The sequence below is a fragment of the Podarcis gaigeae genome (genome assembly GCF_964106915.1).
Source record: "Podarcis gaigeae genome assembly, chromosome: 1".
NCBI classification, from domain to species: domain Eukaryota; kingdom Metazoa; phylum Chordata; class Lepidosauria; order Squamata; family Lacertidae; genus Podarcis; species Podarcis gaigeae.
Genome location: NC_139678.1, coordinates 83,331,628 through 83,440,799, shown reverse-complemented (window position 1 = coordinate 83,440,799; position 109,172 = coordinate 83,331,628). Strand labels below are relative to the sequence as shown.

Here is a 109,172-nt window from a genome sequence, read left to right as displayed (position 1 = left end):
ATCTGCCTATGCTGCTGTTTCCTTTGCTCTGTATAATCCAACTAAACTGAGTGCCCAAACTGTATTTTGCACAAGGGCCCACAACGAAGTGGGTCACCATTGGCAGTGCCTTCTTACACAATGCAGCATTTGATAAAATTCAACTATTTTTTACTCACTGCAATTAACCTAACTTAGTCCTGCCCATTCATTTCAATAGGTCTACTGATTTTAACCTTTAAAGCCCTAAATGGTTTGGGGCCAGCTTACTTAATTATTACCACCATCCATATATGCCTGTCTAGACCTAAAGTCATCTTCAGAGACCCTTTTCTGGTTGCCCCCCACTAAATGAACTGTATGTAGTACGTGGTTACTGAATAGAGGGTCTTTTTGGCAATGTACCCCGATTACAGGATATACTCTCCAGAGAGGCTCACCTGCTCTTTCAGCACCAGCTGATACCTTTTTATTTTCCCAGGTGTTTTGAATTCTTACAATCTTTTAGTGCCTTTAAATGCTGTTTTATATAGTTTTCAGCTGGTTATTTTATCTCTTCTATTTTTTTATTTATAAATATGGATTCATTGCTTTCCCCCTTGATTCTCATCTTACATTTTTTTTCAAACTGTAATATTTGCCACCCAGAGAATGTTAGTTATTGGACAGTATACCAATGTTAAAAACAAACACATTTTTTTTGTTTTATTTCAATTTTGCACAGTTCGGAGTACCAGTGATGCATGAAACAATCTATTCTAACCAGGGTTTCTGTTCATGTACAACATTTGCTTACTGAGAAAACTTCAGCCTTCCTGAGAATCTCATTAGGGCATCCTTCACCTCCTTATTCCTCAGGCTGTAGATCAGGGGATTCAGCATGGGAATCACCACTGTGTAGAACACAGAGATCACTTTGTCTCGGCCCAAAAAATGTGTGGTTCCATAAAATATCAAGACAGCTGTGAGGTGAGAGGCACAGGTAGAGAAGGCTTTGCGTCTGCCTTCTGAAGAGCGAATATGCAAGATTGTGGAGATGATGTACACATAGGAGATCACAATCTCTGCTGAGGTGAAGATGCCATGGAAAGTGCCAAAGGTGTAAAGCAATGATACAAGGCACAGTTTTCTTACAGTTGAATGAAAGTTTATCCTTGTCTCCAAAGCTTCAGAGAACAGTGGCAGTCCTTCATCATAAAAAGTAACACAAGATCTTCCCTTTTACCATCATCTGGCTGCAATGATGATAACATTTCGTTGTGTTCCTCTACAATTCAAGGTGCAGAATCACTCACTGTTGTGTCCCTGGCTACTCCAATATACAGTCACCTAGGAGATTTATATAGTATATATTTTTAAAAGCTATGGTTCATGGAAGCTCAAGGAGAGTGCTGCTATAAATTCAGTTAAACTAAATTCATCACAACAATGGTTAACTGCAAGGTGCTAAAACAACATGTTCTTGAATGAAGCATTCATTAGCTTCTGTATATCAAGAGTCAACTGGTACAGTGCTGTGGCTTGGTATATTCAGGCTTGGGTACCAGATTGGAATGGGTCCTTTGTGGCTCCGTGCAGCTGTTGCAGAGAGGATGCTTACATGTAGCAACTCCCCAGATCCCTAATAATGTGGGTGCTTGAAAATGGTCTCTCTGCCAGTTTGGAGTTGATGGCCTTTTAAACTGTGTGTGTGTGTGTGTGGTGGGGGCATTCTTTTCATCTGTCACTATAATACGTATTTTTGTGTTTTTATTTTGTAAACTGCCCTGTGACCTTTGGCTGAAGGGTGGTACACAAACAACAAACAAACAAACAAACAAACAAACAAACAAACAAACAAGCGTAACCATGTCATTTGTTTCTGGAGAGCCTGTTCTTCTTTACAGTTCAACCATTGGGCAATGCTGTGGTTCTTCACTGAAAGAAAGGAAAGGATGGAAAGCACAGTTCCCTACACCAAACCTTTGATAACTTCCCCTTTGATCATTTATTTATTTACACAACAGTAATTTTTTTGGCACAGCACCAGGTTGTTGATCATGTCGTTTCTAATATTTGGAACAGCTCTTACTTGGTCCGGTAAAAATGATAGAAGCAGAAAGGGAAAGCATTTATTATCGGGCAAATGATAAATCTTTGCAAGCTTGACTGGGGTCATGTACCACCTATACATCATTTTCATGATATTCTCTCTTAAGGCATTACATGCCGTGAATTTAATCCCGGTGGTCCATAACTTCTCCCAGTCTGCAAACATGATGTTATGTCCTATATGTTGGAAATGTAAAGAAATTGAAGGTACATTCTTTCACCTTTGGTGGACGTGCCCAAGGACTAAGGCCTTCTGGGAGATGATATACAATGAACTAAAAAAGGTACTCAGGTACACTTTTCCTAAAAAACCAGAGGCTTTCCTTCTGGGCATAGTCGGCCAACTGGTGTTAAAGAAGGACAGAACTTTCTTTATGTATGCAACAGCAGCAGCGAGAATTCTTATTGCAAAGCATTGGAAGACACAGGATGTACCCACTCTGGAAGATTGGCAGATGCAAGTGATGGAGTATATGGAGATGGCGGAAATGACTGGCAGAATCCGAGACCAGGGAGAAGAGTCGGTGGAAGAAGACTGGAAGAAATTTAAAATGTATTTACAGAAACACTGCAAAATTTTTGAATGCGAATGATGTTGAAATGAAACGAAGTGGTTCTAGCAATATGATTAGAAGTTAAAATTTGTGAGGATAAATAATTAAGGGTAAAATAAGAGGATATGAATTTGCTGATTAAATTTCTAAATGGAATACAAAAAAGGGAGATGTGAGGAAGTCATGAAAATAAGTTAATGAATGGTATGATATTTGAAAAAGTGATTTTTAATTTTTCTTTTTAAATTTTTGTTTCTGTTTTTTGTGTTTGTGTGTTTTTTCTGTTTTTGTAAACCTTTTTTGTAAAACTCAATAAATATTATTATTAAAAAAAAAAAGCAGAAAGGGAAAAAAAGGTGGAGAGACCAAGCCAGGAGTAGTAAGAGTCCTGAATGAAGTCAAGAGGCTGATTCCAACAAATATGCTTGCCATTAAAACATGCATACCATCATCTGTCACTTCTGCAGCTGCACATTTTAACAACAGAAGCATCATTTGCTTCACTTTTGCATGAATTATCTTTGATAACTGTAGGAAGTGGCTCTAGGTAATAAAGCAGAAAGGGCCTGAAGTTCTTCTAGTAAGAACATTATAGAACCACCATACTTGTATTGCGAACATTTTTCTACAGCTGTGAAAAAGAATGTACCAAAAGGAGTCAGGTCATTTTAAGCAGTTGTTTTAAGTGCATTTTTATCTTTCTGCAAAGAGAAAAACACATTTTTCCTGTTTAACACCCTTTTCAAGGCATCCTTCACCTCCTTGTTCCTCAGGCTGTAGATCAAAGGGTTCAGCATGGGATTCACCACGGTATAAAACACTGACACAATCCTGTCTTCGTCTGGTGAGGAGTCCGAGCTGGGGCGTATGTACATAAAAACCGCTGTCCCAAAGAACATTATGACAACGGCCAAGTGAGAAGCGCAGGTGGAGAAGGCTTTGCGCCGCCCTTCGGAGGAGCGGATTTTCAAGATGGCGGAGACAATGTAGATATAGGAAATGCATATCTCCAATGTGATGAAGAGCCCATTGAAGATGCAGAAGGCAAAAAGAATGATCTCATTCACTCTGGTGTCAGTGCAGGAGATGTTGAGGAGGGGAATCACGTCACAGAAGAAGTGCTTGATGACGTTGGAGTGACAGAAGGACAGCCGGAAAGCGCAGCTTGTGTGTATCATTGCAATCCCAAAGCCACAAAGGTAAGAAGTGACAAGGAGCTGCAGGCAGAGCTGTCGGGACATGATGACAGTATAGAGCAAGGGTTTACAGATTGCCACATACCTATCGTAGGCCATCACTGCCAGAAGGAAGCACTCGGTAGTCCCAAATGCAATGAAGCTATACATCTGAGCGGCACAGCCACTCAGTGAGATGGCCTTGTTCTCAACCAAAAGGTTTATTAGTGTCTTTGGGGTGATGGCTGAGGAGTAAGAGAAGTCCAGGAAAGCCAGGTGGCTGAGGAAGAAGTACATAGGAGTGTGCAGTCGGGCATCAACCCTAATCAGTGTGATCATGCCCAAATTCCCTATGACTGTGATCAAGTACAGGATCAGGAACACCACAAACAAAACACCTTGGAGTTCTGGCCTGTCTGTTAGTCCCAGGAGAATGAATTCAGTTATGGTGCTATCGTTTCCCTCAGGCATTTTTGCAATGACTTGACTAATACGGTTTATGGGGAATTAAAATCTGTGATGAGTAGATGTGGGCTCTCTTTCTCTCTCTCTCTCTTCTCCTCCTCGTTGGCCTCCTGATGGAAATTCAATCTGGTTAATCAATGAAGGTCCGTGTTTGCCTCTTCACATCAGTATAGCTACTGGGGACAGGGTTTTTTTCCACCCACATGCTGCATCTTCTGTGGAAGAAACATAGAAACATAACTATAACTCAAACACCTCTTCATTTCGGCAGGGGAAAGGAAGCCTCCAGTGCAATTCCCACCCAACCTACATAATCCACTTTCAACGTTTCTACTCACAGTATGCCTCCATAATTCTGGGGGGCGGTTCTAATAAAGCTTTGTATAAGACTCTGGGTGTTTTATGGGTGGGGTATAGATAATAAATAATAATAATAATAATAATAATAATAATAATAATAATAATAATAATTATTATTATTATTATTATGTGACAGTGATTTCCATTCCTTACTTTTATCAACTCCTCCTCTGGTTATTTAAACCCTTCTGCCCCATATGTTGGCTTTTGGAGAGACTCTCTTTGAGATATCATACCTTGTTTCTAGAACTCTAGCCAGTGCTCCATTCATGTGCATTGTCCAATAGAATAATGGTGAGAGATCTGTATCTGATGATTGGTTATTGATAGGTTATCATAAACGTTTGACTATATAAAATCAATATCTATCTAGGTATCATCTATCTATCTATCTTCTATATCAATCTATCATCTATCATTTATCATCTATCTATCTATCTATCTATCTATCTATCTATCTATCTATCTATCTATCATCTATCTATATCTATCTATCTATCTATCTATCTATCTATCTATCTATCTATCTATCTATCATCTATCTATCTATCTATCATCTATCTATCTATCTATCTATCTATCTATCTATCTATCTATCTATATCTATCTATCTATCTATCTATCATCTATCTATCATCTATCTATATCTATCTATCTATCTATCTATCTATCTATCTATCTATCATCTATCTATCTATCTATCTATCTATCTATCTATCTATCATCTATCTATCTATCTATCTATCTATCTATCTATCTATCTATCATCTATCTATCTATCTTCTATATCAATCTATCATCTATCATTTATCATCTATCTATCATCTATCTATCTATCTATCATCTATCTATCTAATCTATCATCTATCTCTACTCTAAAGTAACTGTTCCCATTATGGGAAGTCTGCACAAGGACTTCTGCTAGTACAGTGGATCTTTCCCTCCTCTTCTTCCCGCTGGTATCCCCTGCATGGCTGGGGGGCAGTGTGTCAGGAAAACCCTCAGAGCAGGTTCTGAGGGGAGGTGAAGCATTGCATCTGGTGAGCTGAAAAGTGCTTGCATTGACAAAAAGTTGCCATAGTGCTACATTGCATTCCTCCCAGGAACTCGTACCTCAAGTTTCAGACAAATGTGCATCTTGAATGCAAAATTTAAAAAAGAAAGTGGGGGGGAAGGAAAAAAAGGGGGGAAGGGAGGAGACAAGTGTTCCAGCAATTTTTTTCTCCAGGACAGGGGGGCCTGGTAGAGAGTGCTACATGCCTGTCCTCCCACCTGCCCCTTCGCTGTGCTTACTGGAAGGGAGAGAGGAAGGGGTATGATGGTGGGGAGGCTGCTGCAGTGCAAACACAACAGCAGTGCCAATGTGGCACTTCTGCTTCTGGGTCTGCATTGTGCAGACACCCCCCACTACCTCTCCCTCCCAGTAAGCACAGCAACAGAATGAGCCAGCCATCTCAGGCAGCAGATGCAGAGAGGCAAGGAGTAGCAGAGAGAAGGCTGAAGGTCAGGATTGCTTTTACTTAAAACTAACAGTGCACACAATGATTGTGTAAACCCAACCTAAGGCAAAGTTGTCTGTTTAAAAAACTAGCTTGGCTATTTTACACATTTTAAAAGAGGGCGATTTACTCACATAGCAAAGTGATTTTTTTTAACCTTCTATGTTTGTTTTAACAAATGCATATCAACAACTCTCAATTTAAAACCACGTATTAGAGAAATCCCACCAGAACACACAACAGAAATACCACAAACATCAGCATTTTTGCTGAAATGCCTGAACAAACAATCAAGATCTCGCCTGGATGGAGACGAAAGGCCAGCAATGTGGGTACCCACCAAATTTTGGAACCAGGAGCTTCCACAAAGAAGGTCTGCCTATGGGTGGGTCATTATCAAACATGTAGCTCACAGGGGTGGAACATTAAGAGGGGCTTCCCTTATGTACCTCTCTGTATACTGAAGTATATCAATGAGCCACCAAAAGATGCATAGGTTAGGCTGACCTGTAAGGTAACATAGCCATCTTCATGGTGGTTCCTATACTATGAAATTCTCTTCCATCTAAAGTCCATCAGATCCATCTCTTGGTTCTTTCAGGAGGATGGTAAAGACCTCCACCCCTCCCTTCAGCCTTCAAGTAAGTTTGTCATAATTTTCTCCTCACATTTTAACTGGCATCTATCTGTTGGTTATTGCTAGTTTTGAGTGCCTCAACAACAGTGTGAGCCTCAGGCCTTTTGTCTACATGATGCTGCAAGAAACTGTACAGATGAGTCAGACTTACTATGCTTCACATGGCTCCGCAAAGGCTGGCTCTTCCGTTTCCCTGAAGAATGAAAACATTGAGGTATTTCAGTTCCTAATGGTACTATTCAGGAGAACATTGCCAGGGTGAAAAATAATAATGCTGATTTCTATTTCAGTTAAGCAGGCCATGGTTTTCTATTCTGTTTTCTATCATTTTTAAAATAAAAACATTTCACCAATTAACTGAAGACGACTGACTAAGCTGCAAAGCATGTGGGCTCTTTAATAAAATAGTTCACAGCAGTGCTATTTTTCTAGAAAGGAGGTGCCGCAACTCATCTTGACCACCTCCCTTGTTTTCTTATAATGCCAATGGTGCCCACCTGAGAGGTGCCGGAACTGAGTTCCGGAGAGTTCCGGCTGAAAAAAGAGCCCTGGTTTACAGCCTGGTTGTATGCATACTTACGCTCACTATGTTTTCGGGCAGGGTGTTGTTCCCAAGGAAGCGTGCACAGGGTTAGTCTTAGGTTATGTACACACTACGAGCTTAAAATGCGGCTAGGTCATTCTTTTTCTCAATTTGGACTGAAGCTGGTATAGGGAAAAATGCATCAAAGTGCAGGCACAGGATAGATATGAGTAGTGGCTAATGTCGTGTGCGTACTGCTTCCCAAACCAGTGGTGGGAACACACACTGGATGCAGAGTAAATGGGTACACAGCCTCTGTTGGCTAACAATTAAGAGTCCAGTTTTCCAGGAAGCCCTTCGGTTTCAAATTACCTTGCAATATTTCCAGGTTGGAAACTGCAAAGGCAGCTTTGAAAGGGCTTAGAATCAGCTAGTGCAGGAGTATTTCTACATTGCCTCAGGTTCTTTGGGACTTGATGGTCCTTTGAGACATCCTCACGAGAGCTCTACTGATGTACTGAAGTCAGGATCAAGCCAGATGCGATTGCATCAGTCCCATTCCCCCCCATCTTTCCCATCCACAGGTAAAATGGGTGGGAGGATTTGCAAGAAATATAGAATATGCCTTAATCTGTATGAATCAAGGTCTTCCTCCTCCAGTGAGGCATAGCTCTGGTACACTAATGCACAACTTGTAGCCTTAGTCATGGTTGCCCCCAAATGGAAGCAGTCGAGATAAAAAGAGACAGAATGATATAACAGTTTGAGAGCTTAGTGGTTCAAATCCCTATTCAGCCATGAAGCTGATTGGCTGACCTTGGCTCAAAACTGACTCTCAGTCTGACAGCAGCTTCTGCTCTCCAGCCATTGAGTTCCTATTGGTGAAGTATCAATAACTCAAGTGGACATAGCTGTGAGAGATCCACTCCACCCATCACATTCACCTGGGGGGCAGTAACACAACCCCAGTACAGTGGTACCTCAGGTTACATACGCTTCAGGTTACATACGCTTCAGGTTACAGACTCCGCTAACCCAGAAATATTACCTCAGGTTAAGAACTTTGCTTCAGGATGAGAACATAAATTGTGTAGTGGCGGCACAGCGGCAGCAGGAGGCCCATTAGCTAAAGTGTTCAGGTTAAGAACAGTTTCAGGTTATACCTCTGTATACCTGAAGGAGCGTCTCCATCCCCATCGTTCAGCCCGGACACTGAGGTCCAGCTCCGAGGCAGATGCTGTCTTGCAGGGATGTGCAACCAGTAGATTGCAATCTACCGGCAGATCCCTGGCTGATCCTGGTAGATTGTGGGATCCTTATCATGTACAAAAAGTTATGGGGAAAAGTTAAAAAACTCTGTGCAGTCCTCCCCAATGGGTAGGAAAAACTACCAAAGATCTCGTGGCACTTATGAGATTGATTGTGGCAGAAACTTTTGTGTAATGACTTTACTGCACCATCAGATGCATGAAATGTGCAAACAGAAGAACCAAAAGACCATGAAATTTGTTTTTGTGGCATTTAAATGCAAACACACACAAGGTCAACCTAGTGACCATTCAAATCAAACTAATAGGTGGTGATAGCACAGTTGCTTTAGCTGAACTAATGTAATACTTGTTGTAAAAGAAAAGGCTATTGCTTTAATTGAACCATAATTGAATAGAATTGGGTGGCTAAGGTTGTTCTAGTTATTTCAGTGAAGACAACTCAATGGAGGTAACATATATGTTTTGCCATGCATAGATTAGCTTTTGTCATCCACAGCAGTGTAAAAGGTCTATGTAAATTCAGACTGGAACCCACATAGGGAAGATTTTTGAGTTGTTCCATTTATTGTTTTATGATTATTTTGTTACATGATTATTACTATTTAAATTACAAAATTCTTTTAAATCCCCAATAAAGGTTGTTGGCTCATAACAAAAATTTCAAAGTGCATATTAGGGAAATTCCTTTACTAAGCCAACAGAAAGGTGTGCAAGCGTGTGTGTTTTAACATCTTGTCTGATAAAGCGTTTGAGGGGTATGTGTACATATGCTCAGAAGCTTTCACAGAATTCTGTTTCATTTCTGTTGGCCTCCTCAAGGAATTGCCCTAAATTGTTTTTGCATTCATCGCAAAAACATTTTCATCCTCACGGATTGCCTGAAAGCTTCCTTCACTTCCTTGTTCCTGAGGCTGTAGATTAGAGGATTCAACATTGGGACCACCACTGTGTAGAACACGGAAGCCACTTGGTCCCGACCCAACAAGTAGCTTGTATTGGGACGCAGATATGTGAATATCAGAGTCCCATAGAAGACCGTGACGGCTGTAAGGTGAGAGGTGCAGGTGGAGAAGGCCTTGTGTCTGCCTTGAGCTGATCGGATCTTCAGGATGGCAGCCAGAATGAACACGTAAGAGAAGACAATGATGAACAAGGATCCAATGGTAGTGAACCCAGCGAGGGAGGAAATGATCATTTCTGTGACATGGCTATCGGAGGACAGTGTTAATAGGGGAGGAGTGTCGCAGAAGAAGTGCCTGATGATGTTAGAGCCACAGAATGGCAACCTGCTTAAAAAACATACCGTTACCATGGCATTTGTGAAGCCGATGAAGCACGAGCCAGCAACCAACAGGATGCAGACTCTCTGCGACATAACTGTGGAATAGAGCAATGGGCTACAGATGGCCATGTAACGGTCATATGCCATGTTGGCCAGCAAGAAACACTCAGTGCACACCCAGGCCACAAAAAAGTAAAGCTGAGCAAAACATGCATTGAAGGAAATCAATTTGCTTTGTGCTAGAAGGTTCATCAGCATCCTTGGCGTGATGACTGATGAGTAACAGATATCAACAGCGGACAAGTTGCATAGGAAGAAATACATAGGAGTGTGAAGCCGGGTGTTGGCCCTGATTAACATGATCATCCCCAGATTCCCCATTAGGGTGATGATGTAGATCACAAGGAACACCATAAACAAGGGCAGCTGCAGTTCCGGACCTTCAGAGAATCCCAGGAGAATGAACTCAGTCACCACGGTGCAGTTTCCCTCTACAGCTGCTTCCATATTCTGAAATCTGCTAAATAACGAAGTGGGGAATTGTATCAGTCAGTTCTTAGTACTACATACGTCTTGGTGTATCATACTTAGAAATGAAGTTCTACATGAATGTCCTACTGCAGGGACAGGGCATCATTTTCAGTCTGAGGACCACATTCACTTCTGCGTAATGTTCCAGGGACCACATGCCTGTGGTGGCCAGGGCAGACACATGCTCACAGACCCCTCTTTCCATCCAATCCATCCATCCATCCATCCATCCATCCATCCATCCATCCATCCAAGCAAGACGCATTATTAGAGTTCGAGGGCACATTCCAGCCAGGCAAAACAACTCAGGGAGGGTGCAAAGCAGGGCCAATGAGGGAGGTGTCCTGGGATGAGGGGATGTGGCTGAGGAGGGACTGCAAGTCCAGAGGGTTGCTTTTGGCCCCATCCCCACCGTTTTTATTATGTATTTTGTGTTTTTATCTTGAATTTGTATGCTATGAACCACCCTGAGATCTTTGGATGAAGGGCAGTATACAAATGTAATCAACATAAATAAATAAATAAATAAATAAATCATTTGCAAGTGTTCAAAGCATTCCACATGTATCATCTATCTACAATCCTGACAACTATTTATAATCGTTACAACAACTGCATAAGGTAAGTCAGTATAATTATCTCTCATATTGCAGATGTGGACGACTGCAGTTGACAGACAGTAGTTTGCACCTAGTGACTTCATAGGAAGGTTGAGATTTGAACTGGGGACTTTCTGATTCATAACTTGGTTTCATAAGGGATGTTTACATCTCACATTTAATGACCGTGCAGTCTGTGTAGTACCCATATACACAACAGTTGAGGTGTAATTCTCAACAACTGTACAGCCTGTGTACCTGTGTACAGAATAGCTGAGTTATACATAATAATAATGTTATACTAAGTTATATAATAATATATAACAAGTTATATAATATAATAAGTTATAATAGCCAGTGTGGTGTAGTGGTTAAGAGCGGTAGACTCGTAATCTGGTGAACCGGGTTTGCGTCTCTGCTCCTCCACATGAAGCTGCTGGGTGACCTTGGGCCAGTCACACTTCTCTGAAGTCTCTCAGCCCCACTCACCTCACAGAGTGTTTGTTGTGGGGGAGGAAGGGAAAGGAGAATGTTAGCCACTTTAAGACTCCTTTGGGTAGTGATAAAGCGGGATATCAAATCCAAACTCTTCTTCTACAAATCAACAAAGTTTTACACAAATACTTGTTTGTGTGTGAAGTCAGCTTCTACCTTTGTTCAGTGTAACATGTGAACCAAGTTTTTCAGTCATGGCACTACAGCAGTTCAAATAACATACGCTGAAAATGAAGCGAGCAGGCTCACCTTTCACTCTGCAACAGGATCAGTGATAAGGGGCTTCGTTAGTGAAAAACAGTCTTTAGAAGCTTGTTCTGCTCTGGTGTGAAGATCAGGGCTTGTCTTTCCCATGAACAGACAGAGGACTCCATTGTCCCAGAATAGCTAGTTTATGGGGTGTAGACTCTAAAATGAAGGAACACCCTGGTTTCTAATTCTTGTTGCAAATGTTCTGTTGTTTGAATGTTAATCTGGAATCATCTCCCCCAAGTATCTTATGATATATACCTTGATTCTGAAAGCTCAGGTATGTAATGCAACTTCTATTGAGCAGACTCACAATCTGCAAGGTGCATGTTGTTCTTCATTCTCCAACCCAAAAGGGAGCTTGGATTCAAGTTAGGCAAACCTTGTTTGAAAACAAAATGTATTTCTTCACTTCAAGATGGCAACTGAGTAATACCTAATCAGCTCATTATAACTTACTATATATACCAGCAGTGCAGCAGTTTATAGTGGCACCCCTCACTCTGCAAAGCCAGATGTTGGTTCTCTCCCCACCCCCCATTGCAAGACTGATAAGATATTAAAATGGTAGTGGTGGATTTCTGAAGTGAAAGTAGTTTCCTGTCAAAAGAAAGGAATCAATATACCACCATAATCACCACCTCTAATTCCTTAATTTGCACCAGGCACTGTACAAAAATAATAAGTTCCTTGCCTTCAGAATCTAAAGAAAAATGAGACAAAAGAAGAGGGAAGTTTATCAGACCCTGTTGGAGGAATTGCACCTTTGAAAGAGGAACTACATAAATTTTAAAAGTTGAAGGTTTAGAGGTCAATTATACCAAAAGACAACTTACATGCCTCAACATCAATTAGCATGACCAGGTTTCCTTAGCAACAGAGGCCAACCTCACCCTCTGGGAGGCTTTAAAAAGAAATATTTAGGAGTCCTGGAGACTAAAGACCTGGCATGTGTTAGGTGGTAGAACTATGGTCCTCTTGGCAGACTCTTTTGCTCTCTTGGCTAAGGCACATTTTGGCCATCAAGATGTTGTTCCTACTGAGATTGCTCTATCTGTTCTAGATCCTTCCAGTTATGCTTCCCCTTACCTTATTACAGTAGTGGCAGTACCTGTAGTCTTCTCCGTGAGAGAAATGGGAAAGGGTTTAACCGAACCTTACTTTATAAGACAGCAAAAGAGGGAGGAATGGGTGTTCTGAATCTCAGACTATATTGCAAAGCTTGTCAGCTTCACCAATTATTGCAAATTATTAGTCACAGTACAAATGTCTCTTGGCTCTCAATGGAATCCTAGAGGACCTTTCATTCCTACCTTTCATTCTTCCATCTCACCAATTCCTTCAGCATCTGGGGAATTTCCTTTTGCTTTCTATGCTACAGGTGTGGAGGTGAAGCCGGGTTCACTTGTTTCCTTTGCCCCCCCCAACACCCTCATCTGGATCATCCGTGGTTCTCCCAGCCTGAGTGGTACAGCCATTTTCTGAAGTGGGAAGGTGCCGGGATCCCATGTCTCTGTGACTTGTCTGTAAACGAGAAGCCAAAAACTCCTGCCTAGCTGTTGACTTCCCTGACTGATCCAAAGAACCACTGGCTTCATTCAGGGCTTTCAAGTCCACAGCTTTGCTAAGAAGTGGCATTCCACCACCAACTTCCATAGGCCTTTGAGGAAGAACGCTGGCACCATTTGAGGCTAGTTTAGCAACAGGAAGGGAAGCTGCACTGAAGGTTATCCATTGCTGGCATCTTACTCCTGTGAAGTTGAGCTATAGGACCTCATCTCTATCCTCAAATTGCTGGAGAGGCTGCTCTGCCAGGGATCTTACTCGCTTATGTGGCCCAACTCTAGGATATTGTATTTAACTGTATTTCTAAAATCACCAGTCCCCAAGTCTTCCTCCTTAGCCCTGCTGTCTCTCTTTGCTGGTCCTAAGCTACTTCACACAGCTCTCAGTGTCTTCCTTTTGGTTGCTGCTAGAATGACTGTGGCAGGAGGCTTTTGACTTTTCCTTTCGCTGACTGGTAATAGTTGTCTCTGCTGTTCAGCTCTGATGGAGAAGCTTGCTTGCTTATTTATTTATTTATTTATTTATTTATTTATTTATTTATTTAATGTATTGAATTCTTATACTGTCTTATACCCAGAGGTCTCAGGGCGGTTCACAGAAAAGATCACAACATATATAATGAGAATAAAAACATACCCCCAATAACCCCCTCCCCCAGAAAAGAGCCACATTTTAAAAGGGTATAAGATGTCAAACAGACCAACCAAAGGCCTGGTTAAAAATGAATGTTTTGCCAGTGCTGGATTTCTGTATAAGCTCAACAGGCTATAGCTTAGGGCACCACTCTCTTGGGGGCCCCCAAAAAAATTTAAAGGGAAAAAAACCCCTGGATGTACATTTCCAAAATATAAGATAAAAAACAAATAAAATAAAAAATAAATAAAAAATAAAATAAAATAATACAGTTAGAACTTAATAATTATTTCACTATTAATATACTTCTTAATAGTATTTGACAATTAATATCCTTCTTCTTAATTGTATTTCAGTTCAACAAATACTTTGATAAAATACATATTTTGTTACGTGCGAATGGCTTTAAATACCTATTAGGTCCATAAATTACCATATAGCATATATTCAACACAAAAAACAGCGACAATTTGTTGTTGACAAAGGACAGCTGAACATATAAAGGCCCCATAACCTTCAGTAGCTTAGGGCCTCATCAGACCTCAATCTGGCCCTGCTGGCACCTAAAGGTGTGCAATGAAGGCGGCAGGCAAACTTCCCTGGGGGGAGCATTCCACAGATGGGGAGCCTCTGCAGAGAAGGCCTATTCTCGTGCTGCCACCCTCTGCACCTCTCAAGGAGGAGGCACACAAAGAAGGGCCTCAAAAGATGATCTCAGGGTCTGGGTAGGTTCATATGGAGAGAGGTGGTCCTTGAGGTATTGTGGTCCTGAGCGGTTTAAGGCTTTATAGGTCATACAACCTGCAATTGGAAGATACACCACAGAGGCACCAGCTTGTTCTGCATACCATTCTGATGAGTCTGTTTTTTTATTATTTCAAAACTTGGTTCTCAGCCAATAAAGATTTTACCTTATATTTTTATCTTGTGAGCCGCCCTGAGATCTTATGATGAAGGGCAATATAGAAGTATAATAATAAAATAAAAATAAAATAAAATTTGATGTTAAAAAGTGGTGACTTGTCAAAGATGCAAACCTTTTTTCATAAGCTGATAATGGTAGTATGCAACCACAGTGCGAATGGGCAGCCTCAGTAATAGCTCCAGTTAATGACGTGCAGCAATCTGCATGCACCACCAACTTCCTATGTGTCTCCACCTTTTGCATATGGAGATACGGCCCTGAAAAATGCATAACCATTGGAAGTTCAGCTAATAAAGAGCCAGAAGCCAACAGAAGCTGTGCCATCTAATCTAAAATTATTGCATCAGTTGTGTGTGTGTGTGATGACGGGATTATCAGTTTGAGGGTTTGTTCTTACGGAAAGATACTTAACAAAAAGACTGAAGGCAAGAGGAAGCCTAACTCATGACTAGGGTATGGTTGAGTGGCAAGCACAGCAGCATGTGGATTGTCATCACTCCTCAACAGTAATGTGGGGTATTGCATCCTTTATTAGTAATGGATAGAGAAGCAGAATACCGTCGAGTATAACCTCCACATAGTTTCTTTACCTGGTACTTGATCCTTTAAAATCTAAACGGGCCTAGAATTGAAAAAACTTCCCATTCCTTTGGTTTGAAAAGACTGAATGAATACATTTTAAAAACTAGCCGCTAGATGTCACTAAAGATCCATCTATAGGCCGTCTGTGCAATGTTATTCACAATACTGTATGGGAGATTCAAGCTATTGTTTCTGAACTCTAAGCTAGTTATATACAATAGTTGTTCCTCCAAGCTTCTTTTTTCAAAGCCTTTTTGTTCTGTGGTGCCCTTTCAGTTTCACTCTTTACATGAGCTAAATAGGTGCAGCTGCATTTACACATATTTGTCTCCTATTATTTTTGGTCCTCTTTCCTCCAGGCACTCCACTCCTCCTCACAAAATTTGGGTCAGGGACATGTCTGTTGCTTATGTTGCACTGCAAAGTACCATGTACAATGGTACCTCGGGTTAAGAACTTAATTTGTTCTGGAGGTCTGTTTTTAACCTGAAACTGTTCTTAACCTGAGGTACCACTTTAGCTAATGGGGCCTCCCGCTGCCGCCGCGAGATTCCTGTTCTCATCCTGAAGCAAAGTTCATAACCCGAGGTACTATTTCTGGGTTAGCGGAGTCTGTAACCAGAAGCGTATGTAACCTGAAGTGTCTGTAACCCAAGGTACCACTGTATAATGATGGAGACTTGAGAAACAGCATAGAGCCTTAGGAACTTGAGCCAAGCAACTCCAAAGGAGGATGATCTAAACCAGGGGTGGGGTACATATGACCCTCCAAATGTTGCTGGGCTACAAGCTCCCATCAGTCCCTAACCATTGGCCATGCTGGCTGAGGCTGAAGGGAGTTGGGAGTCCCGACAACATCAAGAAGGCCACAGTCCACTACTACCGCCAACCTTGGCTTAAAGCATGGTCCTGTAAAACATGAAGACACCTCCAATGGTGCTAAAAAGGAAATAATAATAATAATAATAATAATAATAATAATAATAATAATAATTATAATTATAATTATTATTTATACCCCACCAATCTGACTGGGTTGCCCCAGCCACTCTGGGTGGCTTCCAACATATAAAAAAAACCATAATAAAATACATGAAGAAGCATCCCTATACTGAGCTGCCTTCAGGTGTCTTCTAAAGGTTGTGTAGTTACTTATCTCCTTGGCTCAGGGGTCGCTTAACTCCATACACTCCAACATTTCTCTGATGAAAATAGGGACATCCTAAGGAAAAGTAGGACATTCAAATCAGAAACCAGGATGGATTCTGTAAATCCAGGATTGTCCCTGGAAAATAGGGACACTTGGAGGGTCTGGAATCCCAGGAAGTTGTGCCTTCATAGACCCACCCCTGTCACTGCTGGGGTTGTGTGGCTGTTGCGGCTGTGGTGGATGCAGCTTCTGTCGAGGTCTGGTGGGCAGCGGTGGAGGAAGCCACTTGGGCACCTGGGGCGGTGCGCCCAGGGGCAGGGCGAGCCGTCCATAGGGGCGGGGCACACCGTGAGGCCTCTGGAGTCTGCCTGCCTCCTTCCACTCAGCTGCCCTACAGCTGGGATGGGGCGAGCCGTCCATAGGGGTGGGGCACACCGTGAGGCCTTCGGAGTCTGCCTGCCTCCTCCCACTCAGCTGCCCTACAGCTGGGGGGAGGCAGCAGGAAGACCGTTTGGGCAGTGCGGAGCCTGTACGTGCCCAAGCCGCTGTGTCTCTCCCAGGAGAAACGTGTGACTTGGGTGCGCTGCAGGCCCCATGGTGAGTGCTGCCTGGCATTTTGTCACCCCCCTCAGTGGTGACACCCAATGCAGCCTGCACCCACTGCACCCCCTTCCTCCGCCCCTGCTTGTGGGATCTGATAGAGCTCTCATGAGATCTTTTTTTCAGGCAGTGAAACTAAATGGGCCACCCTGGCAATGGGAATGCATTTTCTGTTTACCAGAGGGCAGCAGGCTTGTTCAAGACAGGGCAGACCCACAAGCTTCACCCTCCAACACTTTGCCACAACTCCTTCCCTCGCCAAATATCAGCGATCTGAGGTGACTACAGCCACATTCACATCATACATTTAATGCGCTATGAAATCAAGGCTTCCCTTAAATAATTTTGGGAGCTGTCATTTGTTAAGCTTGTTGAGCCTTATGAGGAGACCCCCTACCCCCCCAAGCTACAATTCCCAGTGTGGTTTATCAATCCCTCTTCACAGGTAGCTCTGGAAATTGTAGCTCTTTGAGGGGAATAGGGTTCTCCTGGCATCTCTCAGCACCCATAACAAACTACAGTTCCCAGGATTCTTTGGGGGATGCCAAGTAGTCTTGCTTGGAGTACTGCAATGTGCTCTATGTGGGGCTACCTTTGAAGGTGACCCAGAAACTTCAACTATTCCAGAATGTGGTAGCTAGACTGGTGACTGGGAGCGGCCGCCGAGACTACATAACACCGGTCTTGAAAGACCTACATTGGCTCCCAGTACATTTCTGAGCACAATTCAAAGTGTTGGTGCTGACCTTGAAAGCCCCCAACGGCCTCAATCCAATATACCTGAAGGTGCGTCTCCACTCCCATCATTCTGCCCAAACACTGAGGTCGAGTGCCGAGGGCCTTCTGGCAGTTCCCTCGCTGTGAGAAGCCAAGTTACAGGGAACTAGGCAGAGGGCCTTCTCGGTAGTGGCACGCCCTCCCACCAGATGTCAAAGAGAAAAACAACTACAGTGGTACCTCAGGATGCAAACGGAATCTGTTCTGGAGCCCCGTTTGCATCTTGAATGGAAAATAAGATGTGCGCCTGCATGTGCGTGGGTTGCGTTTCGCTGCTTCTGCGCAAGCGCGTAACGTCATTTTGAGTGTCTGCGCATGTGCGAGCAGTCGAAACCCAGAAGTAACATGCTCCATTACTTCCGAGTTGCCGCGGAGCGCAACCCGAAAGTGCTCAACCTGAAGCACATTCAACTCAAGGTATGACTGTACCTGACTTTTAGAAGACACCTGAAGGCAACCCTCTTTAGGGAAGCTTTTAATGTTTAATAGACTATTGTATTTTAATATTCTGTTGGAAGCCACCCAGAATGGCTAGGGAATAAATAATAAATTATTATTATTATTATTATTATTATTATTATTATTATTATTATTATGACTCTTTAAAGTGATATCATACTGTTTTAAATATATGGTGTGAATATGGCCTGCCTTAGTCTGTGTAATGGTAGGGTGGCCTTGCTGCAACTCACATTTCCTATGGATGGAGAATGCCTTTCCTACAGGAATGGGGAAATGTTTGCCATTGGGGTGGGCTTTGTTCTGAGTCTGAGGAACTCATGGCTGAAGTTTCAGCTTAGAGTAGGATGAATTAATGTCCCTTTCCCATAATTTCTGCTGTGTTCTAGCAAATACACCATGCTTTGATTTGCATATAGCTGCTTTCTATAAGCAACTCTCAGTTTAAACTCTATGTTTCTGTGTTTTTCCCCTGTGGGGTCAGCAGGGGATAGGACAAATGGCAGGCCCAGACTGGGATGATGGGGGCGTGTGGCTAACAAGAATGGTACTCATACTCAGAGGTGATTTACTCTGTCATGTAAATCTTCTAGAATAGAAGATAGAAGTGCATGATTAATGTTCTGTGTAGTCTCGGAGTTGGAGATCATACAAGTAGTTTTTCTTCCCCTTACCAATCTCTCCTAGGGAATTTTCTGTAGGCAATTCTTGCTCCTTTCTTGGGAACGAAGACATGCACCATGGAGATTGTGTGCACTGCTTCAGCCTAATGGTCCCAACTCTGGCAAGAAAACAAAAATGAAAACTCCAGGGGTTTTCCCCTTTGAGTGCTTCTGCCTCTGGATTTGAGGTGATCAGTTTAAGGTAATTGACTCATATCTCCGGCAACCGTGTCAACTCCCAACTATACTAATAAGCCCTCGAGGGCATGATTAAAAAGTTATCGCTTGCCAGCCTGCCATTATGTAACTTATGCGAGAAGTCTGAAAGTTCTGGCAAATTGGCTCCTCAGTGCCTTGTTAAAATTCAACTCTGTTTCAAAGACGTTACTTTAAATTAGAGAAAGGCAGATGCAGGTTCTCTGGAATGAATGCTGGTTTGGACATGACACCTTGGCATGCCTGTGCATCATGACAAAAATGACCCACGATTCCCCCTCCTTATCTTGCCCAGATCTGCCCCCTACTTTCCCACAGCATGATCCTGTTCCTGTAAGCTAATCACACCACATAAAATGGGCTAGTTCATATTCTCACCAGGATGGTCCCTCTATGCATGATTTTTTTTTAAAAAAAATAATTTCCCTTTTTCACATCACACAGAAAACAACTCAACTCTCAACACATCAATCGCTTTTCTTAAAAATATCAAATCAAATTCTTATAGTTCACTCCAATTCCCCCCACCCCCGCCCACATATTGCCATGAGTTCTCTAGGTTTATAAGCACAATCTTCTTAATGCATGTAATCCAAAAATGGTTGCCACACTTTATAGAACTGATAGAGGTTAGAATTCCCGTTGGTCACACGAATCTGTTATGTCTTCTCAGCCAGGGCTCTCGTCCATGTTCTGGAGTACTATGCTTCAATGTTCAAGCCCAAGGTAGTGTGCAATCGCATGGTTATTTTCATACATGCCGCCACGAGGAGGAATGTTAAAAGTACTTTATGAACAATTGGTGGAATAGACATGTCCTTTATTCCAAGTAAAGTAAGCTGAAGGGGAAGTTTGCAGGCCCGCTTTGTATATTAAACTCAATTCTTTGAATACCAAAGCCCAACATAGGTGAACAGATTTGCAAAACCACCACATATGTATGTAAACTCCCCTCCAGCAGGCTAATGCTGCCCCTGACATCATGTGGGATATTTGCAAGGGGGAAAGATGCCACCTATGTAAGTTTCAAAAAGTCTGCTCCCCTTCCCCGGGGGGGGGGGGGCAGCATTGCAGGAGGGCCTGTGGGCGGAGGGATGACACTCACATTATTGGGACTCCCTGCCGTGTCACACCCCTTGGCTGACTAATCAGGATGGCTGGGGTGTGTGGCCGCCTGCTGTTTAATTGGGCCAAAACTGCTTTTAAAAATCCCCCACAAAAAAGGCATGTTCCATTTTTCATTAGAGATTATCACATGACATAAGTTTTGCTTATGCTAATTTAGATGTATATATGCTTCTGGGCAAATTAAGATGATGAGTGGCTCAATTGTAAGGCACTTTGCAATGTGCCCAGCTGCCCTGTAAGCAATGTAAATAATATAATATAATATAATATAATATAATATAATATAATATAATATAATATAATATAATAATATAATATAATATAATATAATATAATATAATATAATATAATATAATAATATACAATGTAATGTAATAACAGGTACACAGAATAATTTTAAACGGGAGGCAAACGCAATGCCCAACACAAAGGGCAAAGGGCTTGGGTTTCCCCTGGCAATGCCACTGCTAGCAGGCCAGCAATGGAATGTCTATTGGAATGGTTCATATAACCCTTTCCCCTTAAAAATAAAAGGGAGTGGGGCTGGGCAGACTTAACTGAATGCATTTATTTATTATTTATTTATTTATTACATTTATATATTTAAACAAAACAATACCTCTCACAGTTTAATAGGTTTAATTAGCCAAAGGTTTGGGAGAAGGTTTGGGAGAAGAGGAATGTTTTCACCTGGCATCTAACAATATGTACTCTCCTTGGGGAGAGTATTCCACAAACGGGACGCCACCACAGAAAAGGCCCATTCTCAGTTGCCACCCTCCAGACATCTTGTGGAGGAGGCACACAAAGAAGTGCCTCAGATAATGATCTCAGGTCTGGGTTAGGTCATATGGGGAGAGGCAGTCCTTGAGGTATTACAGTCCTGAGCCATTTAAGGCTGTATAGGTCAAAACCAGCACTTTGATTTGAGCCCATTAGCAGCCAGTGCAATCAGGACAGGATTGGTGTTATATGCTCAAACCATATTGTCCTGGCGAGCAACCTGGCCTCTGGCCACTGAACACTGCACGAGCTGAAGTTTCAGAACTGTCTTCAGAGGCAGCCTCATATATAACACATTGCAGTAATCTAGCCTAAAGGTTACCAGAGCACATAAGAGTCAACTCCTAGGGGCAGTGGGGGCTTTGGCCCCCATAATAAAATATATGAGGGGGCCAGACCCCCACAAAGTTGATGGGCATTCCCATTCAAATGGTGTTTGTGCACTGTGTCATTTGATCAATTTTGTGGGGTGGGTTTTACCTGGGCCCCCACAATATTTTATTCAAGTTGGCACCCCTGCCAGAGCATAGTTGACTGCCAGGGACTGGCCAGATGAGGAGTGGTGGAGACCACCATCCCAGAAGGCTTCTGGGTAGGAGGCAAATGAAGATAGCTGTCAGGATGCTGTCAGCAGCTCCCGGCTGGTTGCCCAGGAAAGTATAAAGTTTCTTACAGACCTTTTTTATTTCAAATTTTACACTGGGAGGCTATAGAACCCAGTCTTTTGGATAAAGGCATTGTCCTGAGTGAGTCTCCACTTCCCGTTTCTCCTATTCCTTATTTATCACCATCATCATCACCTCCTCTACAGGTGCTGCTAAGTGCCCTTTGTCTTTGAGCTCTTTGCTCTCCAGGATTAATAAGAGCAAAAAAAGTAAAAGATTTGGGTGTGTGGCTTACGACTAAAAACATCAATTTACGGTATACAAAGATAATTATGAAAAGGTATGGAACGAGATTAAGCAAGACCTAGAAATTTGGACCAGAATGAAACTCTTGTTGATGGGCAGAATCGTCGCTATTAATATGAATGTGCTCCCGAAACTGTTATTTTTATTCCAGACCATTCCCATTATATGTGGAACGAAGCAATTTGATATCTGGCGAAAACGAATTTCTAAATTTATCTGGCTGGGGAAGAAGCCTAGGATTAAGTACAAAATTTTGACGGATGTTAAAGAAAGGTGGATTCTCCCAGCCAGATTTCAAAATTTATTACGAGGCATCTTGTTTTAGTTGGTTGCGGGAATGGATGGCATTGGTTAATGAGGAGATATTAGATCTAGAGGGATTTGATAATAGATTTGGGTGGCATGCCTATTTGTGGTACGAAAAGGTAAAAGTACATGTCACAAGAGACTAGGGCCCTGTGGGACTTGACATCTTTCCGCAGGGCCTGCAAGACAGAGCTGTTCCACCAGGCCTTTGGCCAGGGCACAGCCTGACTCCCTCCCTTAGCAATCTTCGTGGAGCTCTGGCCCAGTGGTTGTCAGTGGCTTGATTTGAATTAATTTTATAATGAATGATTTTAGAGTGTTGTTTGTGCTGTACTTTTGTACTGTTTTATTGTTGTTAGCCGCCCTGAGCCTGGCTTCGGCTGGGGAGGGCAGGATATAAATAAAAATTATTATTATTATTATTATTATTATTATTATTATTATTATTATTATGCACCATATTATTAGGAAATCTTTGTATGAGGTATGGATAAGACACAAAAATTTGTTAGAACGCAAAACTCCGTGGTGCATCTCACCATTGGAGGCATTTGCAGTAAAAAAGAAAAAAACATGAGAAAGGAATGGGCGACATATAGAGATTTAGTGGTGGAAGTAGATGGCAAATTAAAGTTAAAAACATTTGAAGAGTTAAGAGGGAAATTAACCTATTGGTTACAGTACCACCAACTACAAGATATCTTGAGGAAAGACCACAAAAGTACTGGATTTAGTAATATTCAATCAAAAATAGAGACAGAACTGTTGAGTAGCAAAAAGAAAATGATATCAAAAATGTATAAGGTATTATTAGAATGGAATACAAAGGACGAGGAGGTGAAGAGCGTGATGATAAGATGGGCACAGGATCTGGGGCATAACATCAATTTTGAGAGGTGGGAGGTAATGTGGAATATTCAAATTCACGGCGTGTGTGGCACTTAAAGAAAATCTAATGAAGATGATGTATCGTTGGTACAACACACCAAGTAAACTTGCCAAAATGTATAAAAGTCAGGATAAATCATGTTGGAAATGTAAGGAGATATGTGGTGTACTTGCCCTAAAGTTAAAACCTTCTGGGACATTATCTATAATGAATTAAAAAGGTATTGAATTATTCTTATTAGGGTTAATTGATGAGGAAATCCACAAAAAAGATGTAAACTTATTGATGTATGCCACAATGGCAGCAAGAATCCTCCTGGCCCAGAGATGGAAACTCCCCACCCTAGATGACTGGCAAATAAAAATGGTAGAATTTGTGGAGTTGGCGAAGTTGATGGGGAAAATCAGGAACCGACCTGATGAGAGATTTCAAAAGTTTTGGAGCAAATTTATATATTATTTGAAAGAAAACTGTAAACATCTGAAGATGTTTGTAACCTTAACATGAAACATTTGGTAATGAGGAAAGAAAGAGCTAATTTACAAATGAGAGTGTGATTTTTAAATGATTATATAAGGTAAAGAAGTGATTATGGAAATGTGATAAATATGTTAAAGGTATAGGAAAGTCAGAAAAGAGGGAGGGAAGGAGGTCGCTTCGCTTTTTGAGTAATAATGAAATGAAATACGGAAAATTCAATAAAAATTATGTTAAAAATAAATAAATAAATCCATAGTTGTAGTATGCTTCCACAAGCCTCATGCCTATTCTGTGTGCGCAGTTCGCTCTGCTGATATGGTGTGCTCTGGCTTTTTGAAGCCTGGGTTGCTGAATATGTCGGACCAGAGGCCGATGGGTCTTCGCAGTGGGACGGGTGGAAGGAGATGACCCAGCTGGGTCTAGCCAGCTGGCCTTGAGACCCTCTGCATGCCGACATCCTCCTCCTCTGCCCAGTCCCTGATAATTGCATGGAAATTATTTAAGGGTGATGGGGTTCATCTTTCAGGTCAGAACATGTTCTTGGAGGATCTGCAAAGAGCTCTCTGTTTGAGCTCTTGTGTATTTCCCTGGAAATGAACAAGTGGGAGTTGATCACCTCCTGTAGCATTTGGTATGGGCAGGTGAGAGGAATTAAAGCATGCTTGCTTTAATATCTAAGACATTATTGGGTTGAGGGCACTCTTCAGTCATCTTTCACAGGTTATACCTTGGAATGTCCTTCGGGGGGGGGGGTCGGGGTCCTACTGGCATAGTCTGAACTATGTCTGAACATCAATATGTTTGCAGCAGAGAGGGAGGATTCTTTCCAAACATTTCTGTATGGCCACAGCAAGTGACTCTGAATATGCCCAGGAGCTGGGAGGAATAGAATCTCCCCCCCATATATTACAATTCACCTGCCCAGCTGGGTGTATTTGAATTGCTTAGTCTGATTGAACTAGGTTGGTTTGTAGATCCTTTACTTTGGTATATTTAATCAATATAATCTGTTTACACGTGGTAATGTTTTTCTCAAGTTTTCTTTCTTGTGTGTTGGCAAACAGGATTTGGCTCAATGAGCTTTTGCACAACTGAGATTTCAAGTCAGCAACTGCAGGATTCCTCCGAGACCTGTGTCCCAAGATAGAGTTTATGCCATCTCTCTCCCCCCCACTCCACTGAAGGGAGATGGGAAGGATTTCTCTCAGTATTCCCTGTACTTTGTACCTAAGAAAGATTGCTCTCAAGTATTATCTGCAGGACATTCCTGTGCTAATCCTGTGCTAATCTCACTTCTGCAAATTTCGGCTAGACAGCTAGCACACCGCCAGTGAGTGTTTGCTAAATTTGTCTGGCGGGTCAAGAGTCCGTCTCTTAGCTTGCAGAAATATTTTAGCTGCTGTTTGCAGATTTAACCAGGCCTGCCAAAGAGGCCCCCTTCCTGTGCTTATGCTTACTAATGCAAAGATAAGAAAAGACACGTACAAGCAAGAGGGGAGGGGGAGTGCTTAGCTAGTAGAAAGATACGTATGAGGAAGTGCTTAGCCAGCAGAATGATAGGAGTGTTAAGCAAGAAGTTGAACATTTGCCAGCTGATGGGGAAAGTCTGTAAAGGGTATGGGAGGGGGGAGAGTGTTCAGAAAAGTATAAGAAAGTCTGTTGAAGTGTCTTGAGACACAACCAGTTTTTAGGAACTATCCTGCTGGTTGTCTCTGCGCACAGATTGTCTCTGTGCACAGATTTCAATAAACTTTTTCTCCAAAGAAGATTTTGCTTTCCTGGTACTTTTGTTCCCTCCAAGGTCCGGGGATGGCGAGGCTGATGGATCCCAAGTAAATAAGGCTTCATTTCTTTGGGGGCTCGTCCGGGATAAGCCTCCTCCCCAATACGGACCGGAGGGCCAGGCTCAACCAAGGTGAACAGCTCGGCAGCGTTTTGCAGGCTCCCGTGCGCACCCCACCTGTTTCGTGGGGGGGAGCCAGCCACACTGTTCTGGAGTGGAGACATCTTGTTGAGGGAGGAAAAGAGGACGGCGCCAAAAAGGGACAGGTCCGCAGCGGAACAGGTAAGCCCGACAGAAAGGGCAGCCCGACGGGAAAGGGCGAGGCCTGATCAGCCTCACCTGGTTGTGCAGTACAGTGCCAGCCAGGAACAAGGGGATTGGTTGTGCAGTAGAGTGCCAGCCACCAGGAATAAGGGGATTGGTTGTGCAGTAGAGTGCCAGCCAGCCAGGAACAAGGGGATTGGTTGTGCAGTAGAGTGCCAGCCACCAGGAATAAGGGGACTGGTTGTGCAGGAGAGTGCCACCAGCATAAATTTGGAACAGAGGAAGGAGGGGAAATTATATTGATGTGATTTGTATGTTGTGTGTGTTGCATGTCAGATACTCCAGTGATTGAATTGTCGAGTGTGGGTCGGGGTATTAGTGCCCCTTGGCCGAGCGGTTGCAGGATTGTGCATTTTCTGCCAGGGCGACCTCGCGCAGATCACAATCTGTAGTATATGAAGTGTGAGAGAATTTTTACTGTGAATAGGAGCGGAGTATTTGGAAGAAATGGGTTCTGGCCAAAGTAAAAGTACCCCTTTGGAATGCTTTTGGGGATTTAAGCTGATGAAGGGGGAGGATGAGGACATTGTGTGAATTAGATTGGCCCACCCAAAAGAATAAATTGGCCGTCCACCAGGACCCTTGATTTGCAATTCATTAATCCATTATATCAGAACATTTTGAATGTCCATTCTGATCAAATCCCCTATATTTCCACATGGAAGGCCAATGTGGAAAGGAACCCCCCCCCCCCTTGGCTGAAGTCATGATGCCAAAAAGTCTCAGGCAGCCGTATCTGCTCAGTCAGGAAGACAGGAGGACAACCCCCAGTCCTCCAGGATTTAGAGAGGGAAGAAGATAAAGTTTTAATGCCCCCACCGCCTTATGCCCCAGCAACAGCCCTGGCACCACCCCCGCCACAGGGAGCAGATGACCCAGCCCCCAATCCCGTGGACAATGCATTGTTAGACCTGGACAAAGATGAAGAAAGGGAGGAAAGAGAAGAGGATGGTGAGGATGAGGAATTTGTAAAAAGATTAGTTAAGTTGACAGATGATAATAAGAACAGGCAGAACGTTTGAGGAAGTATGTGGAACCTTATGCAGGAGAAGTGGACGTCAGTCCCCATTTGTTAAAAACAGCGGGATGTATAGGGGAACAGAGAAGAAAGTGGCAGAAAGAGTGGGGAAGGCAGTGAAAAGTGTGACCCTCCATAGGGCACATAAAGCACAGGAAAAGGGCGCGGCCAGAGTGATGCCTCTCCGCAGAGTGTATGACCCTCTGGCCCCCGCGGGACCTGATGGGGTGGTGCCCAATAGAACTTATACAGTTCAACATGTCCCCTTCTCTAGTGCAGAAGTTTGTAATTGGAGGAACCAAAACCCTTCAGTTGAGGAAAACCCAGCAAATCAGACCACTGAAGGGCAAAATACCCTCACCACTCACCACTTATCGCCAGAATATTTTAAATGGCATGAGGAGGGCAGCCAGAAAACTCACCAACTTTGTGGAGGCCAGAGAATTAGTGCAAGGAACAGAGGAGGCCCCTGGAGCCTACTTAAAGAGGCTGAAGGAAGCCTACCGCCAGTATACCCCTGTGGACCCAGATAAGGCTGCCAATATCCCTATCATAAAAACTGCCTTTGTAGCCCAGGCAGCGCCCGATATCCGCAGGAATATTTTTATGGGCCACACCCTTGAATGGATGCTAGAACTAACCCAGACCACTTATAATCAGAGGGAGGAAGAGGTCCAGAAGAAAAAGGAGAAGTTGATGGCCCTGAGGACGGGAGGTCCACCGTTAGGAGGAACCGCCCGGGGAGGAGGGCGAGGCCGCTTAGGAAAGAATCAGCATGCCATCTGCCGAGAGGCACCTATTTCCTCTCCCAGGCTAAAATGAGGAAATATCAGATGCTATTATTACATCCGCGTTAGAAATTCCAAGTCACCACAGCCCTCAACCCAGCTACCCTATTACCGGTAGGAGAAGGTGGGGAGCCCACGCATGACTGCATTGAAGTAATGGATGAGGTGTACTCTAGCAGGCCTGACTTTAAAGATGAAGCAGACCCCCAGTGGCCATCATGGTTTATGGATGGAAGCAGCTTCATTGAGGCTGGACACCGGAAGGCAGGTTATGCAGTGGTAGCCCTGGAAGACCAGGTGATCAAGGCAAAGCCACTCCCGCCTGGAACATCGGCCCAGCTGGCAGAATTAACTGCGCTCACCAAAGCCCTAAACCTGGTGACAATGAACCAGCCTTTGTTCATTTAATGTTGCAGGAATTGGCCAAGGCACTACAAATCAACTGAAAGTTGCATACAGCACGCAGACCCCAGAATCAGCTATCCAAGCTGACATAGGAAACTGGGTCTAATTGGGTGACAATGTTACCCCTGGCATTACTCAGGGTCCGCAATCTCCCATTAAATTGTGCTTGGGAGACCGGTCCCATATGTCAGAATGTTGTCCCCACATGTTGGTCAGGATATGCAATTGAATAATTATGTCCAGACATTCTTCCGAGTTTTCTTTTGTCTCGACAGGTGGACCCAGGCTCGCAACCCCTGTGTGTTGGCTGCATCAGTTCGAGCCAGGTGATGAAGTGTGGGTAAAAGATTGGGCACGGACGCCGCCACAACCGTGTTGGAAGGGACCTTATACCGTCCTGCTCTCCACACCCACTGCCGTGAAAGTCGCCGGCATCACCTCTTGGGTCCACCACACCAGAGTGACTGCTACAGATTGGACTGTGCAACTAAATCCTGATTAACCCCTTTGGCTGACCATCTCCAGACCCTCCGCTGACGACCGCTCTGCTGATATCACACCGGAAGCTGATATCTCTACGCATAGCTGAAGAATTGGATGGGAGGGGCGCCCGCGGGCAGCGTCCCCAACGTGAAAACCCGTGCCGGGACTGATCCAGGAAGTCCACCAGGACATTTAATATTTTCATAAGGACTTTCTCTTTTCTTTTCTTTTTTTCTGTTATCTGCTCTATGCCCCACAGCCCTGATCCCACTGAGCCATACCGCCCCTACTGGCCTGCTGGCCTCTGCTACGAATGGTTCGTCTTGCCGGTGGTAAGAGATGGCGTACTCTTTGGCTATTGGAAACTGGGGATTGATGAGATTGCCGTATTGAAACACCCCACTGCCCCGTTGTGGCTCCTCTCCCACACCACTGTCCAGCACGTGTGGATAGTGCTCATACGGGAAGTTGTAGAGACGGTTGAAATCTATCGAGTTCTGGACCGCTCTTGCTGTTGTGGGAGGGTAGTCAACTGTTATCTGGGGGGTAGAGCACTCTACCAACCTCATTTGATAGACCAGGTCCTACTCTTAATCCAGGCGTTAGATGGGACGGAACCTATCTTAATGCAAGTGTTGCAGGGGTGGGAGCCTTAACCAGGTGTGCATTGAAATTGCTGAACAAGTGTCAGTAAGAGTTGCCACCCCAGGATTTCAGCTTCCATATGCTCTGGTCAGTAGGGAGGCAGCACGAAAGTTCAATCCACCCAACAGGGTTAGTAGAAAAGTTGACCCACATAGTGGGAGCATCAGCTCACCGGTGGGCCCTCATCCTTGAGGCTCAACAGGTAATCGGGCACGAATATCAGTGGGCTCTTCAACAATGAGCACACCCCCTGAATATTGCTGGGAGGAACCATGGAGTGATTGGGGATGGTGGATGGGAGTTATTACAACTGCCCTTGCCACATGGATGTGTCTCTTTTTCTGCTGGCATGAGCGTCATAGGCTCTGCGGGAGACGACGGCCCGATCCTTCTATCCCCTTGATGATCCTCCTAGTGTTCCTCGTTCTCCTAGTTGCAGGAGACAAGGAAGGTACTGCACCTGGTGAACAGGGTCAGATGGGGACTAGATTATTGAGTAAAATATCACGAGGAGAAAATTATCATAAGATGTGGAAAGACAATATTTATATCAAGGATATGTTCAAGTTCACCACAATGTTAAATCTTTCCAATTGTTGGCTGTGTATGCACATACCACCCTATGCTAAAAGGCCAGGTTTGATGCTACATGGAATTCCCATTGATGATATTTTTAATATAGAAAATAGAAAAAACCCTGAAGAAGCTCAGTGGCCGCCCGTAAAATTGGCCCTGTCCGAGCCAGCTTTTATTTGTTTAAAATTTTCTGAAGGGTCAACCCCACGAGGGATTTACCTTGATTGCTTACATGTATTGAATTTTGTATTTGATAGGGCCTGCTCTGCCTTCGTTAATTATGGAAATACCTCCCGGTGTTATCAATCCGATACTAGCGCCAAGTTAATGACTGATATGCACCACCTCCACAAAAGCTCTAGTTCCAATTCTTCTGTTCAGACCCTATTAAATTTTACCCAGGAGCTATGGCACATAAGCCTTCTGTTTTCACAAGCTTTCAAGTGGTCGGAGCAACACCGAAACATCAGTCACCTTCTTCCGGAAGAACTCTGGCTAATTTGTGGCGATGCAGCATTTAAATCCGTTCCCCGAGATCTTACTGGAATCTGTACCCTAGGAGTGGTGGTTCCCCTTTTATATAAGATAGGAGAGTTACCAACATCTCTCAGACTGCGTAACCGCAGGGCAGTGAATACACCTATTAACCATTATGTTGGGACCCAGATATCGCGGGGCCTACTACCTTCCTTAGGGGCAGCCATGAATTATAGAGATCTTCATTTGCTCGCCAATTGGACAGAAGGACTATTTAATGATACCATTAAGGCATTAAAGGACCTCAACCAAGAAGTGTCTGCTATGAGGGAGGTCGTTTTGCAAAATCGTTATGCTTTAGATGTAATGTTGGCCTCGAAGGGAGGAGTTTGTGCGCTAGTTCATTCTCATTGCTGCATGTTTATCCCAGATAATAATGTCAGCATTTCAGCCACAATTGACCACATGGAAACAATGATAGCTGAAAACCCGCTAAAAACTACAGAAGGTGATCCATGGAATTGGTTATATTCTTGGCTGCCCGATGGTAGTTGGATCAGGAATATTATGGTATTAATAGTAGGGTCACTTATAATCCTTTTGCTTCTCTGCTTTTGTATTCCCTGCTTGATGCAATGCTTGCAGAATATGATGGAAAAGATGATGTCTCGCATGATGGGACCTCGTGTAATTGCTGTAATGAGAGAATATAGACCCCTACCCCAGAACGAATCTAAGTAATAGATTGTTCAAAAGAAGAGGAGGGAGTGAAGGGAGATGGGAAGGATTTCTCTCAGTATTCCCTGTACTTTGTACCTAAGAAAGATTGCTCTCAAGTATTATCTGCAGGACATTCCTGTGCTAATCCTGTGCTAATCTCACTTCTGCAAATTTCGGCTAGACAGCTAGCACACCGCCAGTGAGTGTTTGCTAAATTTGTCTGGCGGGTCAAGAGTCCGTCTCTTAGCTTGCAGAAATATTTTAGCTGCTGTTTGCAGATTTAACCAGGCCTGCCAAAGAGGCCCCCTTCCTGTGCTTATGCTTACTAATGCAAAGATAAGAAAAGACACGTACAAGCAAGAGGGGAGGGGGAGTGCTTAGCTAGTAGAAAGATACGTATGAGGAAGTGCTTAGCCAGCAGAATGATAGGAGTGTTAAGCAAGAGGTTGAACATTTGCCAGCTGATGGGGAAAGTCTGTAAAGGGTATGGGAGGGGGGAGAGTGTTCAGAAAAGTATAAGAAAGTCTGTTGAAGTGTCTTGAGACACAACCAGTTTTTAGGAACTATCCTGCTGGTTGTCTCTGCGCACAGATTGTCTCTGTGCACAGATTTCAATAAACTTTTTCTCCAAAGAAGATTTTGCTTTCCTGGTACTTTTGTTCCCTCCAAGGTCCGGGGATGGCGAGGCTGATGGATCCCTAGGTAAATAAGGCTTCACCACCTCTGTGGCAAAGGCGGGGTGGGGGGAAGATGTTGTCCTTCTGTCTGACTCACGACAGAGGCAATGCTTCTTAGGCATTACTTCAGATTGCTGTGTGATATTTTTCTTGACTCCACACAAATTCTTCACTTTCTTGTTTGTTGCTGTGGTTCTACAGTTCACAAGGAAATCAAGGATGGCTCGTGGATGCAGTTAACTGGGTCTCCAATCTTAGGCAGTCAAAATACTTTAGGTCTATAGTGCTGTTTTTCAGTTATGGGCATATTATATTCATTCAGTGAACTAAATATAAGAGATCGGAAGTCATAATCTTAGTTGAGTTTCTATGTGGAAATGTATACATTAGTGTCAGGGTTTCAGGGACAGAGAGCGAGGGGGAGGGGTCCCAGGGCGACGAGGAAGAGGACGACAACGACCCGAGGTTGTCAGTGAGTCCGTCAAGTGAATCCGAGGATTCCCAAAAGGGAGCCCCCCTGGTCAGGCCAAGGGGCAGTAGAGAGGGAGGCAGTCAGAAGCAGGGGAACGAAGGGGGAGTCCCCAGTGGGGGCTGGAGATCGGGACCGGCCTCTCCGTCGGAACGGAGTGAAGGGGGTGGAGTTGCCAGTGTGTCAGAAAGAGCAGAACAGGAAGCAGAGAGGGGAAGGAGTTCGGAGCAGAACGTCCTGCCGGAAGGGGAGGAGTGTAGTACCGAGAGTAGCGTAACGGTCGAAAGGAAGGTCAGAGGCAACGTACGCGCGCCAAGTTCAAATGTGGAGGCGCGCGGAAATGAGGAGAGCCCTGAGGAGGAGCCTGGTCCCAAAGCACGAAGGAGGGGGGAGCAGGCGTCAGAAGACTCAGCCTCGGGGGAGTCCCGGAGGGAGGGAGCACAGGGGGGCAGAAAGACCCTGCGGAAAAGGAAGGAGAGGAAAAGGTGGAGCAGTACAAGCCTCTTAAGCTGGTGCAGGGGCGGGACTGACTCAGAGGGGACTCCTAACATCTAAGGGTAACAGATGCTGAGCCACGGAGCTTGGATGTAACGACAACAATGTTCTTCAATAAAACCTTTTGTATATAACTTGGACTGGATTTTGGTCTCTTGTGAGCTGGGACCTCGGGTGGCTCTGACAGTAAGTCCCCTCCCAAAGAACGCAAAATTTTTTTTTTGCAAAGCTCACAAACGGTGACAGCCATGAGTGCGGAGGATCAGCTGACAGCACTGCGAACTACAGTTTCCGAACTCACCGCTGCAGTCCTTGCGTCTCAGAAGAAGCATGACGAAATGGAGAAGCGCTGCCAGGACCTGCAAACAAGGTGGGAGCGTGCAAACAGGGAAGGGTTCCCAGGGTCCAGATCAGAGGGCATTGGACTTGGAAGGCGGGGGGGGGGGCAGCCTAGTCACCCACTTCGATGGGAACCTGAAGCACTACCCCAGTTTCAGAGCAGATGTTTTGTATGCATTGCACTTGCTTCGTCATGACTTTAAAGATGAGGAGGAGAAAGTGGGGTTTATTGTTTCTCACTTGCATGGGCCGGCCAGAGACTGGTTGCGCAATTTGTGGCGTGAAGATGGCCCTGCCCGCCGCGATTCTGATGAATTCATTAAAGCGATGGATGCCTGCTTCCAGTCAACCGTAGATTTGGATCTTGCACGCAGGGAGATATTTGGACTGCAGCAAGGCAAAGCCACTGTGCGTCAGTACCATTCCAGATTTTTTGCTTTACTGACTGCGTTACGCTGGGAGAAAGACTGCACACCTGTGAGGGATTTGTTCTGGGAGGGTCTCAGCGGTCCCATAAAGGACGAACTTGCCAGGGGAGACAGACCTCAGACCCTGGAGGAGGTGGTGCAGAGGGCTCCTGCGATTGGGATACGTCATGAGGGACGTCCTTGGCACAATGAGGAAGAACGTCAGGTGCGTCCACCAGCGAGGATGTCTTCTTTCATCTCCAGGGAGTTCAGTCAGTCACATCCCTCGCCGCTGGGGAGGCAGGGGGAGGAGCCGATGGAACTTGGTGGTGCTAAGGCTCAAGCAACAGCCAGAGCCCCAGCTTCCGGTGCAGTAAAGGCGAAGCCTCCTAGAGGGACCAGGAAGTGTTACATCTGCGACAGTGCACTGCACATGGCGAAAGAGTGCCCCCAGAGGCTCCAGAAACACACTGCAGCTTTAGCGACGGTAGCTGCAGAAGTGATCCAGGAAGAGGAACCTTAGGGAAACGACAATGCCTGGCTGGAAGCAGAATTGCTGGGGCTCAGCCAGGCGAATCTGTAGAACAGTCCCCAGCGTCTGTGCAACCCACAGACCCTTTACCACCCAAGCCAGCGGTGCAGCTCACTGCAACACTTCAGTTGCCAAATGGGACCACCCTAGAAGTGCCCCTCACGATCGATTCGTGGGGATGCAATTCGTCAAGCAGCATCGCATAGCGCTTCTGCCCGCCACAACGCCTCTGAACGTAGTCACGGTGGATGGCAGGAAATTGCTAGGAGGGCAAGTTGTGCAACAGACACCTCCCATGGTGATGCGGATTGGAGATCACCGAGAAGTCATTAGCTTCAATGTCACCCACCTGTCTGACACGCCTATAGTATTGGGCATGAGTTGGCTGGAGAGACACAGTCCTGCTGTAGCGTGGTACCAACGCCAGATCACCTTTTGTTCATCGTACTGTGCTCAAAATTGCATCCAGTCCTGCCAGGAGGAGGGGGCTGAGCAGCAGCTGTGACTTGGCATGGTGCAGGCAGTACCTAGCAAGTACGAAGGGTTCCTGGAGGTTTTCTGCGAGAAGGAAGCTGACCAGTTGCCGCCCCACAGACCTTATGATTGTGCCATCGATCTGGTGCCGGGGGCACAGTTGCCGACTGCAAAGCTGTATTCCATGTCTGAGGACGAAATGCAAGAGCTCAGGGAGTTCATAGAGCACAATTTGAAGCGTGGATTCATCCGGGAATCGAAAGCAGTGGGGGGCAGTCCTGTGTTCTTTGTCAAGAAGAAGGACACGCCCCAAAAGAGACTCATTGTGGACTATAGAACCATAAACAGTATGACCAAACCCAAGGCCTTCCCCATGCCTAAGATTGATGATCTCCTAGCAACCGTGAGGAAGGGGAAGATCTTCACCAAATTGGATCTGCGTGGAGCGTATAACCTCATACGCATCCGGGAGGGCGATGAGTGGAAAACGGCCATGTTCACGCCTCTGGGCACGTATGAATACAGAGTTATGCCGTTTGGTCTCCAAAATGGATCTCACGTCTTCCAAGCCTTTATGCATCACGTGCTAGCGGGACTCCTCTACAAGAAATGTGTGTGTTTCCTCGACGACATCCTGATCTTTTCGGAGACGGAAGAGGCCCACGAGAGGGACGTAAAGGAAGTCCTGCAAAGACTACGGGAGAACAGGCTCTACGCCAAGTTAGAGAAGTGCCAGTTTGATGTGACGGAGGTGGATTTCCTGGGCTACAAGCTGTCCGACAAGGGGCTGGCCATGGACAGCGTCAAGGTCCGCGCGGTGTTGGACTGGAAGAGCCCACGCAATCGGAAGGAAGTCCAGAGATTCGTCGGCTTCGCCAACTTCTATCGCAAATTCATCAGAGGTTTTGCAAAGGAGACGGCAGCGATCACGGACACTCTGAGTTCCAAGAAGAAGAGGTTCGTGTGGACGGAACAGGCGGAGCGCTCTTTTCGGAAGCTTAAAAGCCTTTTCGCCTCCGAGGAGCAGCTGCTGCACGTGAATCCAGGCAGGCCCATGCGAGTAGAGACCGACGCGTCAGACAGGGCGGTTGGAGCCGTGCTCCTGCAAGAAGATCCACATGGGAACTGGAGACCCGGTGCCTTTTACTCCCGAAAGCTCAGCAAGGCGGAGCAAAACTACACCATATGGGACAGAGAGCTGTTGGCCATTCACGCAGCGTTCAAAGCGTGGCGACACTTCCTCATAGGAGCCAAGCACACAGTACAGGTCCGCACGGATCACAAGAACCTAGAGTATTGGCGCACGGCGAAGCTCCAAAGCCAGAGACACATGCGCTGGGCGGAATTCTTCGCGGATTTCGACTTTCGGATAGAGTACATCCCCGGAGATTCCAACGTTATAGCCGATGCGCTATCCAGGAAACCGCAATATCTCGATGAAGCGACACCAGTAGCAGCCAGGCACATTTTCGCACCGCAGGCGTGGTCGTGCGCTGCCATCACAGTAGATCTGGACGCGGTGCGACGCGCGTTGCAAGTGGATCAGTTCGCACAGTCCAAGATGGAGGAGTTGTGCAGAGGTGTGCAGAGTGGCGAAGATTTCCAACTACGCGACGGGCTGCTAACTCGCAAAGGTGCCCTCTACGTGCCAAGCGACGAGCTTCGCGCAAAGGTTCTGCAGCAGTTGCACGACGCCCCCAGTGCGGGCCACTTCGGCAAGGAGAAGACAATAGAACTGGTGGCAAGGGACTTTTGGTGGCCTCGGATGCGTGGAGAGGTAGCGGATTACGTCGCCAGGTGTGACACTTGTCAAAGGTCCAAGCCAGTACACCAGAAGCCAGCGGGGCTGCTGGAACCGCTGGAAACGCCACAGCAACCGTGGGAGAGGGTAGCCCTGGACTTCGTTACTGACCTGCCCAGCTCCAGAGGGAAGACGGCGGTGCTGGTGGTTGTGGACCTGTTCACCAAGATGGCGCACTTCATTCCATGCGCAAAGGTGGCGACGGCGGAACAGACTGCCAAACTCTTCATCGATCACGTGTTCAAGGTGCATGGGCTGCCGCAGTCCGTCCTGTCCGACAGGGGGCGCCAGTTTGTTTCCAATTTTTGGCAGAAGCTTTTAGGTATCCTGAACGTCAAGATCAACCTAACGTCGGCGAGACACCCACAGACCAACGGCCAAGCTGAGAGGGTCAACGCGATCATGCAGCAGTACCTGAGATGTTACGCCAATCAGCGACCCGCAGCTTGGATGGACTACCTGCCGATGGCAGAGTTTGCCTATAACAACACGAAGCACGCGTCCACGGGGGTGACGCCGTTCTTCGCGAACAACGGTCGTCATCCCAGAACCTTCCCGGGGTTCGGGGCACCGAGAGAGGGGGTGCCGCAAGAAGCCGACCAGTTTGCAGCGGAGCTGCAGGAGGTGCACGAAGAGTTGCGGAGACATTTGGAGCTGGCCAAGCAAGCATATAAGGCGCAGGCAGACAAAAACAGGAGAGCGGGGGAGGAGATCCAGGTGGGGGACTGGGTGTGGTTAGCGGCCCAAGCGATGCCAGCCAAGTCGTTGGCCAAGAAGAAGCTAGGGCACAGGCAGTTAGGGCCGTACCAGGTGGAAGCTAAGATCAACCCTGTAGCCTTTCGACTAGCCCTCCCCGAAGGTTCCAGAGTGCATCCGGTATTTCATAGGTCGGTGCTCACCCCCTACAAGGCACCGCACAGGTTTCAGGAGTCTGAAACAGTCCCGCAACTACACACTAAGTCACAGGAGAGGGAGAGGGCGCCTAGGGCCGAACCACTCAACGAGGTCACGGTTGGGTGCCGGGCTACGCTTTAGACGAACCTCTTCTAAAAGACGAGTTCCATGCCCTTTTCCCGCATAGACCCATGCCAGCCGAGTACTTTGATGACTGGCTCTTTACGCCCACACTCTCAGACAGTACTTTCCGGGGTTTTTCTTCAGCCGAGGAGAGAACGCCAGAATCTAGCCCGCCCAGGGGATCGTGCTCAGGGGTGGACACAGAACCCTCTTATTGGTGGGACGAGCAACCAGAGGAGGACTGGTGCAGGAAATGGCTGACGGGACCTTGGCCGGCAGCACCAGACGAGGTACCAATGGAAGAGGGAGAAGAGAACACTTTGGGTCAAGAACCCGAATTCGAACACTCATACACCGAACTGCAAGCAGAGGATATGGAGGTACACAACCTGTATCCTGCATCCACCTCCGAAGAGCTGCAGCTCCTACAACCTGCACCCGATGGGCGGGAGGGGGGAAGGGGGGGCTTCGAGGGGGGGATGGATGTCAGGGTTTCAGGGACAGAGAGCGAGGGGGAGGGGTCCCAGGGCGACGAGGAAGAGGACGACGACGACCCGAGGTTGTCAGTGAGTCCGTCAAGTGAATCCGAGGATTCCCAAAAGGGAGCCCCCCTGGTCAGGCCAAGGGGCAGTAGAGAGGGAGGCAGTCAGAAGCAGGGGAACGAAGGGGGAGTCCCCAGTGGGGGCTGGAGATCGGGACCGGCCTCTCCGTCGGAACGGAGTGAAGGGGGTGGAGTTGCCAGTGTGTCAGAAAGAGCAGAACAGGAAGCAGAGAGGGGAAGGAGTTCGGAGCAGAACGTCCTGCCGGAAGGGGAGGAGTGTAGTACCGAGAGTAGCGTAACGGTCGAAAGGAAGGTCAGAGGCAACGTACGCGCGCCAAGTTCAAATGTGGAGGCGCGCGGAAATGAGGAGAGCCCTGAGGAGGAGCCTGGTCCCAAAGCACGAAGGAGGGGGGAGCAGGCGTCAGAAGACTCAGCCTCGGGGGAGTCCCGGAGGGAGGGAGCACAGGGGGGCAGAAAGACCCTGCGGAAAAGGAAGGAGAGGAAAAGGTGGAGCAGTACAAGCCTCTTAAGCTGGTGCAGGGGCGGGACTGACTCAGAGGGGACTCCTAACATCTAAGGGTAACAGATGCTGAGCCACGGAGCTTGGATGTAACGACAACAATGTTCTTCAATAAAACCTTTTGTATATAACTTGGACTGGATTTTGGTCTCTTGTGAGCTGGGACCTCGGGTGGCTCTGACAATTAGGTTTAGTGATTGTTTTGGGAAAAAATCATAGCATCTTTGCAATATATTGTCATTAGGTAAGTTTAAAATCCATTTACTCTTATTAAACTGTTTTGCAGCTTTGGCAGATAAATGTCTTGCCATACAAATGCCTGTTATTAAGTGATAAATATAAACTTGGAGAGTATTGTTGTTATATGCCAATAAGCACATTTTCTTGGTTTGATAAGTTGTTAATCTCCTTCTTTTAACATGTACTGTATAATGTTTCCTAGGCTTTACTGTTTAACTACCATCTCTCATTCTAGTACTCCTTCATATTTTGAAAATAATTAATGGAATGTGTGCATTGCAGTATAGGCAGTATAATTTTGAGGGGTAGGGCGTTTTGATTACGACTGTAATCCTGTGGTCTTTGGGGTGCCTGACCTGAGGCCTTAAGATTCTTCAGATCTTCCTTTCTATGGGTGGAGACAGAGGTCCGCCATAGGAGAGGGAGATCTGATGAGGGAGGTTTTCCTGCAGCATCAGTGTTAAGATCTGATGTTGCTGCTTTTTGCCCTGCCTCCATTGTTCCAGGGTTGTGCTGGGGATGGTAAGGGGAGGTTTTGCAACCATTGGATCCAGAGCCCTCTCATTCCCTTGACAAGCCCCTAGAATGTAGCAGGGGTGGGGGAGGGTACGGAGCCCTGATGTTGGCATGCCTCATATGGTGGGGTGATCAGAGTGCTGGGCGACCAGGATTCAATTCCCCACTCAGCCAGGAAGCTTGTTGGGTGCAATGGCGGAGGAAGGGGAGTGCGGGGGGAGCGTCCACCCCCAGCAGCGCGATCCCAGTGGGGAGCGCACCGCCCCCAGGACGCGTGCTATGCCCCTGCAGGTGGTGCGCCACGCCCCCAGGATGCATGCCACGCCCCCAGGATGCGCGTCAGCCCCGTCCCTGCATGCTCTCTGCTCCCTGGTGCCAGAGCATGAAGCTCCACCAGTGGTTGGGTGGTGTTGGGCCAGTCACTGTCTCTTAACCTAATCTACCTCACAGGATTGTGAGGAGAAGATGGGGAGAAGAAAAACTATGTATGTCACCTTGAGCTTCTTGGAGGAGAGGCTGGATAGAAAGCCAAGCCAATCCAATCCAATCCAATCCAATCCAATCCAATCCAATCCAATCCAATCAGTCAGTCAATTAATCAAAAATTCCTTTTAAAAAAACTGGGAAAGGAGAGGGAAACTGGGAGAAAGACACTCCTCTCCACCTTGCCAGGGGAATTCCAGCAATGCTTTGGAGTTGGCCACTATGCCTGCCTCCCTCTCCTAGTAGGTACAAGAAAATGACTCTTTCTATGGTAACTTCTGACAGTAATATTGTGGTTAAGACCTGAATAGTTTTGAAAAGAGATTATAGTGCTGTCTCTCATGCTCTTCCATTCTGTGTTCAGTTTTATATTTTATGAGGTTTTCTTTATTCTTAATTTCAAAGTGGTTTCAAAGCTTTTTCTATTGACCAAAGGAATATATATACAGGTTTTGGCCACATGTGCGGGAGAGATATTCATCAGAAACAAACAGGATCAGGCCATCTATGATTAAAAGTCAGATGCTTAAACAATTGTATATTGTCCTTCAACCAACATTTGTACTTATAAAAAATTTGCTTTGTTTTCTTCATATTTTAGACATTCTAGCTGACCAGTTTGATTAGGAAGACAATGCAGAAAGACAACACCACAGCAGCAAAAGACTTTGACTTGACTGAACTCTCTGATCTCCCAGAAGTGCGAATCGTCCTCTTTGTGGTAATTCTGCTGACCTACTTGATCACTCTGGCAGGAAATGGGGCAATTCTCACAGCAATAGCAACAGATAGTCACCTCCAGACTCCCATGTACTTCTTCATCAGCAGCCTATCTTTCCTGGATGTCCTTTGCCCTACAGTGACAGTGCCAAAGATGCTCCAGATCTTTATGTCAGAGGACAAGACAATATCATTTGTTGGCTGTGTATTACAACTCTTCTTTCTGATTTATGCTGTGGGCACCGAAATCTTCTTGCTCTCAGTCATGGCGTATGACCGCTACGTGGCTATCTGCAGTCCCTTGCACTACACAAATATCATGACGAAAAGGCTGTGTGTTCAACTGACTGCAGGGACCTGGCTAACAGGCTTCATCAATTCCATGATTCATACCTCATTGACCTTTACATTGTCCTTCTGTGAGCCCTATAAAATTAACCAATATTACTGTGATATCCCACCACTAATGGCTGCCTCTTGCTCCTCTACCTACCTCCCAGAACTGGTTCTCCTGCTTGTGGCTGGCATTTTAGGAGGTGGTGCTTTCCTGGTCACTCTGATCTCTTATGTCTATATCATCTCTACCATCCTGCGCATGCGCTCTGCTGAGGGAAGGCGCAAAGCCTTTTCCACCTGTGGTTCCCACCTGACTGTAGTTTTCCTGTTTTATGGGACCACCATTGCCACCTATGTTCGCCCCACCTCCAGCTATTCGCCCAAACAGGACAGAATTGTTTCCATGTTGTATGGGATTGTTACTCCTATGATAAACCCTATGATCTACAGTCTGAGGAATAAGGATGTTAAGAGGGCCTTGGTCAAAGCATTTTGCCTGAAAAGATTTTAATGAAATTAATGGGTTCAATCATCCCTGTCTTTGAATACTGTCCTTCACGTACATTGTCCTTCTATGCTGAAAGTCACTCAATATTCCTTCCTTCCTTCCTTCCTTCCTTCCTTCCTTCCTTCCTTCGAGCCTGTACTGGGATACTATCATTTAATGACCTGTTATGAAGGACCATATTTACTGAAATCTAATGCACACTTCTTTTGGGCCAAATTATGTTGTGAAAATTAAGGTGCACATTAGATTCGATGGCGCATTAGATTTGAGTAAATACAGTATGTAGTTTGTACACAAGTCTGCAATTCTCACATGCAATCTGACACTCAAATCTAGGGATCTTTTCATGTTGAGACCTGGAAGCACACAAGAGCCTAGCACCCCAAGGGTTAACACAGACAGCAGAGAAAAATCAGAAGTAAATTTTATTACAACTAGCTTATGGCCACAAAAGGAAATTAGCACAGTTACTAAAAAATTAACTGTTAAGTTGTGGGTTGACATAGCAGACGACACAGCGATTTCTTCAAGTAGCTCTTTATTTTGTAAGCTGGAATAGAACTGACTGCAAACAGCTCAGCCGGCCTGCTTTTATAGGCAGCCGGCTGTCAACATTGTAGCAACAACAGCCCAGAGTTCCCGCCTAAAATAACTGACGTGGACCTGAGTGAAAACTATCTACAGACCTGAGTGAAAACTATATACAGTATCCCCCTGCTGGCCCAGGGTGAAACTTCACTACATAACACCCCTCCCCACCGAGATAAGGCGTTAGTTACAATCGTAATGGTTTCCTTATATACAGCACTACGCGTAATGGTTCAATTAGGCACGAAAGCATATCGGTTACATTTCCCATACTTAGACCAACAGTGATACATGTCCAACAACATAGTCCTTTAAATAAGTTGGGCGCTTGGGAACTCTGCCAGACCGCCGGGGACTGGTAGCCAAGTCCGGAGGGCCACACAGTTCTTGCTGAGGCTGTGGTGCGACCCTAGGTGGCGTTGGAACCAACTCCCCTGGATCCGCTGCTGTGGGTGGAGCCTCCGCAAGTGGAGTGGTCTGAGTCTGTGGTAAGTCTGGCAGACCCTCTGAAGCGGCTTGGTTCGGCTCCACACTGGCAGTTTGCGAGGGAGGTGTAGGTGGGGCCTTGCCATCTGTACGTCTCTTCTGGAGCCGCAAGCGCAGTTGGGGGCACCTCGGTAGTGTCCAAGTCCCCAACCCTGCGCCTAAGCTGGTCTATGTGCCGTCGCCACAAGCGTCCATCTTCGAGTGCCACGTGGTACGAGCGAGGTCCAGTGACTCCCACTACTGTGGCTGGCACCCAAGGAATGTCCCCCACATAGTTCCGGGCAAAGACCTGGTTTCCTGGGACAAATGACCGTGGCGCATTGGCACAGCCTGGGGGTTCAGCCACGGCAAAGTCCGGGTGTAGCCGGTCGAGCGGTGACCTGAGGCGGCGGCCCATAAGCAGTTCAGCAGGACTCCTCCCTGTGGCCGCATGAGGGGTGATGCGTTGCACGAACAAGTATTCGGCGACCTGCTCATGCCAGTCTCCCCGGTCCAGGCGCGCCAGTGCCTCTTTTGCCGAGTGCACCATTCTTTCCGCTTGCCCGTTGCTGGATGGATGAAAGGGTGCCGTTAGGGCATGGCGGATGCCCAGTCCCAAAAGATACCGCTCAAACGTGCCTGATGTGAACTGCGGTCCGTTGTCAGAGACAAGGACATCAGGACACCCATGCGTTGCAAACAGGCCTCGCAGCACCCGGATGACAGCTTCGGTAGTGGTGGAGGGCATCAGGGCGACCTCCAGCCATTTGGAATAGGCGTCCACCACTACCATAAAGGTCCGGCCGTGAAAGGGGCCAGCCAGATTGATGTGCACCCTCGACCAGGGTGTCTTTGGCGTCTCCCAGGTGTGTCCCTTAGCTGCTGGTGGTGCAGGCCTCGACTCTTGGCACGCTTGACAGGCGGACACCCAGGCAGTGATGGCATTGTCCATATTAGGCCACCAGACGTAACACCGAGCCAACGCCTTCATTTTGACAATTCCCGGGTGGCCAACGTGCAGAGCCTCCAGGACGCGCTGACGGAGTTCCTGGGGAATTACGACGCGGTCTCCCCACAGCAGACAGCCGCGATGAGCTGAGAGTTCATGTTGTCTGGTTGCGAAGGGCTGGAACTCCGATGCAAAAGGCCCTTGTGGCCACCCCCTCCACACCCAGTTGAGCACCCGGCTGATGGTGCGATCCTGGGCAGACACGGAGGCCACAGTGGCAGCCGATACAGGCGCTGCCGGAAGATCCTCAATCAGAAGGAGTGATGAAGCTGGAGCCGGGTCTTCCACAAATGCTGGAAGAGGGCAACGGCTGAGGGCGTCGGCATGGCCCATCGATTTCCCCGGGCGATGGATGAGCCGGTAGTGGTAGGCAGCCAGGAAAACAGTCCATCGCAGCATGCGTGGCGAGAGGACCGGTGGAGTTGGACGATCACCGGCGAGGAGGCCCAGGAGTGGCTTGTGGTCAGTGATGAGGTCAAAAGTCCTGCCATAGAGGTATTCATGGAACCTCTTCACTCCAGCCACAAGTGCCAGTGCCTCCTTGTCGAGCTGGCTGTAATTCTGTTCCGTCGGAGATAGCGTCCTGGAAAAGTAGGCGAGCGGTGCTTCTCTTCCGTCTGGAAAACGGTGACTAAGGACAGCACCGATGCCAAAAGGTGAGGCGTCGCAGGCAAGGACCAGCGGCCTGGATTCACTGTACTGTACCAGCACACTGTCTGATGAAAGGAGAGCCTTGACTGCGTTGAAGGCCGCCGTCTCCCGATGACCCCAGGCCCAAGGCGTCTTAGTGCTAAGAAGTCGGTGAAGAGGCTCAGCCACTGTGGCTTTGTGGGGCAGGAACATGTTATAAAAGTTCAGCAGCCCCAGGAACGCCTGCAACTCCGTCTTGTTCTTTGGGGTGGGGGCCTGCTGGATAGCGCGGATCTTGGATGTGGTCGGGTGAAGGCCGGAGGCATCGATAAGATAGCCCAGGAACTCTACCTGTGGAACGGCGATCTGGCACTTTTCCCTCTTTACCTTGAGCCCGGCCTCTTGGAACCTGGTCAGCATGGCACGGAGGTGCTCGAACAGCTGCTGGTGTGAGTCTGCAGACACCAAGATGTCATCAAAATATGGTACCACGCCCGGAAGCCCTTGCAGGAGACGCTCCATAAGGCTTTGGAAGATGCCAGGAGCCACACTCACCCCGAACTGCAACCGGCGGCAACGGAATGCCCCCCGGTGGGTGACGATCGTCTGGGCTTCAGCAGTGGCATCATCGGCGGGCAGTTGTTGATAGGCTTGGGCAAGGTCCAGCTTAGCGAAGACCTTACCCTCACCCAGGGAATGCAGCAGGTGTTGGACAACAGGAACCGGATAAGCGTGCTGCTGAAGTGCCTTGTTGATCGTGCACTTGTAGTCAGCGCAGATTCTCACCGACCCATCTGGCTTGACAGGCGTGACGATGGGGGTTTCCCACTTGGCGTGGTCAACCGGCTCCAAAAATCCTTGGGCGATCAGTTTGTCCAGTTGTTCGTCCACCTTAGCCTTGAGAGCAAAGGGAACCCGGCGTGGCTTTAGCTTGATGGGGGCGACTTGTGGATCAAGGCTAAAGGAGATGGGCGTACCTGTATATTGCCCCAAGGTGCCGTCAAAAACCTCGGCAAAGTCTTTGACCAGACCCTCAGTCTCTGCGTTAGAGATGCAGTTGATGCCGGTGACTTCCAGGCCGAGGGCATCAAACCAGTCTAGCCCTAGGAGGCTTGGCCGCTGACCTTCGACCACCACCAACTGGAGCAGGCCCGAAAAATCCTTGAAGGCGATCCGGAACCGGCCAACGCCTACCACGGGAATGTCGTTTCCCTGGTAGTCTCTCAGGTGTACGCGGTGAGAGTCGAGTTGCCTTTTGGACACTCTGGGTACCAGTCTTTTGATGGTGCTCCATGACACGATGGACAGGGCAGACCCGGTGTCGATCTCCATGTCACATGGAGCTCCTTCAATGAGCACCGTGACGTTCAGCTTGCGTCGCATAGGCGAGTCGGTTTGGCCAATCGTGGTTCCAGACGGGCAGCGGCAGTTGGTGAGAGCGAAACAACTTTCCTTGGCAGACTGGAGTGAAGACTTGGACTTGCGAGTCGATGAAGGGGGGGTGTCAGACGGAGCCGATCGGCAGACCTTAGCGATGTGGCCCCTTCTGGAACACTTCCTACAGATGGCGTCTCTGAATCGACACTTGGCACAGGAATGTTTGCCTCCGCAGCCGGCACATTCCGGTTGGCCCTTGGACTTCTGTTGGAAGTTCCTGTGCTCCCGCTTTGTCTGGTGCACGTCATCGTCTTCACTGGAGGATGCCTCATCACTGCTGGCCTCTTCATGATGCACCGGAACTGGCTCCCTAGCAAGACGCGGGCTGCTGGACTTGCGGATCTCCTGGGCGGAGCGTTCAGCAGCTTCTGAGGCCACAGCCTCCTCAATGGCTTTCTGTAGCGTGAGGTCTGGCTTGGCGAGGAGACGCCGTTGCAGATGGATGTCCCGGACCCCGCAGACGATTCGATCCATCAGGGCATCGTCTAAGTCTCGGAACTCACAGTGCATTGCAGCCTGTCGCAGGGCGGTGGTGTAGTTGTTGATTGACTCCCCCTCTGCCTGGTTCCGGTGGTAGAACGCATGGCGGGCAGCAATCTTGGACAGCTTTGGTGCGTAGTGGTTGCGGAGCTTCTCTTGGATCGTGTCCCATGGTGTTGCCTGGACTGCTTCAGGCGCAACCAATGCTCGGGCCGTCTCAAACACCTCAGGCCCACAGAGGCTGAGGAATAGGCCCCGCTTCTGATCCTTTGATACTGCTGTCAGCTCGTTGGCTTGGAGGTAGCAGTCGAACCGAGCGAGGTAGGAGTCCCATGATTCAGAGGCTGGCGCAAACGGCAGTAGAGGCACAAGTGAAGCCATGATTCCGATGCCGGCGTGAAGGGCGATGGATGGAACATAGTGCTCTTAGCCAGAACAGTCAGCTCTGAATTGGTTCTGTCCAGTGATTTCGCTCAGTGATTTCACTCTGTGATTCAGCTCAGTTCAGAGGCTGGCCGCATCTGGCTGTGCTCTGATGTCCATCGATCCCACCTTCGTCGCCAGTGTTAAGTTGTGGGTTGACATAGCAGACGACACAGCGATTTCTCCAAGTAGCTCTTTATTTTGTAAGCTGGAATAGAACTGACTGCAAACAGCTCAGCCGGCCTGCTTTTATAGGCAGCCGGCTGTCAACATTGTAGCAACAACAGCCCAGAGTTCCCGCCTAAAATAACTGACGTGGACCTGAGTGAAAACTATCTACAGACCTGAGTGAAAACTATATACAGTATCCCCCTGCTGGTCCAGGGTGAAACTTCACTACATAACATTAACCAAAATAATAAACACCACACTAATACTAGGTTGAATTTAGAAGAGTTTAAAACCAATAGGAGAGTTATTCTTAAAAGATTTCCGAGGTACTCATTTGAAAACACGGGTATTGTGAAGGAAGGCAGAGAAAGAGGATGTTGGCTCAAGGGGTGAAAGTTCTTTTAGAACCAGGGTGGGTGGGTGACTAGGCTTCTTTGCTTGCAGAAGAGAAACAGAGATAGTCAGAGGAAATAGGGGTGTTCAGGAGTGGGGCCCTGAGAAGGTTTTAAGGCAAAAATAACAAGAATGCAGGTTAGAGACGTTTCCCCAAGAGAAGGGGACTTCATGGGGCTTCAAAGCAGTAGGCAGGCGAAGGAGAGGGAGGCGTGGACTTGAGAGAGTTTATGCATTTCCTGATTCTGCAAGGATGATGTCTGTTGGGGTTGATGGTGGTGACATGGAAATCTCCTCAGTATAGGAATGAAGGAAAGCCAAGGGTAAAATGCAAAGTGTGTGAGTGTGTTGCTCCACAAGAAATGTTCTTCTACAGAGACAGGCAGTGTCTCTTGGGTAACCATGGATTCCTAGATAGTTAGGTGAAAAGCATCAGTTCTTATGTTTGAGTTGGGCTTGGAGATTAATAAAAAAGCAAAGAGTGTAAACTAATGGCAAAGGTTGGTACTTAAGGCAAGAAACAGCCATCTCCTTCTTTCCACATGTATCTTGCAATGTAACCTGGACTACTATTCTGAATTATCTCATTATAAAACTTGGAAATGCCTGATGGAAATTTCTGATTAAAAAGCTGAAAAAAGAATTTGCATCTGAAGGTTTATAAAGTTGTATTTGCAGCAAACTGACACTGATACGATTCATAATATATGTGTTACATCCCTTCATCACTTTTTATTCCATTCCACTAATAATGATTCCAATTGAAATATAAATTAAATCCAATAATGATTTAAAGTACTGAGGAATTGCTCCTCTTCCTAGTAATACTGTATATACTAAGAGCAAACTCATTCTCTGAGTCTTCATGTAGCCATAATGGTACTATCCACACACAAGAGCCCACGGCGTATATAGGGGGAAAAGCTTTAAGAAGGACACAGACTGTTAATCAGTCAAAGGTCAGGTTTTTGTTTGATGCCCAATACAGTGGTACCTCGGGTTACATACGCTTCAGGTTATAGACTCCGCTAACCCAGAAATAGTACCTTGGGTTAAAAACTTTGCTTCAGGATGATAACAGAAATCGTACGGCGGCAGCAGCGGGAGGCCCCATTAGCTAAAGTGGTGTCTCAGGTTAAGAACAGTTTCAGGTTAAGAATGGACCTCCAGAATGAATTAAGTTCTTAACCCGAGGTACCACTATACGGCCTAAATTTTGTATTTCACATTTCAAAATTGATAATTGATAAGATTGTTGATGGCATTTCCTTTTCTCAGTGGCTCATGGTAGAGCTTTGGTATATTAATTTTAGCTTATTGCACACTGAGAAGTACATATGAACTCCCACTCAGTTGCCCATCCCCTCCGGCCCAGCTGGTAGCCACGGGTGGATGAGGGGTGTAAAGGTAGTAAAGGTACCCCTGCCCGTACGGGCCAGTCGTATCCGACTCTAGGGTTGTGCACCCATCTCACTTAAGAGGCCGGGGGCCAGCGCTGTCCGGAGACACTTCCGGGTCACGTAGCCAGCGTGACGAAGCTGCTCTGGCGAGCCAGCACCAGCGCAGCACACGGACACGCCGTTTACCTTCCCACTAGAAAGCGGTACCTATTTATCTACTTGCACTTAGGGGTGCTTTCGAACTGCTAGGTGGGCAGGAGCTGGGACCAAAAGACGGGAGCTCACCCCGCCGCGGGGATTCGAACAGCTGACTATGCGATCGGCAAGTCCTAGGCACTGAGATTTTACCCACAGCGCCACCCGCGTCCTAGATGAGGGGTGTATGGAGACACAAATGAATCAAACTCAATGTAAATAAAAGTCAGATAGGTAATCAATAATATATTGTTAAGTAGTTAAACTTTAAACAAATTTACTCTGTTTCCATTGTATTTTAGATATCTCAGTTGACCTGATTGGCAGGAAGATGGAGAAAGACGATATCACAGAAGCAAAAGATTTTTACCTCATCGAGCTGCCTGATCTTCTGAAGTGAAAATCTCCCTCCTTGTGGCAATTCTACTGACTTGATTACTCTGGTAGGGAATGGGGCAGTTCTCTTGGCCATAGGGACAGATATTCACCTCCATACCCCCATGTAACTCTTCCTCAGTAATTAATCTTCTTTAGATGTCCTTTGTCCAACTGTCACTGTGCCCAAGATGCTCCAGGTCTTCTTGTCAGAGGACAAGGCAATATCATTTGTTGGTTGCATGTTAGAACTCTTATTTCTGATTGATGTGGTGGGCACTCACATTTTATTACTAGCAGTGATGGCATATGACCACTATGTTGCTATCTGCAGTCCATCATGCTACATAAACATCATGAAAAAAGCAAACAACAACAACAATAATGGATTTATACCCCATCCATCTAGCTGGGTTTCCGCTCTGTGCGGTTTTCAACAAAAGATTATAAATAAATTAAAACAAATAATTGCTTTGAAGAGACATTGTCCTCCTGAGAAAAGTAGCTGTGTGAGTCCCTTTGAAAGCAAAGAGACTTCAAGGTTAAAGTAAGTTTCCTTGAGTTCACCAGAACTTGGGCACAACCCATCTTCCATGGATCAGGGCCATTGCATTTAAAATACCTTTTGGCAGAATGAATTTGCACACTTCTGAGACTCCAACTCAGGGACTGCCGGATTCCTCAGAGACCTTTGTCCCAATATAGACACTTTGTCTTGATACCATTCACCCACACTGCTGTGCCAAAGGAAAAATAATACGGTACTTTGCCCCTTTGACTCAAGTCAGAGGCAATGTTTATTGAATTTTAGTTCAGAAGAGGCATGCTATCATTTTTCCTGATGAGATATACATTCTTCACATTGTCCTCTCTTACTGTGGTGCTCAAGTCTACAAGGAAAGGAAAGAAAAGAAGGCAAGTAGATGCTTTATTGTACTGCAGACTTAAGCAGTCAAACATTTTAGGTAGGTAGTGCTATTTTTTAATACTCTATTCATTCAATGAGCTGAAGATCAGACATCAGAACTCATGATATCAGTGGGTGATGGGCAAATTTCCATGTCACAATCTTGAATCCCTTATTAGTAAGAAGGGACTTTATACAGTGGTACCTCAGATTAAGAACTTAATTCATTCTGGAGGTCCGTTCTTAACCTGAAACTGTTCTTAACCTGAAGAACCACTTTAGCTAATGGGGCCTCCTGCTTCTGCTGCGCTGTCACCTTGCAATTTCTGTTCTCATCCAGAATCAAAGTTCTTAACCCAAGGTACTATTTCTGAGAAAGCGGAGTCTATAACCTGAAGCATCTGTAACCTGAGGAAGCACTGTACTGTAGCTTTCAGTTTTGCAGTAGAAATGCCATATCATCCTCACAATATGCCTTGTTGTGATGACTTAATTTTTAAATCCATTTCGTTTTAAAATATGTATTAAAACCCATTCCATTGATTCAAAATTCAGTTGTGGGAATGTATAATGTAGGTTTAGTTACTGCTTTATAACAATTATTGTATCTCTGCAATACACTGTTATCATTACGTATATTTTCAATCCATTTATTTTTATCAAACAGTGGCAGATTTGGCAGATAATTCTCTAACCCCCCCCCCCCCAAATCTGGTATTAAGAGAAAGTGTAATTTTGGAGGGTAATGTTGTTAGATGCCACTATACATATTTTATTGATTTTAGGATTTTTTTAACAAGAATCTGATATCTTCTTCTTTCAACATGTATTTGAAAGAAAAAATAATGAAATATTCTAATGAAAAATAGAATAAGATTTTGAGAAATATTATTTGTCAGTTGAAAATAGCTGATGAAAAAGCTGAAATAATTTGTATCTGGTTTTATAAAGTTTAACATTTGCAGCAAATTGACATTGACTTGATTAATATATTTTAATAGCAAATTCATGTTGTCTTTATGTAGCCAAAAAGGTACCACCCATACCATGAAAAGGTATCATCTGATGTAGGAAACCCTGACATTTGCAGAAGAGGACAACATTTTTAGATGGGAAGTTTTAGGTGGAGGGAAACTATCAAACTCAGCATGCCATGAAATTCTGTCTCACTTTGGAAAGAAGTGAATAGAACTGACTGGCAGTCTTATTAATAACAGAACTACCCTTAGATTAAAAACTGAATGATCCCTGCTCTTGCTCTTTTAACAAATCTGCTTTTCTTTTCTCCGTGCTTTAGATATGCAATTTGAGTGGCAATGGAGAAAACCAATATCACAGAAACAAGAGATTTTTACTTCACAGAGCTGTCTGATCTCCCAGAAGTGCGAATCTTCCTCTTTGTAGCAATTCTGCTGATTTACTTGATCACTCTGGCAGGGAATGGATCAATCCTCATGGCAATAGCGACGGATGTTCACCTCCAGACCCCCATGTACTTCTTCATCAGCAACCTGTCTTTCCTGGATGTCCTTTGTCCAACTGTCACTGTGCCCAAGATGCTCCAGATCTTCTTGTCAGAGGACAAGTCAATATCATTTGTTGGCTGTGTATTACAACTCTTCTTTCTGATTGATGCTGTGGGCACTGAAATTTTATTACTCTCAGTGATGGCATATGACCGCTATGTGGCTATCTGCAGTCCCTTGCACTACACAAACATCATGACAAAAAGGCTGTGTGTTCAGCTTGCTGCTGGGACCTGGCTAACCGGCTTCATCAATCCCCTGATTCATACCTCATTGACCTTTACATTATCCTTCTGTGAGCCCTATAAAATTAACCAATATTACTGTGATATCCCACCACTAATGGCTGCCTCTTGCTCCTCTACCTACCTCCCAGAACTGGTTCTCCTGCTTGTGGCTGGCATTTTAGGAAGTGGTGCATTCCTGGTCACTCTGATCTCTTATGTCTATATAATCTCTACTATCTTGCGCATGCAGTCTGCTGAGGGAAGGCGCAAAGCCTTTTCTACCTGTGGTTCCCACCTGACTGTAGTTTTCCTGTTTTATGGGACCACCATTGCCACCTATGTTCGCCCCACCTCCAGCTATTCACCCAAACAGGACAGAATTGTTTCCATGTTGTATGGGATTGTTACTCCTATGATAAACCCTATGATTTACAGTCTGAGGAATAAGGATGTTAAGAGGGCCTTGGTCAAAGCATTTCACCTTTAAAGGTTTTCATAAAGTTATTGGGTTCAAACATCCCTTTCCTTGAATATTGTCCTTCAAATACATTGTACGTCTGAGCTAAAAGTCACTACAATATTCCTTCCTTCCTTCCTTCCTTCCTCCCTCCCTCCCTCCCTCCCTCCCTCCCTCCCTCCCTTCCTTCCTTCCTTCCTTCCTTCCTTCCTTCCTTCCTTCCTTCCTTCCTTCCTTTCTATGAGCCTGTACTGGGAGACTATCATTTAATGACCTGTTATGAAGTACCACATTTATGGAAATCTACTGCTCACTTCTTTTGGGCCAAATTATATTGCGAAAATTAAGGTGCGCATTTGATTTGATGGTGAATCAGATTTGAGTAAATTCCATATGCAGTTTGGACACCGTACGCAGTTTGGGGATCTGAGAAGGTTTTAAGGCAAAAATTGCAAGAATGCAGGTTAGAGATTTTGGGGCAGTCACCCTTTTGCAGTGGAAGGGTATGAATAGTGAGGAAAATTGGAATTGAGATTTTAGGGTGAGACAACAGACAAGGAAGAGAACACGTTTCCCCAAGAGAAGGGGACTTCATGGGGCTTCAAAGCAGAAGGCAGGGGAAGGAGAGGGAGGGGTGGACTTGAGAGAGTTTTAATTTCCTGACTTTGCAAGGAGGAGGTCTGTTCGGGTTGATGGTGGTGACATGGAAATCTCAGTATAGGAATGACGGAAAGCCAAGGGTAAAATGCAAGGTGTGTGAGTGTGTTGTTCCACAAGAAATGTTCTTCTGCAGAGACAGGCTGTGTCTCTTGAGTGACCATGGATTCCTAGATAGTTAGGTGAAAGGCATCCGTTCTTATGTTTGAGTTGGGCTTGAAGATTAACAAAAAAGCAAAGTGTGTAATGGAAAGGTTTGTACTTAAGGCTAAGAAAGGCTTTTCAGGCCTCATCTACGTATATTGAAGGCATTAGCATGTTGAAGTTGATATTGATTTTGCTCACTAATGCTGGTTCCATCTGTGTGTTGATAACAGGAACATCAATCCTGGCAAGCTATTTGAGATACCATCTTCTTTGCCCCTATTTGTGACTTTCTAATAGCTAGATATTTAACAGCGCACACCACCATATCTAGATTCTTCTGGGTGGCCTCTCAAATGGAAGATAACGGGAATACAAGATGCTGTTTATAAAAGAGCCTTTTAAACCAGGTTTGGTCCTGAGGAAATTTGCTGCCCTTGATCCTCATAGAAATCAATGAGATTTTAATGCTTAAATAAAGTCTGCTTGAATTCACCAGAACATGGGACTAACATTTTTTCTCTCTCGATTAGGAACATGGGCAGGGAGGTGCATGGAGGGGCAGCTGCTCCCCCCCAAATCAATAGAAATCAATAAAAAGTACATAGCTATCTGAGTTTCTACCCCCAACAAAACACTTGCCCCACCCAAAACAAAAATCCTGGCGACGCCCATGATCAAGACCATTGTATTCCTTTTGGCCAAAAGAGCTTTTGCGCGTATGAGTCTTCAAGTCAGCAACTGAAGTATTCCTTTGAAACCTTTGTCCAAATGTAGCCACTTTCTCTTGGTGCCATTTCCTCTCATAGAAGATGTAGTGTTTTTTAAACTTTACTTCAGAAAACAATGCCAGCATTTCTCTTGACTCCACATATTTTTTTTAATTGTCTTGTTTGATAATGTGTGCTACAGATTACTTGAAAGCAAGAAAGGCAAGTGACATCCATTTGTTGGTAGGTAGTCTAATATTATAAAACATCTGTGCTATTTCTTCCTCATCCGCTTATTGTATTAATTCCACAAGCTAACAATCAGAGATCAGAAGTCATGATCTCAGTAGGTGATCTTTTGCAAGTTTCCTTTTCACAATCTTAAATTCCTTATCTGTAAAATGGAAATGCATATTGTAGGTTTAGGTTTTGCAGTAAAAAAAATCTTTTTAGCATATTCACAATATATTGTTGCCATCATCTAATTTTTAAATCTATTTAGTTGAGTTAAAACCCACTACCTAAGTTTTAAATCCATTTGGAGGGATGTATGCCATTGGTTTTGTGATCGCAGTTGAAGAAACATAGTGGGTGGAATCAGTGTAGCGCAAAGTGGCCCATGAGCAAGGGAACGAGGTCCACCTGCAGAATGGGACTTTCCCCCCTCTCTTCTGCCATGCACTCCTCTTGCTCCCTGCTCTGGGTTTTCTCCCAACCCTCTACAGCAGATTGAGGGATTACTGGGTGCACAAGGTGGAAGGAGATGTGGCATGAGTGGACTTCATTCTATGCACACAATAACTCAGTTGCATCCCACCAAGATTCTTTGCCACCAAGGACACAGACTGTTTTTTTTTTTAAATTGTAATATTTTTATTAACTTTTTACAAAAAACAAAAACATTTCATTGAAAGAAAAGACACCCCCCCCAGCAAAACTGAATAACAACAACAACAACACACACATACAATAATGTTTTTTGGGTTTTTTTTTTAAATCATATTAAATCCTTAGTTTGGGATTACTTTAATCCCTTGACTTCCCTCCATCCCCACCCTAGGTTCAATTTTCAATTTTATTATTTTCATTTAGGCATATCCAAAAAATCCTAACTTCTATTTTTTTCCATTTTTAATCCATTTTATAACATGTTACAAGTGTTTTCCAAAATCCTGCTAATGTATTTACTTATGCGCATTGCTTTTGTGTGTATACAACAAACATTTCCCATACTTCTATATATTGTTATCATCTTAATTTCTAGATTTCCCAATTATTTTAACCATTTCAGCCTATTTCATTAACTTAATATACCAATCTTCTTTAGCTGGGACTGTACTGAGCTAGGATTATCCAAATGGCCTTTTCCTTTTTTTTTTTTTTTAACCTTTCCAACATTTAAATGAAGTACAGGCCATGAATTTTAAATCATTCTTCCACCTGAGTATTATGTCTCACATCTTTTGCCCACTTTGTCACAACATACTTGACCTCTTCATCTTTAATTTCCCATTCCAAGCATGAATTGTACATCTCTGAAGATATTTTAGTACCACTTTCTATTTTCTCTCTCTGAAAATTTGAGATTTCATAAGCAAATCCTTCCTTTTTTCATTTTCAAATATTTCATTTAGCTGGTAATGTTGCAAAGAGAGTTAGGAAGGACACAGACTGTTAATCAGTCAAAGGTCAGGTTTTGCTTGAAGCCTAATATGGCGTAAATTTTGTATTTTAAATTTCAAAATTGATTATTGTTGAGATTGTTGATAAGATGGCATTTCCTTTTCACAGTGGCTCATGGTAGAGCTTTGCTATATTAATTCTAGCTTATTGCACACTGAGAGGTACATATGACCTTGTTTTAAACAAGGGTTTGGCAATTCCCTCCCACTCAGTTGCCAGTCCCCTCTGGCCAAGCTGGTAGCCATGGGTGGATGAGGGGTGTGTGGAGACACAAAAATTGAATCATGCTCAATGTAAATAAAAGTCAGAAAGGTAATCAATTATATATTGTTAAGTAGTTAAGCTTTAAACAAATTTACTCTGTTTCCACTGTATTTTAGATATCCCAGTTGACCTAATTGGCAGGAAGTTGGAGAAAGACGATATAACAGGAATAATAGATTTTTACCTCACCGAGCTGCCTGATCTTCCGAAGTGCAAATCTCCCTCTTTGTGGCAATTTTGCTGACCTACTTGATTACTCTGGTAGGGAATGGGGCAGTTCTCTTGGCCATAGGGACAGATGTTCACCTCCAGACCCCCATGTAACTCTTCCTCAGTAATTAATCTTTTTTAGATGTCCTTTGTCCAACTGTCACTGTGCCCAAGATGCTCCAGGTCTTCTTGTCAGAGGACAAGGCAATATCATTTGTTGGTTGCATGTTAGAACTCTTATTTCTGATTGATGTGGTGGGCACTCACATTTTATTGCTAGCAGTGATGGCATATGACCACTATGTTGCTATCTGCAGTCCATCATGCTACACAAACATCATGAAAAAAGCAAATAATAATAATAATAATAATAATAATAATAATAATTCATTATTTATACTCCGCCCTTCTGGCTGGGTTTCCCCAGCCACTCTGTGCGGCTTCCAACAAAAGATTAAAAATAAATTAAAACAAATAATTGTTTTGAAGAGACATTGTCCTCCTGAGAAAAGTAGCTGTGCGAGTCCCATTGAAAGCAATGAGATTTCAAGGTTAAAGTAAGTTTCCTTGAGTTCACCAGAACATGGGAACAACCCATCTTTACATGGATCAGGGCCATTGCATTCAAAATACCAAATGAATTTGCACACTTCTGAGACTTCAACTCAGGGACTGCCGGATTCCTCAGAGACTTTTGTCCCAATATAGACACTTTGTCTCAATACCATTCCCCCAACCACTGTGCCAAAGGAAAAACAATACTTTTTCCCTTTAACTCAAGTCAGAGGCAATGTTTATTGAATTTTAGTTGAGAAGAGGCATGATATCATTCTCCTGATGAGATATAAATTCTTCAAATTGCCCTCTCTTACTGTGGTGCTCAAGTCTACAAGGAAAGCAAGGAAGGCAAGTAGATGTTTATTGTACTGGCAGACTTAGGCAGTCAAACAATTTAGCTAGGTACAGTAGTGCTATTTTTTAGTGATAGGCATAATGTATTCATTCAATGAGCTGAAGATCAGACATCAGAACTCATGATATCAGTGGGTGCTGGGCAAATTTCCATGTCACAATCTTAAATCCTTTATCAGTAAAAAGGGACTTTATACTGTAGCTTTCGGTTTTGCAGTAGAAAAACCATAGCATCTTCACAATATACATTGTTGTGATGACTTTATTTTTAAATCCATTTCGTTTTCAACTCTGTATTAAAACCCATTCCACTGATTTAAAATTCAGTTGTGGGAATGTATAAGGTAGGTTTAGTTACTGCTTTATAATGTATGTTTAGTTACTGCTTTATAACAATTATTGTATGTCTGCAGTACACTGGTATCATTATGTAAATTTTCAATCCACCTATTTTTATCAAACAGTGGCAGATTTGGCAGATAATTCTCTTACCCTAAAAAGGTCTGGTATTAAGAGAAAGTGTAATTTTGGAGAGTAATGTTGTTAGATGCCACTATACATGTTTTATTGATTTTAGTTTTTTTTTTTTTAAACCTGATATTTTCTTCTTTTAACATGTATTTTAATGAAGAATTAACAAAATCATTTAATGAAAAATAGATTAATATTTTGAGAAATCTTATTTTGTCAGTTGAAAAAAGCTGATGAAAAAGCTGGAATAATTTAACATTTGCAACAAATTGACATTGACTTGATTAATATATTTTAATAGCAAATTCATGCTAAAGGTACCACCCATAACAGGAAATGGTATCATCTAATGTAGGAAACCCTGACATTTGCAGAAGAGGACAACATCTTTTGGGGGGGGTGAGTTTTAGGTGGAGGAAAACTATCAAACTCAGCATGCTAATTGTCCATGAAATGCTGTCTCTCTGTGGAAAGGAGTGAATAAAACTCTGTGGGTGAACATTGCAACATTGTGTTGCAGATCAAACATGTAGTTTTAAGAAAGATAACAAATGTCTGAACATTGAAGGAGTCTGGCACCCTTAAAATTGATATCAGCTAGACCCAGGTGCCTAAGATGTCCTAGAGTTGGGACATCAGCACCCTGCTTCCCAATTGGCTGATCCCTGCTCTTGCCCAGACACTAAGGCCCAGCGCCGAGGGCCTTCTGGCAGTTCACTCACTGCGAGAAGCCAAGTTACAGGGAACTAGGCAGAGGGCCTTCTCGGCAGCAGAACGCCCTTCCACCAGATGTCAAAGAGAAAAACAACTACCAGACTTTTAGAAGACATCTGAAGGCAGCCCTGTTTCGGGAAGCTTTTAATGTTTAATAGGTTATTGTATTTTAATGTTCTGTTGGAAGCTGCCCAGAGTGGCTGGGGAAATCCAGCCAGATGGGCAGGGTATAAATAATAATAAATAATAATAATAATAATATTATTGCTCTCTTAACAAATCTGCTTTCTTTTCTCTGTACTTTAGATATGCAATTTGAGTGGCAATGGAGAAAGCCAATATCACAGAAACAAGAGATTTTTCCTTCACAGAGCTGTCTGATCTCCCAGAAGTGCGAATCTTCCTCTTTGTAGCAATTCTGCTGATTTACTTGATCACTCTGGCAGGGAATGGATCAATCCTCATGGCAATAGCGACGGATGTTCACCTCCAGACCCCCATGTACTTCTTCATCAGCAACCTATCTTTCCTGGACGTCCTTTGCCCCACAGTAACAGTGCCAAAGATGCTCCAGATCTTTATGTCGGAGAACAAGACCATTTCCTTTTTTGGCTGTGTATTACAACTCTTCTTTCTGATTTATGCCGTGGGCACCGAAGTCTTCTTGCTCTCAGTGATGGCGTATGACCGCTATGTGGCTATCTGCAGTCCCTTGCACTACACAAACATCATGACCAAAAGGCGGTGTGTTCAGCTGGCTGCTGGGACCTTGCTAACCGGTTTCATCAATTCCATGATTCATACCTCATTGACCTTTACATTGTCCTTCTGTGAGCCCTATAAAATTCACCAATATTACTGTGATATCCCACCACTAATGGCTGCCTCTTGTTCCTCTACCTACCTCCCTGAACTGGTTGCTCTCCTTGTGGCTGGCATTTTAGGAGGTGGTGCTTTCCTGGTCACTCTGATATCTTATGTCTATATAATCTCTACTATCCTGCGCATGCACTCTGCGGAGGGAAGGCGCAAAGCCTTTTCTACCTGTGGTTCCCACCTGACTGTAGTTTTCCTGTTTTATGGGACCACCATTGCCACCTATGTTCGCCCCACCTCCAGCTATTCACCCAAACAGGACAGAATTGTTTCCATGTTGTATGGGATTGTTACTCCTATGCTAAACCCTATGATTTACAGTCTGAGGAATAAGGATGTTAAGAGGGCCTTGGTCAAAGCATTTCGCTTGAAATTATTTTAATGAAATTATTGGGTTCATTCCATTTGTCCTTGATTACTGTCCTTCAAATATGTTGTACTTCTGAGCTAAAAGTCACTACAATATTCCTTCCTTCCTTCCTTCCTTCCTTCCTTCCTTCCTTCCTTCCTTCCTTCCTTCCTTCCTTCTTATGAGCCTGTACTGGGAGACAATCATTTAATGACCTGTTATGAAGGACCATATTTACTGAAATCTAATGCGCACTTCTTGGGGGCCAAATTATGTTGCGAAAATAAAGGTGTGCATTAGATTCGATGGCGCATTAGATTCGAGTAAATACCGTATGCAGTTTGGACACAAGTCTGCAATTCTCACATGCAATCTGACACTCAAATTTTCCTAGATACTCATTTGAAAACACGGGTGTGGTGAAGGAAGGCAGAGAAAGAGGATGTTGGCTCAAGGGGTGAAAGTTCTTTTAGAACCAGGGTGGGTGGGTGACTAGACTTGTTTGCTTGCATAAGAGAAACAGAGATATTCACAGGAATTAGGGGGCGTTCAAGAATGGGGTTCTGAGAAGGTTTTAAGGCAAAAATAACAAGAATGCAAGTTAGAGACTTTGGGCAGTCACCCTTTAGCAGTGGGAGGGTATGGATAGTGAGGAAAGGGGGAATTGAGATTTTAGGGTGAGACAACAGACAAGGAAGAGAACACGTTTTCCCAAGAGAAGGGGACTTCATGGGGCTTCAAAGCAGAAGGCAGGGGAAGGAGAGGGAGGGGTGGACTTGAGAGAGTTTAATGCATTTCCTGATTCTGCAAGGATGTGGTCTGTTGGGGTTGATGGTGGTGACATGGAAATCTCCTCAGCATAGGAATGAAGGAAAGCCAAGGGTAAAATGCAAGGTGTGTGAGTGTGTTGTTCCTGAAGAAATTTTCTTCAACAGATACAAACAATGTCTCTTGGGTGACCATGGATTCCTAGATAGTTAGGTGAAAAGCATCAGTTCTTATGTTTGAGTTGGGCTTGGAGATTAATAAAAAAGCAAAGAGTGTAAACTAATGTCAAAAGTTAGTACATAAGGCTAAGAAAGGCTCCTTAAAGGTAAAGGGACCCTTGACCATTAGGTCCAGTCGCGGACGACTCTGGGGTTGCGGCGCTCACTTTATTGGCCGAGGGAGCTGGCGTATAGCTTTCAGGTCATGTGGCCAGTATGACTAAGCCGCTTCTGGCGAACCAGAGCAGCTCACCAAAACGCCGTTTACCTTCCCGCCGGAGCGGTACCTATTTATCTACATGCACTTTGACGTGCTAGGTTGGCAGGAGCAGGGACTGAGCAACGGGAGCTCACCCTGTTAGGGGGATTCGAATTGCCGACCTTCTGATCGGCAAGTCCTAAGCTCTGTGGTTTAACCCACAGCGCTACCCACGTCCCAAGAAAGGCTCCTTAGCCCTCATCAACTGTCATGAATGAGCCAGCCCCTAGGGAAAGTTTGCAGCCAGCTCCCAGTGAAGGAAGTAACCAGGAAGAGAGAGAGAGAGTTAACTGCAAGACAGGATGATTATAGCCGAAAGTCAACTTCCCTGCCCTTAGGAATGTCAACTGATAGCAGAGTTGCAAAGAGTCAGCTGGCAACTTGCCAGCGCACTAGTGAAGGACAAATGCAGGGGCTAGAAATGAAAGCAGCTCAGAGAGCGTGAAGGACCACGGAAGTACGGTTTCAGAGAATGAGGAAGGGGTGGGAGCTGGCCCCCTTAGTCCATGGTCCGGGGGCATAAGGGGGGGGGGTCCTGCAAGACAGAATATGTCACAAGAGGAAGTTTGGCTGTTTCTGGTCTCGCCGTAAACATGCTCCTTAGAAGGGACATCTTTGAATTATTAGATGGACAGCTGTGATCGCCGCTCCAGTGAACTCTGTTTTTGCAATAAATCTTCTAGTTAATTAACTACACTCATTTGTTATCAAAACTCCCTGACATCTACACATATTGAAGGCAGAAGGCATGTTGAAGTTGATATTGATTTTGCTGACTAATGCTGGTACCGTCTGTGTTTTGATAACAGGAAGATCAATCCTGGCAAGCTTTTTGAGATACCATCTTCTTTCTCCCTATTTGTGACTTTCTAATAGCTGGATAGTTAACAGCGCAAACCACCATTTCTAGATTCTTCTGGGTGGCCTCGCAAATGGAAGATAAGAGGAATGCAAGATGCAGTTTATAAAAAAGCCTTTTAAACCAGGTTTGGTCCCAAGTAAATCTGCTGCCCTTGAACTTCATAGAAATCAATGAGATTATATGGTTAAATAAAGTTTGCTTGAGTTCTCCAGAACATAGGACTAACATTTTTTTCCTCTGGATCAGGAGCATGGGCACGGAGGGGCAGCTGCCCCCCTATCAATAAATATCAATTAAATTATATAGCTAACTGAGGTTCTGTCCCCCAGCAAAAGCCTGCTCCACCAAAACAAAAATCCTGGCTACGCTCATGATCAAGACCATTGTATTCCTTTTGGCCAAAAGAGCTTTGCACATCTGAGTCTTCAAGTCAGCAACTGCAAGATTCCTTTGATACCTTTGTCCAAATGTAGCCACTTTCTCTTGGTGCCATTTCCTCTCATGGCAGATGCAGTGTTTTTTAAACTTTACTTCAGAAAACATATGCCAGCATTTCTCTTGACTCCACATTTTAAAAAAAATATTCTTGCTTGATAATGAGATTTCAAGGTTAAAGTAATTTCCATTGAGTTCACCAGAACTCAGGCACAACCCATCTTCCATGGATCAGGGCCATTGCATTTAAAATACCTTTTGGCCAAATGAATTTGCACACTTCTGGGACTCCAACTCAGGGACTGCAGGATTCCTCAGAGACCTTTGTCCCAATATAGACACTTTGTCTTGATACCATTCACCCACACTACTGTACCAAAGGAAAAACAATACGGTACTTTGTCCCTTTGACTCAAGTCAGAGGCAATGTTTATTGAATTTTATTTCAGAAGAGGCATGGCACCATTCTCCCGATGAGATATAAATTCTTCACATTGCCCTCTCATACTGTGATGCTCAAGTCTACAAGGAAAGCAAGGAAGGCAAGTAGATGCTTTATTGTACTGGCAGAAATAGGCAGTCAAACATTGTAGCTAGGTAGTGCTATTTTTTAGTGATAGGCAAACTGTATTCATTCAATGAGCTGAAGATCAGACATCAGAACTCATGATATCAGTGGGTGATGGGCAAATTTCCATGTCACAATCTCGAATCCCTTATCAGTAAAAAGGGACTTTATACTGTAGCTTTCGGTTTTGCAGTAGAAATACTATATCATCTTCACAATATACATTGTTGTGATGACTTAATTTTTAAATCCATTTCGTTTTCAACTCTGTACTAAAACCCATTCAATTGATTTAAAATTCAGTTGTGGGAATGTATAAGGTAGGTTCAGTTACTGCTTTATAACAATTATTGTATGTCTGCAATACACTGGTATCATTATGTAAATTTCCAACCCATTTATTTTTATTAAACATTGACAGATTAGGCAAATAATTCTCTTACCCTAAAAAGGTCTGGTATTAAGAGGAAGTGAAATTTTGGAGGGTAGTGTTGTTAGATGATACTATACCTGTTTTATTGATATTGGGATTTTCCTCTGTCATCATGCATTTTAATGAAAAATTAATGAATTTTTTAAATGAAAAATATTTTGAAAAAAATCTCATCTTGTCAGTTGAAAATAGCTGATGAAAAAGCTGGCATAATTTGTATCTGGTTTTATAAAGTTTAACTATCTTGATGTAGCCCAAAGGGTACCATGCACACCAGGAAAAGGTATCATCTGATGTAGGAAACCCTGACATTTGCAGAAGAGGACGACATCTTTAGGTGGGAAGTTTTAGGTGGAGGGAAACTATCAAACTCAGCATGCCATGAAATGCTGTCTCACTGTGGAAAGGAATGAATAGAACACTGCGGGTGGACATTGCAACATTATGTTGCAGGTCAAACTTGTAGTTTTAAGAAAGATAATAAATGTCTGAACATTGAGGGAGCCTGGCCCCCTTAAAACTGATACCAAGGGGACCGAGGTGCCTACGATCCCCTAGAGTTTGGGCGTTGGCACCCTGCTTCCTGACTGGCTGTCTTATTAATAACAGAACTATCCTTAGATTACAAACTGAATGATCCATGCTCTTGCTCTTTTAACAAATCTGTTTTTGTTTTCTCTGTACTTTAGATATGCAATTTGAGTGGCAATGGAGAATGCCAATATTACAAAGACAAGAGATTTTTACTTCACAGATCTGTCTGATCTCCCAGAAGTGCGAATCCTCCTCTTTGTAGCAGTTCTGCTGATTTACTTGATCACTCTGGCAGGGAATGGATCAATCCTCATGGCAATAGCGACGGATGTTCACCTCCAGACCCCCATGTACTTCTTCATCAGCAACCTGTCTTTCCTGGATGTCCTTTGTCCAACTGTCACTGTGCCCAAGATGCTCCAGGTCTTCTTGTCCGAGGACAAGTCAATATCATTTGTTGGCTGTGTATTACAACTCTTCTTTCTGATTGATGCTGTGGGCACTGAAATTTTACTACTCTCAGTGATGGCGTATGACCGCTACGTGGCTATCTGCAGTCCCTTGCACTACACAAACATCATGACAAAATGGCGTTGTGTTCAGCTGGCTGCAGGGACCTGGCTAACCGGCTTCATCAGTTCCATGATTCATACTTCATTGACCTCTACATTATTCTTCTGTGAGCCCTATAAAATTCATCAATATTACTGTGATATCCCACCGTTAATGGCTGCCTCTTGCTCCTCTACCTACCTCCCAGAACTGGCTGCTCTCCTTGTGGGTGGCATTTTAGGAGGTGGTGCATTCCTGGTCACTCTGATATCTTACATCTATATCATCTCTACTATCCTGCACATGCAGTCTGCTGAGGGAAGGCGCAAAGCCTTTTCCACATGTGGTTCCCACTTGACTGTTGTTTTCCTGTTTTATGGGACCACCATTGCCACCTATGTTCGCCCCACCTCCAGCTATTTGCCCAAACAGGACAGAATTATTTCCATGTTGTATGGGATTGTGACTCCTATGCTAAACCCTATGATCTACAGCCTGAGGAACAAAGACGTTAAGAGAGCCTTGGTCAAAGCCCTCAGCCTTAAAATATTTTCATGAAATGGTTAGGTTCTGTCTTTCCTATCCTTCAATACTCTCAGGATATGATGGACTTCTGAGCACATTATTGACTAATACTTGATTGATCCTTTGAGAGGCAAAGCAAATTAAGTCTTGATATCAGCCCTGGTCCAGATTTTTCTCAGTTTCCACAGGACATATTTTAAGGGAGTAGAATACACAGCCTTTAAAAGGGTTTATCCTGGGCATTTAAACTGTTGTTTTCATAAAGAATATAAGTCTAAAGCCATGACTGTTTTTGGTGTTCAAATTAGTTTTCACTGAAGATTCCATGGGGTTAGTTGTACATTTGTGGGTTCACACTAGTTCACAGTCTTACACCTGGAGTAACAGCAGCAGCAACAACAACAGGCCTTAATATTTGTGAGTACCGATGGTTCAAACTCCTTGCATCAAGGAATTCTGGAATCAGGAGCTTCAATCTGTCTTCATGTAGTGCCTGAGAGTAAGTCCACTTGAATGCAGTGGGAGTTACTTCTGAGTGTAAACATTTTATAAAAGATATTTGCTCCAATTCTTCCTTTGTTTATCTTTTACTCTCACTATATGTAATTCCCCCTGGCACTGTAGCCCCTATGCTGTAACTCATCTGCATCTAGACTGTATGCTCCTTGACTCAGCACCACTCTTGCTCATGTTTCTCTGAAAGGTGTCATGTATCCTAATAGAGTTATAAAAGTATACCTAAACAATTCAATCTTCTTAATACAAATTGATAATGTTTGCAGATGATATTATTCTGTTCATCACAAAACCTCACAGTTCTGTTCCAATATTACTGCAAACCATAGACGTTTTTGGCAATATCTGTGGATATACTATATACCTGGTCCAAATTGGAGTTGATGTTAATAGGAAATAACCTTTTTGGTTCAACCATTTAAACAATACTAATTTTGTATTTGCATAGACAACATTAAATGAAACATGTTTTTTCATTGTCCTATATTGAAATATTTTTGGCAGAAGGTAACTGAAACTATCAGAACTGTATGGAAAACCTTACATTTACAGAGCAAAATATCCTTTTGAATTATATACACAGCACATGGAACCTTACAAAGGGACAATATGAGTGGACTCTTTGTGCCCTTACCACAGCAAAAAGACTGATTAATTGGAAAAATAAAAATGTGGCTCCCTTCTACAGGGATTGAAGACTTCCACAAACTCACAGTATATGAACAACTTGCATAGAAACGCAGACTTGCCATAGACAAATTTAATGATATTTGGAGTCCATTCTTACAAATACTGTAATAGGTTAAGATCTGGTGAAGTACAATACAGTGGTACCTCTACTTACGAGCACCTCTGGTTACGTATCATTCGGGAACTTGTGGCTGTCATTTAGGAGGTGGTGCTTTCTTGGTCACTCTGATCTCTTATGTCTATATCATCTCTACTATCTTGTGTATGCAGTCTGCTGAGGGAAGGCGCAAAGCCTTTTCTACCTGTGGTTCCCACCTGACTGTGGTTTTCCTGTTTTATGGGACCACCATTGCCATCTATGTTTGCCCCACCTCCAGCTATTCACCCAAACGGGACAGAATTGTTTCTATGTTGTATGGGGTTGTTACTCCCATGCTAAACCCTATGATCTACAGTCTGAGGAATAAGGATGTTAAGAGGGCCTTTGTCAAAGCATTTCACTTCCAAACATTTTCATGAAGTGGCTAAATTCTCTTTTTTCTGTCCTTCAGTACTCTCATAATATGTTTGGCCTCTAATCACATTCTTGACTAATATTCAACTGATCGATTGAAAGGAACTAAAATCTGGTTGATATCCTCCTCAGTTTCCACAGGACATCTTTTAAAGAGCATAATACATGGCCTTTTGTTTTGATATAGGGTAAAGCTTTGACACCATGACTGTTTTTGCTGCTCTGATTTGTTTGCATTGAAGCTTGAGTGGGTTAATTGTGCATTTGTGGGTTCACACTAGTGCACAACATTACATCTGGGGTAACAGCAGCAGCAGCAACAACAACAACAACAACAGGCTCCACTATTTGTGAGTACTGATGGTTCAAGCTCCTTGCAACAAGAATGTTTGGATTCAGGAGCTTCAACCTGTCCACACTAACTGTAGCAGCCTTGCCTGAGAGTAATTACACATGAACACAGTTGGAGTTACTCCTGAGGGTTGCAGTGTAAACATGCATAAAATGCATTTGCTCCATTTCTTCCTTTGTTTCTCTTTTACTCTCAATTTATGTAATCCCTTCTGCTATTGTAGCCCCTGTTCCACAACCCACCTGCCTCTAGATTGTACATTCCTTGAGGCAGTATCTCTCTTGCTTATGTTTCTCTGTAAAATGTGTATCCTAACAGAGTTATAAAAGTATACTTAAACAGCTCCATCTTCTCCTCCCACACAAAAAGAATGGGAAGACATTGCTCTTGGAAAAACATTGAACAACTATGTATATTTTAAAAGTGAAGTTGTTGTTGTTGTTATTTATAAAATTTGTTAGCAACTTGCAACCAAACAAACAGACAGGAACCCTCTCACATAGATACATTAAAACCAAGAGGAAAAAGAAATACATTAACAACATACCACCCACTTCTAAATGGCCACCAATAGTTAAAGACCAAAGGCCAGGTTATAGAGGAATTTTCTGCCTGGTAGCTCATGCTTTGCTTGCACATGATCCCAGGTTCAATCCCTGGCACCTCCAAGTAGGCATTTGGAAAATATCCTGCCTGAAACCAGGGGCAGCTGCTGCCAGCCAGTGTACCTGCTACTGAACAAGACGAGTCAGTGGCATAGCTCAGTGGAAGGTTGTTTTCCATGTACCTATCCTTTGAATTCTTTTTAACGATGATAACCAATACCTCTCTTTATATTCATGTCGAGATGTGAAGCAAGCAACTTGTGGTGGCACCATGTTTATACAGTGGTACCTCGGGTTAAGTACTTAACTCGTTCCAGAGGTCCGTTCTTAACCTGAAACTGTTCTTAACCTGAAGCACCACTTTAGCTAATGGGGCCTCCTGCTGCCGCTGCGCCACTGCTGCTGCATGATTTCTGTTCTCATCCTGAAGCAAAGTGCTTAACCCAAGGTACTATTTCTGGGTTAGTGGAGTCTGTAACCTGAAGCGTATGTAACCTGAAGCGTATGTAACCTGAAGCGTATGTAACCCAAGGTATCACTGTATCTCCCCGCCCCCAGGTACATCTGGTGACATAGGTGTCTACTTTTCAGCACTACTTTGTCAGGTTTCTGTAGGGACTTGACTTGATGTGACTAGCTGTAAATTGCTGGTATTCCATCTGATGTACTATACAGGTTGTAATTTTATATGTGAATGTTTTGCTTTTGTTTTAATGGAATTCATGTTTTATGTTGTAAGCTGTCCTGGTATCATTAATAGAATGATGGCCAGACTAGAAATTGAAATCATAATATTAAAAACGCCAAACACTCTTAATGTTACTCAAAAAACTATTCCATCCTTCCTTCCTTCCTTGAATCATGGAATCACTAAATTAAGTCTTCTTGAATTTGCCATAACTTTGGGAGAACTCAGCTACCCTGAATCAGAGTCATAGGATTCAAAACACATTTGGGCCAAGTAAGTTTTTTCACTTGCAACTTCAAGTCAGGAACAGCAAGATGCCCCAGAGACACTTGTCCCAATGTAGACACTTCACCTTAATGCCAGCTCTCCCCATGGCAAAAGCGGGAGTAGAGGGGGGAGAAGGCTTTCCCCTTTTGCCAAATGGCAGTGGCAATATTTCTTATATTATACTTCAGAAGATGTACATTTCTCTTGACTCCACATAAGTTCTTCACATTGCCCTCTCCTACTGTGGTGCTACAGACTACAAGGAAAGCAAGAAAGGCAAGTGGGTGAATTTCATTATACTGGCAATCTTAGGCAGTTGAACATTTTAGGTCTGTAGTGCTGTATTTTTTTAAAGAAATTGGATTCATATTGTATTCATTCAGTGTACTGAAGATCAAAGATCAGAACTCACTGAGACAATGTTGGGCAAGTTTCCATTTCGTAATTAAAAGTCCCCTATCTGTATAATGGAAATGTTGGTGGGAATGTATAGATATATGGTAGGTTTAGTAAATGTTAGTAGCTTTGAATATATTGTTGTCATTACCCACGATTTAAATCTATTTGTGAGAATGTATACTGTAGGTTTAGTGACGGCAGTCCAAAAGTGATATACAGTGGCATATACAGTGGAACCCCATTTTTCGAGTGTCTCGGAAGCCGAACGTTTCGGAACCCGAATGCCGAAAACCTGGAAGTAAATGCTTCCTTTTTCAAACACGCTTCGGAAGTTGAATGGCTTCCACTGTGTGTTTTTCAATTTTCTCAATGGAAATTGCTGACAGCCCATTGAGCCTGAGTTGTCAAACGTTTCAGAAGTTGAACAGTCTTCCGGAACGGTTTACGTTCGACAACTGAGGTTCCACTGTATCAGCTGATGTAGGAATCCTTGAATTTTGCAGAACTGGGCAACATCTTCAGGGCAAAAAGCTTTAGGAGGTGGGTAACCATCAAACAGCCTGCTCAGTGAGCATGAAATGCTAACTTGCTGTCTGGGGTAAGGTGGAGATAGAATGGAGTGAATAGAATGCTATGGCTGGACATTGCAACATTGTGTTGCAGGTCAAACTAGTATATTTGATAAAGTTAATAAATATAGCTGTTAAATGCTAAAAGCAAGATGTGGTGCAATATATATATAACATAGAATCATACAATTGTAGAGTTGAAAAGGACCCCAATAGTCATCTTGTTCAAACGCCTGCAATATAGGAATATCTTTCAGGCTTTGGTACTAATATATTATCCATCATTCCAGTGGTCTCTAAAATTTTGAACAGAATAATTTACATTACATAGTATATGATAGTTTATATTATTAAAGTATTTTCATCAAGTCTGCATTCCTATGCCATAGGATTGTGCAGATCTTCCTCTGCATGATCAGAGAAAGAGAGATATTTCAGTGGATAGGGATGAGGGAGGTCTCCCTTCAGAAGCATACCCTCCAACATTTCTCTGATGAAAACAGGGGTAATAATAATAATAATAATAATAATGTCCTGCCCATCTGACTGGATAGCTTCCAACATATATAAAAACACAATAAAACATTAAACATTAAGAAACTTCCCTATACAGGACTGTATTCCAATGTCTTCTAAAGGCTGTATAGCTATTTATCTCCTTGGCTCGGGGGTTGCATAGCTCCATACCCTCCAACATTTCTCTGATGAAGACAGGGACATCCTAAGGAAAAGCGGGACATTCTGGAATCCAATCAGAAACTGGGATGGCTTCTGTAAATCTAGAAATGTCTCTGGAAAATAGGGACACTTGGAGGGTCTGCAGAAACAGTGGCAAGATCTCTTGCTATTGCTGTTGTGCTCTGAAAGTGGTGAGGAAACAAATAGGGCCTTCTGGGGTTTTACTGGGGGTGGGTAAGGGGTGGTTTCAGATCCCCTGCATCCAATGCTCTGCAACCAACACCTCCCTTGAAGTTAGTGTTTGTACTTTTTCCCAAATGGAATAAATGAGAGGGAAATTTCTTTTTTTAAAAAATATCCCTCTGAAAGGAGAGTAAAAAGGAATATCAACACTGCCAGTGGTGGTTCATGGTGGGTGGTGGGTGTGGAAGCTCAGGGATGATGAACTGGGTCTGCACTAAGAGACAGCCAAGATGGCAAATCATTTCACAGTGAAAAGTAAATATGACCTTGTTTCAAACAATGTTCAATGGAATCTGTATTGATATTTTAGCAACTCTCTTCCACTCAGCTGCCAGTTCCTCTTGGCCTGCTTGGTAGCTGTGTTTGTGGCAGGGTAATAGGTATGGTACAAGTTCTATGTGATTAAAAGTCAAATGGTCTATCTGTTATACACTCCTGCTCACCAAGCCCGTTTACCTACTAACCCCTTTGCAAACTCCTACCTCCACACCTGGCCTAACCCCTTTTTAAGGAGGGCTGGTTGGAGGTGCTTTAGAGAGTGTGGTTTCCCACCTTTAAAGCATCAAGGTTTAACAGAGGAGGTAGCTGCTTCAGAGCTATTTGCCAAACTGTTGAAGCCTCCCCTCTCCATTGAACCTTGCTGCAGTCACATTTTACAGACAGTGCCTCTCATCCTTATTTAAGAAGCTCACTTGGACCATCTTACTGCTCACTCACTCACTCACTCACTCACTCACTCACCTGCCTGTCATTGTGTCATCATGAAGGAGTTGGTGTGGCCACCATGTGAACCACAGCATGACAACAGTGTTATTTTTTTGGATATAGGAAGATATAGACCTACTTATTGTTAGCAGAGTCACTTGAGTAATAGAAGTAGTATCTGGAAAGAAGAGAAACTGAGAATACTTCACTTAGTAAACTGAACAAGAGCAGTATATAATATGAGGAGAAATAAGCAAAGGTTTCTTCATTCAGGCCTAGTACATGCCAAGGAGACATACAACTACACAGGGGGAAAACTCATTCCGAACAACACAGCAAATCAGAACTCAGTAACGATCATAGCATTCTGATTCATTGCAAGAAAACACCTTCATCTCTCCTCTTGGTTGGCTGTCTTACTAATGATGGAATTAACCCTTGGGTTACAAATTGAATGATCCCTGCTCTTTCTCTTCCAACACCTTTAACAAATCAACTTTCTCTCTGTGTGTATTTTAGATATTCTAATTGATTAATTTGATTGGCAGGAAGATGGAGAAAGACAACATCACAGAAACAAAAGAATTCTACCTGATCGAGCTTTCTGATGTTCCAGAAGTGCGGATTTCCCTCTTTCTGGCGTTTCTGCTGATCTACTTGATCACTCTGGCAGGGAATGGGGCAATTATGTTGGCAATAGCAACAGAAGTCCAGCTCCAGACCCCCATGTACTTCTTCCTTAGCAATTTATCTTTCCTGGATATTCTTTCCCCAACTGTCACTGTGCCCAAGATGCTCCAGGTCTTCATGTCAGAGGACAAGACAATATCATTTGCTGGCTGTGTATTACAACTCTTCCTTCTGATTGATTTTGTGGGCACTGAAGTTTTCTTGCTAGCAGTGATGGCATATGACCGCTATGTGGCTATCTGCAGTCCCTTGCACTACACAAACATAATGAGTACACGGCTGTGTATGCAGCTGGCTGCTGGGTCCTGGCTAGCTAGCTTTATCCATGCCTCGGTTCTTACCTCGCTGACCTTCACATTAACTTTCTGTGTGCCCAGCAAAGTTAACCAGTATTACTGTGATATCCCTCCACTGGTTGCAATTTCTTGCTCCTCTACCTACATCTTTGAACTGGTCCTTCTTGTTGTGCCTGGTATTTTAGGAGCTGGTGCTTTCCTGGTCACTCTGATCTCTTATGTCTATATCATTTCTACTGTCTTGCGCATGCAGTCTGCTGAGGGAAGGAGCAAAGCCTTTTCTACCTGTGGTTCCCACCTGACTGTAGTTTTCCTGTTCTATGGGGCGACCATGGGCACCTATGTACGCCCCACCTCCAGCTATTCCCCCAAACAGGACAGAATTGTTTCTATGTTGTATGTGGTTGTTACTCCCCTGCTAAACCCTTTGATCTACAGCCTGAGAAATAAGCAAGTTAAAAGGGCTCTGGTCAAAGCACTTGGCTTGAAAAGATTTCCGTGAATGGGCTTGGTTCATTTTTTCCTGTTCCTCAGTACTATCAAAATGTGTTGTTTAGCCCATTCAGAAATATCTCTCAGACTTGGCCCCAATCCCCAACACTGCACACAGGTCTGTTTTTAAGGGAGAAGGCCACATGGTCTCCTCCCTCTTTCCTTTTCATTTGTCCTGCACAAAGTGAGAAAATCACTTTTGTATGGTGGTCTACATTCCCTCCACGGCTGTAGCAGTAAGCAGGGACAAAGCAAAAGTAGTTAACCTCTCTTTCTTTTACTTTAAGTGGCTATAAGGCTTTAAGCAGGCCTGACACTTGACAAGTCCTCTTGCTCCCTATTGGGCAGGTTGTTGCGGCCTGGCACCATCTCCCTTGCAAAATCCTGTGGCAGTGCTGGGTGCAGGACTTAGTCAGATCATAGCCAGCCTGAAAATTGGCCAATCACAGGCGGGCTGCTGTGCAGGACCTCCCTGGGGGAGGGGCAAACTGCACTAGGGGGATAAATACAGAGCCTGCCCAGGCCTCTTCACGCACTTTGTCTCAACTGTGTAATTCCACTCCATTGGAAATAGGCCAGTTCTGCTTGTTTTGTTATTCTAGAAGTAAAATGTGAAAACTCACCCCCCCGCAGCCATAGGGAATGCAGCAATGGTCTCTTGCTGTTTTAAATGGCACCACCTGTCATGCACAGTAATAATAATAATAATAATAATAATAATAATAATAATAATAATAATTTATTTGTACCCCACCCATCTGGCTGGGTTTCCCCAGCCACTCTGGGCAGCTTCCAACAAAGATTAAAAACACATTAAAATATCACACATTAAAAACTTCCCTGAACAGGGCTACCTTCACATGTCTTCTGAATGTCAGGTAGTTGTTTATCTCTTTGACATCTGATTGGAGGGCATTCCACAGGGTGGGCGCCACTACCGAGAAGGCCCTCTGCCTGGTTCCCTGTAGTTTTGCTTCTCGCGATGAGGGAACCGCCAGAAGGCCCTCGGCGCTGGACCTCAGTGCCTGGGCAAAACGATGGAGGTGGAGACACTCCTTTGGGTATACTGGGCCGCGGCCATTTAGGGCTTTAAAGGTCAACACCAAAACTTTGAATTGTGCTCAGAAACATACTGTTTAAGTCCACAATTTACACAGGGGTTACGCTCCAGGGACATTGCCTAAAGCCAAAATTGTGTATAGTCAAACTCCATTGTGTTCAATGGCAGGTGGGATTGCCAAAGGCATTTTTTCTTGGAACCCCATCTGCCTTCCTTCCCCTTTTTGTTTTTAAAAATTGCCACACACATAAAACTGAATGTGCACAAGTTAAATGCACATAAATTATGGGATTACTGTACTCATTTTTAAAAGAAGAAGAAGAAGAAGAAGAAGAAGAAGAAGAAGAAGAAGAAGAAGAAGAAGAAGAAGATTTGATATCCCATTTTATCACTACCACAAAGGAGTCTCAAAGCGGCTAACGTGTTTCCCTTTTAACCTTTTAGGTACTAATTTGGATAATTTATTGTTGTTCTGTTGTTCTCCCCTTGCTTGCCTCAGTGTGTGTGTGTGTATTTTGCTTTCTCAGAGAATTGTCCAGCATTTTTGTTGTTTATTCTTTTTTTCTGGAGGGGGGGACTAATAAATTGAAACCATGTTCCCTACCAGACCCCCACTTCTTCTCTGAGGGTTGGGGGGGGGGGAGAGAGAAAGAGAGAGAGAGAGAGAGAGAGAGAGAGAGAGAGAGAGAGAGAGAGGAGAGAGTACCCTTGTTAAGATAAAATGAGCTTGCTCCGTCTACCATGTGACAGCCCTTTAAATATTTGAAGATGGCTATCATATCTCCTCTCAGCCTCCTCTTTACAAGGCTAAACATACCCAATTCCCTCAACTGTTCCTCCAAATGCTTGGTTTGCAGACCCTTGATCATTGTGGTCTCCCTCCTTTACACACGTTCCAGTTTGTCAATATCCTTCTTAAATTGTGCTGCCCAGAACAGGACGCAGTATCCCAGGTGTGGTTTGACCAAGGCAGAGCAGAGGGGGACTATTACGTCTATTACACTAGAATGTATTTTTCGCTCTATAAGACGCACAAGACCATAAGACGCACCTAGTTTTTGGAGGAGGAAAACAAGAAAAAAAAAATCTGAATCCCAGAAGCCTCTTAAGGGCAGGGGGAGCATTCATCCCGTTGCCCTGAAGAGGCTTCGCGTGGCTATCCCAGAAGCCAGAACAGCGAGAAGGTACTTCTGTTGAGGCAGCCTAGAATAGCATTATCTTTTTTTTGCCACTGCATCACACTGTAGATTCATGTTAAACTTGTGGTCTACTAAGATCCCTAGATCCTTTTCACATGCACTACTGGCAAGCCAGGTACCCCCCCCCCCACCTCCCATTTTATATTTCGGCAGCTGATTATTCCTGCCTAAGTGCACAACCTTGTTAGTTTTGTTAGTTAGTTTTGCCCCACTTCTCCAATATGTTGAGGTAACCTTGAATTCTGATTTTGTCTTCTGCTGCATTAGCTATCCCTCCCAATTTTGTGTCATCTGCAAATCTGATGATCATCCCCTCCATTCTTTCATCCAAGTCATTATAAATATGTTAAACAACAATGGACCCAGGACAGAACTCACCAACCATTCATCAATCATAGTTTTGTCTTCACTCATTGACTAAAAACATTTAAAGGTGGGGATTTGCTATTTTTTAAATAAAAAAAATAAAGCTTAGAGTATTAGCCCTCAAATAGGCATGGGCCCTGGTGCAATGCTGTTTTTGCTTAGGAAGGGAGGAATGGGAAAGGAGGGCTAGTAAACCCCATTTCACACAAGACCCATATACAAAGAGTTTTGACTCCAACTTAAAACACTTTTAGAACAGATAGTCATTGTGTACTCTGAAGCATCAGTGAATGCAGGTTTAATACGAGTAGAAAAGGATGTGATAGACTTTACTGACTTAAGTAGTTTGGCACCTGAAGCCCTCTTGTCCAGCAGGAAATTTGAGCAGGTCAGCACAGTATGTGGAGCCTCTTATGGAACACCCATGGCTAGTAAATAGAGGGAAGAAATCATCTCCATGACTAGTGGTGGGGGAGAAATACAATTCAGTTTGCATTTAAAGGTGAACCCATCTAATTAGCACTTTCTGAAACAATGAAACACACCGATGTCTCGAAATTTGCACTTCTCTGAATTTTGCAATGTAGTTAAGTGATGTTTACAAAAATGCACAGATTATGGGAAAGTATGCCTACAAATGCATCATTACTGAAAACATCATACAAAAATCCATGAGAGAAAATTGATTTTCAAGTATGTGTACATCAGATATGGGGAAATTCAAACTAGAATGCTGCAGAATTTTCATGAGGACTTTAAAAAATACAAACTGATGTAGAAATGTGGACAACAGGAAATATGAGAAATTTAAATTGGCAGATTCACTCATCTCTATCCAAGGTACATCCTATAGGGGCTTGAATGACCAGTTGGCTGGCCACCCTGCCTCTCCAAAGGTGACAGCTACCTTTCACCAGAAAATCTAATAGATGGATAACCACTTGTGGGTGGTGGAGGCAGTACAGATGGTTATCCTTTTCCCAGAATGCTTCATTCATTAAGAGTGCAGGAACAACAGAATCAGAGACATTTGGCCACAAGTGGCCACTGTAAGGGAAGGTGCTGTTGCTAGAAAGGAGGGAGGAGGAGCTCAGTTTGGAGCAATGCCATTGTTAAGACTTGTTGCATTCTTTTGTCTCTCGCTATTAGTATTGAATAAAACTCATTAAAAAGGACTTTACCTTGTTTTCCCTGCTCTTGCTGCAACTGGGGGAGAAATAGCTTTCCCGTAGCCTTGACAATTCCCTTCCAAGGGAAGCCAACATGGTGCCCTCTCAAAGTTGTAGTTTATATCACCCCTGAGCATTGGTTGATGGGATGTGGGGGGCACCCCATGGGCTCCCTATGGTAAGGTCTTTATCACTAAACACAGCTCTGAAATGGTAATCAGTGTAGCATTTATCTCAGGGTCACAGAATCATAAAATTGTAGAGTTGGTCAACTGTAATACTACTATTTTTTAAACACAGGACCAGGGCTGCACTTTATTTAAACCATACAATAAAAACAATTTCTTCCCATCACTCTCTTCAAGGCCCCCTTCACTTCTTTGTTCCTCAAGCTGTAGATCAGAGGGTTCAGCATAGGGATAACAACAGCATAAAAAACTGACACCACTTTATCATAGTTCAGAGAATGAGCCGAGCTGGGTTGAAGATACATGAAGAAGAGGGTACCGTAGAAAATGATAACAGCTGTCATGTGTGAGGCGCATGTGGAGAAGCCTCTTTGACTCCTACCTGCAGAGTGTTTCCCAAAGATGGCAGACAGAATGTAGACATAGGAGACAATGATTGCTGAGAGGGAACTGCATAAGTTGATAGCAGATAGAGCTAAAAGCTGGATTTCCTTCGGTCGAGTGTCAGAGCAGGACAAAGCAAGAAGAGGTGGGTCATTGCAGTAGAAATGATTGATCACATTTGATCTGCAGAAGGACAGCTGAAAAGTCAAGGCTGTTTGAACCACTGAGCTTGCAAAGCCATAGATATATACACCGGCCACTGCCGCAGTGCAGAACTTCTTAGACATAACTACGTAATAAAGCAATGGGTTGCAGATGGCCACATAGCGATCATATGCCATCACAGACAGTAGGAAGAATTCAGTCATCACCAGACCATCAAACATGTAAAACTGTGCTGCACACCCAGCAAAGGAAATGGTTTTCCTTTCAGCTAAAAGGTCCCATATGGCTTTTGGAGTAACTGCAGAAGAGTAGCTGGCATCCAGGAAAGCCAAGTGACTGAGAAAGAAGTACATTGGGGTTTGTAGCTGTTGATCCATCCTGATCAAGATGATCATCCCTAGATTTGCACCCAGAGTGATGGTGTAAATCACCAGGAATGTGATAAAGAGGATAGCTTGCAATTCTGGATGATCTGTGAATCCTGAGAATATGAACACAGCCACTTGGGTTTGATTTTTTGCGGTCATTTATTCTAGGTCTTTTCACCTGCCAGGGAGAGGCAAAAATGGAAACTTGAAAGGAAGAAAATAGCTAGACTTGAAGATTTATTTGCAGCACAAATTGCATATTTGATCAACTGGAGCTAGCCAGCTTCCAAATTCAAAAGTACATTTCAAACATACAGGATAGAAAAGGATGTGAAATGGACATCGTAGCTTAATTTCTGTTGTCACTGTGCAATGGATCAAAGAGTTGATCTCTGTGCTTGCTTTTCAGCAACTCTAAATGAGAAAAGTACTCTTAAAATCTTTAGTTAGAAGGATAACATTAGAAGCAGTGTGAGCTTTGCATTATCTTTCTTATTACTGCAGAGCTGCAGAAGAGTTCTACATAGCACTGTTACTCTGAAGGTGATGGTGGGACTTTTTCAATATTGTCATAATCATGACAAATGTAGATCAATAATCAAGCTGTTGTGCATATTCAAATTCTGGAAAAATACATTTGATCTAGTGACAGTGAAACAAAACCAGCTTCCATTTCTAATTTTATTTTCACCTACTTTCATTTTATTTTTACTATCCTCCCCTCATTAAACAATACTTTACAATTTGGGCTGATAGGTCTTGCATTATCTCCCTTTTCTTTTACCCCCTTTCTTTTGCTTATCTTTTTCTTGCTCAGGTGTTTTGGAAGCCTGCTTTTTTCTTTTCTTTTTTTTAAAAAAGCTGGGTTTTGAGTGTGCATGGTGCTTTATAAATTGATTATAAAGCTATTAATATCAAAAGACTGCAATGCAATTTGGACCAATTGAATTTCTTTAAGCTGCAAACTGTTGTGAATACTGAGCCTTACTGACTGTTGTGAATACTGAGTCTTACTGACTTCATCTCTATGAATTTTCTCATTTGCTGTGAGAAATAAGCTGCGAACATAGTAAAAGCCCCTTCAAACTTCAACCTTCCACCCAGAGGTTGATTGATCCAATGCCTGAGCCAAAGTCTACCTATATCTGTATTCAATAAAGGTGTGGCCGCCTTTCCAATCCCAGAAGGTTGTCGTATCAAGTTTGTTCCAAGTATCATTGCTCAATATCTTTGTCCATGGGGGTGAGGGGTGCTGTGAGTGGACCTGCAATAAACTTTTTATTTCTCATGGAAAATGTGGATAATATCAGTGGGAGTCAAATGGCATCTTTGGGGTAAATACTAGCAGATTGGAGAGGATTTCCATGGGAAAATAGTGACTAGAGAAAAGGCCAACTCACCTTCCCATGGTCCTGGAAACACACGCATGATAAATACATTGTATACCATGGATCTTACTCCAGCTTATGTTCTAGAGCTTTGAAATGCAAAACTACATAATATATCACCCCAGTATTAATACTACTGTTAAATTACTCCAACTGTGTACATTTACCCTATACAAAAGCTCCTCATATATCCAGATCACCAAACAGACATAGTACTTCTGCTGAAATATTTTTCATAATTTGCAAAAGATGGAAGTAAACATAGAGTTAATTACTGTTGATGACAGAGAAGAACAGAAGGAACCTTTAATTCCTAATCACTGGCTGTCACAAAGTTATTACCCAAAACCCACCTGATCTAAGTAATGCAAGTATTGAGAAAACCAGGTAGGGTAGAATTAGTAGAATGGGATATTTATAATATCTGCTTTAGATAATCTCTTGAGTACTTTATGCCTTGAACTCAATTAAAGGCACACAGCAATTAAAATGAATGCACAGGGCACCATAGTTTATTTTTCTCTACTCCCTTGGGGTTTCCAGTTTATTATATTCTCTTACCTCATATTTGGATCAAACGATATGTTACACATGAATGTATGTCTCAGAACCTTGACATCTGTTTCATTTATGGCAGGGATGGAGAACTGTTTTTGCACTCCAGTTCCCATCATCCAGTTCCCACCCAGTATGACCAATGGCTAGGGCTGGTCCACCCATAAGGTGGGCTGAAGCAGCCACCTTGGGCAGCAGAATCCCATGAGGCAGCACCCATGTGGACAATTCGCCCATCCCGCCATTCTGGTGAGGTCTTGTGGAATTGCGTGCCGAGGCCCCGTGACCCACAGTTCCCTCTGAAAACAAGGGAAAGTTGGGTGTTGTGTCTGAAAAAAGAATGTGACATATTGAGAAACGTTCAGTAGCTAGTGAAAGAGAATGGATAGGATCTTGAGCAACAATGTCGATGGAAGGAATCACAATGAAATAACACTGTGACACAGAAATGCTCTGACTTCCTTGAAGTGATTATCACATTGTAGAAGGTGGTCATAACTGATTCATTGTAACTCAGTTTAAGGATAAGGCTGTCATTATTGAGAAGATATGCATAAAGATACTAGCATCCTAGACGGGGTCAGACTAAGTAAAGGGGTCTAACATTCTTTGTTCATGTAACACAACTATGTAGTTGAGGGAAGAACTGTAATTCTACTGGATTATTGAAAATGGTTTATTTTAAAGTTACTGCGACTTTTTATATTGGATCAGATTGTTACTATTAATGTTTGAATATATATAAAAATAAAAAATTGTCCAGTAGCACCTTAGAGACCAACTAAGTTTGTTCTTGGTATCAGCTTTCGTGTGCATGCACACTTCTTCAGATATATATGTATCTGAAGAATACATATATATATATGTATATATATATATGTACATATATATATGTACATATATGTATAGATATGTATCTGAAGAAGTGTGCATGCACACGAAAGCTTATACCAAGAACAAACTTAGTTGGTCTTTAAGGTTCTACTGAACAATTTTTTATTTTTATATATATTTCGACTGTGTCAGACCAACACGGCTACCTACCTGAATCAATGCTTTTGGAAGGGGGATGTTCTTTCGTTTTTGTTGTGGCTTTTCTAATGGCCTCTTTCACCTCTTTGTTTCTCAAACTATAGATTAGGGGGTTGAGCATGGGTATCACTAATGTGTAGACTACCGAAACCACCATATTTCCATCTAGTCCAGATTTCAGGTTGGGATGTATATACATAAAGGTCCCTGTTCCATAAAGCAGAGCCACTGAGGTCAAGTGAGAAGCACAAGTGGAGAAGGCCTTGTGCCTGCCCTTGATAGAGTGTATTTTCAGGATGGCAGATAAAATGCAGAAGTAGGAGATCATAATGGCTGAAAGAGAGGTCATAGCAACTGCTCCAGATGCAATGACTGACAGTGACTCTGAAAGGAAGGTTTCAGAGCAGGAAAGCTTCAGAAGTTTAGGGATATCGCAGAAGAAATGTTTGATGATGTTGTGTCCACAGTAGGATAATCTGAATATACATATTGTCTGCAGCGCTGAGTTGGCAAAACCAGCGACGTACGATCCTACAACCAGGCAGCTGCACACTCTTTGGGACATGACAGCAGAGTACAGAAGTGGGTTACAAATAGCCATGTAGCGGTCAAATGCCATCACAGCCAAAAGGAAACACTCGGTACTCACAAAGGCAGCAAATGAGCACAGCTGAGCAGCACAGCCAGCATAAGAGATGGTTTTATCACCCACCAAGTAGCTCACCAGCATCTTGGGGGCTATAGCAGAGGTATAGCAGAGGTCTGTGAATGATAAGTGGCAGAGGAAGAAGTACATGGGAGTGTGCAGGTGGGAGTAAGTCCTGATCAGCACAATCAGGCTGAGGCTTCCAGCCACAGTGATAACATAGATGGCTAGAAATAGCAAGAAGAGGGCCATCTGCAGCTTTGGGTCATCAGTGAATCCCAGCAAGATGAATTCTGTCACCCTGCTGTGATTATTCTGCTTGTCCATCTTTTCAGCATCAAGAACCTGGAGAGCAAAGATGGTAATTGAAGAAAGCAAGTAAATAAAGCTGAATAATACCAACCTATCTAATATTTACATGTTATGCTAATTTGTTGCTGTGTCAGTGCTCTGACTGTGTTCCAGGGATGTGTATCTAAGCAGTAAATACTTGGCCTCCTTGTTTTGTTTGACCCCAGTTACAAAAGATGAGGCTGCTGAGGAGACTCTTGGACTGGGATATTGTTTAGTGGGGGTTGGGGGGGTTGTTGCTGTTATTCATGTTAATTTTTGTATTTTTATTTTAGATATTCTAATGATTTATGTGGAAATTGCATATTTTAGTTGTGCACTTTTAAACATTTTATTTACTGTTCAAGCCTACTTTGTTATGTTTGTAATCATGATTCCCCTCCCCCCCCCCAATGCTGTAAGCCACATTGAGCATGGTTTTAACTATGGAAAGGTGGTGTATGTAATGCATGCCTGTATGTTTTGGCCATTTTGCTAGTAGTGAGAAGCCTCGTGGAAGAGTTTTTTTTTTTTTACACATGAGAACTAGCATCACATAAAGCAGAGATGGAGAGCAGGAATGGAGGCTACGAGATGCTTTTGGACTACATCTCTCATAATCCTTGAGCATAAGTCATGCTGGCTGTAGCTGATGGGAGGTGGAGTAGAAGAATATTTTCAGGGTGACAGGTAAGGATGGGGGAGGATTTTGGTTGGTTTCAGAATTTTGGACAAAACTCCATGGTCTACATTTGATGGACTGGATGGGAACATAGACATGCAGATAAGATTGCATGTCTACAGACCTTTCTAATCCTGATCTGCTCATTCCTAGTTTTTTTCTTTTCTTTTATGGCATTGCCCAAGGGCTTACAGGCTCTTTTTCTCCTTTTAAAAACATTTTCCCACTGCTTGGCAGTGATAAGGTTTCTAAGAACATTTTACGTGGGGAGGGTGTGTGTGTACTGGGATGGGGATCAAGTAAAGAAGAGTTCTGGGATGATATTGTTTTATTTCTGGAAACTCAAATAAAGAAGGAAGCCTCGCCTCAATGCTCCACCACAAAACATTCAGTGCTGACTAATGCACAATAATCACCACCTTCTGGTTCTATATTTTGAATCACCAATTCAGTTTAGACTTAGGGTGGGATAAGAATCTTTTTCTTTTAAATCACCCTGGTTGTGAGTATAAGAAAAGGGAGGAAAGAATGCTGAAGGGTAATTAGCCCCCGTCAAACTGATGAACAAGACAGTGTTCTTTAAATGGCACAGTTATCACTGAAGTTACCCTGCCCCACCCTCCCTATTATTTAACTCCCCCAAGTGGCATTTACTGATACCGATTTTCATTATGCTATTCAATAAAGCTTCAGGACAGGTTCCAGAAAACAAAACACAAAAAGGCTTCAATTTGAAATTAATGTAACAATAACAGAGTTCTCCCTATCCTAAAGTTACATGAGTAAAATCCTCCCATCCCATTTTTGTCCCAATAGCAGCTTAAGAGAAGAAGAAGAAGAGTTTGGGTTTGATATCCTGCTTTATCACTACCCCAAGGAGTCTCAAAGCGGCTAACATTCTCCTTTCCCTTCCTCCCCCACAACAAACACTCTGTGAGGTGAGTGAGGCTGAGAGACTTCAAAGAAGTGTGACTAGCCCAAGGTCACCCAGCAGCTGCATGTGGAGGGGCGGGGACGTGAACCCGATTCCCCAGATTACGAGTCCACCGCTCTTAACCACTACACCACACTGGCTCTCCATACTGTACTTTACTTAACCACTACACTATACCGCCTTAACACTCAAGGATATCTCAGGATCAATTAAAAAAGCAGGCACACAATTTTAAAAGCTTGCCTTTTCTGCTGCAGATGCATGCAAGGGGTTGTAAAACAGCCCCCATCAAATTAATGTGGAAACATTACATGTCTGAGAACTTTATAGAATCCATCCTACTAACCTCTTCACTGCTTCCTCTTCTTTCAGTATGGAAAATAGTGAGATTTAGGGCTGACCTTTTGCCCCATGCTTTCTAGGCACAGGTCCAAGCTTTCTTGGTCTGTGTCCAAGTGCTTTTTGTTTTTGTTTCTGTAACTTTCCCCAGGAAAACCCAATCTTTATCACTGAATCAGAGCAATGACATTTTGGGTTCTCTGTGGATTGCTGTTTGCTCCAATTCAGTGGTAAACAGTTTTTCAAGGAGAAAGCGGCAGGCCCAAAATTAAACAAAGAGCTGGGATACAGACCCAGAAAGCCAGAACCTGTCCTTAGAAATGTGGAGCAGAGGTCAGTGTGGACGAGCCTTATGTCTGAAGGCAGGCCTTCTGCAAGTTTACTCAGAAGTAGATAGTAAAGCAGAAGCACTGGAAACTACCTTTAGGGATGGAACCTTCTGAACAACCTGATGCTGAAGTTATCCACATGAGTCTTTCTTTCTTTTCTTGCTCCTTTGCTCTTGTCAAGAAGGAAGGTATTCCTTTCCCCCGGTTCCACTAAAAATACGAACATTTCTTGGGTATTATATGCATATGCACTCCAGGTTCCCTAAAGTAACCAGTATGTAAGCAGATGCATACAAAAAAGCCTGTAACTGTATAAAAATTCTTACATATTAATAGTTAAAATATAGTACCACATTGGGTTTGACTCTTTTACACATATAACATGCTCCCCCCTCTGTGATTTTGTTTAGAATTTTGAATATAATCAGTTGTGCAATTTTTTTTTAAGTGACAATGCACCAGTGGCTTGGTTGTAAGAGAATACGTGATGTAAGAAGTAACCCAGTATGGCCAGAAGTGCCAAATTCCATTGATAAATATGTTTCAAACAGATTTCCTCTCTATCTCTAACTACTTTATACTGATTCAGACCATTGATCCATCTAGGTCAGTTTGGCCTACACTGACAAACAGTGTGTCTCCAACTTTTCACAGCCTGACCTGGAGATTCAAGAGAAAGGACCTGGGGCCCTTTGGGTGCAATGCCTATGCTCATCCACCAGGCTATGAGCTTCTTCAGTTGGGCTATTCTCTGTCATCCCACCCCTCTATTTGTTAGTGAAACACATTATACTTAGGGAATAATTTTGAACTTACTGTATGGAAAGTGTGGAAGAGGGCAAGAGAACACAAACTTTTCAAAGCCTTCTGATTTAATGATCTGTATGCAAGACTTGATTCTCTAATTTTATACATGGAAAATTAATATATTATGGTTGTGTTAAAAACACACACCACACTACGATATCCTGTGGGTAAAGGCAGAGTTCATATTTACTCTAATGAATCCCAGGTGCACAGTCACACCACACAGCAATAGTTCAGTCCTGAAGTTGCAGAGACCTGCACCCCAGAGATTGTTTGCAAATGGCAATCAGGTGCACTAAGAGTTCATAAGATGGAAAATGATTAAACGGAAGCAGAAGAAAAACAAATGGAATGCATTTCTGATTGCACCATGTAAGAGAAAATAGCTTCAGGCATTACACAAGTGTAGGGTATTTCCATGCTAAACTGGAGCAGAGTTGTCATTTTAACACCCGTCCCCCTTCCCTGACACTGCATCTCATTTCTCTAACATCCCTATTTTGAACATCAGTGTCTTCAAAGGAACCCCAATGCATGGCTCTATAGGTGCATCAATCACACACAGAGCCTCTACTTGCAAGCAGGTGCTGGTGCTGGTGTTGGGATTCCATGGCAGACAAGCACACTGAACACACAGATGTCACAGGAAGGAGATGCAAGGCCAGATTCGGCAGAGATAAAAGCATATCCCCAACCTTGCTTTAGCATGGAAATGTCTGACATGTTAATAATACATGCACAGTACAGTCGAACCTCTGCTTACCAATACCTCTTCTTACAGTCATTCCAAGTCACGACCAAGGCAAACCTGGAAGTAACCGGTGAGTTTGCAGCCATTCACGCATGCACAGGAGTGGCGATCGCCATTCATGCATACACAGGAGTGGCGATCGCCATTCGCGCATGCATAGGAGCGACAATCGCTGTTTGCGCATGCGCAGATGTGGGCAATCGTCGCCCGTGCCTGTGCACAACGGCACCTCTCCCGCAACCCATTTTGACCTCCGGACGGACCTCCAGAATGGATTATGGTCACAAATAGAGGTTCCACTGTAATCATCTAGTAATGATCTGAAAATGAAGAATAATGTTGCAATCCTATATATCCACATTTCCAAGAGAAAGCTATAAAATACATTTGTGAATTTACGATCCCAGGACAGCAAACCTGTGTTGAATACTAACAACAACCCCCTGCATTGCAGAGAGTTGGACTAGATGACCCTTGGGGTTCCTTCCAACTCTACCATTCTATGATTCTAACAACAACAACAACAACAACAACAACAACAACAACAACAACATATTTACGGTATATTTATTTATTAGATTTCTCACCCACTCTTCATCATAAGGTTCCAGAGTAAACAATAGTTTAAAATGGAATAAAACCAACCATCAATACAAAGGAAAAACTGATACATTCATTTACCCTTTTCAGGAGGGTCATAATAATACGGTTCAGCTTTCAGAGGCCATTACAAAAAGCTGCATCTTCAGCACTGGGTTGGGTGAATCTGTCAGTTTCAATTCCCCTCCATTTTTCATTTGTTGACTCTTAGGTTCAATTCTTGACATGTCCATGGATTTGCATTTTTTAAAATACTCCTCATGAAAATTCACCTGCATGTTTGTGTGAATTGCTATTAATATTCATATTTTTGCATTCAGTTGTGACCAAGATTTACATTTTGCAAAGCAATTTTTACTAAAATGTCATTTTTATGCACAGTTTACATTAGTATATGCAATTTGTACAATTATTTGGCTGTAGAACCACATCACAAAATTCAGAAAAGTGAAAAATTCAAAGGATTACTGTGTTTCAGTTCTATTATTATTACTGATTTATTAATCACATTTTAAATACCTCCCTCAAGGTGATGCACAATAAAGAGGCATCCTGTTCTTTAATTCAAAGTATGTCTGGTTCCAACCTTGCCATTATTTTACATCTGGCTCCAGTAGTTCAGCCTCAGGGTTAAAGGAAAAAGGAAAGTACATCCTGCAAGCCCAATTCACTTTTCATTTGACTCATCTACATTGCCAGTAAAAGGTCAAGGACCCCTGACTGTTAAGTCCAGTCACGAACGACTCTGGGGTTGCGGTGCTCATCTCACTTTACTGGCTGAAGGGAGCCGGCATTTGTCTGCAGATAGTTTTTCCGGATTATGTGGCCAGCATGACTAAGCTGCTTCTGGTGCAAGTGAACACCGAAACCAGAGCAGCACACGAAAGCCGCTTCTGGCGAACCAGAGCAGCGTGCAGCAATGCCGTTTAAATTCCTGCTGGAGCAGTACCTATTTATCTACTTGCACTTTGACATGCTTTCAAACTGCTAGGTTGGCAGGAGCTGGGACCGAGCAACGGGAGCTCACCCCATTGTGGGGATTCAAACCACCGACCTTCCGATCGGCAAGCCCTAGGCTCTGTGGTTTAGATGGTAAAAGAAAAAGTATCATTGCTTAGGAACAACATTCCAGTTTAATAGGGACAATTATACACAATCCATTCTGTCATTAAAAGATGAAAATGTACATATGTTGGATTTCCATATTATATTCTGTATGAATCACATCCAGCAATTCCCACAGTACAAATCACTGTGTACTGCTTCATTAAGTTAATATTCATCACTCAAGGACAAATACTGATGAACTGGATAGGCAAGCTGTACTAGAGAAATGTGTTATGCTATTCAGGGCCAAGCTACACGTAACGTTAAATGTGTGGATTGGCATTCCATGTATTTTGGAAAACTGTAAACAGCAGTCATTGGGGGATGTGATCAGGACTGGAACCAGAAAATGTGGGTGAGGGGATTTAGTTTCCTTCCAACAGTAAAATGCTCTCAAGCTACCCTCTCATGTTAAGTAGCAGGCCCTGCTGAATCTACTGCATCCTCCATCAGAGCTTGGATGTCCATTAACAAAATGTCAAAATGCCTTCTGTTCATAGTTTCCGACAATAGAATGAGCGCGCTAGTAATTTCTTTATGGCTATTTTAACTTCCCTGTTTCTTAAGGTATAAATCACAGGGTTCAGTAGAGGGGTTAGAAAGACATAAGTCACTGAGATCAATGTTTCCTGATCTAGCGATGAGGAAGACTCGGGTCTCAAATACACAAAGGATGCACACCCAAAGTGTGTTATCACCACTGTGAGGTGGGAGGCACATGTGGAGAAGGCTTTCTGCCTTCCTACACTGGAGGGGATCCTTAGGATGGCAGAAATGATGTAAAGGTATGAGACAAACATCACCATGACTGTGCCCAGCAAAAGAATGGCACTCAAAATAATGATTGCAATGTTAGTCAAATGCAAAACTGATTCATCAATGCAAGCCAGCCTCAGCACAGGTAGGAAATCACAAAAGAAATGCCTGATTCCATTTGGCCCACAAAAGGGCAACCTGAAAATGAGAGTATTAATACTTAGTGATATGATACATCCAATTGTACATGAAACAGCTACCATTTGGGTACAAACCCTTTTGTTCATCAGTATATGGTACTGAAGTGGGCAGCATATTGCCACATACCGATCGTAAGCCATAGAAACAAGCAGGAAACAGTTGCTTCCAGAGAATCCAAAGAAGGAAAATTGCTGCATAGCACACCCAACAAAGGAAATGGATTGACTGCCTGTCACCAGGGTCACCAGCAACTTGGGGATGGTGGCAAATGTGCTGCAGGTTTCTGATGCGGAGAATGCAAAGAGTAGAAAGTACATGGGGCTGTGTAAAGTCCGGTCAAACAGGATGACAGACATGATGGTAAGGTTGAAGACCAGGATCGTGCCATATATAAGAGAGAAACCTAGGAAGAGTAGAGTTGGTTTCTTTCCAAAGACAGAAAAGCCCAGCAAGAGGAATTCAGTCACTGAGCTGTCGTTTCCCTTATTCATGTTACCAATAATGTTATCTGACCTGAAAGAAAAAAAGGAAGTGAAGTCTTATTAGTTTATAAACATGTTTCTGATTTAACCCTTGACATTAACCCTGCCTTGAGGTTTTGAAATACATTGGAATTACTGAAAATGTATGGCTGGACAAATCTATCTATTTCAGTTTCTCATTTTTTAATCTTCACCAAGCAAGTGTTTTTTTAAAGTCATTTTGTAAATTTATAAGCAGTTTAGTATCCATTTGTTCCTAATATGCACAAATCTGTAAGCAAAGTTGCCGAATATAATTAATCTATATATGTTGTCTTTCATACAACATTTGATTCAGAATATTTTTTTCCTTGTTTTCCTCCTCTAAAAACTAGGTGCGTCGTATGGTTGGGTGTGTCTTATAGAGCGAAAAATGTGGTATACTTATGGATATTTATCTCCCTTTATATGCCGATTTATCATGAGAAAGTTCAAAGAAGTGGGAATTTTGAAGGATGGGTATGTTTTGGCCTGTGCATTGCTTTAACAATAGCAAACTATGTCGTTTCGCATTCAAGTGTGAAAAGGACCAAATTTCTCCCTCTTCTCCTGTAGTGAACCATCCCCTGTCACCTATTTTCAGGCTGAGTAGCACTTTGAAAAGAAATGATCTCTGTCTTCTTAGACTTTCTTACATAACACAGGTAAAAAAGATGCTTCGTCTAATCCTAACAGATGGTATAGGACTGAAGAAACCCTCCAATACAAGCAGATTTTCTGACTTGTTCCTCATGCAGCTTCTGTTACTCTCGCAGGCTTTAAGAGCAACTCCATTACTGTTTGTCAATTGTATTTTTACAATGAGCACTGAAACAAAATGGAGACTAGCCTGAATGCATGAAGAGATGGATGCTACCATCTCCTAGTATCTTACCTCCAGCTAGAAGAATGCAGCTTTCCAGTTGTAGGAGACCCCACTTTGATACTATGCTATTAATATAAGCACTGGTTCACCACTTGGGAACATATTCCCCACAGAGTATGCAAAACGTAGATAGAATAATTCTTCTCTGGAGTTAGATGGTAAAGGAAATGGGTTTGGTCAATAAAGTATTGATATAAATTGCTTGAATTTATTTTTTATTTAAAATTATGTTTATTCCCCAAGTTTATGACATTTTAAAAAGAAAGAATGCAAAAATATAGTGTGTCATGTTATTTAGACTGAAATGATGTGTCTTCTTATAGATCATAAACAGTGATAATTTTTGCTTTCTCACTTAAGCTGTAGAAAGATAAATTGCCTTTCTTTTCAATTGCCCATGGGGTTAAAAACTAGGGCTCTGCACAATACTCATAATCTGGCCCTGGCCCAATTTGGAAATCCTGATTTTTTAAACCTTTGTTTTAGAAACTGCTTTGAGGTTTGTTTTTGTTTTTTTACTATGAAACATTAGATACATTTTGTGAAATAAATAATTTCAAGAATCATGATTAGGCTGCAGTCTGACTGAGACTGATCAGAACCCAAGGCAACCTGGACCCTAAATTTAATCAGGAGTTTTATAAAGGCTGTAATTAAAAACATAACAGTTTAAGCTCTAATTCAGCAGTTCTCAACCTGTGGGTCCCCAGATGTTGTTGGACAACAACTCCCATCATCCATGAGCTCTGGCCTTGCTAGCTAGGGGTGATGGGAGTTGTAGATCAACAACATCTGGGGACCCACAGGTTGAGAAAGGCTGCTCTAATTGAACATGTGGTCAGTGTGTCTTCCTGCCCACCCGAGAAGGTGTAATCAGGGTTATACAACTCAGTGTGGTTGGTGACCTTGTCTCACTTCCCCCTCCTAGCCCAGGTTCAACCAGGGTATTAAGCCCTAATGAAACATGTGGTTGGCAATAAGTAGTGGGGAAGAGGGAGACAATGCAGGTGGGATTGTCTGACTACATCATCTCCTTCCCACCTGACTGCATCTCCATTTTGACAAACACTGGATTGCTCCAGGTGGAACCAACCTAAGAGAATCATTTGCTGCCTTGACTCACTCAGCCAGAATGAGTTTGGGATCAAGGATTTGCTCTGAGCAGATGCACAGGCCGAATAAAAGCCACAAGCATCTCCAGTATTTGCAAATTTCATGGAGTAAGTGCTGTTGCAGCAAAAGAACACCTGTACACATTTGGTTCCACCTTACCTTGTCTTACCAGTTTTGTGGCCAGGTGATAAAACTTTTGGGTTTCACTAAGCCTGCTAACACCAAACGTCTGAATGGTAAAATTAAAAGCCACTCTATATGAAGTACAAGGAGGGTTCTAAAATGTACAGTGAAAAATGGGCTGAGTAAGTATGTCCAAGGTCTGTGGTAGGATGAGAGATTGTAGGATGGTAGCGTGGGAGAAGGCGGATGGGTAAAGGATGAATGGTTAAGTTGACATATATCTTACAATACAGGAAATGCTCTCATAGACTCTTTGAATTCTGCCCTGTAAACCATTACTAAATAAAGTCTGACTGCATGGGAATTTTGTTTGAGCCCCCATATTTGAACCCCCAAGGGAAGCTTTAAAGGTGTGTATTGGGCCTCAAAGGATCTTAGGTTTCCCCCTCTCTACCTGAGAAGGGAGGGACGTGGGTGGCGCTGTGGGTTAAACCACAGAGCCTAGGACTTGCTGATCAGAAGGTCTGTGGTTCGAATCCCCACGACGGGGTGAGCTCCCGTTGCTCGGTCCCTGCTCCTGCCAACCTAGCAGTTCTAAAGCACATCAAAGTGCAAGTAGATAAATAGGTACCGCTCCGGCGGGAAGATAAACGGTGTTTCCGTGCGCTGCGCTGGTTCGCCAGAAGCAGCGCAGTCATGCTAGCCACATGACCCGGAAGCTGTACGCCAGCTCCCTCGGCCAATAAAGCAAGATGAGCGCTGCAACCCCAGAGTCGGCCACGACTGGACCTAATGGTCAGGGGTCCCTTTACCTTTACCTGAGAAGGGAGCTCTAAAGGCTTCTTGCACCCAACCTGGACAGCTTCAAAGGATGATTGGACAAATCCATGGAGAAGAAGGCTGTGTGTGGCTACTAGCCTTGATGGCTGTGCTCTGTCTCCATAGTGGGAGGCAGTAATGGTTCTGAATACCACTTGCTAGAAGCTACAAGAGGGAAGAGGGCTCTTGGGCGCAGGTCCCACTTGCTGTTTCCCAGAGGCTTGCAGCTGGCCACTGTGAGAACAGGATATTGGACTAGATGCTCCTCTTCTATTCTTCTGTGTCCATTTCAATTTTTGTTTCTCATTTTTCCAATTTTAAATTCAGCGCTCCATATGTCCATGAATTTGCGATTTATTAAAAAAGTCCTCAATGAAATTTTATCAGCCTGTTTGTGTAAATGTATCTTAATAGTCACATTTTTTATGCAGTTGTGATTATTAGACACAATTTACAATGTATGCATTTTTATGCACCGTTTATACTAGTAGATTCATTCTGAACACATTACCGGGCTGAAGAACCACATTGCAGAATTCAGAGAAGTGTGAATTTCAAAGGATTCCTGTGTTTCAGTATTATTATGAATGATTTACTAATATCCTCATAAACACCTCTCTCAAGGTGATGTATAATAAACTTAGTTGTAAACAGTTATAATACAAAAAAAGCAAATGCATTTCAAACTAAAATATGGTTTTGGAATGTGCAAATTGGATTCACCCTAAAATGTGAACTGAATCATCATCATTGTCAATAATAATAATAATAATAATAATAATAATAATAATAATAATAATAATTTATTAGTTCTACTCCACCCATCTGGCTGGGTTTCCCCAGCCACTCTGGGTGGCTTTCAACATAACACTAAAAACAGAATAAAACTTCAAACATTAAAAATTTCCCTAAACACATCTGCCTTCATATGTCTTCTGAAAATTGGATAGTTGTTTATTTCCTTCACATCTGATGGGAGGGTGTTCCACAGGGCGGGTGCCACTACTGAGAAGGCCCTCTGCCTGGTAACCTGTAATCAAGTTCCTTCCCCCGTCCTTATTCAGGATATTCTGAAACTTGACTGATTGTTATGGAGCCCATGGTGCCAAGTGAGACATGGTGGGTCTGTCACAAGAGGAGACAGAGCATTCAGAAGTTGGGATTTGGGACAGGTGAAGAAGTGACAAGGGAGAGGGTTCTACCCCTTTGCTCCCAGATACCACAGAAAGGGAGGGGATCCTCCTGACATGTTCATTGACAGGTCAAAATTCCTTCTCTTCACAGTTTCTGAGAACGGAATGAGTGCGCTAGTAATTTCTTTATGGCTCTTTTAACGTCCCTGTTTCTTAAGGTATAAATCACAGGATTCAGTAGAGGGGTTAGAAAGACATAAGTCACGGAGATCAATGTATCCTGATCTAGCGATGAGGAAGACTTGGGTCTCAAATACACAAAGGATGCACACCCAAAGTGTGTTATCACCACTGTGAGGTGGGAGGCACATGTGGAGAAGGCTTTCTGCCTTCCTAAGCTGGAAGGGATCCTTAGGATGGCAGAAATGATGTAAAGGTATGAGACAAACATCACCATGACTGTGCCCAGCAAAACAGTGGCACACAAAATAATGATTGCAATGTTAGTCAAGTGCAAGACCCATTCATCAATGCAAGCCAGCCTCAGCACAGGTAGGAAATCACAAAAGAAATGCCTGATTCCATTTGGCCCACAGAAGGGTAACCTAAAAATGAGAGTATTAATACTCAGTGCTATGATACATCCAGTTACACATGAAGCTGCTACCATTTGGGTACAAATTCTTTTGTTCATCAGTACCTGGTACTGAAGTGGGCAGCATATTGCCACATACCGATCGTAAGCCATAGCAGCAAGCAGGCAACAATTGTTTGCTGCAAATACAGAAAAGAAGAACATCTGCATGGCACACCCAACAAAGGAAATGGATTGACTGCCTGTCACCAGGGTCACCAGCAACTTGGGGATGGTGGCAAATGTGATGCAGGTTTCTGATGCGGAGAATGCAAAGAGTAGAAAGTACATGGGGCTGTGTAAATTCCGGTCGAACAGGATGATAGACATGATGGTGAGGTTGAAGACCAGGATCGTGCCATATATAAGAGAGAAACCTAGGAAGAGTGGAGTTGGTTTCTTTCCAAAGACAGAAAAGCCCAGCAAGAGGAATTCAGTCACTGAGCTGTCATTTCCCTTATTCATGTTACCAGTAATGTTATCTGACCTGAAAGGAAAAAGGAAGTGAAGTCTTATTAGTTTATAAACATGTTTCTGATTTAACCCTTGACCTTAACCCTGTCTCGAGGTTTTGAAATACATTGGAATTACTGAAAATGTATGGCTGGACAAATCTATCTATTTCAGTTTCTCATTTTTTAATCTTCACCAAGCAAGTGTTTTTTTAAAGTCATTTTGTAAATTTATAAGCAGTTTAGTATCCATTTTTTCCTAATATGCACAAATCTGTAAGCAAAGTTGCCAAATATATTTAGCCATAGAAGTGAAGTCTTATTAGTTTTAAAAAATCTTTCTGATCTAACCCTTGGCATTAACCCTGCCTCAAGGTTTTGAAATACATTGGAATTACTGAAAATGTGTGGGTGGACAAATCTATCTATATCAAAACAAAAAATTCCTTCCAGTAGCACCTTAAACACCAACTAAGTTAGTTCTAGGTATGAGCTTTCGTGTGCATGCACACTTCTTCAGATACACTGAAACAGAAGTCACCAGACCCTTCTATATAGTGAGAAGGTGGGGAGGGATATTACTCAGAAGGGTGGTGGGAATGGGTGATAGGCAGATAGCTGTGATGAGCCTGTTGACGACTCTTAATGACTGCAATAGGTTCTTACAGGAAAAAGCAAGGGGTGAGAAGGTGAAAAATGGCTTTGTCATGTATAATGAGATAAGAATCCAATGTCTTTGTTCAGACCAGGTCTCTCCATGGTTTTAAGTTTGGTGATAAGTTGCAATTCAGCAGCTTCTCTTTCCAGTCTATTTCTGAAATTCCTTTGTAATAGAACAGCTACTTTGAGATCTTGTATAGAATCTCAAGATCTGGTGACTTCTGTTTCAGTGTATCTGAAGAAGTGTGCATGCACACGAAAGCTCATACCTAGAACTAACTTAGTTGGTCTTTAAGGTGCTACTGGAAGGAATTTTTTGTTTTGACTATGGCAGACCAACACGGCTACCTATCTGTAACTATCTATATCAGTTTCTTATTTTTCAAAACTTCACCATGCCATAATTCCTTGCCAGTTCAAGTATTTTTTTTTAAGACCTTTTGGAAATTCATAAGCGGTTTAGCATTCATTTTTTCCTAATATTCACATATTTGTAAGCAACGTTACTTAATATAATTAATCTATATATGTTGTATTTCATGTACTGTATTTTTCACTCTATAAGATGCACTTTTTCCCTCCTAAAAAGTAAGGGGAAATGTGTGTGCGTCTCATGGAGCGAATGCAGGCTGCGCAGCTATCCCTGAAACCAGAACAGCAAGAGGGATTGCTGCGCAGCGATTCCTCTTGCTGTTCTGGTTTCAGGGATGGCCGCGTGAAGCCTCTTCAACTGTTGGTTTCTGCTTCCTTCACTGAGCAGCGAAGTGCTTGTCACAAGACAATGTTTACATTCCACAGTCAAGTGCTGTTGGGTTTTCTCACGGGAAAGGAGACTGGATGTGACGTACACTGGTTTCCTGTTTTTCACTGTTCTTTGCAGTTCAGTGTGATTTCTCTCCGTGCTTTAGAGGAGAGAGGATGCCTTTCTCTGCTCCGGCAGAGGGAAGATGTTTTTCTGTAAATTACCAGCTTTGAAGTGTAAATAAAGTAATATAGAGCATGTTGGCACGTACTTTTCATCATTCCGCTGTGCACTGGACACTGCTTATCTCCAACATTCGGTTATGGGCCCAGAACAACGCAGTGTTTTGAGAATGGACTCCAGAAGTCGGGCTCCTGGCAAAGGAACAAAGGAGCAAAGAATTGGAGTGCCGGCAAAGGATCGGAATGCAGAGGGACAGATCGGAACGGATATCTCTGCACGTCAAGATGATTTGATGAGGTATGTGCTACAGCTCCGGGCAGCCTGCCAGCTTCTAATTAATGGCTTTATGGCTGGACTTTGAACTTTTATAGCCGGTTTTGCCGTGGCACAGGCAAAAGGCTAGAAGGATAAATTTTTCCTATGCTGGGGGAAATCGAAAGTAAAGCAGCTGCAGCAGTGTCGCAGCATGAATTTAAGACAGCAGAGAGAACTTTCACTTTTGAACTTGCCTTTGGAATGCGGTTTGAAGCAGCTGCAGATAAGCAAAGCAGTTAAGCAGAAAGGCACAGGTTCACAGGCAGAGGCTGTTTTGAGTTTGCTTTTGGATTGAAGCAGCTGTACACAGACGCAGCATGTATAAAGCAGCCTGATTTAAAGCAGCAAAGATGACGCTAAAGGCTAATGCCAAAGTCATGATGGCCCTTCAGGATGCTTGTGGGATTCCTAAGCTCAATAGGAAGAACTATGCGGACTGGGTTCTCTATGCAGAGGCTATTCTGCGGAAAGAGGGTCTGTTTAAAGTTATTACAGAGACCCCCCCAGCTCCAGTTACAGATGAATGGAAAGCTATGGATTCCAAGGCAAGGGGAACTCTTACGTTGATAGTATCCCCAGAAGAGCTCTGTCTGTTGCGTGATAAGACCTCAGCCAGAGAAATTTGGGACGCTTTGAGAGAGGCTCACTTGAGGACAGAAGCTGGGTCCACAATGTTTTACTTTAACAAGCTGCATAATATGGCTCTTGCTGAAGGTGGAGATGTGCGTATACATCTGATGGAGATGCAGAATCTGAGACATGAGCTGCAACAGAGAGGACTCAACTTTCCAGAGGAAGTGTATTCCTTTATGAAACTACAATCTTTGGGTTCAGGTTGGGAGTCTGTTGCGACTCAGATTGCTGTACAGCCAACTGCTCAGCTAACAGTGGACTATGTTACTGCCGTGATATTGAATGAAGCGGATCGCCGGGGTGCTAGCTGCATCAACAAGGGGGAGACTTCACAGACGTCATCCCATAGTGCAGTGGAACCACCAGATGGCGCCAAAGCTTTGAAGGCAGTGAAATGCTACACGTGTGGACGTCTAGGCCATATGAAGAGGGAATGCAGATATCCCAGGGCCAAGACAGAGCAGCGCAGCGAAGGCTCATCGCGTGGAAAAGGCCGAGGCAAAGGCAAAGGTCCGGTGTCCAGGACAACACAGCACAAGGCAATGGTCTCACGCTTCACTCCAAAGGTTGCAGAGGTCCAGAAGACGTCTAGATCTTTCTTCGTTGTTGATTCAGCGGCGACCCACCACATGTGCAACGATAAGCGACTGTTCGTGTCTTTTACACCGCAGGAAGGTGCGATTCACCAGGCGGATGACCACACAATCCCCAGTAAAGGCTACGGAACTGTTGTTCTTCACAGTTTGGACTTATCGATACAGGATGTGCTTTATGTGCCAGATGCCAAGCATAATCTGCTCAGCGTTGGACAGCTGAATGAGCGGAAAATTGACGTTTCCTTTAAGAACAAAAGGTGCATCATCACAAAGAAAAATGATTATGTATTGCATGCTGAATATGTTGATCGTTTGTATGTTTTGTATTTTGATGATGTTGTGCAGGATGACACTTGTTGCATTGCAGGTTCTAACAAAAGTTTGCATGCAGAATGTATTCACGATTTTCATCGAAAATTTGGTCATTTGCATTTTGAGGCAGTATCTAAAATGCCTGCCTTGGTTGAAGGTATGACTATTAAACCCTGCAGGTACCACATGAAGTGCAAGGCATGCGCAGCAAACAAGGTAAAAATGGCTGCGAAAGGTAAGGTGTCTAGTAGGCAAGCTACAGAACCATACCAGGTTGTTCATGCTGATTTGGTTGGACCACTAGCGCCCTCTTTGGGTGGAAACAGGTACTTCATGGTTCTCATTGATGCATTTTCCAGGTATATTTATGTGTACAATCTCAAGCAGAAATCAGAGGCTTTTCCAAGGTTCAAGGAATTCTGTGCTTGGTTGGGAAATGTGCATGGTAAGAAGGTAAAGACTCTTTTCAGTGATCGCGGGGGAGAATTCACTTCTCAGCAGTTTGAAGCTTTTCTGACTGAGAAAGGAATTCAACACGATTTGTCTAGTCCTCGCTCGCCATGGCAGAATGGACTTGCGGAACGAGCAAATCAGACATTGCTTCAAGGGTTAAAAACCTTGCTGCATGATGCCAATCTTCCAGAGAGTTATTGGGCCGAAGCTCTCTCATGTTTCACTTACAGTTATAATCGCAGGTTATCTTCAGCGATTGGTTGTACCCCCTATGAGAAGATGTTTGGCAAGAAGCCATACATCAAACACATGAAAATTTTTGGTTCTGACATGTGGGTTCACTCACCACAAAACTCCAAGTTAGACAAGCGTGGATTGCATGGTATCTTTCTAGGTTATCAGAAAGGGTCTTACAGAATAATGATGACTGACTCTAAGGAAATTAAGCTCACAAGAAGTGTTGAGTACAATGCCAAGTGGGGGGAGAATGTGGGAATTTTCCAATGTTATCCTGATGACAGTGATGAAACTGAGGATAGTCAAAAGCAACCGCAACAACCCACACCCACTGATGAAGGTTCTGAGTCTGAGTCTGAAACTGAATCGGGTGATTCAGAGGATTTCAAGAGTGCGAAAGCCTCTATGCGACCCTCTGAAAGCTCTGATCAAGAATTGGAGGAACCATTGTTCACAATAGGTCACTTTTCTCCTAAGAAGGAAGAGGAGAGTGTTGAAGACTTAAGGCTAATTCGCAGGTCACAGAGAGCAACAAAAGGCAGACCTCCAAAGAGATTTGCTGATGAGTTTGCTAAGATAGCAGTAATAGCTGTTAAAAGCTCCAAGAAGGTGTTTGAACCTTCAAGTTTCCAAGAAATCCAGGATTTGGATTCAAAGGAAGCTGAGCCATGGTTAAATGCCATGAAGGCTGAGCTTGATTCCTTGGAAAGGAACAAAACATGGGACCTTGTTCCAGTAGTTCCAGGAATGAAACTGCTTGGAAGCAAATGGGTCTTCAAAGCGAAGACAGGTCAAAATGGCAAGATAGTCAGACACAAAGCCAGATTGGTAGCCAGAGGTTTTGCACAGGTACCAGGTGAAGACTATCACGAGACCTACTCACCCACCGTGAGGTATGAGAGCATTAGGCTTATGCTCAAGCTAGCTGCAGAAGAGAATCTACACATTAGTCACCATGATGTGAATACAGCTTTTCTGTACGGATCTCTAGATGAATCACTTTATATGCTTCCACCTGATGGCGTACAGGTAAAACAGGGATTTGTTTGTGCTCTGAAGAAGTCCCTTTATGGTCTCAAACAAAGTGCACGGTGTTGGCACACAAAACTCACTGAAGTATTGTTTTCTCTAGGTTTTAAGCAAGGGAAAGCTGATCCATGTGTATTTGTCAAAGAGGAGGGGCAAAAGAAACTGTATTGTTTGTTTTATGTTGATGATCTTTTATTCTTTTGGAAGGATATCACAATGTACAATAATGCCCTAGCTCAATTGAAAGAGCACTTTGACATGAAAGATCTTGGTGAGGTAAACAACTACCTATCTCTGGAAATAGAGAGAGATCAAGATGGTAACATTCTAGTACACCAGTCACGTAAAATTGCTGATGTGTTAAGCAAACTAAACCTGATGGATGCTAACCCTGTAGACACACCGATGACAACAGGTTATCAGGTAGATGACACTGGAGAAGCATTTTCTGATACTACACTGTACAGAAGTGTGCTAGGCAAGCTAAACTTCATTGCCAGATGTTCAAGACCTGACATTGCTGTTAGCTGTAATTTGCTAAGCAGACAAGTCAACAATCCTACTGTTAAGGATTGGAAAGCTCTGAAACGCATAGCGCGGTATTTGAAAGGCACTATGCATTACAGACTGAGATTTAACAATCAGAAGTCTGGTGGTCTTGAGATATTTGCAGATGCAAGTTTTGGAAGTGACACTACAGACAGGAAAAGTACGTCTGGAGTTTGCTATAAGTACAATCAGGGTCTATTTGATTGGTCATGCAAGAAGCAAACAACAGTTAGCTTAAGTACTTGTGAAGCTGAACTGAATGCACTGTCTTATTCACTTAAGGATTGTGAATGGTTGTTACAATTGTGCAAAGACATAAAAATTCCTGTCAAATGTCCAATCCAGTTTTACCAGGACAACAAAGCATGTTTGGCTTTGCTGAATTCTGAAGGTTGTAAGCAAAGCACGAAGCACTTGCAATTAAAGTTGCAACATGCTAGGGAACGTATTCAAAAGGGACTCGTAACGGTGTCCTATATGCCAGGTAATGAAATTCCTGCTGATGTATTGTCCAAGATTGTATCAAGGGATCAACACTGTACCTATGTGCAGAAGTTGGGTTTGTACTGATATTGTACGAACACGCTGCCCAGTGATGTTCACAGAAAGGGGGAGGATGTTGGTTTCTGCTTCCTTCACTGAGCAGCGAAGTGCTTGTCACAAGACAATGTTTACATTCCACAGTCAAGTGCTGTTGGGTTTTCTCACGGGAAAGGAGACTGGATGTGACGTACACTGGTTTCCTGTTTTTCACTGTTCTTTGCAGTTCAGTGTGATTTCTCTCCGTGCTTTAGAGGAGAGAGGATGCCTTTCTCTGCTCCGGCAGAGGGAAGATGTTTTTCTGTAAATTACCAGCTTTGAAGTGTAAATAAAGTAATATAGAGCATGTTGGCACGTACTTTTCATCATTCCGCTGTGCACTGGACACTGCTTATCTCCAACATCAACAACATTTGATTCAGAATATTTTTTTCCTTGTTTTCCTCCTCTAAAAACTAGGTGCGTCGTATGGTTGGGTGTGTCTTATAGAGCGAAAAATACGGTATACTTATGGATATTTATGAGAACCTTCCGTCAATATGCAGCTTTTGCATGGGAAAGTTCAAAGAAGTGGAAATTTTGAAGGACAGGCATGTTTTGGCCTGTGCATTGCTTTAACAATAGCAAACTATGTCGTTCTGCATTCAAGTGTGAAGAAGACCAAATTTTCTCCCTCGTCTCCTGCAGTGAACCATCCCCTTTCACCTAATCTGAGGCTGAGTAGCACTTTGAAAAATAAGAGATCTCTGTCTTTTTAGGCTTCGTTACATAACACAAGTAAAAAAGATGCTTCATCTAATCCCAATAGATGGTATAGGACTGAAGAAAGGCTCCAATGTGAATACAAGCCAATTTCCTGACTCGTTCCTTATGCTACTTCTGTTACTCTCTCAGGCTTTAAGAGCAACTCCTTTCCTGTTTGTCAATTGCATTTTTAAAGTGGGCACTGAAACAAAATGGAGACTAGCCTGAATGCATGAAGAGATGGATGCTACCATCTCCTACTATCTTACCTCCAGCTAGAAGAACGCAGCTCTCCAGTTGTGGGAGACCCCACTTTGATACTATGCTATTAATACAAGCACTGGTTCACCACTTGGGAACATATTCCCCACATAATACAGAGTATGCAAAACTTAGATAGAATAATTCCGCTCTGGAGTTAGATGGTAAAGGAAATGGGTTTGGTCAATAAAGCTAAGTATTGATATAAATGTTTTGAATTTATTTCTTCTTTAAAATTATGTTTATTCCCCAAGTTTATGACATTTTAAAAAGAAAAATATAGTGTGTCATGTTATTTAGACTAAAATGGTGTGTCTTTTTATAGATCCTAAACAGTGATAATTTTTGCTTTCTCACCTCTGTTATAGACAGATAAATTGCCTTTCTTTTCAATTACATAAGGTAAAGGGACGCCTGACCATTAGGTCCAGTCATGGCCGACTCTGGGGTTGCGGCGCTCATCTTGCTTTTTTTTATTACTGGCCGAGGGAGCCGGGGTACAGCTTCTGGGTCATGTGACAAACACGACTAAGCTGCTTCTGGAGAACCAGAGCAGCACACGGGGCTTAAAAATTAGCACTATGCACAGTACTCATAATTTGGCCCAGGCCCAATTTGACAATCCTGATTTTTAAACCATTGTTTTAGAAACTGCTTTGAGGGTTTGTTTTTGTTTTTTACTATGAAATCATCATCATCATCAACTTTTATTTATATCCCGCCCTCCCCGGCCATGACTGCGCTCAGGGCATTTAACATCAATGATATAAAATTAAACAATAATTAAATTACCTCCTAAAAGCAAGTCAGGTTCAAATTGAAATCTAATTAGATGGCTTTCTGCAGGATTAGGGTTGGGAGCCATAAATGTTCATTAGATGCATTTTGTGAAATAAATTCAAGAATCATGATTACCGTATTTTTCGCCCTATAGGACACACCGGCCCATAGGACGCACCTAGTTTTCAGGGGGGGGGGGAATCAAGTAAAAAAAATATGATTTCCCCCCCCGCAGCTCTGGGAGCAGTGGACAGGCTGCACGTAGCCTGTGCGCTACTCCAAGACCTTCTCCCTGCTTTTGTGGGAGGTGGCGGAATTCCCCCACCTCCCGCAAAAGCCCACAGGAGCCCAGCGTGACTCCTGCGGGCTTTTCGACCAGGAAGGAGAAGGGACTGAAACGGCCAGTCAGTCCCTTCTCCCTCCTCGAGGAAAAGCCCCCAAGAGCGATGCGCTCTTTAAAGGGTGCGCGGCTCCTGCGGGCTTTTCTAGGAGGTGGGGGAATTCCCCCCCCGTAGAAAAGCCAGCAGAAGCCGCGGAGCCCCTTTAAAGAGTGTGCGGCCTTTGCGGGAGGTGGGGGAATTCCCCCATCTGCCGCAAAAGCCCGTAGGAGGGTTGGAGAGTAGCGGGAAGGCGTGGCGCGCCTTCCTGCTGCCCCCCATCCTCTGTTTTCCCCACCGCCAGCCTCAAAGCCGGGTTGGAGAGTAGAGGGAAGGCGTCGCACACCTTCCTGCTGCCCCCCATCCTCTGGGGCTGGCGATGGGGGAAGCGCTACTTTCCCCACCGCCAGCCTCAAAGAGCAGACTCTCCTGGCTTCAGCGGAAGCAACGCGAAGCCTCCGGAGCGCAGGCTTCAGAGGCTTCGCGTTGCTAACGCTGAAGCCAAGGAGCCTGCATTCGCCCCATAAGACGCACACACATTTCCCCTTCATTTTTGGAGGGGAAAAAGTGCGTCTTATAGGGCGAAAAATACGGTAGGTTTCAATCTGGCTGAGATTGATCTGAACCCAAGCCAACCTTGGCAATAAATTTAATCAGGAGTTCTATAAAGGCCGTAATTAAAAAGGTAACAGTGTAAGCTCTAATTGAACATGAGGTCAGTGTGTCTTCCCGCCCCACCCAAGAAGGTGAAATCAGGGTTATACAACTCAGTGTGGTTGGTGACCTTGTCTCATTTCCCCCTCCTAGCCCAGGTTCAACCAGGATATTAAGCCCTAATGAAACATGTGGTTGGCAATAAGTAGTGGGGGAAGAGGGAGACAATGGAGGTGGTATTGTCTGACTACATCATCTCCTTCCCACTCTCCTCATCACCTGACTGCCTCTCCATTTTGACAAACACTGGATTGCTCCAGGTGGGACCGACCTAAGAGAATCATGGGCTGCCTTGACTCACTCAGCCAGAATGAGTTTGGGATCAAGGATTTGCTCTGAGCAGATGCACAGGCCGAATAAAAGCCACAATCATCTACTGTATTTCCAAGCTTCCTGGAGTGAGTGCTGTTGAAGCAAAGGAGCACCTGTACACTTTAGATTCCTGTTTATTTATTTAATTTTATTAATTTTACAAATATTTTCATACATGACATTGCTGTTTGCAAAATAAAACATTTGGCTCCCTGGGGCTGTGACTTCTCTCCTCCCTGAATGATGGTTTTCAAACCTAATCTCTGTACATTGGATTTTCCTGTATTTCTTATTTTTGTTAAATCATAACCTTATATACAGTAATACTTACTTAACTACAACACATAATAAGTGATAAAATTAACCTTACAAAACTTTCAATAAACCTGCTAGCGTTGTTAATTGTTTACAGTTGTCTTTCAAATACAACATAAATTTATTCCATTTTTTTCAGAAAAACATGATCCTGCTGGTTCCGGATTTTTCCCATCAGTTTCGCCAGTTTGGCATAGTCCAGTAATTTCATCTGCCAGTCTTCTTTTGTTGATAGATCCCCCTGCTTCCATCTTTGGGCTAATAACATTCTCGCTGCAGTTGTTGCATATAAAAACAATGTTTTGTCCTGCTTGTGTATTTCTCTACCTACAATACCTAATAAGAAATCTTCTGGGTTTTTTTTTATTTTTATAAACGTATATTTCAACATTTTTTTTAAAGTTCACCATTTATCATTTCCCAGAAAGCTTTCACCTCTTTACAAACCCACCACATATAACAAAAGATACCCTCTTATTCTTTACATTTCCAGCATAAATAATTTATTCTATACATTTTTGCTAATTTCACTGGTGTTCGGTACCATCTGTACATCATTTTCATTCCATTTTCTTTAAGCAAGCTGCAAGCAGTAAAATTTATTCCATTTTCCCACAATCTTTCCCAATCTTCTAACTGTATATTATGACCAATATTTTTGCCCAATGTATCATTACTGATTTTACTTCTTCATCTTTCGTATGCCATTCCAAAAGTAACATATATTTTTGACAATATTTTTACTTTATTACTTAATAAATCCATTTCAAACCTAGATCTTGTAAATTCATATCAGTTTTTCTTTTTATCTTCTTTAAAGATTTCATTTATTTGCCAATAATGCAACCGATCATTTACCAAATTTTTTATCTCCTCATAAGGTTTCAATTTCCACTGGTTCTCCATCTCTATCACCAAATCTCCACAGGTGACCCACTTTTCTTCCATGTTTGACTTTTTCACAGTTGTTGCCTTTAGCAGCAACAGCCACCAAAGTGCTTTCCGTTCTAATAAACTCTTATATCTATTCCACACCTCATAGAGTGATTTTCAAATTATGTGGTTCAGAAAACCTTTATGAACTTTTACCGTCTCATACCATAAATATGTGTGCCATCCAAATCTATTATAAAATCCTTCCAATCTAGTAGATATGTATTTTCTAACAATATGCAGTCCCTTAACCAACATAGGCAAGAAGCTAATACAATTTTAAATCTGGTAGGGAAAAGCCTCCTCTCTCTTTAACATCTGTAAGTAATTTTAATTTCAATTTAGGTTTTTCCCCCTGGCCCAATAAATTTCGTTATTGCTTTTTGCTACTCTTTAAAGTTACAAACACCTTTTATAATTGGGATTTACTGAAATAAAAATAACATTTTGGGTAGCACATTAATTTTAATTGCTGATATTCTACCCCATAGAGATAGTTACATCCTTCACCACACTTCTAAGTCTCTTTTAATACCATTCCATACTGGTGTGTAGTTATCTTTAAATAAACACTTTAGATTCCTCTTTAACTCATCTTCCCAGTTTTGTGGTCAGGCCATGAAACTTTGGGGTTTCACTGAGTCTGCTAATACCGAACGTTTGAATGCAGAAATGAAAAGCCACTCTAAATAGAGTACAAGGAAGGTTCTAACATGTACAGTGAAAAATGGGTTGAGTAAGTATGTCCAAGGACTGGCTGGATGAACGATTGTAAGAGACTAGGGTGGGAGAAGGTAGATGGTTAAAGGATGAATGGTTAAGGTCCTAGGTTTCCCCCTCCCTGCCTGAGAAGGAGAGCCCTAAAGGCTTCTTGCACCCTATCTGGACAGCTTCAAAGGATGATTCAACAAATTCATGGAGAAGAAGGCTATGTGTGGCTACTAGCCTTGACGGCTATGCTCTGCCTCCATAGTTGCAGTCATACTGACTGATTGTTATGGACCCTATTGTGCCAACTGGGACATAGCGGGTCTGTCACAGGAGGAGACAGAGCATTCAGAAGTTGGGATTTGGGACAGATGAAGAACAGACTTGGGAGAGGGCTCCACCCCTTTGCTTCTAGATATCACAGAAAGGGAGGGGATCCTCCTGAGTCAGTCTGAGAATGAAGTTCCCATGGGAACCAAGGTCATGGCAGGCCAGTCAGTTCTACCTGATGAGAGTTCTAGTCCACCAAATATATGAAGGGCAAGACATTGACTTTCCCTGATCTAACAGTTATCAACCCTTAGAGTACAAATTACTACATATAGATGTTTTGAGTAAATATTTATTCAGGTACAAATACTGAAACAGAGGACTGGCAAACTGTATTAGGGAACGGTATGTTGTTATTTAAAATTAAGGCCAAACTACCCGTAATATTCAATGTGCAGATTGACATTCCTTGTATTTTTGAAAACTGAAAATGGCAATCACTGGTGGACATGAACAGGATTGGAACCAGAGAGTATGGGAGAAATGGGGTACCCTTATCTCTTACACCATGGTCCCAACCCTAAAACGTATCAAAGTTTATTTCTCATGTCAAATAACAGCCACAGCTTAAACAACTGCATTCTCAATCAGGACTTGCATATGTTTGCATTGGCAAAAAGGTCAAAATATCTTCTCTTCACAGTTTCTGAGAACGGAATGAGTGCACTAGTAATTTCTTTATGGCTATTCTAACCTCCCTGTTTCTTAAGGTATAAATCACAGGGTTCAGTAGAGGAGTTAGAAAGACATAAGTCACTGAGATCAATGTATCCTGATCTAGCGATGAGGAAGACTTGGGTCTCAAATACACAAAGGATGCACACCCAAAGTGTGTTATCACCACTGTGAGGTGGGAGGCACATGTGGAGAAGGCTTTCTGCCTTCCTAAGCTGGAAGGGATCCTTAGGATGGCAGAAATGATGTAAAGATATGAGACAAACATCACCATGGCTGTGCCCAGCAAAACAATGGCACACAAAATAATGATTGCAATGTTAGTCAGGTGCAAGACCGATTCCTCAATGCAAGCCAGCCTCAGCACAGGTAGGAGATCACAAAAGAAATGCCTGATTCCATTTGGCCCACAGAAGGGTAACCTGAAAATGAGAGTATTAATACTCAGTGATATGATACATCCAGTTACACATGAAGCAGCTACCATTTGGGTACAAACCCTTTTGTTCATCAGTATATGGTACTGAAGTGGGCAGCATATTGCCACATACCGATCGTAAGCCATAGAAACAAGCAGGAAACAGTTGCTTGCAGAGAAGCCAAAGAAACAAAATTGCTGCATGGCACACCTAAGAAAGGAAATAGATTGACTGCCTGTCACCAGGGTCACCAGCAACTTGGGGATGGTGGCAAATGTGCTGCAGGTTTCTGATGCGGAGAATGCAAAGAGTAGAAAGTACATGGGGCTGTGTAAAGTCCGGTCAAACAGGATGACAGACATGATGGTGAGGTTGAAGACCAGGATCGTGCCATATATAAGAGAGAAACCTAGGAAAAGTAGAGTTGGTTTCCTTCCAAAGACAGAAAAGCCCAGCAAGAGAAATTCAGTCACTGAGCTGTCATTTCTCTTATTCATGTTACCAATAATGTTATCTGATCTGTAAGGAAAAAGGAAATGAAGTCTTACTAGTTTTAAAAAATCTTTCTGATCTTGCCCTTGGCATTAACCCTGTCTCGAGGTTTTGAAATACAGTGGAATTACTGCAAATGTACAGCAGGAGAAGCCTATCTATTTCATTTTCTCATTTTTTGAATCTTCACCCAAGCAACTGTTTTTTTAAAGTCATTTGTAAATTCATAAGCAGTTTAGTCTTCATTTTTTCCTAATATGCACAAATCCGTCAGCAAAGTTGCCAAATATAATTAGCCATAGAAGTGAAGTCTTATTAGTTTTAAAAAATCTTTCTGATCTAACCCTTGGCATTAACCCTGCCTCGAGGTTTTGAAAATGTATGGCTGGACAAATCTATCTATATCAGTTTCTTATTTTTCAAACTTAACCATGCCATAATTCCTTGCCAGTTCAAGTATTTTTTTTTAAAGACCTTTTGTAAATTTATAAGCAGTTTAGTATTCATTTTTCCTAATGTTCACATATTTGTAAACAACGTTACTTAATATAATTAATCTATATATGTTGTATTTCATGTACCGTATTTTTCACTCCATAAGACACACTTTTTCCCTACTAAAAAGTAAGGGGAAACGTGTGTGCATCTTATGGAGCGAATGCAGGCTTCACAGCTATCGTTGAAGCCAGAACAGCAAGAGGGATACAAGAGGGAATAGTTTCAGGGATAGCCACGAGAAGCCTCTTCAACATTTTATTCAGAATATCTTTTTTCTTTTTTTCCTCCTCTAAAAACTAGGTGCGTCTTATGGTTGGGTGCATCTTATAGATCGAAAGATACGGTATATGTGGATATTTATGAGCACCTTCCCTCAATATGCAGCTTTTGCATGGGAAAGTTCAAAGAAGTGGAAATTTTGAAGGACAGGCATGTTTTGGCCTGTGCATTGCTTTAACAATAGCAAACTATGTAGTTTCACATTCAAGTGTGAAGAACACCAAATTTCTCCCTCGTCTCCTGCAGTGAATCATACCATATCACCTTTTCTGAAGCTGAGTAGCACTTTGGAAAAAAAAGAGATCTCTGTCTTTTTAGGCTTTGTTACATAACACAATTAAAGAAGATGCTTCATCTAATCCCAATAGATGGTATAGGATTGAAGAAAGGCTCCAATTTGAATACAAACAAATTTTCTGACTCCTTCCTCATGCAGCTTCTGTTACTCTCTCAGGCTTTAAGAGCAACTCCTTTCCTGTTTGTCAACTGCATTTTTAAAAACAAAATGGAGACTAGCTTGAATGCATGAAGAGGTGGATGCTACCATCTCCTAGTATCTTACCTCCAGCTAGAAGAACGCAGCTCTCCAGTTGTGGGAGACCCCACTTTGATACTATGTTATTAATACAAGCACTGGTTCACCACTTGGGAACATATTCCCCACATAATAACAGAGTATGCAAAACTTAGATAGAATAATTCCGCTCTGGAGTTAGATGGTAAAGGAAATGGGTTTGGTCAATAAATGTTTTGAATTTATTTCTTATTTAAAATTATGTTTATTCCCCAAGTTTATGACATCTTAAAAAGAAAAATATGCCAAAATATAGTGTGTCATGTTATTAAGACTAAAATGGTGGGTCTTTTTAAATAAATCCTAAACAGTGATAATTTCTGTTTTCTCACCTGAGTTGTAGAAAGATAAATTTTCTTTCTTTTCAGTTGCCCATGGGGTTAAAAACTAGTGCTGTGCACAGTACTCATAACTTGGCCCAGGCCCAATTTGACAATCCTGATTTTTTAAACCATTGTTTTAGAAACCGCTTTGAGGGCTTAGAATACATTGTTTTTGTTTTTTACTATGATACATTAATAATAATAACTGGGCTCAGGGCAGCTAACATCAAATATATAACATTGGTATAAAATCAAACAATAAATATATTACCTCCAAAAACAAGTCTGGATCAAATTAAAATCTAATCAGATGGCTTTTTGCAGGATTAGGGTTGGGAGCCGTAAATGTTCATTAGATGCATTTTGTGAAATAAATTCAAGATTCATGATTAGGCTTCAATCTGGCTCAGATAGTTCTGAACCCAAGCCAACCTTGGCCCTAAATTTAATCAGGAGTTTTATAAAGGCTGTAATTAAAAGGATAACAGTTTAAGCTCTAATTGATCCAGTGGCCAGTGTGTCTTCCTGCCCCACCGAAGAAGGTGTAATCAGGGTTATACAACTCAATGTGGTTGGTGACCTTGTCTCACTCCCCCCTCCTAGCCCAGGTTCAACCAGGGTATTAAGCCCTAATGAAACATGTGGTTGGCAATAAGTAGTGGGGGAAGAGGGAGACAATGGAGGTGGGATTGTCTGACTATATCATCAACTTCCCACTCTCCTCACCACCTGACTTCCTCTCCATTTGGACAAACACTGGATTGCTCCAGGTGGGACCGACCTTTGAATGTTAAAATGAAAAGCCACTCCATATGGAGTACAAGGAGGGTTCTGACATGTACAGTGAAAAATGGGTTGAGTAAGTATGTCCAAGGACTGTGGTTGGATGAATGATTGTAAGAGACTAGGGTGGGAGAAAGTGGATGGGTAAAGGATGAATGGTTAAAATCTTAGGTTTTCCCGTCCTACCAGAGAAGGAGAGCTCTAAAGGCTTCTTGCACCCTATCTGGACAGTTTCAAAGGCTATGTGTGGCTATGCTTGATGGCTAATGCTTGATGGCTATGCTCTGCCTCCATAGTTGCAATCATAATGACTGATCGTTATGGACCCCATGGTGCCAAGTGGAACATGGTGGGTCTGTCACAAGAGGAGACAGGGGATTCAGTAGTTGGGATTTGGGACAGATGAAGAAGTGACAAGGGAGAGGGTTCTACCCCTTTGCTCCCAGATATCACAGAAAGGGAGGGGATCCTACTGAGTCAGTCTCTTCCCCACTTTCTGAGAATGAAGTTCCCACAACAGCCAAGGAAATGGCTGGCCAGCCAGTTCACCCTGATGAGAGTTCTAGTCCCCCAAATATCTGAAGGGAAGACATTGACTCTCTCTGATCTAACAGATACCAACCCTTTGATTACAAATCACTGCCTACAGATTTTTTGAGTACTTAAATATTTATTCAGGTACAAATACTGAAACAGTGGACTGGCAAACTGTATTAGAGAACGGTATTTTGTTAATTAAAACTAATACCAAACTACCCATAATGTTTGAGGTTTGGATTGACATTCCT

General features: G+C 43.4%; 12 protein-coding genes across 12 annotated transcripts; 5 read left to right on the top strand and 7 right to left on the bottom strand.

Moving 5' to 3' along the window:
• Positions 1–3,292: 3,292 nt before the first annotated feature.
• LOC310851639 (olfactory receptor 5AP2-like) lies at positions 3,293–4,270 on the bottom strand (the record flags this gene model as incomplete). The annotated part of the gene is made up of 1 exon (XM_083754244.1): positions 3,293–4,270. One exon carries the CDS (start codon positions 4,268–4,270, stop codon positions 3,293–3,295), a length of 978 nt encoding a protein of 325 aa, XP_083610370.1.
• Positions 4,271–6,955: 2,685 nt separating this feature from the next.
• On the top strand, positions 6,956–41,085 carry LOC310826737 (olfactory receptor 5V1-like). The gene is made up of 2 exons (XM_083702008.1): positions 6,956–6,974; positions 40,109–41,085. Exon 2 carries the CDS (start codon positions 40,142–40,144, stop codon positions 41,072–41,074), a length of 933 nt encoding a protein of 310 aa, XP_083558134.1. The 5' UTR covers positions 6,956–6,974; positions 40,109–40,141; the 3' UTR covers positions 41,075–41,085.
• Positions 9,399–10,343, bottom strand: LOC310851636 (olfactory receptor 5J3-like; the record flags this gene model as incomplete). Its single annotated transcript, XM_083754231.1, has 1 exon — positions 9,399–10,343. The coding sequence occupies one exon, from the start codon at positions 10,341–10,343 to the stop codon at positions 9,399–9,401; it is 945 nt and encodes a 314-aa protein (XP_083610357.1).
• A 9,775-nt stretch (positions 41,086–50,860) lies between the features above and the next one.
• Positions 50,861–51,784, top strand: LOC310826771 (olfactory receptor 5V1-like; the record flags this gene model as incomplete). The annotated part of the gene is made up of 1 exon (XM_083702084.1): positions 50,861–51,784. One exon carries the CDS (start codon positions 50,861–50,863, stop codon positions 51,782–51,784), a length of 924 nt encoding a protein of 307 aa, XP_083558210.1.
• A 6,060-nt stretch (positions 51,785–57,844) lies between these two features.
• Positions 57,845–58,777, top strand: LOC310826735 (olfactory receptor 5V1-like; the record flags this gene model as incomplete). Its single annotated transcript, XM_083701990.1, has 1 exon — positions 57,845–58,777. The coding sequence occupies one exon, from the start codon at positions 57,845–57,847 to the stop codon at positions 58,775–58,777; it is 933 nt and encodes a 310-aa protein (XP_083558116.1).
• Positions 58,778–62,995: 4,218 nt separating this feature from the next.
• On the top strand, positions 62,996–63,931 carry LOC310826733 (olfactory receptor 5V1-like; the record flags this gene model as incomplete). Its single annotated transcript, XM_083701969.1, has 1 exon — positions 62,996–63,931. The coding sequence occupies one exon, from the start codon at positions 62,996–62,998 to the stop codon at positions 63,929–63,931; it is 936 nt and encodes a 311-aa protein (XP_083558095.1).
• A 6,745-nt stretch (positions 63,932–70,676) lies between these two features.
• On the top strand, positions 70,677–71,783 carry LOC310826694 (olfactory receptor 5V1-like; the record flags this gene model as incomplete). The annotated part of the gene is made up of 1 exon (XM_083701848.1): positions 70,677–71,783. The coding sequence occupies one exon, from the start codon at positions 70,677–70,679 to the stop codon at positions 71,610–71,612; it is 936 nt and encodes a 311-aa protein (XP_083557974.1). The 3' UTR covers positions 71,613–71,783.
• A 3,932-nt stretch (positions 71,784–75,715) lies between these two features.
• On the bottom strand, positions 75,716–76,660 carry LOC310826551 (olfactory receptor 5AP2-like; the record flags this gene model as incomplete). The annotated part of the gene is made up of 1 exon (XM_083701637.1): positions 75,716–76,660. One exon carries the CDS (start codon positions 76,658–76,660, stop codon positions 75,716–75,718), a length of 945 nt encoding a protein of 314 aa, XP_083557763.1.
• A 2,820-nt stretch (positions 76,661–79,480) lies between these two features.
• On the bottom strand, positions 79,481–80,449 carry LOC310851626 (olfactory receptor 5G9-like; the record flags this gene model as incomplete). Its single annotated transcript, XM_083754217.1, has 1 exon — positions 79,481–80,449. The coding sequence occupies one exon, from the start codon at positions 80,447–80,449 to the stop codon at positions 79,481–79,483; it is 969 nt and encodes a 322-aa protein (XP_083610343.1).
• Positions 80,450–86,495: 6,046 nt separating this feature from the next.
• LOC310826507 (olfactory receptor 10T2-like) lies at positions 86,496–87,449 on the bottom strand (the record flags this gene model as incomplete). The annotated part of the gene is made up of 1 exon (XM_083701540.1): positions 86,496–87,449. One exon carries the CDS (start codon positions 87,447–87,449, stop codon positions 86,496–86,498), a length of 954 nt encoding a protein of 317 aa, XP_083557666.1.
• Positions 87,450–91,677: 4,228 nt separating this feature from the next.
• LOC310826494 (olfactory receptor 10T2-like) lies at positions 91,678–92,631 on the bottom strand (the record flags this gene model as incomplete). The annotated part of the gene is made up of 1 exon (XM_083701495.1): positions 91,678–92,631. The coding sequence occupies one exon, from the start codon at positions 92,629–92,631 to the stop codon at positions 91,678–91,680; it is 954 nt and encodes a 317-aa protein (XP_083557621.1).
• A 12,347-nt stretch (positions 92,632–104,978) lies between these two features.
• On the bottom strand, positions 104,979–105,932 carry LOC310826499 (olfactory receptor 10T2-like; the record flags this gene model as incomplete). Its single annotated transcript, XM_083701508.1, has 1 exon — positions 104,979–105,932. The coding sequence occupies one exon, from the start codon at positions 105,930–105,932 to the stop codon at positions 104,979–104,981; it is 954 nt and encodes a 317-aa protein (XP_083557634.1).
• Between the last annotated feature and the right edge of the window lie 3,240 nt (positions 105,933–109,172).

Excerpts from the sequence above, each read along its gene's own strand:
- LOC310826737 (XM_083702008.1), top strand. The coding sequence starts at position 40,142 with ATGCAGAAAGACAACACCACAGCAGCAAAAGACTTTGACTTGACTGAA.